We start from the raw sequence: 123,058 nt of genomic DNA, 5'->3' as shown, positions 1-123,058 counted from the left end.
CTTGTCTCTTGAACCCATTATCCTTCTCTCCGGGATGACTGAGAACAGATCCTGCACCCTCCCCTGTAGGAGAGCCTTTCACGTCTTTGAAAAGTGCTATCAAATCTCCCCTCCGGTCATCTTTTCTTGAAGCTAAACATGCCCAGTTCTTCCAGTCTTTCCTCCTAGGGGGGCTTGGTTTCTGGTCCCCTGATCCTCCTGGTTGACCTCCTCTGAACTTGCTCCAGCTTGCGGGCCTCCTTCTTCAAGGGTGGTGTCCAGAACTGGACTCTAGATGAGACATAACCAGTGCTGAATACCTCTCTGAATTTGTCCAGAGTATCTGTTACCCACTTTGGGTGCAAATCTGTATCCTCAAGGTCACTGAAACCTAGCAAGAGCTACCGTTAACGGATACCAACTTGCTCGGTGGTTTGATCCCCGATCATCTTAGTGAAGTGTGAAAGAGCTGCCTTTCCCCTGTACACAATTTCTAGAGAATCTCAATTTTCGGAAATGTCAAGGGGCACAGGAGATATAACCTGTCTCCCCGTTTATGGAAAGCTCCCAGAAGATTCATAGCAGCCTGAGAAAATGTCTTATTTCAGGGCAGTAAAATCAATGCACCTATTTATGACCGAGAATGAATGAATGAGACCGCAGCAGGGATAAGAGCTATGTTTGGTACATCAGGGGGGAAAAAAGGGACTGCTCAATCCTTCAACTAGAGATTTTTAAATAGATAAGAAAATGTAAACTGGGAGAGGCAAGCCAATAAATCAGGAAGGGCTGGTAGGTGTTGAGGTTTGCAGGCAAAAAAACCTGCAAGTGTTCCATGGTGTATCTGCATTCTTTTCTTCCCGTTCTGTTTCCTGTCCGATCCTTCTTTATCATTACCCATAAGAATGAATGTTCTTTGGGTCCAGGACAAAAAAATGACTATAGTGGGGACGGAGACAGGCAATCGAGGGGCCCCAGAATTGCTGGGGAACCCCAAGATCTGTAGACGTAGAGATCATCTCTTAGAAGAGAAATGGTTTTCTGTTGTTTTTTCGTACTGGCACATGTCAGTTTGAGGAGTTAGGTTTCCTGTCTCGCGATTTTCTCCATCTTTCGCCGAGCTGGCTTTGCAAGGAATACCTGGAGGTTGCTTTCCGATAATGTGTCATTTCTCCTTTACTTCTTTCATGAGACATAAATTGTGCAGCACACACGGGATGTTTATTATGTTCTCCCTCCCCATGTGCCTGGCCGAGGTGGGATGGCAACCGTCTTCCACTGTTCAATCTGAATGCATGGCTCTTGTCGAAAGCTGAAGGGGAAGTAAAAAAATAACAACCCATGTATCCCACATAAGTCTTAAAAGATTCCCCTCGGGCTATATCGTAGTCCAGAGGGTGGATCTCACTGGCTGGCTGAGCATGGACGTGACCCGCCGTGACCCTCTTGTGCATAAGAAGGTGACAGCGCACCGCCGCTGTCTGTTTTGTGGCGGGTTGCTTAATTATTGGGTCTTCCTCCCTTCTGTAATCGGACTACCAGGAGGCTTGAGGTGGCTTCCCCTGTTTGCCTCCGACCGCTTGAGAAAGTGTCGTTCTTTTGAGAGTCAAGTGGTTGGCCAGAGAGAAGGAAAACCGATGGTTTCAGAGATGGAGGGAGATTCTAGAGTGTGAGACCACAGCAGCGGCTTCAGAGGATCATCTGATTCCCAGGACTTGGAAGGATGATAGTTTTTGATCCTCTTCTTTTCTCTTGGCTTATAGGCTAGTGGTAGGCCGAGCATGTGCTTTGCCTGTATGTAGAAGAAAAGGAGTGGTTTCCTGGGGCCTGAGTTACACCTGACTCACAAGCCCGACATTTTTCAGTAAGGTCACAGCGCAGTTCAGTGGGAGGGCATCGGTTCTGTAGGAAGATGGTCCCCCGGTTCCTTCACCTGCATCTCCAGAATTGGGGAGCAACGGCTAGAACACACCTTTCCCGGCTGTCCCCCTGGGCAGCTGATGCCTATCCAAACAGAACCTGGAATCGATCAGTCTGTATGACTGTCTGTCTGTCTCTCTCATTAAGTGGTTGGCCAGACGGGTGGTCGATTGATCAATCGATCGATAGCAGCTAGGGCTTTGTCCCAGAGCACCAAAATGGAGAGATGAATCTATCAGTATGGCTAAGGGGGGGAAATGGCAAAATCTTGTAGCCTATTATGTCCCTCCCTCCCTCCCTCCCTCCCTCCCTCCCTGCCTGCCTGCCTGCCTGCCTGCCTGCCTGCCTGCCTGCCTCCCTCCCTCCCTCCCTCCCTCCCTGTCTGCCTGCCTGCCTGCCTGCCTACCTGCCTGCCTGCCTGCCTGCCTCCCTCCCTCCCTCCCTCCCTGCCTGCCTGCCTGCCAGCCTGCCTGCCTGCCTGCCTGCCTGCCTGCCTGCCTTCCTCCCTCCCTCCCTCCCTCCCTCCTTCCCTCCCTCCCTCCCTCCCTGCCTGCCTGCCTGCCTGCCTGCCAGCCTGCCTGCCTGCCTGCCTCCCTGCCAGCCTGCCTGCCTTCCTTCCTTCCTTCCTTCCTTCCTTCCTTCCTTCCTTCCTTCCTTCCTTCCTCCCTCCCTCCCTCCCTCCCTCCCTTCCTTCCTTCCTTCCTTCCTTCCTCTCTCTCTCTTCCTTCCTTCCTTCCTTCCTTCCTTCCTTCCTTCCTTCCTTCCTTCCTTCCTTCCTTCCTTCCTTCCTTCCTTCCTTCCTTCCTTCCTTCCTTCCTTCCTTCCTTCCTCCCTCTCTCCCTTCCTGCCTCCCTCCCTCCCTCCCTGCTTGCCTGCCTGCCTGCCTGCCTGCCTGCCTGCCTTCCTTCCTTCCTTCCTTCCTTCCTTCCTTCCTTCCTTCCTTCCTTCCTTCCTTCCTTCCTTCCTTCCTTCCTTCCTTCCTTCCTTCCTTCCTTCCTTCCTTCCTTCCTTCCTCCCTCCCTCCCTCCCTCCCTCCCTCCCTCCCTCCCTCCCTCCCTCCCTCCCTGCCTGCCTGCCTGCCTGCCTGCCTGCCTGCCTGCCTTCCTTCCTTCCTTCCTTCCTTCCTTCCTTCCTTCCTTCCTTCCTTCCTTCCTTCCTTCCTTCCTTCCTTCCTTCCTTCCTTCCTTCCTTCCTTCCTTCCTCCCTCCCTCCCTCCCTCCCTCCCTCCCTGCCTGCCTGCCTGCCTGCCTGCCTGCCTCCCTGCCTCCCTGCCTGCCTGCCTGCCTTCCTCCCTCCCTCCCTCCCTGCCTGCCTGCCTGCCTGCCTGCCTCCCTGCCTGCCTGCCTGCCTGCCTCCCTCCCTCCCTGCCTGCCTGCCTGCCTGCCTCCCTGCCTGCCTGCCTGCCTGCCTGCCTGCCTGCCTGCCTGCCTGCCTGCCTGCCTCCCTGCCTGCCTGCCTGCCTGCCTTCCTTCCTCCCTCCCTTCCTGCCTGCCTGCCTGCCTGCCTGCCTGTCTGCCTGCCTGCCTTCCTTCCTTCCTCCCTCCCTCCCTCCCTCCCTCCTTCCCTCCCTCCCTCCCTGCCTGCCTGCCTTCCTCCCTGCCTGCCTGCCTGCCTGCCTGCCTTCCTTCCTTCCTTCCTTCCTCCCTCCCTGCCTGCCTGCCTGCCTGCCTGCCTGCCTGCCTCCCTTCCTTCCTTCCTTCCTTCCTCCCTGCCTGCCTGCCTGCCTGCCTGCCTGCCTTCCTCCCTCCCTCCCTCCCTGCCTGCCTGCCTGCCTGCCTGCCTGCCTGCCTCCCTCCCTCCCTCCCTCCCTGCCTGCCTGCCTGCCTGCCTGCCTGCCTGCCTTCCTTCCTTCCTCCCTGCCTGCCTGCCTGCCTGCCTGCCTGCCTCCCTCCCTCCCTCCCTCCCTCCCTCCCTCCCTCCCTCCCTCCCTGCCTGCCTGCCTGCCTGCCTGCCTGCCTGCCTGCCTTCCTCCCTGCCTGCCTGCCTGCCTGCCTTCCTTCCTTCCTTCCTTCCTCCCTCCCTGCCTGCCTGCCTGCCTGCCTGCCTGCCTGCCTGCCTGCCTGCCTGCCTGCCTTCCTCCCTCCCTCCCTCCCTCCTTCCCTCCCTCCCTCCCTCCCTGCCTGCCTGCCTTCCTCCCTGCCTGCCTGCCTGCCTTCCTTCCTTCCTTCCTTCCTTCCTTCCTTCCTTCCTTCCTTCCTTCCTTCCTTCCTTCCTTCCTTCCTTCCTCCCTCCCTCCCTCCCTCCCTCCCTCCCTTCCTTCCTTCCTTCCTTCCTTCCTTCCTTCCTCTCTCTCTCTTCCTTCCTTCCTTCCTTCCTTCCTTCCTTCCTTCCTTCCTTCCTTCCTTCCTTCCTTCCTTCCTTCCTTCCTTCCTTCCTTCCTTCCTTCCTTCCTTCCTTCCTTCCTTCCTTCCTTCCTTCCTTCCTTCCTTCCTTCCTCCCTCCCCCTGCTCTTCCCTTAGGTGCCTTGCACCCATCCCTTAGGGTGGAGTGGATGCCCTCCTTGCTGGTCACGGCTCAATGAACTCCTGAATCCAGCCTCTGAAAGCTGGAGCCTTTAGAAGATCGAAGGCTCCCCTTCTCAAAGAAAGCCCTACTCCCCCTCCTTATTCTATAAGAAGACAGGAAAGCTAGTATTTGCTAGAGGACAATCGCGGAGTTCAGAAAGATAAGCAATATCCCATTTCTATCACGCTCAGGTGGAGCTGCGGGGAGCCACGGCTGCCACTTAATTCTGAAGATCAAAGAGAAGACGTCACATCTGCCCTCTCCCAACCAAAGAGAATCAAGAGGGGAAATGTAAGAGGTAGCAGGGAGGTGACACCAGCGATCCTAAGGATATTGAAGGAGGTTGAACGAAGGTCAGAGAAGGGGAAGGCTAGGCTTTGAAATCCAAGGGAGTCCTTCTGCCTCTCTCGTTATTCCTTTCCAAGCAAAGACGGGCATCTTCTCTGGTGAAATCAATCACCTCCCACAAAAAGCCCAGACAGAAATTTAGAAGGCTTGGCCTATTTAGTGCATCGGGGCTCAAAAAGGGAGAAATAAATCCTTAATTCCCACTTCTGGTTACCGGGGATGTCCTGGCGGCATATACCGTATTTTTCCGTGTATAAGACGACACTTTTGCCTAAAATCTTTAGATTAAAAATTGAGGGTCGTCTTATACATGGAAGTAAGGAGGGGGAGGGATCAAAGCGCTTTGATTCCTGCTTTCCCCCTCCACTTTTTGTGAAGAAAGAAAATTTGGGTTAGGAAGGGGGTGGAGGTCTTATACACGGAAAAAATACGCTATTGTGAATCAACTGAAGGTTCTAAGTTGCTTCCAAGGGCAGTCCTTACAGGTGGTGTTGCGGTAGCCCAGCCTGGATGACACCAGCAGATACGTAATTAAGATCTGGTTGTGATGTTCAATGGCAGGCTTATGTGTGTGTCCAGCATGCCGTGTCTCATCTGAAGTATCCCCGTTCAACTTGGAAACTCCGCAAGGAAAGTAAGGAAGGGAATTCAGATTTAATTTTTTACACTTGGGTGTGCTTGAGTGAGAGAACTTGACAAAAGGATGCTTACAACACCCCTGTTACCACAACTGCACTTAGTACCCATCCGGTTCTGGGTCCGATTCAAAGCACCATTCATTACTGCTAAAGCCCTAAAAGGATTGGACCTATAGCCAATTTAAAGGACTGCATGTCCCCTCCTATGAGCCTTCTTAGCTCCTAAGATCCTCCGAGGAGACCCTCCCATTTGCCCCATTGCCAGTACAGGCACGGTTTATGGGGGGGTGAGAGAGGGCCTTCTCTGGGGCTGCCCCCAGGTTATGGGATGTCCTCCCTCTGAGGATCAGGCTGGCCCCCTCCGTTTTATCCTTCCCCCCGACACCTTTTTCAGGCAGGCTTTTAACAATCACGAGTTCCTGAACGCATTTTTAAAAGATAGCTTTTAACGTCGACTTGCTTTTAATTATCCAACTGTATTTTAAGTAGTGTATTATTTAATTTTTTTTAAATGTTTAACTCATGTTTTAATTCTGTTTTCTTTAATGCGGTGAGCCGCCTTGTGTCCCCCTTATCAGGAGAAAGGTGGTCGATTAAAAAAACAACAACAACCAGCCAACCAAATGAGATAAATGATGGCACAACTCAGATTTTTTAAAAAAATTAAAACCCATTTTCTCCCTAACTGGGAGTGTGATCTGTATCCATAAAAAGCAGGTCATCAAAAGGGGATGGAGATGAAGTTCTTGCACCCACTCAGTCTCTGAAAGCACTGCGTCGTAAATAGAGCTGTGTAGCTCATTGTTACCTGCAGGGAAACCATAAATTACAGGCTTTTAAGAGCTCTGTAGTATCATTATTATTATTTGTAATGGCACTGCCAAATGGAAAAATTGCAATGATTTGATGCTTCGTCCGTGTGCCGGCTGTTAGGGGTGAACTTGTGGGGTGTGTGTGTGTGAGAACCCACCCACAACCGTGGAAACATGCCAGGCCGATTGGCCGGCAGGAAGTTCACACCGTGTGAGCGCAGCTGGGAGAACGCTGTATTGGAGGTCCCCGGACTGGATGGGTTTGGGGAGGAACGAGGGTGGCTTGGGGACAGCTTTGGTCCCCCTAAGCAAGCTCGTTGGGTTGCTTTGGACTTTTCGGCATGCATTAAAAGCTTGTTAATTAGGGACCTGGCATTTCCAAAGGACCCCCCAACCGCCTCTACATTAAGTCGCTTTGAAACCCTTTGTGCAGAAACAGGGCACCGAGCGAGAGAAACGTTGTCCCCCCCCTTGAGTCCTTTCAAATGGCTTCCCTTTCCTTTCCTTTGAGGGTCCCCCAGGGCTGTGACGAGGGTGGGGACCCCCTTGGGCTTTGCCCGTGGGCACCAAAAGGTGGAGGGCCTCAAAACGGAGGGGCCAGGCTCTGGCTGAGCGTTGGGAAAATAAACTGCAGCCTCTTTGCATCCCTTGCTTTTTTGAAAATGCACCCTTTTTCTTTGGCCAAGGCACCGTACTTTTCTCATGCTTTCTCGTGGCTTGGGTGCCTGCTTGCACCCGTGCCCCATGGCGGAAGGGGTGGGACAGAATGCTCTTTGCCCAGGATGCTAAAGGAGCGACTTACAGATCTGGTGGCGTCTCAACGAAGTCTTCCCTGAAAACCGCCCCTGCCATGGAGGCAGCCGACGTCCACAAGGGCAATGACAGGCGACGTTCCTGAACATTCATTCTTCGTTCTCATCCATAGACGAGGACAAATGGAGGAGATTCCATTCAAGGAGGACAGCTGAGGTCAAGGAGGCCATTAGCTGAGGTCAAAGTAACCAGCTAGAACCATCTTCCTCCTCCCTTTCCCCAGCGCCATCCTCCCTCTAAGTGCTGCAGATTTTTCAATTTCTGGTAAAATCCCTTTGCGCTATGCAGTGGACGGGCGGAGACTCACAGAAGAGAATAGCTACAAGTTCCCCCAGATAGTCCACCCCTTTTCTCATCAACTGGCCCTTAAGGTCTCAATAACTCACACTGAGACATTTGTAGGAGAAAGAATAAAAATGTCTCGTTACTTAACAATTGTGAACAGATCCGTGGTAAAGAAAACCACCAACTAAATAGATGAGGGGGGGGGGAAACAATCAGCAGAGAGACACAGCTCTGTTGTAATTCAGAGGCAGGAAGGAATGATTGGTTGGTGCTGAATTGATGGACAGTCATCCCAGCCCATAAAAGTCCCTTCCCGGACACAGAACCCACAGTCAGCATGCAAGTTTGTAAAAACTCCAAACAGGAAGAACATGGATGGGTGTGACCAGAAGATAAAAGAGACTGGGAAGGGGGCAGGTGTTTGTTCTGTGCCCCCTCTGGTTAGTCACTCCTGCAAGAAATTAGAAGGCAAGGCAAAAGCATTGAGCCATGACAGTAATCAGCATAGCATTCGGGTGGAAGTTTTAGGTTCGGTGGCAACGCTCAGCAGTGAAAGATAGTGCACTTGAGCGGACTACAGGGGTGTCGTGTAGGGCCCCACCCCTATTCCAGAGCTGCACGAAGGGCAGTATTTGGAAAACGAGATGTCGCATGTGCAGGATTCCCTGGCCGGCTGGAGGAATTCTGGGGGCTGCAGTCCAAACAAGACGTTTCCAAGTGCTGGTGGGAGGCAGAAGCAGGACAACCGTCCATGTGTGCGCATCCCGACTCAGAAGGGATCTCCAGCACCTCTGCGCCTCGAAGAATGTCATCCATTTCCATCCGTCAAAGCATCCGGGATCATCCTTCACGCAGTGGGAGACCGTTTGCTTTTCCATCAGAAGAACGGAAAATCAATCCCCGGGCTCTCCGTTACTAGAGACGGAAAGGAAACGCTTGTCTGAAACCAAGGACAGCCACTGCACATTGGCGTCAACAATACTGGGTGACCCAGGTGTGATGCATTTTCTGACGTTCCTTTTGTGTTGTATTCTGTGAACGCTGCAGGGTGTGGCACTTGGTAGAATTAGGGAAAGGACAAAGACCATATCTTTGCCAGAAGGTATTTCCAATACACATTGGATTGGACATATACAGTACAGTAGGATCCCATTATCCATGGAATCAGTATCCACTGATTCACTTATCCATTGGCTGAAAATCCTAAATAAGCGCTCCATACCTATTTACATGTATCTTTAGGGTGTATTTCCCGGAACTGGCCACTAGAGGGTGCCATAGACCAAGCAAAGTATAGCGCTTGATCTTCCTCGTTTTTCAGCATCCACACTGGGCTTGGAAGCGATCGCCTGTGGATACTGCAGTCCGACCGTATTTCAAAAAAGGTAACTTGCAGCCCCAAGCAATATCTAGGGGGGAACAGGAGGGCATCAACAGGTGAAACAGCGACTGCCAAAGGACCCATCATTTTGGGGATGACCGATCATCCCGGCTGGAATTACATCAAGTCTGCCCATGACCCCTGACCCATCGAGTCGCCATTCTCCTGGGGAACAGAATTCAATTGCCCCCGCGGTAGCTTAAAACCGTTGGTCAAATTGACAACAAGTTCCATTATGGTGGAAATTGTAATTATTTGTGATAAAGGTATTGTGGCCTTGTGGGTTTTTGAGGGGAATTTTTTTTTTCAAATTTTACACCCTTCTCTTATCAACCCTAAGTGTCAAAGGGAGACTTCTTAAGCTTTGCTTTTTAATTTTTAATTTTAAATTATTTTTAAATAACCTTGCTGGATAGCTCACAGTGAGTTAGGTCTCTGGCTGTGGAGCCAGAGGTCTGGGGGTTCAATTCTCCGCTGTGCTTCCGGAGAGAAAAGAGTGAGGCTGTGAGGCCATGGGAAAACTTCACAGTCCCAGGGAAACCTGTAAGTAGAAGGGAGTGGAAAACCACTTCTGATTAATATATACCAAGAACATCCTTTAAAGCGGTCATTCTCAACCTTTTGTTTCTTTTGGACACGGCTGCAAATACCTTATGAAAGAAATATAGGCCGAATCAGGATTGTGTTAAGTCACATAACAAATCTTCAAAGGTGGTGTATGAAGAATTGCTTCCAATCTGTGGCCCCCTTCAAATTTGACAGGGCCCCCAGGGGAACCATCTCCCCCCCAAGAATGGTTGCTTTAAAGGGCTAGAACTGACTTGTCATTATTAATTTTATATTTTTGTATATTTAGAAAGGCTGTGCATTTCCAATATGCAAGAACTGTGTTGGAAACTAAGATCGTGGCCACTGGTCCCATCACCTCCTGGGAAATAGAAGGGGAAGATATGGAGGCTGTGACAGATTTTACTTTCCTGGGCTCCATGATCACTGCAGATGGTGACAGCAGCCACGAAATTAAAAGATACCTGCTTCTTGGGAGGAAAGTGATGACAAACCTCGATAGCATCTTAAAAAGCAGAGACATCACCTTGCCGACAAAGGTCCACACAGTCAAAGCTATGGTTTTTCCTGTAGTGATGTATGGAAGTGAGAGCTGGACCATAAAGAAGGCTGACCGCCGAAGAATTGATGCTTTTGAATTGTGGTGCTGGAGGAGGCTCTTGAGAGTCCCCTGGACTGCAAGGAGAACAAACCTATCCATTCTGAAGGAAATCAACCTTGAGTGCTCACTGGAAGGACAGATCCTGAAGCTGAGGCTCCAACACTTTGGCCATCTCATGAGAAGAGAAGACTCTCTGGAAAAGACCCTGATGTTGGGAAAGTGTGAAGGCAAGAGGAGAAGGGGACGACAAAGGACGAGATGGATGGACAGGGTCACCGAAGCGACCAACATGATTTTGACTCAACTCCGGGAGGCTGTGGAAGACAGGAGGGCCTGGCGTGCTCTCGTCCATGGGGTCACGAAGAGTCGGATGCAACTAAACGACTAAACAACAAGAAGAAGTGTTGGAAATACTTCCTGGCATGGGTACAATAACAGAACTGGCCACTAGAGGGAAGCAGAGACCATTTCCTTGACCTTGTCCTTACCTGTGGAGGAACACAAAACTAAGTTTATGAAAGAGGTTGTGCTTTTCAAGGCTGGCTGGTGACCAAGATGTAATGAGTTCCTCCTCTCTCTTTTTTTTAAAATAGCAATTCAAGCTCTGGGACTGTATTAATTTTTGAAAACTGCTCATCTCAGGGGTATATGTGACCCATAATATGGTTGTCTGGGGAAAAAGCTTCAGTGCCAAGAGGATCTGCAAAATTCCAGTGTTTGCAGAGCATCCCCTTTATTGACCCCCCCATCTCTTCTCCTCTCAGCCCCCCCCCCCACCCTGGCCCTTAGAAATAGTTGCAGAGCATCCTTTCCTCCCGCAAATTTGCATGTCATTTTCCATGTCTGGAATGCTCTTAAGCTTACTGAACTCGGCTTTGGAGGGGAAAAAGAGAGAGATAAAAAGACCGAGATCTGTATCTGTTATCTTAGCAGGAGGAAACTGAAGACTGGCCAAGGCAATCAGACATGATAAGACAGAGGAGGAGGAGAAAGCAGACATGCTGTTAGAGCATCTATTAATCAGACGAAGGGGTCCGCAGCACGAGGAATGTCATTTGGGGCTAATAAAGACAAAGAGCTGGGATTCTGGAGTCCATTACACAAGGCATCATCATCATCATCAGTCATCATCTATAGTAATAAAAGAGCCTGTCTGTCTTAAAAAATATATAGTTCCAATATCATGGATATTGCACCTGCAAAATTTGTACCTTTCAAATCCGGAGAAGGGTTCAGTGGAACTCAAAAGCTCACGTTTTCCATGCCATTTTAGCGATGCATCACTTGCTTGTGTGGTGGGGAAGAGGGCGGGCAGGGAAACGTTGTCTGTCTGATTCAGGAAAAACAGCAGTGAGAGAGCCCTGTGGCATCCGGAAGGCTACAAAATATTAGTCGGCGTGAGTGGTTGTAAGGTGGCGTTCACTTACGTGCCTTCAGCCTGCAATTCATGAAAGCCCATGTAAAACCTGTTAGCCTCTAAGGAGCTTTTGCTGTTGTTTTAACCCTGAATGATGTTCCTAATTGAGGAAAGGATTTCTGCACTCGTCTTCAATCTTAAAGCAGAAGTAGCCACGGAGAACAAAACCAGCACACCTCGCTGAATGGATGAAGAGTGTCTCCACCAGAAACAAGTCTCTGGCCACTCACTAGACTTTGAAGGGAAGAAGGAAGATCGAATAATGCTCAAGTAAAATGGGATTGCTTGGATGCAGGACAAACTTTCTGTGACTGTGGAGAAATTCAATCAATGCAGCACTTCTGTGCCTGCCATTTATGCCCCACCGCGTGTACAAAAGAAGATTTAGCAAATGGCTAAGATAATGCTATCGAAGTAGTCTGCTTCCAGTCCAAAATAGTTATCTTAACATTTTAATTTGATTTTTAATTTTACTTAATATTTCATATTTGTTCATAATTTAAAATTGTGCAGTGCTCTGATACTAATCAAGAAAGATGTTCCTAACCCACGGTGTTGGCGAATGACGGTGACCCACAGCATCCTTGGGCCATGGTTGCCTAACTTTTAGAGAGCTTGGCTAAACTCCCAGAATGCTCCAGCAGGCAGGCGGCCATGTTGAAGAGGGATCTCTGAGAGCCGTCCTGGGGGAAACGAGCTTCTTGAAGCTCTGATGGGGGCGAAAGAAATCCCGCCGCCTCCCAAATATTTCACTCTGCAGGACCTTATACCACCTGGATGTTTCTATCCAATATTTATCAGAAATTGGACCCCCCATTCTTCAGAAAAGGCAGGAATTATAAAGAGAGAGAAGGATGTGGAGGACAAACGGAGAAGGTGATGATGCTGATGCTTCTGTTGTTGTTACATGCCCTAACAACTGCCCTTTTAGCAAGTCAATCCATCTCAAACTTGGCTTTCCTCTTATCCTGCTGCTTTTCACCTTTCCCAGCAAGATTGGGTGGAGTCAAACTGCCTTCTCAGGATGTGCCCAAAGGAGCACAGCCTCAGTTTCCTCATTTTTGCCTCCAGAAAGTGTTTAGGCTGGATTCGATCTCAGACCCACTGGTTCGTCTTTCTGGCATCCTCAAAAGCTCTCCTCCAGCAACAACATTTCAAATGAATCCATTTTATTTTCGTAACTGTCCAGCTTTCACACCCATTAGGGAAAGGCAAAAGATTCGTGGAGCCGATCCCGGCTTTATTTATTATTTTAATCTGTTCCCCATTAAAAATGCATCATTGGGAGAATTAAAAGGAGAACGATCCATTAGGCCGAAAGAGGAGGTGTCTTTCTGCAGTATAGATAACGCTTGACAGGTCTTTTACATAAGCAGCCCATTAGGCTCATTAGCGCATTTGTCTCCCTTGTTTGTGGAGGTAAAATTATAGCTGAGCCTCCGTGTTCAGCCAAGGACAAAGGGGGAATTCTCTGATCTTGGTTACACCAGAGGAACGGCCTTGGTTACAACAGGCCACCTCTTACATCAGCTGCAGCTCAGCAGCGAAATGAATCAAGTTAAAGCCATCCAAAGCCCTCAGTGAGTCCCATGGAACATCGTCTGCCTGTAAGGTTAAGTGTGGCTCTCATGTGTGTTTTGCTGCTGTGGGAGAATTTTGGATCAGATTACAGCCGAGGGACATCAGAAAATCCAGAACTTGGAAATGGGGTACATACTTGGCTGTCAATACCCTAAACCTGTCAGTCGATTTCTTTAGACTTTTGGAAATGTCCATGGCCAACTTGAATGTTGACTTTGTGCAATTGTTTTGTGCATTTGTGCATTTGTGCATTTGTGCAGTTGATTCTTGCCAGGGATTTCTAGGTAGAAGGGATTTAGCATCCCCTTGTTCTGGGTGTGTGTGTGTGCCCTGGGACGGTGCAGCTTGCCCAAGGCTACCCAGACCGGGCTCTTTTCCTCTTTGGGAAGCATTGTTGGAAAATGAATCTCCATCTGCTGACTTTTAGGCAGATACATAACCCAGGCTGCAGCCCAGACACTGGGAAAAATAGAAATGCTGTGTGTTTTGGGCAGGCTGATTTGATTTCCCCCCACCCTTTGAGCACACCATTCAAAGGGAAATTAGAATCAGCCCACAGTTTCCCCACCCCAATTTTTCCCCTCCATCACTGGGGCATCTCTTTTTAAAAAACAACAACTGCAGACCAATTCGCATCGGTTCAAACATGTGATTATTTGAAAAGCTGTCTCTCCCACTGGCTCCAGACCGATGCACCAACTTGAACCCAGGCTCGACAAGCTCTGGGTTGCTCACCAGACTGCCGAAGCAGCAGTGGTAGCCACACTGCATTGGGTTCCGGTGAGCGTGCCATGATTTGGCAGCCGATTGTGCCTGGATCGTTCTCCCTTCCCTCTACCGCTTCCTTCATTTGAGAGTCTGAGATGGTGGCAGCGAGATCGGAAGCTTGACAAGCAAAGTCCGGCACTTACTGAGCACCCCCAAGAAGAGGCTCTCCCCACTTCTTGGCTAATCAGAGGAGGAAACGACAGCAGAGAAGCATTTACAGCTTGTGAAGGCCTGCTCCAGGTGCTTCGACAGAACCCAAAACAAGGCTTCTCACCCACTTCAAATGAACAGACTCCGATTCCCCCGTGCAACTTCACAGCACGGGAAGGTGAGGGAATTCGCATTTCCCTCACTGTGTAATCTGACAGCTCTCTTGTCAGCTCAAAGACAGGAACCCCATAAAACAAGAAACCAATTTCAGCATCGGGGTAAGCCCCCCGAGCTCTTATTTTCCTCTAGGAATGTCTATGACTTGTCTGTGTCTCTGCGCTCATTCAGAAATGGGCGAGCATTATGTTTGATTCACTTTGGGAGTAAAATTTGTCAGAATATGCAAATTTCTTCAACAGTGCAATGGAGAACTAACTTTTTTTAAAAGTCTGAATGTAGGAAAGCATGATAGAGAGGTGAGCTGAATGACGTTAAACATCTTGAGCACTTCACTTTTGAGCCTCTTGTTAGATCTTTGCTGTCTTTCCTGATTTGAATCAGGGTCGCCACATCCGTTTTCTCCGCTTCTTATTTTTCTTTCTACACGGCCAATGACAGGTCGTGCAGTCTGGGGAATGGCTGCACCTGTTGGATTGGGCCGGTGTAGTCGTGCGAGTGTTTCCTTTGGATCTGCTTTTGGTAAGACTTTTTGAGGAACGTCCGTTTGAGCCAGAGCAGGTACATCCCCTGAGTGTATTTCTGTGCCATGTGAACTCTGCTACCTTGTTCAGAGAACAAGGGCCACAAAGTGAAGGAAGAATTCCCACCCCCTGGCCTTCTTTTCAATTTGTCTTTGGAAAGAAAAATAGACCAGGTGTCCTTCTGAGCCCCATTTCAGAAAAGCAGCTCAGAAGGACGCCACGGCTGATGCCATTGGGAACTTGCCATCGTTTGCTGTGGTCCACACAGTCAAAGTCTGAATTACACTCTTTTAGGGGGTGAGTGGGATTTAAAACACGAAATCCTGAGTTTGGAAAAGTTACATCTTTGAACTCCAACTCCCAGAATCCTCCAGCCATCATAGCCACAAAGTACCTTTTCCAAGCAGTGATAAAAATTCTAAGAATGAATTGATGTTATGTGGTTTGGGTTATATATATATATATATATATATATAGAAAAGATAAAATGGAGAAGCTCAGAGCCCAGCCTTAACATGGGGACAAAGGGAGGATTTCCGCTCAACTACTCACATGCAAAGACACCAACCTCTACTTTCAGGTTTTTGTAACCTCGCATGCTGCCTCTATTTGTTATGGCTGGGAGGGTCCTTTCTGGGTTGGGGTGACTGTCAATCTATCCAGCAGTAGCCAATCATTCCTTCTCTGCCTATGAATTCAAAAAGAGCCCCTCCTCTCTGGTCAGTGTTTTTCCCCTCTGGAGTCTGTTAAAGATTGTCGCTGAAACCAGTCACATTTGTTCAGTTTGCTGTTGAATCCATTAAACTGTAAGTAATTTAAACCTTTTATTCTTTCTCATGTTAATGTCTCGGAGTGAATTATTGAGACCGGAAGTGCCGGTTGATGAGAAACAGGAGTGGACAACTCCGAGGGACTTGAAGCTATTCTGCTTTGTGAATCCCTGCAATTCTGCTGTGCAACTAGATTAATTTAACCAAGGAACTGAAAACTCTGCAACAACCTATACAGCTGGAGTCCTGGAAAGGGAGTCCTCATCCCGCCAGAACGCAGGCAAACTGCCAATCATGTTGGCAGGTGTTTGGCAGAATAGAAACAACCGTAGAAATTATTACCGCCATCATTTAAAGTTATGGTTAATAATACACAGCAGGCAAAGATGTTTAATAATTCTTCCGAAGCATCAAAAGCAACAAAGGGCTTTGTGTTCAGAAACAAGCGGTATGATTTATCCCTCGCATTATAAATGGCGGTGTGCGATTCTCTCTGCTGACTAGAACAATGGTGTAAATTGCCGTGTCAGGAACAGTTTGAGTAGAACTAATCAACACACACACACACACACAGAGAGAGAGAGAGAGAGAGAGAGAGACGTATACTTCTCGCTACCTGAATTAAACTCCCGTGTCTTACTTTTTGAAGTACATCTTCAAAGTACATCTTTATCTAGCCTTCCTCAACATACGGTGGTGCACTACAACTCTGGAGACCTGGGTTCGAATCCTCGCTTGGCCATGGAAACCCACGGGGGGGGGAGGAGAGGAACTGGCAAAACCGCTCCTTAAATACCTCACTTATCTTGAAAGCCCTATTAGGGTCACTAGAAGTCTGCTGACAGCACCTAACTAGCTCACAACATCTTGACAAATTGCTTCAACTGAGTTGTACCCACTGCTTGGAAAATGTACCTCTGAGCAGGGCCCAGAATTCCCCAGCCCGTATGTTCTGGGAGCTGACCTCTGAACAGATCATTTTTCAAATTCCTGGTACAGCTTAGATACAGTTGAGGAATAAAAAGCCAAGGCATGAGGCAAATGTGTGGCCTTTCAGACTTGACAAGAGGTCCGGCTGTGATCTCGACCAAATATCGGGGTTCTTACAAAGGCAAAGGGAGACAGAGTTGGCACAAGGATGGCCAGAGGGTGGGCAGAGCCGGGCGATGGTCAGACGCCAAAAAGGTTCAAGAGAAAGCCGGTGCCACCTAGCAGTTCGTGTGTCGTGCAGATGGTCTTAGGGGTGAACAGGAGAGATTACTCTGCTGTAGACCCTCTAGACAGCTGCCATGGATGTCCCCAACATTCAGGCTGCCTTGTAACGTAAAGCTTGGCATCCCTTTGGGGCGGCCAACAGGAAGCGTTGAACAGATTTCATAGCACACACTGAAGTTCTTTAGGAATTAAGTGCTCGCCATCATACCTGAGATGACCCATTGGATTACATGAGCATTGTCTTATCTCTGCGAGATGTAGATGCATGTGTACAGGATTCGGCCTCAGCAGATTGTGCTCGCCATGCTCTGAACAACCTTGCTCGTGGATGCAAAAGCTGCCTTGTGGAAGAGCTAAGAGCTGGTTGAGCTTTTCTCCCTATCTGGCTCCATTCTTTGTCAGTGCTTTACATTGAAAAAAAAAAATCCTTCCCTCTTCCGCCCACCTTTGTTCCCAAGGTCGAAGTGGTGGTTGCCATCCGTTATGTAGTTAGAATGGCGCAATGTACACTCAAGTGGAAGTTTGGGGACATCCCCAGCCCTGCAGAAAAACAAGCAATAGTTAAAGCTGGTGGAGGTTCATGACTCTGATTTCATGGGGGCAGAGAATCCGCTCAGGGTTTTAGTATGAATTTCAAAGGTGTTTTCTGAAATGTGGAGGCTGGCTTTAGGAGGAGGAAAGACAGAAAACCTGGAAGGGGCCTGCATGGAATGGACAGGAGTGTTGCAAGCGACCTTGCACCGTATTTGCGAGATTCCCCTGCAAGGAAGATTTTTGTACATTTGGAACTTTTTACCTGCCTACTGTTTTTCATCCTCCTGCTAATTTCTTCCTCAGAAATGAGACCTGCCAATTGCAGGTCCCTCCTTTAGTTTTCCTCCTGTTGTCTCAGAGTGAGCTATTGAGACTGTCAGTGCCTGTTGATAAGGGAAAAGGGTTGAACTATTCTGGGGAAACTTGAAGCTATTCTGCTCTGTGCATCCTTGCAGTTCTGCAGTGCAAAGCTAGAGGAATGGAACCAAAAATTTCAAAACTCTTGAGACAAAGCCAGGCAGGAGTTAGAACCATCTCACACACACTTTACCAAAACAGAGGACACAAAAAGGATGCAGATTTGCATAAAATTGGCATATGCTCATTTATAGATATAGATGCAAATTTAGACAGAATGACTATAATTTAAATAGAAACACAAGACATTGCACTGTAGCAGAGTGTGACCGGGTGACCTGTATATGTACCTGATGGCTCCATCGGCTGTCCGGGTCCTGCTGAGTCTTGATGGGCACCTTTAAGGCTCTTGAGCTATTTTCCACATGGGGTCTTCAGACTGGCCTGGGGCAGGCCAGCCTTTCAAATAGACAATGCCCACAGCTAAGATCATGGAGAGAAACCTTTGGGCTTTCCAGATATTTTAAACTTCAGCTGCCACTAGCTCCCACCAACAAGGCCAGCGATAAAGGGTTATGGAAGGTGACATCACCCAGTGGCAAAGGCAAAAGTCAGTAAATTCTGAAATACAGGACTCTCTGTCTGGAACGTATGACATCTAGTCATTGCAGTTTTGGAACATTCAGTCCAGTGTTCCTCTTCCACAGATGCAGAGCAGAGGGGTAATCGCACAAATGTTTCTCCTCCCAGATCCAGCCAGCTCCCTCTTGCATGCCTGGTCTCGTGCTGGTCACGCGACCGGTCTCAGGACTGAGCATGCAACAGGGAGCCTGCCAGAGTAGCTGGAATACTTATGCGAATCTCTTCCACGCCGTGCTCATCAAACAGCATCCTGGCCTAAACATTTCATCTGATATGTCAAGTGTAATCAAGAGCTCTCTCTTGGCCTAAAGATTTAAACTTAAACTTCGGAAAACATTAAAACCTTTGCCATAGGAGATATTTAGCAGGGTCAGGGAGAGCCAGTCCCTCTTCCGGCAGCAAAAGGATAATCAAAATTGACTAAACAATGAATCATAATTGATTAAACAACTGACCATTTGCTGCTCTCTCAAGATATCCCAGATCTGAATGGTAGGGCCAGCTGTAGAGTCCTTTTTCTGTTGCTATGGAGGGTTATTCTTGTTATTGTGGTTTAAAATCCATCCGGACAACTGGTCAAAAATCTCCCACACTCTCTTTCTTTTTTGAGCCTCTGAACTCTGTCTTGTGAAGATGAAATGAGGGCATAACTTATACGGACATTGATTCATTGGGGGGGGGGGAAGACCCTTGAGAAAAACCTGCTTTGGACAACTTCTGGCCTGATTCTCTCGCAAAAGGGACTTAAAGAAATATTGGAACATATTAACAAAGGGCTAACCAGGAGACAAACAGAAATCATTCTGGTTAAAATGTTTCTAAATCCACCTGAATCTTTTTCAATAGTAGAACGAGCAGGTCTACAGAGTCATCAACATAGTCTAAGATTCTTTCTTTCTTTCTTTCTTTCTTTCTTTCTTTCTTTCTTTCTTTCTTTCTTTCTTTCTTTCTTTCGTTCTTTCGTTCTTTCGTTTGTTCTTTCTTTCTTTCTTTCTTTCTTTCTTTCTTTCTTTCGTTCTTTCGTTCTTTCGTTCTTTCTTTCTCCCTTCAAGATTTGACTCTGCGGCACAAAATACATTCATGGACAGAAAGCACAAGAATAGCAATAATCTCTTCCCAGTCTAGCCACAGTAGAACGAGAACCGACAGTTTTCAGGTTAAACGGTGGACAAATTCAAATTAGAAATAAGGCACAATTATTATCATCGTCGCTTTTTAACCCTTCCTTTTTCAAACAGGGGACATGGTTCACCGTTGGGCCAGGCCATCCAGGGAAGGAACTTAATTCCCCATCGCTCAGAAGTCTCCACCTCAAGACAAGATTGGGTCGTAAGAGAGAGAGATTTCAGCCGAGCCAGATAACATTATACTGGGCTTCACAGAAGGGAATTTACAAGGTGGCTGACTTCATGATTTGAGTCGTGCCCTTTGGCTTTTTATGTACATTATGGTGGCATCATGAGAAGATGTTACAGGGCACAATGGAGGTGGAGTCTTTGACATCTCCTGGAACATTCTGGCCCAGCGCCCCTTAGAGGAAGAGTTTTACCCGCCTGGCATGGCTTCCCGTGAGAATATCCACATGCAACGAGGAAGGGAACAGCCACCGAGGCCACGCCAGAGAGGGCTTCTCCCCGAGGAAAGCCAACATTTGGCTGGTGCCTTCCATCCAAACAACCCCAGATCTGTGTCCAGCAGGTCCTAAGAAGCCCCCGCCCTCCCCGATCAGTCGGGAGGCCAGGGGAGACGGAAAGAAAAATGCATAGATGCTGGAAAGAACCTGCCGGGGGGAAGTCGGATGTGGATACGAACAGCCACGTGGTTTGCACCCAGCCCTTTTCGTGTGGGTTGATGTTCATGCAACGCCTGAATCCTGGATAGAAAATCCCGACGCATGTGTATTGCTTAACGGATTATTCGGTTTATCATAAATATATATATATTTTATATATATATATATAACATTTTATATATTTTATAGGATTCTAATATCCGATTATAAAAGCACAGAGTATTGCATCACTCAGATGAGGAGGTGAGGGTGGGAAAGGGGGGGGGGGTTAGGAGGAGATCTCCATGCACTGTGCCATGCTTTTAAAGTTGAGTTTAAAAGTTCCACCATGCTTTAAAACTTCTCTAGCTGGGCCACGTGGGGCCCCACCCTGGGAAAGCCACGCTTGTCTCCTGAAAAGACAGCCGCCTCTCCAGCAAGAGGAAAGGGGGTGGCCCCTCCCAGAGAAGGAATGGTGAATTTATGGGGATGTGCAGGAGTTTTGGCTGCAGAGGGGTTACAGTTTCCCTCCCTCCACCCAACCCAGCCCTCGTGGCTATCGGTATTTATAGGTATGTATGGTGAGTTTTCTCCATGTGTTCAGGAAAGTCCATGGATCTGTTTGCCTCTCTATCCCTCCGTCCGTCCGTCCATCCATCTCTTGCGGAGCTACTTCATTCCACTTCGCAGCACCTGGTTGGCGGCAATCAGCATGACGCTGATGATGAACGCAATGGCGAAGGCGCAGATGAGGCTCTTCCGGACACACGTCTGTCGGATCTGTTGGTTTGAACAGGCTGAGAAGGAACGCAGGAGGGAGGAGAGCAGGAAGGGTGAGGAGATGAGTGTGCAGGAAAGACAGATTCGGGACAAACCAAGGGGGAGAAAAAGAATGGACATGGTCAGCGATCTTTTCTTTCGCTCTTCTCTGAGAGCTTTCTACTCTGGGAGTCTCATCTTCCGGCACTATCTCTTGTTTCATTTTCAACTCCCTCATCATAGGGTTTTCATGATAAAGAAAGTTCAGCAGGGGTTTATCATGGTTACCTTCTGCGCAATACCAACAAAAGTTTGCTAACTCCACCGCCATCACCTTCTGCTACCCCTGAATGTGGCACTTTGTAATAATAGTACAGCTTTGTAAGAATTCGAGAAAAGGAATAGCTTCATCTCTCAGTTCTCAAATTCTTCAGGTCTTGAAGGCCAGAACCCACTTAATCTATGGGTCTACCCCCCCACACCCCACCTGAAGCATCAGCCCCTGCAAACATTTGGATCAACCCTGGATTGCAATGACTTTTCATGCATGGATGCTGTTTGATCAAACGATCAGACCATGGAAGACCATTGCCACTGTTCCAAAATGCTCCTTTCCAGGTTTTTCCTATGACTAACAAAATCCAAATCTAATTAACAACAACACCAAAAACTACATTATGCAAAACACCAAAAACTACATTATGCAAAACCAAACTGTAATAATTAGGCCTCACTTTTGTAAATGGGTTCACCCAAATTTTCTCCGGGAAGATATTAGACCACACTAGAAACACTGGAACACCTTCTCCAGTATTGTACCCTGAAGCCTGATGAACTGTGCTGATAATGAGGCAGTGAATCCCATTAGATTGTCAGTCTAGACCTTAAGCCTTATAGGAGCTATCCAAGGTCCTGAATGTGAATATACATTCAGGACCTTGGATAGCTCCTATAAGGCTTGCGGTCTAGACTGAAACTCTAATAGGATTCACTCTAATGAAACTCTAATGGGATTTAAATATATATATATATTTAAAGGGAAGGGAACTTTGCTAGCTCTTGTAATGTTCAGACTAAAACCCAAAAGTCTTATAGGAGCAAATCCTGTGCCCCCCCCCAAGGATCTGCAGTTTGACCAAGGTTCCCTTACTTTCCACATCCACCGGACACTCCTCTGTGTTCTCCATGTGGCTCTCCTCCTCCGTCATGATGATGTTCTCAATGTCCTTCATGGAGAGGTGCTCACAGAAGGTGTCGTACAACAGCCGCTTCAGCTCATCCACCGTCAGCTTCTGCATATCGCACTGCAGAAGAAGAAGAAGAAGAAGCCGTAGCAGCGTTGCAGGATGGCCACAAGCTCTGATGCCATTATAGGTTACACTTGGCTGAGCCAGGCTCATGCACGCATGCACACACTGCTCGGCACACAACGTGTGTTAGTAGCTCTGGGACACAATATGTTAGAGCCAGCATCGTCACCCGTAGCTTTCCCCTGTAAATGTCCTGTGTTTCTAATTCTTGCCTCTTCCAAGTTTTGGGAGTCTGGTTCCTCTCCATCTTTACAACTTCTTAGTCTCCTGGGGCGAACAGCCATCGCCTCCAGGGGAGCAATGAACTGCTCGGTGTGCAGGCACTGCCAATCTAAGGACATGAATCTCACAACCACTTGGCCTCCGTGAGCAAATGAGAGGGAAAAAAAGGGACTTCTCAGATGTTTTGTGGGTTATTTTTCTTTCCCAGAAAGAGTACCCATTGGCACCTGATAACAACAATTTCTGCACTCTGTGGTATCTTTCTTGTACACGATTCCCTGGAAACGCCAGCAAAGGCTCAGATAAAAACTGACAGTATGTCAATAAATGGGATAAATGAAACTGAGCTAGCTGCTCTTTTTCATGGGGATGTTAGCAAATCTTGCTGGCGCAAGGAAGAATCTAGGAGTCTCAACCTGGCAAGACTCCATAAATCACTGGCATTCCTAGTGTTTTTCATATTGTCACTGATCTTACTTTTACACCATTTGGCACAGCTGCCATAGCGCTGCACACGATTTCCACAGCACTTTGGTTGCGTCTGCCTAACCACCGAGCTTCGCAAGGAAAAGCAGTTCCAGATAAGTTCACCTCTTACGATAGGAAAAGAAGCCAGCAGAAATGGGATATTTTTTAAAAAATTGGACCTCAAATCCCATAACCCTCTCTTTTGAGAGTTCTTCCTGCCTTGGACACAGCTTACAGCCACCAAAATGTGGCTCACCTGGGAGAAAGGCCTCAACAGGAAGGCTTTGAGACTTTGCTAGGCCGAGCTTGGCCTAACTTCCTGTTCTGCCCCGGGGCTTGTTGAGAACTTCCTTTCTGAACAGGAAGCTAGGAGGATCTAGGCCTAGCTAACCCTCAAAGCCTTCAATGGAGGCCTTTTCTCCCACATGAGCCACGTTTAGGTGTCCGTAAGGTGTGTTTAAGTCAGGTGGGCCTCCCAGAGTGAGGAATTATGGGAATCGTAGTCTGAGAAAATTCTATCCGCAGGCGCCAGGGTCATCTAGGAATGCTGAGTAGGGCTACAACTTAGAGCATATAAGAGAAGACACTGCTATCTCAAGGACCACGTCTCCCTTTATGAGCCTGCCTGGGTGTTGAGATCGCCAGGAGAGGCCTTTCTCTTGGTCCCACCACCTTCCCAGGGACGTTTAGTGGAGATGCAGGAGAGAGCTTTCTCTGTGGCTGCTCTTAGACTTTGGAACTCCCTCCCACTGGAAGCTAGTCTGGCCCCATCTCGGCTGTCCTTCCTCAAGGAGACAAATAAGGCCTTTCTCTTCAGGCAAACTTTCCCCTGAGGGACTAGTTGCCTGAGTGCGGGTTTTTACATGGATTTTCACGCATTACTGCTTTGAATATTATTATTGCTTTTTTTTCCAGCATTTCTCAGAGTGGTGTGGGTTTGTTTCTTTTTAATATGTGGATACTTATTGTTCTTAGCTTTAAATATTATCTTTCAAGGATGTAAGTGGCCTTGGTCCTTTTTAATGAGAAAGCAGGATAGTCTTCAAAAAAATATAATTAAAATAAATAAATAGAGCTTCATTTTCCATTCCCAATTTCCATGGACCTCGTCTACCTCTTTTTCAAAAGAGTGAATTAATTCTAGGGTCCCTCCCCTGCAGAGGGCTACTTTAATAATAATAATAATAATAATAATAATAATAATAATAATAATAATAATAATAATAATAATAATAATAATAATAATAATAATAATAATAATAATAATAATAATAATAATAATAATAATAGTCATCATCATCATCATCATCATCGAGTGCTGTCAAGTCAATTCTGGCTTATAGCAACCCTTTCCAGGGTTATCCAGGCATAGAGTACTAAGAAGTGGTTTCCCCTTTCCTTCCTCTGGGGGCGCTGTGGGACTGTGCAGCTGGCCCAAGGCCACCCAGGCTGGCTCTTCTCCCAGGAGGCAGAAGCGGGGAATCGAACTCCCAACCTCTGGCTCCACAGCCGGATACCTAAACCACTGAGCTATCCAGCCGGCCCATGACTTTAGATTTTCAAAAGAAGTGGAGGCACTGAAATGGCAGGAAAAGGACCATTGGACCATCAGAGATGTGGTTGTGTGATTGTCCATTTTTTAAAATCATCCTCCGCCCCCCCCCCCCCCGCAACAAAGGGAGAGAGCAGGTATCATGGCCGTTGACTCGTTTGTGTTGCTATGCAGCAAAGGATGTAGAAAGTACTGTTTTTCATGCGACAGGTTTGCAACGTATGTGCCTGGACCATCTGGAACGTTTTGAAGCCCCAAGAAAGGGGGAGGCTACGGAGGGTTCAGAGGGACCAGCTTATGCCTCACAGGGGTCAGCCCGTCAGGTTAACTGGAGGGTCTTAAATTACCAGCAAGAGATTTCTTTCTGTGTCTTGATTCTTCCTCTATTTGGCTGGCCAGAGAGAGAGAGAGAGAGAGAGAGAGAGAGGACCCCCCAGGACAATGAGGGATGGATGAACACTGGCTGTGGATAGAATCAGGGCTTTAATGAACCTGACTGCAAGCAGGATGACGATTCTGTTTTACGGTGGGGGCTATAAAACAAACAAACAAAAACTTATATGCATTTCCTTATTTCTTTTACCACGTTTGTATTTTTTTAAAATGGTGTCTAGCCTCTATGATTATTCTGTCTTGGATTAACCTTTTTTTAAAAAATGTTTTGAATGCGCTGCAGTGCCTTCCTTGGAAAGGGTCATAAAAGTTCGAGATGTCTGCCTGACCCGTTGCTCCTTTGCTTGGTTCACCTACCAGACTGCCCCCCAGTTCAAGAAGGGCCTTTAGGCTCAGAATCCTTTCTGGTTTTTTTCCTTTTGCTTATTCCAGTGCTCAAACCCACCATCTGGGTAAGCACGGAGTTCTTTCATCTTGGAGGAATGGAGGACGCTTAAAGGGTGGCAGCCCCGTGGTATAAAAGGGAGTCCCTCTGCTAGCTATTCAAAAAGAATGTGTGTGGAGTGGGATGGGGTGAAAGAATAAGCTTTGGGGTGGGGGTCCCCTGGGAACACCCTGGGATGCTCAGCAGGCACTTGTGGCCTGGCCTGCATCCTTCCTATACCTGCGTTTTGGCCTTCTATCGAGAAGATTTTTTTAAAAGGCCATTTTGCTGATCCAGAAGGAGGACCAGCCTCTTAGCGATAGACTGGAGCTTGGAATGGCTAGTTGAAGGACTACATAGAAGTACAGTAGGACCACTGTATTCGTGGGGTCAGTACCCGCAGTTTCACTTAGCCACTGCCTGGAAAAAATTGGGAAAAAGTAGGGGAAAAAATTTAAACCCCAGAAATACATGTTCCCAAGGTGTATTACCTAGACTGAACACTAGATGGAACCAGAGACTATGCTATATAACAGGTGGCTTAATGAAAATTCAATTGTAGCCAAGAGAAGCAGCTTCTGTGAGATGGAGAAGCAGCATTTGCTGGGGGTGTGCGTCAGGCGGGGGTACACAGCACTTACTGTTTTGAGAGAAGGCTCCCTTGGGAACAGGAGGAGGGCTGGGCCAGGTTTTCCTTTCTCAAGCATGCATGGACAGCAGAGAAACTGGAAGTGCTTCGCTTATCCGCTATTTCCGGCATCTGCAAGGGGGGGTGGGGGCTTGGAACCGATCTCCCGTGGATATCGGGGAGGGGGGGGTCCTACTATATGCTGCTAATAAAAGCTTCAGTGTTTCTCAAAGTCTTGAGTTAGCATGGCGAGCAGAGCTCATCCATAACCCAGAAGAGGGAGAAAAGAGAACTTGGCCGTACGCTGGAGGAAGCTCGTATTCGCTTCTGCCGCTCGAAGGGTGTCCACCAAACAGCAGCTCTTTTGACAAGGGGAAGCTTAACTCCTTTCCTCTCTGCAGACACTGTGCAAAAGAAAAGCCGGCAGAGGGGAGAAACACAGCAACAATAGCAAGGTTTGGAAGCAAAAAAAGGCTTGTCCACACTGCATGCGATGAGATGGGGGGGGGGAGTTCATCACTATTCATGAGATTTGCCCGGCGGGCTGTTTGGCTGCCATGTGGCCACAAGGTCTTGGATCTTGCGGCTGCCAGAATCACGGCTGAGGTTTTTTTGGGGTGTGTGTGTTGTGTCCTCCCACCCATGGAAGAGAGGCTTGGACGACAGCGAGTCTAAAAGGCTGAACCGGGGAGCTAGGAGCTCTGTGGTCGGGCTCCCATGAAATGTGCTGCTTGTCATGAGTTCTGCCGAAGAAGATCTGGAATCTGAGGGGTGAATTACAGCTGAGGAGAAGGCTAGGCAATCAGAATCACAGACAGCTGAATCACCACCAGATTCTCCTCCCCCAGTAGCCAGAGTAAGAGACAAGCTTCAGCAAGGACTCATGGCAAGGAGATCCGAAGCCCGCATGAATGCTTCCCATAGGAACATCAGGTCCAGCAGCCCTGAGTTTTAGCAGGATGAGGTGTTGGCTGTTGTTGCTATAAAACCTGCACCCAGATGCTGGCAAGCTTGTGGAGGCAACAAGTCAAATCTCTGGCTCATATCCACGCTCCTGACTACCTCGTTCTCTGGACCCTTGGCTTTGGACTCTGACCCTGGACTACGTTGTGTGATTTGGCTTTGAATCCTGACCTTGGATTACGGTTTGTGATTTGGCTTTGGCATTTCGATATCGGCTCTGCATTCTCTGAACGTGACACTGCTCAATTTTGGGCTAGCATCTAGACCGTGTTCTTGTTTCCTGATCTCCCTTGCAGGGGTGTTGTGAGGGCAAAGGGGAGTAGGCAGGTTCACAACCTTGAGCATCAGGGAGAGAAGGGAGGATATAAATGTAATAAATAAACCAAAAAGCCCATTAAAGAGTTCACAAGGCGGAAATGGAGCTGAAAAAAAATAATGAAGAAAGGAGACACCATTTGGGGAATCGCTGACCCTACCTCCTGTATTGCCGCAGAGGGTCCCAGTCACCAAGAAAAAGGGGAAAATCTTCAGTACAAATATCTGCAGTAAAATCAAGAAGACAGCCAAACCATCAGATTTGAGGGACGGGGTGGGGGAAACGGGTTTCTCCTTACCTTCCAGAACACAGTGTCAAAATCGGTGCCATGGAACTTCTCGGGAATGCCGGACGTGGAAAGCTTCGGGCCGAGTAACGTCACAAACTCCTCAAAGTCCACCTGTCCGTCACCTGGAGAAGACAAGTCACCACCCCAGGGGAGAATCAGCCAGGTTTGCAGGACAAGAAAAATCACACATCGCTTATTGGTGTAGAAGAAAACTGTGTGGTGGTTCTGGACACCAGCAAACCGGCTGGACCCAGATCCCTGATCTCTCCTCCAAAGAACTGGTTCAGAGACTAAAGAGTCCCCATTATCAGGGGACATGGCTCCCCATCCATCCGTTGGGAGAGGCCATCAATAACTTTGACCACAGAGAGGGGGCCCAGACTCTCTTTGAGAACCTTCTGCCTCCTCCCATCATCTGGCAAGAAGGTCAGATGGATCGGCACAACGCCCGGGTCATTATTCGTGAAGGCTGGAGTTAATTATCTCGACTGCATAGACCACATCTGATCCTGTGCATCTGATCCTGCTGCAAAAGCTTTCCCAGACAGAGTGGGCTGGGTTGAGAGGCACAGAAAGGCAGGCCCTCCGTTGTCATCATCCTGAGTTCGCTGGGGTCCAGCCTTGCTCACAGAACCACTTAGCCACCCAGTTCAAGAAGGCTTAGAGTGTCCAGACCTGCTTCACTATTCCCCACATCCTGTGCTAAGGGCAGGAGTAGGTGGCCAAAGTGGAGCAGGCTGGATCCAGTGAAGGATTGGGGTGATATCAGGTCAGGAAACCACACCATACCTCAAACAACTCTATTTGGCCCTTCCTTCCTCTCTTTAAAGTGAAAGAAAGAAAGAAGAAAGATCCTCCTTTTTGTCCTCTTCTCTCCCTCCTCTTCTTTCTGGGAGGAAGCTTTCAATGCAGTTTAACCACAGTGGTTAAACGGCAGTACTGCAGTGAAGACTCTGCTCATGGCCTGTGTTTGATCCTGGGCTCAGGTATCCGGCTCGAGGTTGATTCAACCTTCTATCCTTCCAGGATTGGTAAAATGAGTACTTGGCTCGCTGGGCAGTGTGTAGCCTGCATAATTAAACTGCAAACCACCCAAAGAGTGCTTTAAATGATATATAAACAGCACATGTTGCTCTATAACATATCAATGTTGCCTTAGAAGGCTTTTTTTAAAAAAACAACAATTGCTTCCTCTCCCCCCCCCACTCCCACCCCCCACAGAGGAGCAGGAGGAAGTTTTCAATTTCCCAGGATCATGAAGTGGCTAACATTGCCTGCTTTGGTTGAATCCCAAAGGATCACACTCCTCGGAACACAACCAACACGGAGCACAGATCCCGCTCATCTCCCCCCCCCCAAATTAGACCTGGCAGGGAGCCAAAAAAAGAAGGTGCAGGTAGTAGGCATGGATCAGAGAGGGGCTGGTTCATAATGGTCCAGACATTGCGTGGTCACTGGGAAAAGGAGCGAACCAGCCCATCCTCAGGCCAGGCGAACCCCATTTGAGCCCCGCGCTAAGTTAAAACACAGTCAGCAATGCTAGTTTCACCTCTGCTCAAGTTTCCCTATAGGATGTGTTAGACCCACTGTGTTGTCCCTTGCCAAAGGCTTTAGGAAACAAAGGTTTGGAATGGAAAGTTGGATACAGTAAAGTGGCTGCAGCATGAGGCATGTTGTGAGAAGAATTAACCCGATCCTCAAGTGTTTGTACATTTCTGAGGCCACCTGGGCATCCTGAAGAAATAAGGTCCTTTGCAAACTTTTAATGGTGAACAACTAAAATGCACAACACTCACAAACCTGCATTTGTTCTTAGGGACTAATCTACAAATCCACCCATAATAATAATAATTATGTGTTGTCAATTCTGACTTATAGTGTGACCTTTTCCAGGGTTTTCCAGGTAGAGAATACTCAGAAGTGCTTTACCCTTCCCTTCCTCTGGGGGCGCTGTGGGACTGTGCAGCTGGCCCAAGGCCACCCAGGCTGGCTCTTCTCCTGGGAGGCACAAGCGGGGAATCGAACTCCCAACCGCTGGCTCCACAGCCAGAGACCTAAACCACTGAGCTAGCCAGCCAGCTGCAAATTGTGAGACATCCCTTGAAAGTGAAAACAGCACGCATGGTTTGGGGGAAAAATGTGAAAGAACAGACAAAAACAAAAAATGGCCCCAAACATGCAAAAACATGTAGATTACAATAATGTACAGAAAAATATATACAGATTCTTTCCCCAGCGTTCTACTTTCTGGAAAAAGAGGACCTCAGACTCAGATAGTGAGACGGAATAAACTAAAGGTTGGACAAATGAGAAACGTAATACAGTGGTGCCTCGCATAACGAGTGCACCGTTTAACGACGAATCCGCATAGCGATCTGGATTGTCAATTGAACTTGGTACCTCCAACATCTGTGGGGCACTGAATCCGCACAGGGTTTTAGTCTGAACTTTAAAGAATTGTTCCAAGATGTTGCACTTATTCAGGGACAGCATTCAGCACCTGGGAAAGCTCCGGTGAAGTTCAGATTGAAATCCGGAGCAGATCCACCACCTCATGGACACAGCAGACACCCACTTTCATGGGTCCCTCCCTTTGTCTCACAGTAGGGCTGGCCAGGCGAAGACTTTCGCCTGCTCCGAAATCAGTCCTGGCAGAAGAAAGGAGATCACGCAGAAGCCCTCCCCCCCCCCCCCCCGTCTCTGGCAAGTTCAGAAGCTGTATTTTATGGAGCCGTCAATGTTTTTTTACAGCTCCAGGGACCTGACTCTTTCTCAAAGACAAATATTCTCTTTAGCAGAGTACATCAACTCTGTAATAGCTCTGGAAATGGCTGTATTAGCAGCGCATCAGCCGCGAGGGCGAGACAACCAGGCAGGCAAGCAACGGAAGGAGATAAAAGTAGAAAGGGAGAAGGGGAAAAAGTAGAGGAGGAAAAAGAAACACAATCCCTCCACCGCCTCCTCCAGCCCTCAGCCCTAAAAGGTGGCATAGTGGCATAGTCTTTTCTGCTGGGAAGGGGCCGATTTCCACCAGGGAAATGATACGGAAGAACGGGAATACCTCATCCCAAGACAGCAGTGTAATTTGTACACTCACCCACCCCCCTGCACAATTGTTGCCAGGTTAGGCTCTTTTTGTGCGTGCAAATTAAACAACGTCCAGAGATTGCTCATTTATTTGTGTGTCTGTGTGTTCATTCCTCCCTTCTCCTGCAAAAGGACCCACGCGTTTGACAGCTGGCTTTGCCCTGGTTTATTGATTTAAAAGAAAGAGGGAGCACTTTGTTTCAATTTTGTTTGTGTATAATTGTTGTGTTTTATTTAAAAGAGAGATAATAAAATACCAAAATCCAAAGGTAACATAAGATGATAAATTCTGACATGTTTGACATGGCAAATGAAAAATTAAGGCGGTCTGGTGCCATGGTCAGAGAGGAAGCTGAGAGGGTCAAAATGTCCGTTAGAGCCCCATCGAGGATACTGAGGGTCTCTGTGCCCCATTTAAGTATATATATATATTGAGGAAGTCTCTCGCTCTCTCTTTCTCTGTGTTGAGGCCCACTTTTGTTGTAGAAGATTAGAACCCATGGATGCCTGGAAACACCAGTGGCACAGATTTTGGAGAGATTTGACCGGAGTGGCCTAGAGTAGTGGAAGAGTAAAGGACACGGGGGCTGACAGTGTATCCTCCATTTTCTTCCAAATAGATCCCAAGGATGCAGGCGCAAAAAACAGACATAGCATGGTTCCCCCCCCCCAAAAAAATCAAACTGGAATGGATAAACTATAATGTAAGCATCTGTCTCTTGAAACATTTCTCTTTGCCCCAGTGGTGGAGTCCACCCCTCTGGCTCGTGGTGAGAAAGGTGAATTACTGCATCCTTCAAAGCATGGGTCTTCATAGCTTCTGAACTATTCCTTCCATCCGTGGTTCCCAATCTCGGATCCCGAGATGTTTTGGGGCTGTAACTCCCAGAAGCCTTCACTACTAGCCGTGCTGGCCAGGATTTCTGGGAAATGCTGTCCAAGATCAATCAGGGGCGACCCAAGACTGGAAACCACTGCCGTAGATGGTTGTATGTAGACTTACCCCACTGCAGTAGGATCCTCCGTATTCACAGGGGATCGGTTCCAAGGCCCTCCCCACCCCGTGGATGCTGAAAAATGCAGATTATAGCAAACACTATTTTAATAGCCAATGCTCTACATAGCATGGTCTCTGACTTCTCCCTTGCAGCCAGTTCTGGTAATTTCATCTTTAGAAAAATATATTTCTAAGATTTTTCTTTTAATAGGCTTCATATTTTCAACAGTGGATAAGTGAATTAGCGGATACTGATCTTGTCGATATGGGAGTCCTCCTGTATTTGTTTTTTTGTAATCAAAAAGTATTTGTATTGACCATCTGTTTAGAACACCCACCATCCACACGACACTCCTCTTGTCCTGCTAAGCACAGTGTCTTTCCCCCTCTGACTTTCTCCTTTTTCCCCGTTCTTCTTGGAAGTAAGGTTGATTCTCAGTATCATCTAAGTATAAACTGAGATGATACTGAGAATTAAGGAGGAGTTTAGCGCTAGGGTGCTTCCCATTTGAAGCTGATTTCCACCGGCCCAAGATCTCCCAGGCACCAGAACTGTATACAGGGCTCGGCAAACGGAGCTTTCAATGAGGGTACCCAAATTTAGAAGGTCCAAAGGTGCAAAACAGTATGTATTTTTAAAATTGTGCAACTCCTGAAGTTATTATTGATCAAAGCAACATGGTGATGGGAACAGAGGACATCGCAGGCAGAAAGCAAGCAAGAAGGGGAAGCAAGAGAAATGAAAGAAGAAAAAGAACCAGCTCAAGAAAAGGCTTTTGCAAGTGCTGAGTTGGCATAAAGTAAAGAGGATTAGAAAAAAGAAAGCAGCAGGAGGCAGGAAAAGTAGATATAGAAAGAGTCTGCTTCAGAGCCCGCTAGTATTTGATGCTGCATCGAGAACAGAAGGCACTTTTTGCTGGAGTTTTTACAACCTCGCAGGGTGATTTGAGTGACTGGGAGGGGCTTTTCTGGGTTGGGGTAACTGTCAATCTATCCAGCAGTAACCAATCATTCCTTCCCTGCCTCTCACTTCAAAGAGATCCCTGCCTCTCGGTTCAGCTGTCTTTCTCTCCTTTTAATCTGTTGAAGCACTCAGTGTCGTTAGTTTGCTGTTGATCTGTTCCCAACTGTAAGTAAAGAAAATGGCTTTTATCCTTACTACTACTAATGTCTCAGACAGAGTTGTTGAGACCATAAGTGCCAGTTAATGAGAAAAGGGTTGGACTACTTCGGAGACCTTGGATTTATTCTGCTCTGAGAATCCTGGCACGTCTGCTGTGCAGGTAAGAGGAACTGAACCAAAAATTCAGAACTCTGCGACATTTCCCATCTCCTTTAATTAGTACTTTTATTCTTTCTTCATGCCATGAATTACAAAGTTTATTTTTGGGTGCTTTCCACGCCGCCTGCATCAGGCAGACAATTTATCCATTGTACCTCTGCTTAAAACACCACCAAAGTTCTTCTTGAACTTTGCATTGATGCTAATTTTCCTCTGACAGTCCTCAATTAAGGGTGGTTAAATTGAAGTGAATCAAATAGTCTGTACCAAAGGAAGTGAAAAATGCCTCCCTCTATTCTTTCTTCTTTTGCAAGCCTTCCTTGAGATTTCTTCAGAGGCTGCAGTTTCTGTCTGTTTTGGGGGGGCTCCTTAGGAAGCGACAGCCACTCTTTTGTTTAAGCCAAGTCTGGGAGCCCACGTGTGGCACAGCAGATCCTGGATTGGGCTGGAAAGTGGAGTAGATGATTTCTAAGATCTTGTCCAGCTCTCAAAGGGCATGAGCCAGTAAGTCTGGATTCTGAAAGATTCCAGGATTTTATAAGCTTCCCCTTAAAAGGGAGAGGTCAGGGAGATGTCAGTCGAAAGTTTATTTAGGAAGGCAAAGATCAAGCCCATTGGAAAGTTATTCCATCTAAGTCCCACTGAAATTCACACTTTTTGCTGTTTCCCTAACTCGGACAGATTCATTTTGGAGATTTCCACTATGGTTGTTTGTTGGTTGTTAGTTTGCTATCGATATGCTCACAAGTGTAAATAGTGAAACATTTTGATTCTTTCTCCTACAAATGTGTCAGTGTGAGTTATTCAGACTTTAAGTGCCAGCAAATGAGAAAGGAGCGGACTAGATATATGCTGAATTCAGACACATACCCATATATATATATGTCTGAATTCAGCACATCTAGTAAAAAAGTCCTACAAAGTTTCACAGTCTGCTCTGAAAGAAGAACAGGAAGAATGGGCAAGAGGGATTTGAAGAAAAGCAAGAAAAATGGATACAGTCCATCAGCATCTGAGAGGGTCAAACAGTCCCTAGCCATAGCTTAAAAGCCACCTCACTGGATAGTGGTGGCATAGCCAAGGGGATAGTTGTGAAGCCACAAATTTGGAAGTGCAGGGGCACATTGTGTCAGTCCTCGTAACCAAGTTCTCCCATAAGGAGGGTCTAAAGACGCAGGTACCTGAAGCAGTCCATATGCGGATCTTTTGCAAAGCTAATGGCTCTTGATTGCCTTTTCCAAGACCAAATCATGCTGAACTACTTTGCAGCACACCCAGGATAGCTTGGGGCAATATATAATATTCCAGGGAAATATCTATCACTTTCCAAGCTACTGGAGGATTGCTGTATAGTCCGGGCTCATTAGAAAATGCTTGGGCTTCAATCCAGTGAGCCCCGGTTCCGCTACGCCTGTGCACTTGGACCATCGAGAGCCTACCCTTCTCCTCTAGAAAGTCTTACCGTCCATGTCCAGTCTCTGGATGATGACCTCCAACTCCACCTCATTGGGCATGTAGCCCAGGGACCGCATTGCCGTGCCAAGCTCCTGTTTGGAGATGAAGCCGTTGCCATCGCGATCAAAGACTTTGAAAGCTTCGCGGATTTCTGCAGAAGAAGAGAACAGAACGGGGGGGGGGGGGAGTGAGTCAGGAGTCTTGACCCAGAAAGGACTCATAAGTCCTGGAAATCTCTTTGCCCTACACTTCTCCTTCCTGGTCATTGTTCCTTGTTATTATTGAACTGTACCTTGGACATTCTTGGTCAGTGATCTTGAAATTCATCCCTAGGTCCTCGTTTAGAGGATGAGATACGGCCCTGATTTTTATTTCCAAATGTGGACTCGTTTAAGCTGCTTTAAATTATATACCTTGCCCGAACACATGCCTACATTAATCAAAACTACGTTTCCACCATGTTCTGCAGACATTTGGAAGGTACTGATTTTAATACAAGCACATGGAGGGGGTGAATAGACCGGGCAGCTCCAATGTCAGTGGGGCGGAGAATCCACCCCAGGTTTTCGTCCAGACTCTCCAAGGCACTAAATCTTTTTTGTAAATTGGGTTCAGCACCTCGGAGAGCTCCTATACATTTTCCTCTAAATCAGGAGATTCACAGCCCCATCCACATGGGAGCCATCCGCCTCTACAGAGGGTGGGTGGGTGGGATACTTCTCCCATCATCTGTTGACATGAAATTTCAATCGTGCCATCCAGCGGACAGACCAGGAACGGCAAACAGAGATTAGTGCATTGAATCTGGGGCCGAAACCAGAAGCCTCGCATGTCCTTACTCTACTCACACACAAACACCCAGCGGTAGAGATGGGCTTGAACAGCTGGTTTGAGGGTTTGTGCTGGTTCGTTTATCGGCAGAACGGATGCTCAGCGCTTCAAAGCCCCTCCTCCTCTGGGAGGCCTCCATTCAGAGGCAGTGCCAAGACAGGGTGGGGTAGAGAAGCCAGGCCTCCAGCTTCCGACGGGGCACCTGTCAGATCAGGTGGGGCTTCGAAGCACCAAAGACCTGTTGGGCCCTTAAACAAATTGATAGTTTTTGTCTCTCTCCCCCCCGCCAGCGGTCTGATTTTTTTAAGGCTGTCTGTTCCGATTTGGCTACACAGACGGCTCCTGCTTCCAGCTGGTGGACCACAGTGGGACTCCGGCGAAAGCAAAGCCGATCCGGCATGCTTCTTGTGGGTTTGCCCAACCTTGGTGTTCAATCGGCCATCGAATCATCTTAGATGATCTTCGACCTGCAGAGCTGGAAGGGGCCCTTTGGATCATCCAGTCCAGCCCCTGCCCAGGAGGCCCCGTGGGGGGGGATTCAAACTCCCAACCAAGACCTAAACCACTGAGCTCTCATCATCCCCATCCATAGCATCTCCCTGAAGCCTGAAGCGTGATGTATCACCGGGATCTTCTCCACCATTTCTCTGTGTTTGAGAGATGAGTGGAAACAGTTATATCCTATTTTCCTCCCACCGCGCTAGATTCTGCTGCTCCATCGCAGGAGGGTAAATGAATAATAGACGGCCTATCCATGCATAGAAGTGGCTAATCAGTCTTCGTTACCTATGGTAATGTAGTTGGCTCTCTAGTAAGAGGCACCCGCATGCTGTTGGCTTTCCAAGCTCCTTGGATCGACAGGGGGAATGGACCCCAGGATCGAGCCCTTTGCAAGTCCTGCGAGCCGGATCTCCTCAGAGGAAGGGGGGAAAAGATTTCCTGCACCCACCAGTGGAAAAACAATGACTCCCAAACTTTCCTTTACCAGCATCAGAGGGGGGTGAATAATTCCCTTTTGGACGATGACTTCCAGAATTCCCTATTAGCATGGCTGGCCATGTTCTGGGAATTGCTGTCCATGAAATAAATTTCTCCCAGGACTAAAGGCCTCCTGAGTTCCTGGCCATCCATTCAGAGGAACCCTCCTTCATCATCTGTAGGGCTATAGGAGCAGCTGAACAGTGGACCCACCTTTGTGCCATGAGTGGATAGTGCCAGCTCTCTCCACCTGAGTTTGATTTGTGTCCATACCGCTGGGGTTTCTGCAACCCTTAGTAGGTTGGGCTGGGAGGGACTGTCAAGCTATCCGGACTAACCAACCATTCCTTCCCTGCCTCTGAATTCAAAGAGAGCCACACGGCTCTACTCTGGACCCCCCCCCCCCCAATTGTCTCTTGACACTTTGTAGTCTGTTGAGACCTGTTGCTGAAAGCAGCCATGTTTTCTTGATTTGCTGTTGGATTTGTTCACAACTGGAAGTAAAGGAAATTGTTTCTATCCTTTCTACTATGAATGTGTCAGAGAGAGTTGTTGAGATCTGCAGTGAGTGAGAAGAAGGGATGGCATGATCTGGGGGAACTTGAAGGCAATTCTGCTCTGTGAATCCTTGCACTTCTCCGCACAGCTAGACGGATTTAACTGGAAATTCGAAACTGTGCAATCAATATTTGCCTGGGTCAGGGGTGGTGAAGACCCAGACAGGCCGGTGGGTGTCTCAGTGAGCTCTCAGCCTGAGCCAAACTACTGCTGAAACCATGGTTTCCTCGTCACTCTGAGTCCTCGTTGAATGAGGACTCAGAGTAATCCACCTCGTTGGATGTTCTTCTAGCAAACATTTCTGTGCCAGCTTTCATGGGTAATAAAGGAAAAACAGGGAATATGCCTTTTCTGGACAACAAGTCCCAGAAACCCACCCCCACCAGACTGGCTAATTATCCTACTGGCTGGGGGATTGTGGGACTCGTAGTCCCCTAAATGAACTCTCTCCATCTCTATAATAAGTGTTTGAAAAATTAAACGAACAAGATGCCTCTTGTATTATTGACTTTCAGCAAGATGTTCTGAAAGACTGGGATACTTAAGGCAGGGAGGGAGCTAAATGCTTGCTGTCTTGCTGTTTCTCATAATTTGCTGCTTTATCTTCACCTTGCAGATCTGTAACTAGGGTGGAGCATCTCATTTAGAAGCCACTGAAATCTAGAGGTGAATCTACCACGGAGTGTTAGGAAAATAAACGGTCAACCTTCCAGCCTTATGCACTGTCCCGTTTCCTGAAAGCATAAGCTTTCTCTTTATTTTTTTTATTTTTTTGGAGGAATAAAATATTCTATTTATTTTGGAGGGAAGCTGCAATAACAGCCTTGCTTGATAGAGGTTGTCGTTTCAAACATCAGGAAGGAACCAGATTTGGGAAGATCACATTCTCATATTTCCTTGCCCAAACCCTGCTTATTGTGACATGAACTGAAATGGAAAGAGAGAGTTACAGAATTATACCAGTGCAGAGCTGGAAGGGACCCAAAGGGTCATCTAGTCCAACCCAAACTGGATTCTTCCTTCCTTCCTTCCTTCCTTCCTTCCTTCCTTCCTTCCTTCCTTCCTTCCTTCCTTCCTTCCTTCCTTCCTTCCTGCCTGCCTGCCTGCCTGCCTGCCTGCCTGCCTGCCTTCCTTCCTTCCTTCCTTCCTTCCTTCCTTCCTTCCTTCCTTCCTTCCTTCCTTCCTTCCTTCCTTCCTTCCTTCCTTCCTTCCTTCCTTCCTGTGTCCAACAGCTTGTTGGATAAGGTGAGACCGAGATCTGGCTCGTATACCCTTACAGAAGCTGACAAGAAGGGTGTCAAGGCCACAGCCACCCCCTATTGTCCTTCTCATTATCTTGGAAACTCCAGTGAAATTTACGGCCAGTAAAAATTCACGGCTTTGAATACCAGCCCAGGCAATTGTCAATGAGATCAAGGTGGACGTGACAACACTCGCGGTTGGGGCTCCACTTTAATTAAGCCAAGCGCTACAAGCTGGCTGATGACTGATTATCCGCAGGTTGATTTATCCTCTGTTCTTCACTGTAGCTTCACTCTGGGCAGCTTCTGAATTTTAAGATGCTCGTCCCAGACTTCCACCAATTGACCTCATGGACATCTCTGCTCCTTCATCACTGAAAGCAACGTTCCCCGCTGATCTTTGGCCCTTGTGTGTTCTCTTTTTCAAAGGTGGGGAATTCTTGGCCCTCCAGACGTTTCCAACTACAATTACAACTATCCTTTCCCATTATCCGCATGGTGGGAGGTGTCTCGGACCTCACAGAGTCCCAGAAGGAGGAAGCTATAGATATATCAATGAAGAATGAGAAAAGAAAGGAGGCCAATTGGCAGAAAATGGCATGTGCTAATTTATATGGTCAAATGCATGCCTTTAGCTCTGTCAGCTGCCGAGGATCTGCGAAAAAGATCCCGGATCTCTTTCCATAGGCCTCCTTATCTTTCTCTATCAGCCTATGGGGTCCCCCCTCCCCAAAGCATCTTGGGAATTGTAGTTTTGTGAGAACACCGAGGGGTTTCTGGGAAATGGGCTCCCCTAAAGCTGCAGATAGGGTTCTACTGCAACTCCCATCATCCCCAGCCATTGTGCATGATGGGATGTGAAGTCCAGCAACACCTGGAGAGAGACATTAAAAAATTGTAAATTTTGGTTCCCGGAATCCTACAGGAGCAGTGGTCTTCTTGAGAACGAAGCAGCCCCCTACAAAGCTATTGTTTCTGTTTGGTTTTGGCACCAGAGCTCCTGAACCAAGAGCAGTCTATAGCAAAATGTAAACAACCTTGCACTCAAAGGCCATTTTAACATAGGGTGCTAGTGGGAGGAGGTGGTTTCCCGCAGCTCACGTGTCAATCCTTAACTCTAACCAAGTAGCAAAATCTTTTCTCCCTGGCTTCTAGAATACCCCTCCTTATTCACCCCAATTAACGCGTTCTACTGCATTTTTGTTGGGTTCAGATGCTTTCAGGATCAGCAAGAGGACGGAGAACCGAGTAGAATCCCCTGGACTTTCACATCCAGCTACAAGGGCTGAGACGTCCACATTTTTCCATTAGCTTCCTTCTTCTTCTCTTCCTTTCAGCTCCGATCCTTTGCGAAGACTGCAGAAAGCGGGGAGCAAACTTAGACCTTGAAATAAAGTTGGAGTGATCAGCGTGCTAGTTGTTGCAAAAGCGGGCGTTCGGGGAGACCAGCTGCTCTGCAGCCAGAAACGTAAACCGGGGACCCATCCAGCAGTTGCGTCACTTAAAACTGCCCGGAGGTCAGGGTAAGTTGGGAATTAATTGTGTTTTTTCTTATTTAGTTATTTAGTCATGCCCGACTCTTCATGACCCCACGGACCAGAGCACGCCAGGCCCTCCTGTCTTCCACGGCCTCCCGGAGTTGTGTCAAATTCATGTTGGTCACTTCGATGATCCTGTCCGGCCATCTCGTCCTCTGTCGTCCCCCTTCTCCTCTTTCCTTCACACTTTCCCAACATCGGGGTCTTTTCCAGGGAGTCTTCTCTTCTCGTGAGATGGCCAAAGTACTGGAGCCTCAGCTTCAGGATCTGTCCTTCCAGGGACCACTCAGGGTTGATTTCCTTCAGAACGGATAGGTTTGTTCTCCTTGCAGTCCAGGGGACTCTCAAGAGTCTCCGCCAACACCACAATTCAAAAGCATCGATTCTTCAACGGTCAGCCTTCTTTATGGTCCAGCTCTCACTTCCCTTGGGAATTACTTAACATAACACAAACATGGTTGGCCTGGGCTCCCTCCATGGGCCACGGGGGGCCTTACCAGACCCCCCCACCCCCAGCACCAGTCACAGCTGCCATGCCTGTCATTATCATCTCACGTCAGGGAGACTCTCCCTGTTTGCAGTCTTATTTCTAGGCTGCTGGGAGCAGCTGCAAAAATGTATGTACCTTTGAAAGTGATTTATCCACTCGGAACATCGTGTTCCAGTGCAGGTCCCGAGTGCGACTCCTTCACAGCCCCCCCCCCCCCGAATCTTCTTCTGTTCTCCCATCACTACCGCCGGAGAGAGGTGCTCACTAAAAACTGGAGGACTGATATCTCCAGGCCCTGACCGCCCCTAGGCCATGGTTTCTCCCGGCTTCTTTGAATCCTGGGCACGTGGGCAGCAGAATGCAGCTGTACGGCTCCTGCACACAAGCCCCCTATAAACCCCTCTCAACGACCGTTCCCATAAACATAAATGTCGGCAAGAAAAATTGCTCTTGGCTCTGGAAGAGAAGAAACTTTTCTAAGCCAACCTGCACCGCAAGGTCCTTGAGTTAATGTTTCTGATCTTATATGAAGCATTACGGGAAACGACAGTCATGGGTCTGCGGATACACACACACACACACACACACACACACACACACACACACACACACACACACACACACACACACACACACACACACACACACACACACACACACACACACACACACACACACACACACACAAAATAGACAGGAAGAAATTCGTATTCAAAATACTGCTAGAATACGAACGTTCGCACTGGAGATCTGAATGGCAAAGTTGCTATTTATGTGTACGAATTTTCCAAATTTTGAAATGTTTTCCTGCAGCTTAGCTTTGGAAGTTCCCATCGCTTCCAAAACTACTTTTCCAAACTCTTACAGCACCCATCGGGGTGTGCCTTGAATGCTACTTGTTATGACCAGTCAAATTCAAATACAGATGTGGAAAAAAAGGAGGGGAGAGCAGATTTTATTATTCACATTCAGTTATGCCCATCAGGTTAACGGGCACAATTTATAGAGGGTCACAGAACTCGGCTTTTCTCAGCAGAGAATTTGCATGACGGGTTTATCTCGAATATGCTGAGCGCTGCACATGCTAAACATATTGCAAGCGTCCTATTAGAGGTTAATGTTGCCGTTGGTGGCTCAGAGGCTGAGCTATAAATCAGGACCCCTCTGGTTTGCATCTCAGCAGGATAGATCCCTTTTGGCCTTAGCCCGGTGGACCCCCCCCCACAAAAGGTCCCCAAGCTCTGAGCCGCTCATGCCAACAGCTGCTGAGGTCGTAAATGCCCTGGCACTTGCCAAGCCTTGTAACCCATTGTTCCACACGGATGTGCCTCCCTGGTGGGCAAAGGATGCCCAGTGGGTTTCTTATGATGGTCCTTCCTCTTCCCAAGCCCCCCCCGATGTCCCTGAGCACCATCCCCAAAGGCTCAAGAATCAGACCCCCCTTTTTTTGATCTGAGAAACTGGTGAGGTTTCCGAAGCCCCTAAAAGCCAAACTGCAAAGGGCAAAACATGGAAGCGGATACTGGATCCCTTCTGCTTTTGCAGAGTTTGGACCTCAAGGGACCCTTGGCCCACTTAAGTTGCCCATCCTGTGTGGCCCAGGTTCTTCTGCTGCCTGAGGCACACGATGAAGCTGTGGCACAGCTCTTGAGTTTCGGTCAGCACACGAACCATACCTGGCTGTCTGCATCAACCGGCCTGAACGGATTATACGGCTTGCTTCCAACAGACTGACTGGTTTGGACAAAGAGGAGGGGGGAGAGGCAGAGTTATCCTTGAATTCAGAGAGGGAAGGAATGATTGGCTAGTGCTGGACAGATTGACAGTCACCCCAGCCCATAAAGGACCCTCCCAGCCACACCTACTAGGAGCAGCATGCCAGATTGTAAAAACTCCCAACCGGTGCACCATCTCTTGGTTTCGGTGGCTGTCACGGCCCCTCTCTCCTTCCCTTTCACCTCCCATCATCCCCGTAAACATCCCTCCCCTGCCCTTCATTGCCCATCTTCCTCTGCTATGGGTATCACCTCTGCTGAGATATCCCATTTGGAGTGGTGGGGAATCTTTTACCACCCTATAACGTTGCTTTCCTGAGGCGCAGGTGGGTATCTCTTGAGGTGGGCACCCCCCTTTGCCTGCTGGAACTGTTGGTTCAAGATTCTCAATAAAGAAGACATTTTACGGGCATGTGTAGCTTTGCATTTTCCACTCATTTAAAGCTGGACCATTGTCAGGATTCCGAGAATAAAAAACCAAACTGAATTATTTCTGCTGTTCTTACACCTGGGAATAAGCCCAACTTTTCATAGACAAGCATATCTTTTCCTCACAAAAGAAGCCTGTGCTTCCATTCCAAATCAGACCACAGGGCTAAAGCAAGGCACGCTAAATGCAAGAAACAAAGATGAGGAAAAACACATGCCATAACAAAACAGACCTCGTTTGCCACTTGAGGCAGCACCTCTTCTAAAACCACGCTCAGTGTCAGCTGGAATCCTGTTAACGTATTTCTGCCAGCATAATTCAATCGGTGCAAATCTCAGTGGTGAGACTCAGCATGCCACGGCTGTGAAGAATCCCAGAGAAATGCCCTAAAATAATGACTTAGTAGTAATGTATTACGCCAGGGCTAAAGTACCGAGACAGTTCATTTCATGGCACCAGGAAGAGGGGAAGAATAATTTTAAGGGAAGGGAGGGGGAGGTCAAGAGAGATAGGGAACCATCTGGACAGCTAGAGATAAGCCCAGACACTCTCAAGGCTGGGATTCCATTTCAAAGCCTTGCTTCGAATCACTTGGATTACAATGACCTCATATTTCTGGAAGATTCATTAGAACTTTTAATTTGTGTGGCCAAAGAGGGCCAGCTAGGAAGCCCATTCCATCAGGGTATAAAATTGTCTTATTCTACGACTTGTGAGTTCCGTCTCGACTTCTACCCACAGCGAGAGAGATCCATGGGTGAAATGTTAGCCATGTCAGGCTGTTCCTAATTGCTCTGAAACCTGGCCGTGTTATTCAATTTTAGCTTACGCTAAGATATCTGCCTTATTTTATTGTGCTGCTGGTTATTGGTTGGTTATATATTTTTATACTGTTTTGTTTTAGTAGACATGGTCTAGAGGGGCGGGGTAAAAATCAACCAACCAACCAACCAACCAACCAACCAACCAACCAACCAACCAACCAACCAACCAACCAACCAACCAACCAACCAACCAACCAATCAATCAATCAATCAATCAATCAATCAATCAATCAATCAAACAAACAAACAAACAAATAAATATTGTACATTAGCTGGCATTAGCTGAATTGGCTGTTTGATTCCAAAGTTGTATTTACTTTCTTCCAATTCTGGCGCATTCTGTTCTTTGAAATAAAATATAAAATTTCCACCTTAAGTGTTTCTTGGTTAAGTCCTACCTTGTAGGGCTGGCGTTCATTTCTCAAGGACAGAGTTTCTGGGCTTGGAGTAAGGGATACAATAGCTAGGATATTTCTGAGGTTCAGTGGACATGGGCTGGGTCCCCATATGGCATTCTCAGAAAGACTGGCAGTAAGCAAGCGTCGGTCTTTTAGACCCCATTCTTGCTGGAAGCACTACTGGGCTCAGTAAATGTTGCAGAGTTTTGAATTTTTTTATTAAATTCCTCCAGCTGAGCAGCAGAAGTGCAGGGATTCACAGAGCAGAATAGCTTACAAGTTCCCCAAATTAGTCCACCCCCTCTTTTCTCATCAGCTGACACTTTCAATCTCAATAAATCACTCTGCAACATTAGTGGGAGAAAGAAAAAAGGTTTCATGACTTACAATTGAACAGATCAAACAGCAAACTGACAAAAATAACTACCTTCAACAACAGACTTCAACGAAGACACAGAGGAGAGAGTTGGGGCTCTCTTTGAATTCAGATGCAGAGAAGGAACAATTGGTTATTGCTAGATAGACTGACAGTCCCCTCAGCCTGGAAAAGTCCCTCTCAGCCAAACCTGCTAAAAGCAGCATGCGAGGTTGCAAAAACTCCAACAGTAAATGCCCATCGTCTGATGCAGGTTGGGGTGGAGGAGAGAAAGAACCCTATATATCATTGGGAGGTTTTGCAACCTTGCATGCTGCTGGGAGGAGGTGTGGCTGGGAGAGACCTTTCTGCGGTGCAATGACTGTCAATCTGTCCAGAACTGACCAATTGCTCCCTCCTGCCTCTGAATTTGAAGAGAGCCCCGCCTCTCTGCTCAGTTCTTTCCCTCTTTTTTTAGTCTTTTGATGTCTGTTCGTATCAGACATATTTGTCTGCTTGCTGTTCGATCTGTTCAGGCCTGCAAGTTAAGAAAATGGTTTCTCCAACTCTCAGAATGAGTTATTGGGACAGTTAAGTGCGAAGCCAGTGAGAAAAGGGGTGGACTACCTGTGGGGAGCCTGACGCTATTCTGCTCTGTGACTCCCGGAACTTCTTGCTGTGCAGCTAGAGGAATTTGATCAGAAATTCAAAACTCTGCAGCACAAATTTGCCTTGAGGGTTGTCTGGGCAGGAGGAATATCAGAGGAATGAACAGATGTAATAAAGCATACCGGGCAGGAGAAGCTGGTGGACTGGGATGGGCGCTGCCTCACCCCAAAATGTGTCTGGGGGCCCTCAGCCAGGTTCATGAACTGCCCTCCGTTCTGGGGAGTTTTCCTTGCTCCATCCAAGTTCCTTTTGACAGACGGAGGCCTCCAGCCTGACCCCAGACTCGGTCACCCATTTTGCAGGGCCCAAAAGGCGGGAGAAAAATCTCTTGTTCTACAGCTCCAATTACACCGTGTTCCGCTTTCATCGTTTCTTGGGCAAGAAAAGAAAGGCTTTTGGGTGGGAAAATAAACCCCCCTCCCCTTCTCCAACCAAGCCCGAAGCAACAGCAAATGGAAAGGAGGATAAGAATCTATAAATCAGTGCAGGAATTGGCGGTCGGTGCTGAACAGGAACATTTACACCTGAAACAAAGCTTAGACAGGCATCCTTTGTGGCTAAATTACGAGTCAGGATTGAATGTCTCTCTGTTGTAGATCCATTGCAGGGCCGAGGAGCCTGCTGGCCACCCCCCCCCTCCCCGCCCTCCTGCTCCAGTTCTACCTGCAATGTTGTGTGCATTTTAAAAGAGCATCCACATTCTTTGGGTGCCTTTAAATATATATACATATAAAGAGAGAGAGAGAGAGATGTGTTTTTGTGTGTGATCTGTCTGCCTGCCTGCCTGCCTGCCTGCCTGCCTGTCTGTCTGTCTATCTATCTATCTATCTATCATCAACTCATTCTACCAACCAACCAACCAACCAACCAACCAACCAACCAACCAACCAACCAACCAACCAACCAACCAACCAACCAACCAACCAACCAACCAACCAACCAACCAACCAACCAACCAACCAACCAACCAACCAACCTCCCTATCTATCTATCTATCTATCTATCTATCTATCTATCTATCTATCTATCTATCTATCTATCTATCTATCTATCTATCTATCTATCTATCTATCTATCTATCTATCTATCTATCTGTCTGTCTGTCTGTCTGTCTGTCTGTCTGTCTGTCTGTCTGTCTGTCTGTCTGTCTGTCTGTCTGTCTGTCTGTCTGTCTGTCTGTCTATCTATCTATCTATCTATCTATCTATCTATCTATCTATCTATCTATCTATCTATCTATCTATCTATCTATCTATCTATCTATCTATCTATCTATCTATCTATCTATCTATCTATCTATCTATCTATCTATCTACGGCCCTGAAATCCATGGGGCTTGGGTGAATCAACTCCTCCATATGTTCCCTTAATTCTGTGGGCGTATTCTCATTGCAACATACGATGGGATTTCAAAGCAATATTTAGGGTTGCGTTTCTCAAAGACTGGCATTTTAGTTGTACCCTTTAAAAACATAGACCCAAGGCTTTGTGTGACATTTCCCAACTCCATGCATCAGAAGCTTTATAAATGTACTTCTCTCTGATCCCACAGTAATTCCTGCTGCAGAAAGCATGCGCCAGGTGTTCTGTGCTGTCAAGTTGCCTCCAACGCATGGCAACCCTATGAATGAGCCATCTCCAAAATGTCCTGTTCTCAATTGGACTGCTCAACTCTAGAAAACTCAAAAGGTGTGGCCTCCTTAAGGGACTCAGTCCATCTCGAATTTGGTCTTCCTCTCCTCCTGATGCCTTCCACCTTTTCCAGCCTTATTGTCCTGTCCCCCCCCCTGAACCCTGCCTTCTCAGGATGTGCCCAAAGTAGGACAGCTTCAGTTCCAACATGTTTGCCTCCAAAAAGAGTTCATTTGATCCAGGACCCACTTGTTAATAATCTGACTGTGAGTATCCACAGAGCTTTCCACCACCACCTTATTTCAAACAAATCCGAAATGCAAACCCAATAGAATTGGGGTTTTCCCCATTCCTAGCTACATCATTCAGGTTGTACTATTATATGGACAGCTCCATGGTTTAGGTATCTGACTGTGGAGTTAGAGGTGGGGAGTTCGATTCCCCCACTGGCCCTCTTGTGAGTCGAACCAGCCTGGGTGGCCTTGGGCCAGCTGCACATAGTCCCGGGGCTCCCCCTAGAGGAAGGAGAAGGTAAAGCACATCTGAGTATTCTCTACCTGGAAAACGCTGGATGGTCTTCGAGTGTCATAGGTTTGCCATCGCTGGCCTTGCCCATGGCATTTCCTCCCACACAAGGCTAGGTTGCCCCCCCCAAGCAGGTGAAAACCTTCCTGGTTTTTAATCTCCGAATGCCCTGGAGCAGTTGTTCCCAGCCTCTGGTCCCCAGATGGTCTTTGACAAGAACTCCCAGAAGCTTTCACCATCAACGACGCTGACCAGGGTTTCTACGACTTGCAGTCCAAGGTCATCTGGGTTACTCATGGTTGTGGGAATCGCTGTCCTAGAGCCGTGAGATTTTTAGTAGAGGATGTGTCTTTTTTCCCCCCAATTTTTTTTGAGTTTTAAATTTGTGTCAACCGACTGTGTTTCAACCGACATTGCCTAAGTTCAATTGTTATTTTAACATTAATAACTGTATCGCCATTTCAACATCAGTACCTATATTGTTGGAAGAAAGGCAGGATTATAAATAACGTAAATAAGAACAATAATAGATAATAGATAAGACATAAGACATAAGAAATTTATTTGTCATTGCACTCACAAGTGGGTGCAACGAAATGAGGTGCTCTTCCCCAAGGTAAAACTGGACAACACCACTACAAAAAAAAGTTAAAAATATACACAACACTCACCATACAAATATTGATACCCCGTTTCTCCCAGCAATTAAAATTCCACCAAAAACTTATGACCCCGCATTTAAACTCAATACTGCACTTGGGTAAAAGCTGTTCTTGAATCTGCTTGTCCGTGCTTTCAATACCCTGAATCTCCTTCCTGATGGTAATAGTTTAAAGAGCTGATGTCCCGGATGAGAGGAGTCTTTCAGTATGTTAGATATCTTCCTCTTGCATCTGTTCTTATACAATTCTTCCAAAGAGAGGAGTGAACAGCCAATGATGTTTTGGGCCGTCTTAATCACCCTTTGAATTGCCTTTTTCTCTGCCACTGTGCAGCTCGTGAACCATACACAGAGACAGTAGGATAATATGCTCTCAATCGAACTCCGATAGAAGGTGATTAACAAACTCTCAGTCAATTGCTGCTTTCTAAGAGTCCTTAGGAAATACAACCGTTGTTGCGCCTTCCTGATTAACGCAGCGGTGTTTGCACTCCAAGTCAGGTCATTTGTTATGATGGTCCCAAGAAACTTACATTCAACCACCTGTTCCACACAAACTCCTATATAAGTCACTGATGGTAAAACCACTCCTTGACTTTCTCATGAACATAAACAACCCTTTTAGGGTTGCCACACTCTGGATGTGACTTGACACAACGTGGCAACCACATAAACCTCAGCAGGGTAGAGAGAGCCACGTCCCTCCGTGGCTGGGAGCTAGATCTTGGGTTTCGCCCCGTGGCCATGATCTTCCTTAAGCCCTCAGGCCCAAAGAGGTTCCTTACCCTCAAAGTATGGGTTGCAACCAATTTGCAACAGATTACTGTGAAAAAAACTCCTGCAAATTCATGTAACAGCCGTTAGACGTGATAATTATGGCAATTATTTGCTAATTATGATCGTTATATGGCGTTTCCATGTTTATGGTTCAGGCAACATCCGATTTCTTGCTGCTTGATGGAGACAGCGCGGAAGGCTGAGAGGCCTGGCTCAGACCCTCAAAATGTTACTAATGTTTTTGGACTACGCCTCCCATCGTCCCCCAGCTCCCCCTTTTTTGTAGCTGTAGTAAAAGAAAAAAGCTACGTGGCTCTCATGCATGGACGGTGTGAGCTTCCTGCAAGCCATCCGCCTGAGAGAAGCCTTGTGCATGAGGGAACCCCATTGAATTCAGTGGGGCCCACATTCGTATATGGGCACACAGCGAAGATGGCGAATCCACGGCACCCCCCAACGTTGACGACAACAGTTCCCACCAACCCTAGCCAGCATGGCCACTGGACAGGAATGATGGAATTTGTAGTCCAACCAAACTTGTAAGACCAGGGATCCTTTATTCTTGCAATGTGGGGCTGCAGTCTGACAAGTTTATTGACTAAAATTTTTGGTTTATTAAAATGACTCCTCCTCCGGATAATCCAGTGGTTGATTCCCAGTTTCTGGTGGACCATGATCTTATTGTTAGTTCCACCTAGAGGAGATCTACCGACTCAATGAGATTTACACAATGGCTCATTTAGCTATGGATTTAGTGGGTCAACCCTCTGTCCGAGACAAGCAATAGGATAAGGGCCATTGTTTTTCATGCATTTAATATTTCTTTTTTTTTAAAAAAAACACATAAATATGCATCCCATATGCTCATCATCTCATAGACAGAGGCTTCCCACCTGAAGCACTCCGGGTTTATTGATATGCAAATAGATGCAGATTTAATCAAGTGGTAAATCCATTAAGCAACATGCAATTGATCTAAGAAGATTTCCTTACTCCAGCTCTAGCCCTAATTGATTTGAAAAAAAAAATGTAAATTTGGGTTATATTTATGCTATAATAGGAAAGGCATTGGGCTGTGTTCCCCATCCTGGCTTTGACGAGCTGCTGGTAACGATGACAAAGGATTAGCATCTGTTGTTCTCGGTGCGCTGGCATCTTGTCAGTGATGCAGGGTAATTAGCTAGAAAGTGTGCTCCGTCTGCAGTCCGCTGTTTTTGAAGACAGCAAAGTTACAGGGTGGTACCCAGATGACGATTTTTTTTTTTTTGGCTCAAAGTGGCCTAAGCTACCAGCCAGGATGAGAAAAAATATGTTTTTCATAACCGCACGATGGAATGGATGCGTCTCATCTCATTCCCTGCTTTGAATATTTAAAAGAGAAAAACTGCCTCGAAAGTCCCCCGAAAGAGGGGAGTTAACGAGCAATTAAGCATCACGGGTGATAAAGTACAAATATTGCCAGGAATCCTTGATTGGTGGTTTGTTAAATTAGAGTTGTGAAATTAATCGACAAGGCAAATCCGCTGGCGCAGGACGCCGCTCGGTGTTGAGGGAAGTGTTTTAACACAGCCAGGCTTCCACGAAATCCTCACTGTGAAATTAATTTCACTCGGCTGAGGTGGGCGAAGAAGACGCGAGGGTCGGGCCGGTCTGAGCATCCCGCCAGCTACGGGAGACGAAGTTGCACGCAGAAATAACTGTATGTTTACAGAAATCAATAGGCTTAGGAACCTGTGGCATTTGGGGAACTTGTAGAGCGTGTTGGCTCAGTGAGTTAGAGTTTCTGGCTGCAGAGCGAGGGGTTGTGAGTTCGATTCCCTGCTGCTTTTCCCAGGAGAAGTGCCAGCCTGGATGGCCTTGGGCACGTTGCACAGTCCCAAGGCACCCCCAGAAGAATGGAAGGTTAAACTACTTCTGAGCAGTCTCTATACTTAGAAAACCTTGGAAAGGGCTGGCTTGATGACAGACATTATAGTGGTGCCCCGCTTGACGATTACCTCATTAGATGAGGAAATCGCTTAACGATGAGTATTTTGCGATTGCTATAGCGGTTGCAAAATGCTGTTTTAATAGGGAAAAATCGCTGTACGATGATTGGTTCTGATGTACGATGCTTCGGGAACCGATTTTTCGCTACACAATGATTTAGAAACAGCTGATCGGTGGCTCTCAAAATGGCTGCCCGCTGTTTCCCAGGCCTCATTTTGCAAGACAAGCACCGGAGAATGGCCGCCCTATGGAGGATCTTCGCTGGACGAGCAGGTATTTAGCCCATCGATTGGTTTTCAGTGCATTCCAATGGGCTTTTTTATTTCGCTTAACGACGATTTCGCTCTACAGTGATTTCGCTGGAACGAATTAACATCGTCAAGCAAGGCACCACTGTGTTATTCTTATTGAAGTGTGGGACCACATGATGGAAGGGCTGCCGGCTCCTCAGTGGAAATACTGGCTTGTGAGATTCTGTTGCCATTTTTTACAACCTCGCATGCTGCCTCTAGTATATGTGGGTGGTAGGGACTTTCCTGGGCTGGTGTGACTGCCAGTCTATCCAGCACTAACCAATCATTCCCTCCTGCCTCTGATTTCAAAGAGAGCCTCGCTTCTCTGCTGATATTGTTTTGTCTCTCTGGAGTTTGTTGAAGTCTGTTGTTGAAAGCAATCATGCTTGTCAGTTTGCTGTTAAGCCGTAAGTAACAAAGCTTTTTATTCTTTCTCTTATAAATGTCTCAGAGCGAGTTAATCATCCTGGAAGTGTCAGCTAATGAGAAAAGGTGGTGGACTAATCTGGAGAATTTAAAACTATTCTGCTCAGTGACTTCCTTGCACTTCTGCTCTGCAGCTAGAGGAGTTTAACCAAAAAATCAAAAACTCTGCAGCAGATTTTGGGAGTTGTACTTAGGGTGGGTAGATGGTTCTGAGAACGGTAGTCTAAAAAAAAAAATCTGAATGTGCTTAAAGTCAGTTAATGAAAATATAGGCTGGGAGATATTTGCAACCGTAGTTAAAGTAATTTCCCCAAACAGATGTTTCTGCATGACCCTGTGTTTGTGATGTTATGTGCTCTCAGGTCACTTCCAAATTATGGCAACCCAAGTAGGTTTTGAGGTATGTGAGCAATTCTAGGAGTTGTATTCCCTAGGGAATTTCCGTGGCTGAGGAGGGATTCGAACTCAGGTCCATTGAATCCTAATCTTCCACTCTACCCACTACAGTACTCACAATTCCTTTAAGCAAACCTCGACAGCATCTTAAAAAGCAGAAACATCACCTTGCCAACAAAGATCCGCATAGTCAAAGCTATGGTTTTTCCAGTAGCGATGTATGGAAGTGAGAGCTGGACCATAAAGAAAGCAGACCGCCGAAGAATTGATGCCTTTGAATTGTGGTGCTGGAGGAGGCTCTTGAGAGTCCCCTGGACTGCAAGGAGAACAAACCTATCAATTCTGAAGGAAATCAACCCTGAGTGCTCACTGGAAGGACAGATCCTGAAGCTGAGGCTCCAATCCTTTGGCCATCTCATGAGAAGAGAAGACGCCCTGGAAAAGACCCTGATGTTGGGAAAGTGTGAAGGCAAGAGGAGAAGAGGACGACAGAGGACGAGATGGCTGGACAGTGGCATCGAAGATACCAACATGAATTTGACACAACTGCAGGAGGCAGTGGAAGACAGGAGGGCCTGGCTTTAATCATGGTCCATGATTAAATAACAAGCTGAAAGACTGATGATAACATGGTGCCAGCCACTCAAAAATTCCCACAACTTTGACCCTGTGAAATCTTGTTTCACTACACTGCTGTCTCCCACCCTCTCTGTCTTTCATATCCCCTAAAAGCAACCACATTTCCCCCAGGATTTAAAGGATGCTTTGTTTTCTGTTGTTTTTCTGTTTTCTACCTCTACCCAGTACAGAAACATGGAGAAATCCTATGGGTGTCTCATCCGTTTTCCACACAGCCCTCTTTCTAGCAGGGTTGGGAGAAATGCAGAAATTGCGGAAGATGCCGAGAAGAGCAGAATGAGAAAAAGTTACTTTTTGGAAGCCAACATCATTATTGAAAGCCCTGGGAAAGTGAATTTCTTTAATCAGTGCCGTCTCATTAACCCAGGGCTCCTCAGCTTCTCCTGAAGCTCCCCCCACCCCCCCAAAACCCAACAACCCCACAGCATGATTGTTTTTGAATAAAATGAAATAAAACATGGGGGAATCTTGTTTATGAACCCATTTTGTCTCTTATTTCTCATGGCGTTTAATTATCTGCTAAATACCAGCGGCATGATTTTACAATCCGAAACTCCTCCCCTTGTTTTATAACTGTCGGCATGAAGTGTGCCACTCACTTCAGTTCATAAAACATTATGCGCTTCCCCGGGAGTCGGACGTTTTGAGAGGGAACGGCGTTGAGGTTTTCAGGCTTCAAAAAATGCAGTCACAACAGATGGACGGGAGGTTCTGGGAGCAATAAGTTAAAATGGGACTTTCGAGATAAAATCCCGACGGGGGTAAACATGAAATATGCCCCTTCTTTCATTCTGGAAGTCTTTTGTGAATTTGCACCAGCCAAAAAGTAGCCTCCAAAATATTAATGCTTTGGGATTCTGAAACAGAGGCTAATGAAATATATGTATTTCTTTTGTACTACCCTGCTTTTTTACCTTTTATTTTATTGATTTTTGAAGGGGCTGCCCCCCATTTCCTTTATTGTTAACTGGACTGCCTGCCCACCAGGATTTCACCTGGTGGACTACTGCCTGAGCTGCTGAGGCTATCAGCTGCCTTTGATGAATGTGTGTGTGTTGGGTGGAAGACTTGTCTTCCCAATCTGTAATAGCTACTGCAGATTCTTTGAATTTTGGTAAAATCCAAGGATTCAGAGAGCAGAATAGCTTCACATTTCCCCAGGGTAGACCATCCCTTTTGCTCCACAACTGGCACTGACAGTCTCAATAATTCACTCTGAGACATTAGTAGGAGAATAAAAGGTTTCATTTATTTACAGTGAACAGATAACCACCTAGAGTGGTCTCAATGAGACTAGATATAAATAAAATAAATAAAATAAATAAATAAATAACAGCAAGCTAAAAAACATGACTGCTTTGAGCAACAGGCTTCATCGCTGCTTCGAATAGACAGACAGACGGACTCCAACAGACAAAAGAAAGGTAAAAAGAGAGACAGAGCAGAGTGGTGGGGGCTCTCTTTGATTCCAGAGACAGGAGGAAACTATTGGTTAGTGCTGGATAGATGGACAGTCACCCCAGACCAGAAAAAGCCCCTTTCAGCCAAACCTGCTAAAGGCAGCATGCGAGACTGCAAATATTCCAACAGTATTTTGAAGACTGAGTCGCAGGAATGTATTATATTGCCCTTGATGAATGTGTGTGTGTTTTGATGATGACAATGGTGATTATTTATCTTTCTCATTTGCACGGCTTCCTGCCGATGAATTGATGAGCGTAATGAAGACAGTTATATGATTCGTTAGCAAATGTTAGCGAACGCATAGATCTGTGAATTTTTTTTTCTCATGAAGTGCGGTTGTCGACCTTTGGTGTGGATAATGATCTGTTTTGATTTATTTAAAATATTTTAACATGCTTTTCTCTTTTAAAGGACCCGAGGCAGCCTAAAAGTTTTAAATGGACAGGATTTAAGATTGGTCACCGTGAGTATACAATACCAAAAGGATCCAGGAATGCAATGGCAAAAAAACATAAGCAATGCCAGAACACATTCAAAGCAACAAGGCACAACAATCTGTTTAAAAACCTCACTTGGGTAGCCATTCACTCAGGGAAAGCTTGCCGGAAGAGAAAGGTCATCACCTGCTTGTGGAAGGACAGCCAAGAGGGGGCTAGGCTGGCCTCCAGTGGGAGGGAGTTCCAGAGTCTCTGGGAGCAGCCACAGAGAAGGCCCTCTCCTGTGTCCCCATCAGACGCACCTGAGAAGGTGGAGGGACTGAGAGAAAGGCTGATGGTTTTAATACTCGAGCAGGTTCATAAAGGGAGATGAGGTCCTTGAGATCATTTTGGCCCAAGCCATTTAGCCCTGTAGCTGAGGAGAGAAAAAAATCTGAAACCCAAAGAGAGCTCATCTAGAAATGCCAAAGAAAAGCAAATTGAAAGGTTTGTTCCTGCACATCCCTAGCAGGATACCCCCCCCAAAAAACCCAGATTTCCCCAAGTGTTTATGGCTACCCCAGAGATAGATGAAAGAATCCTCTCTGGGTGAGCTGGCACAGCTCGGTGATTTGAGGTCATTTCTGACTCTCGAGGGTAAAATCAAGCAGTTCTGTTTTCATCCACCCTGGCTGTGTGGGCTGCTCGAATGGATCAAAGCTTGGATGCCTGAGCTTCTGAGGATGACAATTTGGAAGAATCTGGTGTTGTAAATTCCACAAAATTAACGTTTGCATGCAGGGTGATCTGCGAGCAGAATCTGGTTAGAGCCAAAGACTCTCGCAAAGCGAGGAGGCATAAATGGCAGTGGCGTTGGGAAGACCGCAGCCAGAATTCAGTATTGTTTTGCTGCTTTCCTTGCTTTTCAGTTGCTTTTTCTTGTAAATTGCGCGTCGATTTCCCCCCCCCCCAAACTCCTTAGAAACATCCCTGAATACCTTGCTTTCCTGAAAGCTAAGGATATAGGGTGGGATGTAAATATTGTCAGTACCTACAATAATGCATATATTCTGACGAAAGGGAAAAGGAACTTCGGTGCAATGATGACCCATCTCTAAGGACAGCCCTGAGTGAAGGGGAGAGGAGAGGGACGGAGGCGGCCGGCCGGAAGGGATGCGTACAAGGACAGGCCTGATTTACACCAAGTGCTTTCTACCCCATTCACAGAATAGCCGGAGCTGTCCTTTCGCCGCACGAGAGGGAACGGCAGATGGTGGCGAGCAGACTGCAAGACGGAGAGAAGCGACAGGCAGAGATGGGACAACCGTGGAATTAATGAACGGATCGATGCGGGCGCTGGAGTGCTGCCAACCTCTCAGAAATTGGCCACTCACTCAGCCTTTCTCCAGACCGGTGGGTGGCCAGCCCGCACAGCTTTGGACAACCTGCCTAATACTACCTGTGCACCTTCATCACCTTGCATTATAAGACCAGCCCCTTCCCTGACATGGTGTACCCTCCAGATGGAGTGAACTTACAACTTCCATCACTGAAAGAAAAGAAAACACACATTATGTCTGGAGATAATGGGCACTGTACTTTCAGTTGGAGTTTTTGCAACCTCGCAGGCAGTCTTTAGCAGGTTTGGCTGGAAGGGAGCTCTCTTAGGCTGGGGATAATATCCATCAACCCAGCACTAACCAATAGTTCCTCTCCTGCCTCTGAATTCAAAGAGGGGCATACCTCCTTGCTAAGAGCTTCTCCCCCCTTCTTTGTCTGTTGGAGTCAGTGGTCTGTCAGAAGCAGTGAGTCTGCTGAGGCCTCTTGCTGAAAAGCAGTCCTGTTTTGCCAGTTTGCTGTTTGATCTCTTCAACTGTAAGTAAATGAAACGGTTTTATTCCTTCTCCTAATCATGTCTCAAGAATGAATAACTGAGACTGTAAGTGCCAGTTCGTGAAAAAAAAGGAGTGGATTCATCTGTGGAACTTGGGGCTGTTCTGCTTTTGTGAATCCCTGCACGTTTGCCGTGCAACAAGAGGAGTTTAACCAGAAATTCAAAACGGCAACAGTTGGTATCGTTGGGCACTCGAAAACTCCAGCTCGTTCAAAATCTGGCTGCAGGGATGGCTCTGGGAGCGGCAGATGCCACTTATCAAAATTCCAGCTAAGACCATCTGTCACATCATGGTGATACAGCGCCTTGATAATTCCCCATTCGGTCCTCTTGAGAGATCTATTCAGCGGTGCAAGACCAGACAGGGGAATTTTTTTCGACTAGGTTTTTGATGTGCATGCATGGATGCATGCATATAATGGGCTCATATTGGAGTGAGCCCACATGCACCCCTCCCATAGTTTTCTTGGACAGCCACCTGGGGGAAAAAAAAGACACCCTGTTTTTATATGAAACTAAAGCATCACACTTTGGAAGGTCTCGCTAAGGACACCAGAGATGCAGGACAAGGTGACTCCTGTACCACACACACACAGACAACCAGACTTTGCCAGCTGGATCTTAGCCCTCATCAATTTCAGGAGTCAGTGTGGCTCATCACACTTGAGAAAAATGAGCTTGCTTCGGGAGGAAAGATCAGACCACACGGCGCGCACATCACTCTGTCCTCCACTGGAGGGGAACAGTTGAACGCACCTGGCTCAAGGGACGGAGGCGATGGGGGCCACCTTTCTCCTGTCTCACTCTTCCAGACGAAAGAGCTGGCCCAACTCCCTGTTGCAGAGTTTTGAATTTCTAGTTAAATTCCTCCCTCTGAGACAGGAGGAGAAAGAATAAAAGGCCTCACTACTTACAACTAAACGGATAAAACAGCAAATGGACATACATGATTGCTTTTCAGCAACAGACTCCAACAGACCCAGGAGTGGTGGTGGTGGTGGGAGCACTGGGCAGAGAAAAATGGGTCCCTCTTTGAATTTTGAGGCAGAGGGGGAACAATTGGTTAGCGATGGATACATCGGCAGTCACCCAAGTCCCGAAAGGTCCCTTTCAGCCCTTCCATCTATTCACAGCAGCAGGAGAGGCTGCAAAATCTCCCAACACCACTGTGGGTGCTAAGGGGCTGCTTGACAAAACGGGTCTCCTGCAGAGGTCCTGAGCCAGGAAACGCTGCTCCAACTTCTTCACAGCGGCAGCCCATCTCCAGAAATACTCGAGGGGGGTCGCTCCTTCCGTCCCTTTCCTCAGCAAAACCCTTCCTCACTTGTTTGCCATTTCCTGCCTTTAAACCACTACCCACTAACCCTTTAGAAGGATATTCTTTGGTGCAGTGGCTAGGCTTCTAAACAGGCTGGGCGTAAAGCAGCATTTGGAAAAGTTGATTTTTGGATACCATACCAGCATCCTCCAGTTAGTTCTCACGGAGAATCCTGGAACTGGTAGTCCAGCCTTTAAATTCCTCAGGTTTGGCATGCAAGCCTTATCAACAGCACTCTGGAATAACAATTCACAACTCTTGGTTCACCAGAGCCCAGCTTGAGTAGGAGGTAAGATAGTGTACGATTAAGACCTGTGCTTTTTCATCCTACAGTCGTTGACGCAGGGCTATGCACAGATCCCCCCCCCCATTGGCCAGTTTGGGACTTTGGAAAGTATCCAGATGGAGTCTTGAGTGATCTGCGCCCTGCTTTATCTGTGCGCTGGATCGCAACCAATTTGTAAATCTCCCGTTGGTCTGCACTGGGCAACCAAAATACGATATTTTTCTGCGTATAAGACTATACTTTTGTCTAAAATATTTAGACTAAAAATTGAGGGACATCTTATACACAGAAGTAAGCCGAGGAGAGAACAAAAACAAGTGGAGAGGAAAGCAGGGATCGAAGCGATCCTGCAGCGCTTTGATCCCTTTCCCCCCACCCTTGCTAAGTCCCACTTAGATTTCTTAATTTTGGATTAGAAAATTGGGGGGCATCTTATACATGGGGACATCTTATACACAGAAAAAATAAGGTATCTATCTAGAATCCTTTTAGTTCTTTCCACCGGCATAAATGCAATGGCATAAACCGCAGCGGCGAAATTACTGCTAGTTAATGAGGCGGCACACACTTTCTTTGCTGGATGCTGGTTGTGTAACTTGGTGAGCAACGAGGAATACAAGGGGTGACTCACTAGCTGGAGGCAACTCTGTGCTGCAATTTACTCCACTGAACTTATTTTAGTGTGAAGAACCAACAGGACTCTGGCTGGTATAACTGCTTTGCTTTGTATGAATGTGTGGGAACCTAGGATACAGGATAAACCTCAAACATCAGGGCAAGCCTGTCAAATTTCAGATAGCCAACTTCCAGGGCATGCATATTAGACACCTTAATTTTCATCCGAAGGAAGGAAGGAAGGAAGGAAGGAAGGAAGGAAGGAAGGAAGGAAGGAAGGAAGGAACTGACATAGTTAGTGGCCTATCCGATTCAATTTATGCTCTGACTTTGTAAATTCACTTTACTTTGCCATAGAGTCAAATGGACTTTAACGCAGATTATGGGCAACTTGTTCTGGAATTCATGATCTGGTGCACAGAGAGGTCCCACTGTTCTTTACGAACAGCCCCTCGCCCATTATTGGTCCATTGCTTCCAGAAGGGGAAAGACAAAAGGATCAAGTTCTATACAAAAACATCAATCTCATCTTGTTCGCCTTGCAGAAACCTGACCACAAACCTCTGGCATTTGTCCCCTCTGAGCAGGTTCAGCCTACGGATGGGGAGTCCATCCATCTGGCTTCATAATTTAAAGCTTATCATCCCAATTGTGCACTGTTCAACCAGCGATGCAATGATTATTCTTTTTTAAGAAGGAGAACCCATCCGGTCCATGGAAACAGAGGTATTATTTTCTCATCCCCCAGCTTGGGGCCAGCCGGCCACCATTCACTAGAAGCTAAATCGCCAGAAAGCAGACACCCTGTCTTCTGTTCCACCTTTCCTATGTCCTTTTCCAAATGAGCCACTCAATATTCCGTGGCGCATGTTCTCTCTCCTCTCTGGGATTTAATTTATTTTTTGCTACGTATGTTTATTGTCTTGACCCCTTAAAGTATTTTTTTTCCTAATTTCCTTTCCCCCCATACAGCACGTATCCTCCTCAGATCTCAGTCTCTTTTTCCCCAGAGCCTCTACTTATGGCTACCGTCCTGTCAGCCCACACCACCTGACGCGGCTGTTAGACGGAGTTGTTTATATGATTTATACCCCGGCTTTAAAGTCATGCACTCCTGCCTTTAAGGTTCCCTATCATTTATTTCTCTCTTCCGCCCCAGTCCTCGGCTGTTCTGTGATTCGTCCTGCCTGTCTTTGTCTGGTCGTAAGCATCGATGACCTGTACGGTACAATCATAGCTGTGGGTAGGAGTGTGGGTCACCCAGGAACAAGAAAAAAGGAAATGCTCCACAACGACACCCAGGATACAAGCCACACGGCCACCCTATCCTGTTTTGGCAGCTCGGGTGAGCTTTCTTTACAGGAAACTCCTCCTGTTGTTATTTCAGGATGTGGAAGAAATCTTGGTGCTCCCAAGATTTGATCAAACCCAAAGAAACAAAACAAAACAATATCAAAGACAAAACCATGTGGCACCTTAAAGACTCCCGACTTTACATTCTAATGTCAGCTTTTGTGGCACTTTGTCAGGTGAATCTGGCCCGCTTGGCATGATGGACTGCGTAGTCAATGCTCAAGCAACCCTCTAGAGAGATTTTGGTTCCTGTGCCAGAACAGAGAGGCCAAATCACGGGGCTTTTTCTGCTTAGGGTTTTGCAAATTATACAAAATGTGGTTTGCATAAAACTGTTGTTCCTGTGCAAAACCCTAACCCTTCACCCCTTTTGAAGATATGTGTACACACACACACACACACACACGGTATTCCCAAAGTGTGCTGTTGATATAGCGTCCAATAGCAATTAAAGCTCAGCTTCAGGACCCACTTCAAGATACAAGGGTCGTGGCGGCGCTGCAGGTCAAACCACTGAAGCCTCTGTGCTGCAAGGTCAGAAGACCTGAAGTCGTAAGATCGAATCACACTTGTCCCAGTTCCCGCCAACCTAGCAGTTCGAAAGCATGCAAAATGCAAAAATGCAAGTAGATAAATAGGCACCACCTCGTTGGGAAGGTCACGGCGTTCCTTGTCTATTCGTGCTGGCCACGTGACCACGGAAACTGTCTTTGGACAAACGCTAGCTCTATGGGTTGGAAACGGAGATGAGCACCGCCCCCTAGAGTCAGACAACACTGAACAAATTGTCAAGGGGAACCTTTTACTAGTGCTTAAAGCACTCTCTGTGCGGTTTTACAGTTTAATTGTGCAGGTTACACATTGCCCCAAGCTGGGTGCTCAATTTACTGACACTGGAAGGATGGATTCATTTGGAAGGTGGTGCTGGAGGAGAGCTTTCCGGATACTCTGGACTGGCAGAAAAATGAAGAAGTGGATTCTAGCTCAGCTCGTGCCCGAACTCTCTCTGGAGGCAAACATGTTGAAACTGAGGCTGTCCTACTTTGGGCACATCATGAGAAGGTAAGATGCTCTGGAAAAGACAATAATGCTGGGAAAAGTGGAAGGCAACAGGAGAAGAAGAAGATGATGATGTTGGGCTGACTTCGGAAGGGAAGCCACAGGCCTGAGTTTGCAAAAGCCGAGCCAAGCAGCTGAAGACAGGGCATTGTGAAGACCGCTCTTTCGTGGGATTGCTGCAAGTCGGAGGTGACTTGACGGTGCACAACAACAGCAGTACCTAGGTAAGAGTCGGTCCCATTTTTTCTGGGGCTAGTAATGGTGTCACTGTGTCAGCCGGTCAGACATGGAACCAAGGAAGTGCCATGTGGTCAACACCACCACCACACAAACACACACACAAGCAGAGTTTGACATAAAGGTAAAGGTAAAGGTTCCCCTTCACAATTTTTGTCCAGTCGTGTCCAACTCTAGGGGGCGGCGCTCATCCCGCTCTTCAAGCCATAGAGCCAGCGTTTGTCCGAAGACAATCTTTCCATGGTCACATGGCCAGTGTGATTTAGACACGGAACGCTGTTTACCTTCCCACCGAGATGGTCCCTATTTATCTACTCGCATTTGCATGCTTTCGAACCGCTAGGTTGGCGGGAGCTGGGACAAGCGACGGGTGCTCATTCCGTTGCGTGGATTCGATCTTACGACTGCTTGGTCTTCTGACCCTGCAGCACAGGCTTCTGCGGTTTAGCCCACAGCGCCACCACGTCCCGAGAGAAAAAAAAAACAGGACGAACCGACTGATCACAAAGACACAACCCATCCGGTGTCCAAGATTTGATGGACGAGTTGATGGAAGAAGGTGCCAGATCTCTTGGTTTCCAACAAGCACACTTTGAAGAATTCAATCAAGCATTAGCTCTGAAGAGAGTAGACCATGTCTCGAGAGCCAGCTCCCCAAAAACGTTGCAAGTCCACGGGTGTCTGACACATTAAAATGCATGCATAATACATTTGGCAAGCCAGCAAGTAACTGATGGATGGCTTGAAGCAGGATATTTGCCTTTGGGGGTGGGAGGGTGTGGATTCTGGTAGCTCATTGTCACATCTTGAGAGGATTCAAGATGTGGCGTTTGAATGGGAAATGGGGAGCTAATGTGCGGCTCAGCTTCAGGATCCACTTTGAGATTAATCAGGGAAAGCCTGGCGCTTTCCAGAAATCTTGTAAATGTCTCTGCAAGATGTGGAGATGACCTTTCCTACCAATTTCCATTTGCTTGGTGATAGCAGCAAGAAAAGTTTGCACTAGACAAAAAAAGAAAAAGAAAAAAGGAACTGACAGATATGTGGCTGCTGGAATGTAGGCAGAGGGTCATATTGTTGCAGAATTTTGAATTTCTGGTTAAATTCCTCTGGCTGCCTAGCAGAAGGGCAAAGATTCACAGAGGAGAATAGCTTCAAGTTCCCCCAGATAGTCCACCCCTTTCCCATGAACTGGTACTTAAGGTCTCAGTAGCTCGCTCTAAGACATTTGTAGGAGAAAGAATAAAAATGTTTCATTACTTGCAGGTGTGAATAGAACCACAGGAAACTAATAACACTGCATCCAACAGACTAAAGAGAGGGAAAGGGACACTCAGCAGAGAGGTGGGGCTGTGTCTGATTTCAGAGGCAGGATGGAACCATTAGTGCTGGGCAGAGATTGACAGTCACCCCAACCCAGGGAAGGCCCTCCCAGTCCCTCAAATCGCAGGCAGCATGCGAGGTTGCAAAAACAACTACAAAAGAACTTTACCCAGCTCAGAGAAGATATTTAAAAACATCCGAAGCCTCCAATATTTCCTCCTTAGGGGAAAACAAATTGCCTTCTACAGCTGGAAGGGTTGGCACTCTGTGGGCAGATCCAGGACGATCTGTCTTTGGCCGCCAGATGCCACAGAGACAAACAACGGTGGGTGGCCACCCTCAACAGTGGCCATCTGGAAACATCTGACGGGTGACTCCCTCAGAAATAATCACGTTGGGTGTGCTGGACGTTTGGCCCCTGCCTTTATAGACTGAGGGGGCTTCTTGCTGATCTTCCCCCCCTTTCTGGCCGGGCTCTGGTGGTTCCTCTGTTTTACATTAAGCAGCGAAGGGAGCAGCAGCATGGACAAGAGATGTGGTCACCTTGAGATGACTTTGGGCTTGATACTGACGCCCGACGTGATGTGTGTGTTCTCCCTGCCAGGTCACCGTATGCCAAGTGTTGACACTGATGGGTGGCTTTTTGTCTTTGACTTGCTTAAAAAAAACACACTCAACCAGCGTCTCTCTCCCTCCTCCTTTTCTACCACCACTATCATCAATTATCTTTATAGCACCATCAAGGTCACTATGAAAACACATGTTGCTTTTCTCTTCTTCTAATATTGCAAAACCACCTTCCCGTCTGTCCCCTTGTCAAAAACTCAGGTTCATGCCCTCCGAGTCCTCTCTTTCTTTTACTGGCGGCAAATTCCCTTTTCTGTTTCTCTGTAACATCAGTTTGCAACCCCACCCATCCACCCAAAGCCCATTCACTTCTGTTATGGTTGTGACTACACAACGAGATTAACTGTTGGGAGTTTCTGCACCCTGCCATAGTGCCTGGAGCAGGTTTGGCATGGAGGCACTGTCGATATATGCAGCACTAACCAGTGGTTCCCCCTGCCTCTGAATTCACAGAGAGCCATGCCTCTGTGTTCTACATTTTTGTCCTCTCTGTTGAAGTCTGTTGTTGAAAGCAGTTACGTTTTGTCAGTTTCCTGTTTGATCTGTTCAACTGTAAGTAAATGAAAAAAAAACCATTTTAATTCTTTCTCCTGTAAATGTCTCAAGAGTGTGTTATTGAGACAGTAAGTGCCAGTTGATGAGGGGAAAAACAAGAGGAGTGGACGACTCTGGGGAACTTGAAGCTATTCTCCTTTGTGAATCCCTTCATGTCTGTGGCATGGAGGAATTTAAACATAAATTTAAAACTCTGCAATAATAGCCATAACTTAAAACTTTGCAGTGGTTTTGCAGTGGCTTTCTTTTACCAAGGCCAGGAGTGGGCCATCTGTAGCCTTCTAGGTGTTTCAGAGGGCAGTTTCCCTTATCTTTCACCACTGGCTGATAAGAATGATAGTCCAACAGCATCTAGGAAAACTGCCGGCTGCTCACTCCTGTCCTAAGTCCAAAGGGGCTCTCTACTTGTATCACAATATCTCTCTCCATCTTGACTCACCCCCTCTGCCATCCTCAGGTATCAGAAGACCTTCTCCTCCCTCAAATGGCCTCTTCTGAGGTCCCAGGGTTAACCCTCTTAACGCTTGTAACTATCGGGGCCACCACTTCACCACAACACTTTTGGCTACAATGTTCCATCCTATGAAAAATGTGTTTTTCTGAATATTGGAGAACTCCCACGATTCTGGCACCATGATGATGCCAGCAGGGGTGGATGAGGGCAGGAGTCAAACCGGTTCTGGAGGGTCATGGTGGTGACAGCAGAGCCCTAGAAAGGACTGACCCTGTGACCAACCCTACTGTATGATAGTGACTGAATCATCTTTGGCAGCGATCCTGTTGAGGAGGACTGAGACCTTTTACTGGGTATGACGAGAGGGGGTCTGGAGTGTCTTTAGTCTATTTTTATTCATTCATTTTTCTTTCTTTCTTCATATCTCATTTTTAAATTGTTTAAACGGGTTATTGTTTAATTTAAAATTACATGTCTATTTTATGTTATGGTTTAATTTAATTTTCCTAAATTGGATATTGTTGTATTTTTGTTTTATTAATTTGTAACTTCTATGTTTTTTTCTTCCTTTCTCTTGTTTGACATGGAGTGGAGGGTCTGTCCCTCCAGTGAGGGTCCTTTGAATATCAGCGTGATTATGGGTCGAGGGAGATATGGCGTTGGCACAGTCCCTACTCATTACAGAAGAACGGTGAACCAATGTTTGAAGCCTGTTCCCTGTTCTGGCACTGTGACCAACCGTCCGACTCGAGGTAGTCAGACCAGCCGTCCCTCCACTCTAAATCTGGTGCTGCTAAACACCAGATCTGTATCCAATAAATCCCAGATTATTCAAGACCTTATCCTGGAGGAGGATGCAAACATGGCATGCATAACTGAGACCTGAATGGGCTGAGAAGGGGGTGTTCCCCTGACCCTCGCCTGCCCTCCCCGTTAAGCAGTCCAGCACCAGGGTAGACTGGAGGGGCAGGGGGGAGAGTAGTCATTGTCTATAAAAATGCGCTAGAGGTTGTTAGGCGCTCCGCAGTGGTGACACCACAGGTCTTGAGGCCCTCCATGTGTTGATTGAGGCCAGGGATGGTATTGGGATTTTGCTGGGCTACCGCGCTCTTCGCGACCCAGCCACTTCCTTACCGGAGCTGGTGGACTTTGTCTCCGTGGCACTGTTGGAGTCCCCGAGGCTTTTGGTCTTGGGTGATGTCAACAGCCATGGGACCAATCCCCTATGGATACCGTGGTCCTCCTGTCCTTGTGGTCTTGACAGGCTGCCGTCTCTGAGGAAATGGCCCTCATGGGGAGCCTGGCCGTGAGCGACTCTTCCACAGGGTCTGTGGGGAAATGTCATCCTTGGTGGGGACAGTGAACACGTATGAAGCTCACCAAGCCAACTCGATCTCTCCCCCCCCCAATCATGCCAAGCCACAAATGTTCCTCGTTTTTTCCTTCAAAAGAAGCTCCAGAGACGATGGCCTAATTCTAGAGGGGTCTGACCATCATTCTTCCTGGCAGAAGTCCCCCCCACCCCGATTCTCTGCTGGGCACTGTCAAATGTCATTATGACACCAACTGTGAGCGGCCACTTGATAGCAAGGAGAAGTATCGAGAGAGAGAAAAATGGACGGTCGCTTGTTCCTTGAGATATTCAAAGCTTTTTTTGGGGGGGGGCTATCCCTAGGGTGCCTCCCTCCCAGCGTTTTGACAGCCGGGGCTCAAAACCCGACACAGAGGTGGTGATGTCTTTTGTCCGTGTGCTCTGCGGCTTGCAACCGAGATCTCCAGCGTAGAGACATGTCCTTCTCGAGGGCCAGGAAGCGTTGCCGTACCAATAGCTGGTACCCACTGGGGGACGTGGGGGGGTCCTCAGAGGCAGCCGGTGGCATCTAACTTGCCCCTCAGCCTCCTATGGCGGCTGGGGATTCGGATGCTGAAGGTGGGCAGCAAATCCGTGCCTACTTTTCGAATCATGGAATCATAGAAAAAAAAATGGAAGGGGCCGATAAGGTTGCCGAGTCTGACCCCCCCTCCAAGTCAAAGCAGATGTGACAGAGGGCGGTTCCATTTTCTCTTGAAGGCCTCCAGCTCTGGAGCGCTCCGCACCTCCATGGGGTCCATTGTCGTACTGCTCTAACAGTTAAGAACATTTTTTTTCCTAATCTTCAGCCTAAATCTGGCTTCCCTGTTGCCTGAGTCCATTGTTGCTTGTCCTTTTACTCTGGCGGGGAGGATGGAGAACAGATCCTGCCCCTCCTCTCTAGGACGACCTTTCAAGTCTTTGAAAAGTGCTCTCCTATCTCCCCACAGTCTTCTTTTCTCAAGGCTAAAACTGCCCAGTTGTTTCAGTCTTTCCTCCCAGGGCTCAGCTTCCAGTCCCCTGATCCTCCTTGTTGCCTTCTTCTGAACTTGCTTCAGTTGGCTGGCCTCCTTCTTGAAATGTTTTGTCCAGAATTTGACACAGGGGGACTCTAGATGAGGCCTCACCGGTGCTGAATAGAGAGGGCAAAAGAGCAAAGTTCTGTTGAAGAAAGGAGCTTTCCAAAGTCCGATACCTATTTGTATAGAAGATTAGCTCTTCTAATTTGGCATTAATAGCAGGAATGGATTCACGGTCCCTGTGGCATTGGAGTTACTAGCCAGCTGGAAGAGGGAGGTGTTGGCTGTTAGGTGGACTTTACCCGGTCTGCCCCAAGATCAGGCTCACACCTGCTTGCAGATCTTACTCCTTAAGACCAAGAAGCATAATCCTGTTTCCCAAAAGCGTTTGCAAGACCAAAGTGCTGGGTCTATTTAATTAGCAGGAAAAGTTGTGTCAGCTCATCCTTATCCAGCTGCTATGTAAGGGGTAGGTTTTTTCCCCTAGCAACGGTGTATGGTTGTGAATTACCCATCTTATCATTCATAACAGGGGTTTGCCCTTGAAAGGTGAATCAAGACCTATTGACTTTACAAAAGACCTGGTCCTGTGGGAGGCAAATAGGGACAGATGACTTTGGCTAATATGGATTAACCTAGCTGCTTGTTGTTTCAGATTCTCCTTGGGGTCTGTTTATGACATTTGTGATGCCTGGACTTCAGAATTTACGACTATACCACTAAGCCAAAAGATTCTGAGAAGAAAATTAAAAAAAAAACAACGTTCAAATTTTGTTGTTGACCCTACAGCAACTCATGGGCACAGACAGACGGCTTCTTCATGGAAGCTTCGTCTTTGCTGTGATGTGTTGTACCCATGCATAGAAAGCTCTGGTTTATGAAATTCTCCAATCCTGCAAAATCCAGATGGGGTGAACTCCAGGCTCATGAAAACCTACTTTTCAATATATATTCTTTCGACCCACATTTGGGGAGGGGCATACAAAAGAGACCCTTTCTTTCATTTTGGGAGCCTCTGAAATGCAAAACATTTGGGATTAAAAAAAAAGGCTGACAAAAATCATGGATTTCTTTCACATTTTGTATTTTGGATGACACTCCTTTTTCCGTTCGTCGTTTTATTGATTTTTTTTGGGGGGGGGGAAGTCCCCCATTCTCCTTCACTATTGCCTGACCCCAAAACATGAGGAATATTAAAGTCCCCACCCCTATGCGTGCCCACACGGCACCATGCACAGCTCAGAAATCTGTTTTCCCTCCTACTGATAGAGCGGATACATAAATCTATTCCTCTTTCATGCTACAAGTTGTCTCAATGTCAGCAGTGTAATTTAAGAGAGAGGAAGAGAAAGCCTTTTCAATCGTTCAATGATTGGAAGCCAGAAACCTTTTCTGACCTACTGCAAATCATCCAGAAGTTTATCACTGGATTCTAATCTACCTTCTGCCTGCCTTTGCTTTAAAATATTTAAGCTTCTGCCCCACATACTCTTTTTAAGCATAGCCTGTCTGTTGGAGTTTTTGCAACCTCGCATGCTGGAGTTTTTGCAGCCTCGCATGCTGCCTGTGGTTTGAGCGACTGGGAGGGACTATTTCTGGGCCGAGGTGGCTGTCAATCTCTCCAGCAGTAACCAATCACTCCTTCCCACTTCTGAATTCAAAGAGAGGCCCACCTCTTTGCTGAGGGTTCCTTTCCCTCTCTTTAGTCTGCTGAAGTCAGTCTGGTGGCTTGTTTGCTGTTGATCCGTTCATGATGGTAAGTAATGAAACGTTTTTCTTCTTTCTTCTACAAATGTTTTGGAGCGAGTTACTGAACCTTTAAGTGCCAATTAATGAGAAAGGGGTGGACTATCTGGGGAACTTGTAGCTATTCTCCTCTGTGAATCTCTCTACTTCTGCTGTGTAAGCCAAAGGAATTTTACCACCAATTCAAAACTCTGCAACATTGTCATGGGTATTTTTTTTTAACTACAAGTCCCAGAAGTTTTTAACCCCTTGTTCTCTGTTAATAGCCAGGGTGGCTTTTTGAAGGTAAGGTCTTCTCGGCTCTCATTTCTCTCTCCCTTATTTAAGAATCACAAGATTATATGGATCATCACCATAATTTTGTCATCATTGTAACATGGATTATTTTCAGGGCTGCCCTCTTCCATGTGTTTATTTGGGAATGAGTCCCACAGAATTTGTGGGGTTTTAGTTGCTTCAATCCGTTCTGAAGGAAATCAAGCCTGAGTGCTCACTGGAAGGACAGATCCTGAAGCTGAGGTTCCAGTACTTTGGCCATCTCATGAGAAGAGAAGACTCCCTGGAAAAGACCCTGATGTTGGGAAAGTGTGAAGGCAAGAGGAGAAGAGGACGACAGAGGATGAGATGGATGGACAGTGTCTGCGAAGCAACCAACATGAATTTGACCCAACTCTGGGAGCCCGTGGAAGACAGGAGGGCCTGGCGTGCTCTGGTCCATGGGGTCACAAAGAGCCGGACATGACTAAACCACAACAACTTGCTTCTAAACACATGTAGGGAGTTCGGCTTCAATTTTACAGAGTGCTACCCTAACAATAGTAATGCTGTGTGTCTCCTCTCTTCTTAAAATGTAGTCGATATGTAGATATAGGTATGGATATAATTAGACAGATATTTTATTAAAGATCACAAGCGTTAGAGTGAAATCTGTAAGCAGCACCTAAAATTAGGCTGGCTTTCCATCAAATGAAACTTCCATTCAGTGGGATTTTTAAAAACTGAGCTGCAAAGCATTTTTGCTATCACATGGGAATTTCGTGGCCTTGAGGGTTAACAGAAAAATTGCCTTGTGTGTGTGTGTCTTGTATATTCTCAGCCCACTGAGAATTCCAGCATCACGTCTCTCCCAAATGGGGCCAGTTTGCTGACACTCAAAGCATGTCACTTCTGTTTCCTGACATCGAGATTTAATGCGAAACAGCACTGAGCATTTTTTTTCCGTTTGTCGGTTGGGATGAAACAAACAAAACAAAACAAAGAAGACACACAAAGACACACAAAACAATGAGAAAACAAATATCTGCTACAACACGCCAGCAGCAAAATACATTAGGAACAATTTTTGTCCAAGATATTTTTTGGTTTGTCTTAAAAATAAAAGCCCATGCATTAAAAAAGAGTTGGAACTACTGGAATTTTTAAAAACCTGGCATGCAGTCTGTGGTTTGAGTGACTGGGTGGGTGGGGACTTTTCTTGGCTGGGGTGAAAATCTAACTAACCAAAATTGGGACTAACCAATCATTGTCTCCTGCCCTGCTTCTCTGCTGAGTCTTCTTTCTCTTCAGTCTGTAATCAGTTTGTTGTTTGCTGTTGATGTGCTCACAACTGTAAGTAATGAAATATATTTTATTCTTTTTTTCCTACAGATGTCTCAGAATGAGTTATTGAGACTTTTAAGTGCCAGATCATGAGAAAGGGGTGGACTATGCGAGGAACCTATAGCTATTCTCCTCTGTGAGTCTCTGTTCTTCCACTGGGGGGAAAAAAAACAGAAAAGAGTTGAGTGGTCTCGAAAACAATACAAATGCAAGAGCAGGTGATACCTTTATTAGACCACTAAAATATATATATTTTTTAAAAAATCAAGGAAATGTCTACTGCGTAGCACAAGGAATGAAACCAGAAGTCCAAACTCGGCAACATCACTTGGCAATATTGTTTTCAACTGGGCAGGTGACTATGATGGGTGTCCTGGGGATACCTGTGGCTAATTAATGAGGCACCAAGGCACTCCCAAGCTGCACATTTGAATGTGTGATCAGGGATGCGACTGAGACATGCTGCAGCATGCTGTTAATTAGTTGCAATTAGCTATGGCAAGGCACATAAATCTTATATGAACAGGAGGAGGATTCTAGCCAACGTGACGCTGCGGGATCCGTTTCTGCGTGGCTCTTGCAACAGAACGAGGCTCTGGAGATTAAAAAATGTTCCCCACTAGGTACATGAGCGTGAAGCACCAGAGCGCTTGTAGTTCTCCACTGTGCTCACCAGAGGTAGCAAGACACTTTCAAACGGATCTTAGCTGACCTCTTTATACAAAGCAATGAGCTGCAATGAGAAACAGAAGCATCTGTTCTACGTGCGGACGTCAACAAGAGGTGACCAACAGGATGGGACTTCTGTGCCATCCAAACAGGTCTGCTGTTCCAGATCCCGGGTAGGTTTTGAGGACGAGAAGACAGAGCGTCGAGAGGAAGAAAGAGCCTCCAAATACTCAACTGCCCCACAAACTGCACCAGAACACGGACAGAGTTCCGACTCCTGTCCTCTGAAGATGCCGGCCACAGAGACGGGTGAAACCTTAGGAAGAAAAACCTCCAGAACACGGCCAGACAGCCCGAAAAACCTACAACAACCATCGGATCATGGCCGTGAAAGCCTTCGAGAATACAGCCTTCCACTAGTTAGCTGTGGCTGATTTATGCTGATGGCAAGAAAGAGGGGAGAACCGTGGAGAGAAAGCACTGCGTTCCTCTGCAGTGTCTCTTAGCCTTGTGTAGGACGACTGAAGTCATAGCTTTGGGTTCAGCGTAGCTGCGCTGCTCACCATAGTTTCAGGAGCCCATGTTGACTGTGGGATTCTGGAAGCTGGTGTCCCTCTGTCTGGGAGCAGTGTTTTGGCATGAGATATTCCTGCTGTAATCCAAAGTCTTTTGAGGTGTCATGGGTCCCGGGCAATGAAGATCCACTAAGCTTTCTAAAATAACTGCACCTGGTTGTAAATGAAAATTGCTAGACTGGTTTATTGATCGTGATGAAGGCAGTTTCCCCAGTTTTGAAAACAAACAAACAAACCCACCTCTCTTTGGGGCTGTACAGATTGTCCTGCTTGTTGGAGTTTTTGCAACCTTGCAAGCTGCCTCGAGTGGGTGTGGCTAAGAAGAACCTTTCTGGGTTGGGATGTCTGTCAATCTAGCCAGCACCAACCAATCGTTTCCTTCCCTGCCTCTGAATTCAAAGAGAGCCCGCCTCTTTCCTTTTGAGCTTTTATCCTCTCCCTTGTCCGTTGGAAGCAGTTTGTGATGCTGCTGAACCCTGTCGCTCAAAGAAGTCAGCCACATTTGTCGGTTTGCTATTTGATCTCTTCAACTGTAAAGAAACCCGTTTTTCTTCTTTCTACTCATAATTGAGTGAGTTATTGAGGCTGCAAGTGCCAGTTAATGAGAAAAGGGGCGAACTAAATGGGAGAACCTGAAGCTAATTCTGCTCTCGGAATCCCTGCGATTCCGCTCCGCAGCTAGAAGAATTAAACCAGAAATTCAAAACTCTGCAACAGTGCTGAGTGCCTGCATTTTGAATGGCAGGTTATATGGATGTTATTAAGCCCACCGCATTTCTTCCCTAACTTTTCTTGCACAGGAGAAGAGCCGTTTGAATGACATGCCCGGTTCGCTTCCCACTGTTGGCTCTCCGAGTGGCTTTCTGTGGGAGACCCTCCCAATCTAAAGCGGCTGACCTTTTCCAGACTTTAATCCCCAGGCACTGCAGGGCGAGAGTTTAAATTCACATCAGATTGCAGAAAAACCTTTAGCCGTACATCCAGTAAATATGATCATAGCAGTAGAAACACACACAGAGAGAAAGCAGAGAAAGGTTGCGTTGATGGAGAAACCTCATCTCGACCAGTTTCCACTCCAGCTTCTACCATTTTTCTACACCAGTGGCGTGTTCTTCCATTCTGCAAACAGACCCTGAGGCATCCGGCGTGAAGATCTGCTCAAGTTTGCTTGGTTCTTGGGGCCTCTGCGATTTTCCCTCGTTTGACTTTTCATTGCCTAAGGCATCTATTTGTTTCATGCACTTTTCCCCCCTCCTGTGTGACTAATTCAAAAGCTATTACATAACGATCAATAGGTTTACTCCTGGGGTAAAACAGCCCTGCAATTTCCCCCCCCCCCCGTCTCCACCAGAAGGTTCTTAATACAATTTTTGGGCAAACGAGGATTCGGCCTCTTTCAACTGAAACAATAATTAAAAATTCACTTCTGGAAGAGCGGCGATTATGAGCCTGTTTTAATCTCTCATCCAAGCACTTAAAACTTGTTACGTTTCATTCTTGCTTAAATTAGCAACTCCGATTTTGATGTCGGACCGTTTGAAATCCACCCAATGTGCTCAGCATTGTATGACGATTGCATATTATATAAATAGAAACATAAAAGGCGAAAGATAAGACAGGCCTGCATGAAATTTACATATAAGGGCTTCGGTCCAGTTCACTAGTCCTCTAACAGTGTACATGAGCAAACTATTGGGAATGTAGTTACGCTACATGTAAGTTCCATGCATTCACTGGGTCTCCTCTAGCCATGAATTCCAATTGTATTTTGGCCAGCATTCCATAGAATCATAGAAAAATTGATTTGGAAGCCCATTGAGTCCGACTCCCTGCTCAAGAACAAATCAAAGTTGGTCTGACGGATGGTTGCCCATTTTTTCCTTGAATGCCTCCTAATCATCCTTCTTGCCTTCCTCTGAACTTGCTCCATCCTTTGTCAGGTACAGTGTCCAGAACAGGACACAGTACTCTGGATGAGGTTGTACCAGTGCTGCATAGAGGGGGACTAGCACCTTACGGGATCTGGAGGCTATACCTTTCTGTTAATACAGCCTAAAATCGTGTTTGCCTTTTTTGCAGCGACATCGCACCATTGGCTCATATTCAGCTTGTGATCTACAACAATTCCAAGATCCGTTTCAGTCACAGTACTACTCAGCCAAGTATTCCCCATCCTGTAACTGTGCATTTGATTTTTTTTTTCCCCTGGCAAATTAAAAATTGTTGCATAGACAACTGCATTTATTTACTTTTTGCACCATCTTTTTCAGTGAAAGGCTAAATATCTCCTAGGAAAAACACGGGCCCATATCCAGTTGGCAGTAACCAAGAAGAGAGTAGACCAGCTGAGACATTTTAATGACTTAAATCCTGTTGCTTCGCTTATAAATAGGACTTGAGTTGGTTCATTGAATCAATGAGGATTAAGTGAATTAATTCTTTCGTAAGCTCTATTGATTCAAATGGGCTTACTCTAAATGTGACTTGTTCTGCCACAGTAAATCACAGTTAGAGTAGCTCTTTTTGAATCAATGGACCTTACAGAGAAGCTGACTTACCAAATCCACATTGATTTCAATTAACCTACCCTAGTTTGATTTACTGCACTAAGCAACAGGATTTGGTCTTTGAATAGTAATTCAACAAGAATCAAGACCTTCCTGTAGTTTTTGACCTTGGCAACAACTGAAAGTGAAAATTGAAAGTGCCAAAGCAGGACTGCAGTTGAACTTTAAGAAGACCCAGATCATGACCACAGTTTTGGCACGATCCTGGACTGCCAGAAAGATGACCGAATGGGTCCTGGATCAAATCAAGCCTGAACTCTCTCTGGAGGCCAAAATGATGAAACTGAGGCAGTCCTACTTTGGGCCCACTCTGAGAAGGTGGGATTCCCTGGAAAAGACCATCAGGCTGGGAAAGGTGGAAGGCGGCAGGAAAAGAGGAAGGTCAAATACGAGAAGGACCGGCTCCATCAAGGAAGCCACAATTTTAAGTTCACAAGAGCTGTGGAGGACCACTTAATTACTTAAGCTGGCGAAGTGCTGTGGGGTTGTGTATGGTCCCTGGGGACTTGTCACTCAGTTTTAATTCCAAACGTTCCTAGCGTTTTTGTTATGTAATTAAGGGAATTAAACATATTCATCTCTGCTGGTACCAAAAAGCCCATTATGGCAGCCACATGTTCAAATTATGTTGGACCGTTTGTCCCCAGCATTGAATCGGGGTGTGTGTGTGAAATGGGAGCTATTATACAGAAGGCTCCCATGTGAGCCATTAACGTCTCTCTGTGAGTCGGAGCTTGCCCTAAGGAAGACCGTTTGAATAATCCAGCGGAGCGTGGCCTCCGGCATGTTCCCAATTTCCTGCTCCTTGTAGGATTTTTAGTTCCTAAAGATTTCTGTTAAGTCAAAACAAGCCGTGTGAAACTTCTGTCCTGCGTTGCCCTTTTGAGTTACATGAGCAGCAGGACGAACAGGCTGGAAACCATGGGCGTGTTGCAGCCTGCTTACAAACCCCCTCCCTCCCTCTGATATTTCACTACCACGGAGCACGGGGAACGTAGGAACAACAGAAGCTGTTTTCTAGTGACTCAAGCCTTCGGTTCATCTGGCCCGGTATGGTTGACACCCGTGGATTCTGGTGACTCCCGTGTCACTAGACAGGGAGTCCGCGCCAAGCTTTAGCGTGAATGTTGCAGGAGCTCTCCGCAGTGCTGATTGCTATCCCCCAAAACAGGATTGGCAGCTTGGATAGCTCCTCTAAAGTCTGGACCAAGACCCGGAGTGGATTCACTCCACCACTGACACTGGAGCCATTGGCTTCCACGGGTGGGCACTGACCAGCTGTGACTCTGCAGGGGTTCAGGCATGAGTCCTTCCCTGCTCTTCCAGGAGATTCCAGGGACTGGCCATAGGGCCATCTATGCAGAAACCATGTGCTTCTCCTGTTGCATCTTCCAACCATCAGGGGGCATTTTGGGATAGAGAAGCAGGGATCCTGTCTTCCCCTTTGACTCTCTGACCTCTCCTTCCTCCTGCATCTATTGTTAGATTGATATTCCCAGGGTCTGTCTATCAGCCGCACTTCCCTCCTTTCCTGATTCTCTAAAGAGCAGGTATGTAGTTGTTCCTCCCCCATATGCTTCCCCAGGTCTACCTTGTTAGGATACAGGTTTAGGCTTTTCTCTCTTGTGTGACACTTTCTTAACAAAGGTTTGCTGTGTGTTGAAGGCAGCAGGAGAAGAGGAAGAGCAGATACAAGACGGACTGACCCCTTAAAGGAAGCCACAGGCTTGAGTCTACAAGAGTTGAGCAGGGCTGTTGAGGGCAAGAGATTTTGGACATGACTCATTCATAGAAGGCGTCTTCCTCTAAGCAAGCCACACAACCCTCCATCAGGTTCAGCAAGACCAAGATCAAGCCCAGCCAGGATCCTGCCCTTTGCTCATTTTAATCTGTGTAGACTCTAGCCGAAGATCAGAGCTCCTTCATGAGAAATCCTGCATAAATTTAATTATTTAGCTTTTTTTTAAAAAAAAAAAACTTATACCTTGCCCATTAAAATAGGATCATGGTTTCAAGCCCCTGCCCCTGCGGATGCTGAAAAATGCTATACATTGCATGGTCTCCGACTCCCTCTACTAGCCAGGTCTGGTAAATACACCCTGGAAATATATATATACCCAGGTATTTCTGGGTTTTTTTTATTTACTATATTCAGACAGTGGATAAGTGAATCAGTGGATACCAATCCTGCAGATACGGGGGTCCTACTGTCCACTACTGTTTGGAGATATGCATTTATTCCTGCTGAGCCATGATACCTCCTGGATAAATGTGGGCCCCTCGTTCCATCCACCTGGCTACCTTACAGGGTCGTTGTGACTGTAAAGCAGCAAAGAAAAGAGGCGTTTACACCATCCCAAACTCTTTGGAGGAAAGAGGGGTTTTAAGTTTTACCCGTAATAATAACTAAAGTTGTAAAATTGACTTGATGGATGAAACTGACTTGATTTGTGTCCTTTTTTTACACAAGGCCATAATAAGCTAACAAATTCCAGGTCTACAACTCACACTTTCCCTCTAATAAAAACCAGACGTTAAAACTTGTAATGGCAAAAAATGATGGTCGTGGTAATTATTTCCACTAATAAAAACTCTGTTTACAGACACAGCTCACTCCTGTACATCCATCCGCCAAAGAAACCGCGGAGTCCCATCCTGATTATGACCTGAACTAGATTTCTGTTTATCTGACTCTGATATATTGGAGTTTGATCTTCTTATATCTCCTGCTGTGCCCTGAGCGGTAAATCACCCCAGCGGAACCAGGGAAACTTCGAACAAACTCATTTTCTTTCCCAAAACACCATGAAAAGAATTCATCACAGAAAAGGTATCTGAACTCGATACCCCATATCCAGAAACGACAATGCCTCTAAAACAAAGTGAAAGTAGCCATGCGCTGTACGAAACCACAACACAAGATCCACGAACGTCCACACTAAAATAAATCAGTTTGTCTTCACGGTGCCACAAAATTCTCTCCCCCTGCCTCCCATTTAACACAGACCAAAGCAAATTAAATCAGCCAGTTCTCTGGAAACTGAGCCGCCAGACTCTGGAAAAAGATAACAGGTTTGAGGATCCCGGGGTTCAAAGCTTTGAGGTGGTTGTGGATGATGAAAGAGAAACAGGAGTTCCCCCTCTTACCATCACCTCTAAATTCTTCTAAATATCAAAGATGTCTTCTGAGTACTTCATATCCCTAGCAGAGCCTGGAAAAGCTACACTGTGAGAGCTTTATCAGCCTCCAGTTCTTCCCAGGAATTATTTATTTAATATATATATATTTTTACTCCACTTTTCTCCTTGGAAAAGGACCCAAGGCGGCTTACAGCATTGAAAGACCAGATCTGAAGCTGAAAAAAACCAGTTCGCAACAGTGGTTCACCGCATTAAAAAGATAATATTTGAAGCTAAGAACAATGAGTAAAGAGGCCTCTTACATCATTCAAAGGCGGTATTAAAGCAAAGAACAGTAAGTATACAAAATTGTTTTTTTGGGAAAAAAAGAAATGAAAAATATGAAAACACAAGTGGTACTAAAAAATCCGGTCAAGGCAGTAATTCATAACAATCTATCGGGGAGAAAAACAACACACAGGTAGCTGGTCACTGAGAGGAAGCTTGCCTGCAGAGAAAGGTCTTTGCCTGCTTGCGGAAGGACAGCAAAGATGGGGCCGGTCTGGCCTCCAAGTGGCAGGGAGTTCCAGAGTCTGGGAGCAGTAACAAAGATGGGTCCTGTACTGTGTTCCCATGAAACACACCTATGACCGTGGTGGGACCAAGAGAAAGGTTTCTCCCGATGAGTTTAACACCCGAGGTGACTCACAACGGAAGATACAGTCTCCAAACCAGTATGGGAATTTTCCAGATTCTAATTTCCACCTGACAACTGTTTACTTACTCGTTTGTATTCATTATATTTCTCTCCTTTGCCCCGGAAACAGGGTGGCCTACATGACTCTCTTCCTCTGTACATCATCCTCAGAACAAACCTCAACGCGGAGTGAGACCAAGAGAGAGTGGCCGAGCCACGTTCATATCCTGAATTTCACAGCTGAGAGGAGATTTGAACCTGGGTCTCTGCAGGTTGCTGACTTGTGCTCTAACCCTTAAAGTACACGGATTTTCACCGGGTCGAGCTCAACTGTAGATACCAAGTTTAATGAACTCTCATAAATATCCTGTCCACGTAGACTCTTCTTCACATAAGTCAGAGAGAGAGTGTGGCGTAGTGGACCAGGGCTTAGAGCATCAACGCCTTGGGACTTCCTTACCAACAAAGATGATGGCATCATCAAGTCATCACCCCTCAGGTTTTCCTGTTTTGTCTGAACGTATGGCAGTCCTCACACTAGCTGGGAAGGAAATGGAGTCTCCCTGGGAACAATACATTGTTGAAAGCTATTCCTGTCCCAATGTAAAGTAGATTAAGGGTCATTTGGTCTTAAGTGGGCGATAGAAAGCCATTAGCTTTACAAAAACCCTGCTCCTCAATGGTAGATATGGACCGATCAAGTTGTCTGCCATGATGAACGTCTGATTTTCAAACCACGATACCCTTGGAGCCAGAATATATATAAAAAGGTGAGGTTCTGGCTCATGGCGAATTAGCCTACACGGTTATATTCGCTCCACCTCTTTGGCAGGTCACTTGAATGGAGCGAAAGCTGTGGCAAAGAGGGCTGGGGGATCGCCAGCTCCCGTCGTCATGTGCGGAGAACGGACACTTTCAGCACAATTGCGCGGGCCTGTCGGCCCCTGGGCAGGCAGCCGATGAAAACTCGAGAGGTGGCCACCGACGTCCAGCTGATATCATTTGAATTCAGAGGTGAATTCAGATCCAGCGTTATGCTTTTGGAATGTTTGATGAATTCTAAATATTTATGAACATCGCTACAGCTGCTGGTGTGAATTATGTAGGCTTGCTGCAATATTAGAGGCAGGCAAAGTGGACTGATCTGTCCCTCCCCTCCTTTCTTCAGCCCTCTTTGTTTCCCTCCCCTCATCCAGGCCTAGGCAATGCCCATCCTGTCCTCCACACCCCCATATACACCTCCCACTGTTTCCGTGGTAACCAAGGTAGCCCAGCCTTGGACTTTGATGGCTTGAACCTCCAGCCTGTAGGTCTCAGGTGTACCGCAGATGTCCCTGACCCATCCCATTGAAGTACAGTGGTGCCTTGTTAATCAACGAAACCACTATACGATGACTGTTTAAAAACGATGTTTTAATAGGCAAAATTTGCTTCCTGACGATCGGTTCCCTGCTTCGGGAACCGATTTTTCGCTAAACGACATTTTTAAAACAGTTGATCGGCAGCTTCAAAAATGGCTGCTCGCTGTGTAAAATGTCTCCCCGCTGTGTTTTTGGACGTATTCCTTGCACTACAGGCACCGAAAATGGCCACCCCTATGGAGGATCTTCGCTGGAGTTATTCAGCCCATTGGAATGCATTGAACGGGTTTTCAATGCGTTTCAATGGGATTTTTTATTTTGCTTAATGAGGATTTCGCTCTATAACGATTTTGCTGGAATGGATTATCCTCGTTAAGCACGGCACCACTGTATCTGGGCAACTGGAGGCCACAACCGTGGACATTGTCTGGCCTGGGAAGGAGGGAAAGGATCTGTCTCACCCATTGTGGTTCTCCACCCAGTGGAGGATGAGGAGAAGCAGAAGCAGGAACTGTCTCCTGAGGGACACACACATGGGTGGAGATGGACTTAAAAGAAGAGCACCTCAAAGCTAGCATCGCTAGAATCTGTTTTGCTCAAGGTGGTAGCTTTCTGCCTCCTTGTGTTGATGTCAAGGACTCTCCCTCTTTGGGATCCTCAATGGTGGGCCCGTGGGCCCCACCTCAACAACATGACACTCCTATCAACACCAATGGCAACCTTAGGGGAAGCAGAACGCCAACCTTGAACCTCACAACAGCCTGTTTCACGGATGAAGCCCAAAACTGGCCACGCTATCTGGAGCAAGCGGGGAGGTCTCATCCAAAACAGTGATTTTTCCAAAGTCTGATCCCGGCTGTCGGACTTTCTACGGCAGTGGTTCCCAACTTTTTCAGAGCCATGACCCATAGAATCTCAGAATCGTGAAGTTGGAAGGGGCCCAAAAGGCCATCAGGTCCAACCCCCTGCTTTATGCAGGAATCCGAGCCAAAGGATATCTGCCAGGGCGTCGTCTAAATTTCTCTCGAAGGTCTCCAATGTTGGAACACTCAACACTTCTCAAGATAGTTGATTCCACTCTCATACTGCTCTAACAGTTAGGAAGTTTTTCCTGGTATTCAGCCTAAATCTGGCTTCCTGTAGTTTGAGCCCATGATTACATGTCCCGCACTCGGGAATGATGGAGAACACGCCCTTTTAAGGTGACCTATGACACCCCCCCCCCAGAAAACACGTTGGGACCCCTTTGGGAAACTCTATTCTACATTCATTGCCATCGGGTCCATACAAATAGTTCCAGCAAGATTCTTAGCTTGGGTGGAGTGGACGCGATCCAACCCTGATTCCTTTTCAATACAGAGCTGTCCAAGGTCCTGAACCCACCCAATCAGCACTACCACATTGTTGAATCTCATCCGATTTTTCCCTACTGGCTCCCCATCTGGAACGATTTTCTTCCTTGCCTTTGCCTTACAAATCTTCCTTCTCGTCTTGCTTAAGGTAGGACACTGCGATTCAGTGTGTGTATGTATCTTCAGTAGAACCAAGTCGCAAAGACTGTCCCACTTCAGATTACAGGACGTGGGGGGGGGGGTGAGTGCTGTGTTTTTGAATACGGCATCCAGAAAAGCAATGCCTTAAGTCTGCAAAATTAGCAGCCTCAGTGGAGTGGAAGTCTTGCCTCCCTCTTGTGCCCCCATTTCTACCCTAGATGTATTGTGGGAATTCCTCAATGTTTCATGGTTATTTTTCTGCCCAGAAAGAACTCCGAACTCCACAGGATTGTTATTGTCCCTACAGAAAATGACATTTCCCCCGTGCAGGATTCACCAGAAAGGGTTTCTAAGCCAAGCAGAATTTGGCATCGACGCGGGGGAAAAAAATAAACAAACGCAGGGAAAAGGAGACGAGGATCTCATTTTTGCAGGAAGCAGAGAGATCTTACTGAGGCAGAGGGAGCCTCAGCAGGGAGCCATAGCATGGCTGACTCAGAAAATCATGGAAAACAAAAACATTTTATGAGTACTCAGACAGGTCGTGTAGAGGCATTCAAAGATAAACCATGTGCGGCAGGAGTAGTACAATCAAGAAAAGCATTACTGTTTGATTTGGAAGGTTGCACAAAGCAGCCGTTCGTCCACTGCAGAAATGGTTTCCCTTCCACCCACCTGTTCTTGCAAATGGCTGCTGCTTTCTGAAATTCACCGCTGTGCTCTACATGGGTCTGCCTTGGGAAAATACTCAGGAAATTCAGATGCTCCTTAATGGGGTGGGTTCCAGCTGTCTCGAGGGCCAAATCTTCCTTCATGAGCCGGCTCAGGGGGTTAAGATAATTAGGGGAGGCCTTTATCTCAGTCCTGTCACCCTCACAGGTGCATTTGGTGGAGACACAGGAGAGGACCATCTTTGTGCCTGCCCCTAGACTTTGGAACTCCCTGCCACTGGAGGCCAGGCTGGCCCCATCTTGGCTGTCCTTCCAGAAGCAGGCCAAGACCTCCCTCTTCTGGTGGGCTTTCCCCCCATGACTGGCTGCCTGAGTGGGATTTTTACATGGATTATTGTACCTTGTTGCTTTGAATGCGTTTCGGGGTTTGCTTTTGTTTGCCCTTTTTAAAATTGTGGTGATTGATCATTCTAATTATTTCACACTCGCTGTTTGTAGCTTCGAATGTTGTATTTTGATGATTTAAGTCAGCTTGCATCCTTTTCAACGAGAAATAATAACAGTCATGTGTCATCAAGTCAATTATGAGATATGATCACCCTTTCCAGGGCTCTGTAGGGTCGAGAATACTCAGAAGTGGTCATTTCCTTTCCCTTCCTCTAGGGGCGCTGTGGGACTGTGCAGCTGGCCCAAGGCTACCCAGGCTGGCTCTTCTCCAAGGAAGCACCATTGGGGAATCGAACCTCCCCAACCTCTAGCTCTGCAGCCAGAGACCTAAACCACTGAGTTACCCAGTGTAAAAATGAATGAATGAATGAATGAATGAATGAATGAATGAATGAATGTCAGGCTATCCTTGAGGCTAGATATTTGTGTTTAATGTGCACAGATAACTGTTTAAGTCTCCACCATTTGCTCCGTAGATCAGAATCCAGAGCAAAGGAGTAGGGGAGATTTAAATGGCATAGAGCATTCAGCATATTAACAATCCTACCTCCCGCACCTAATATTTAAAGAAAAACATGTGCATGTTAAATGCATATTACACTGAGTATCCTGTGCTGTTTGGCTCTTCCTTTGTTGCTATAAATGTATTATCAATACATGAGCTTGTGTTAGTCTTCATCATGAAAATCCTAAATCTATGCATCTACTCCACTGGATCCTTGGCATTTATGTATCAGAGATCGCTGAATTGCCAAGAGAAAATTTACATTTTTCTTTCAGTCTCAGAAACCTCCTCAATAAGAAAATTGCAATTTTTGCTTAGGATTATTAGAGCTGGAATATGATAACTGGGCGATCATTGGATCAAACATCTTTTCATGCTTTGTCAAATGCTTGGAAGTTGCAGAGTAAGCTTCCCGTCTTTCTCTGTGCTATGTGGAGGCTGGGTAGCTGGGAAGCATGGAGAATGGGCAAAGCAATCATCTCTCCACCAGTGAAATCTTTCATTGCATATCTTAGAAACAATGATACTGCCAGGAGCCAAAATTCATCTGCTAATAAGTCAAATCTGGGAGGACTGTATTTCTTGCATGCTTAATGAGGTCCGACTTTGGGTCAAACTGAACAATATGTATAGCAGCACGTACTTAGGAAAGGTGCTCCTCCAGGTGGTGAAAGGCATCTGTTTATCATCACGCCTGCTTTTTCTCAGCTACGTGCTTTTCACTTGTCATGATTGGTTATATCATTGGGTGATTGGAACAGAATGCTGGGCTGCTTATTGAGGCACGAATCTTCAAGTGCCACTGAAAGAATGAGAATTTATTAAGAGGAAGAAATGCACACCCTCCTTTGATGTCTAGTCTACACTTTGTAGCAATGGTCTAAATTCTGTTAGGCACCTATGCGAAAGGTTAACTCGAGCCATCTTGTCACTTGCTGGGAATTTGCCACTAAAAGTTACGCCTTTAACGTAACTGTACAACAGGATTTCAGCCCATTATTTTAAACATGTATTTCTAATTCACAGGGAAGTTAGCTGTGAGCTCACTGAACCTCCCCTGTGGTCTTCTACCTACAAAGTCTTTCCTCGGTCTCTGAACTATAATTCTTCCCAAACCTAAATCATGAATACTATAGAAGAGATTTAGGGTGTTTCATTTTGCTCACCCCGGCTTTGATCTGACCCTAATTCTGCTAGCTTTGATCACTACAAATGTCAACGAGGGTGGAAATAACAACGGTGGGTCTTCCTTAGGCAACAAAACACCTTTGGGTCCATTGGAGTTATTACAACCCCCCATGCTGCCTTTAGTAGGTTAGGATGGGAGGGACTTTTTCTGGGCTGGGCTGGCTGTCAATCAATCCAGCAGTAACCAATAGTTCCCTCTTGGCTCTGAATTCAGAGAGAGCTTCGCATCTCTGTTAAGAGCTTCCCCCCCTCCTCTCCTTTGTCTGTTGGAGTCAGTCTGTGGGAAGGCGTGAGTCTGTTGAGGCCTGAAGCTGAAAAGCAGCCACGTTATTTTCAGTTTGCTTTTGGATCTGTTCAATGTGACAACTCAGAACCCATCCACGCCTCCCTTTTTTTTCTGGGGGAAAAAGCTTGTTTTTAATAGGGACTTGGGACTTGAGACTTGAGTACTAAAGATGCAGACTTGGGACTCAGACTCAGAAGACTTCGCCAACCTCCCTGGAGTTACTGAGACTGCAAAGTGCCCGTTAGTGAGAAACAGGGGTGGACTTGAAGCTGTTCTGCTCTGTGGGGAACTTGACGCTATTCTGCTCTGCGAATCCCTGCCCTTCTGCTGTGCTGCTCGAGTAGTTCTACTCAGGTTCAAAACTCTGCAACAGGGTCAACCCAGGAGAGCAAATTGGCTGGGAAGAAAGAGTGCCCGTCTCCTGTGCCAGCGGAGAGATGGCCGTGGAGTGTGTGATAACCAGCAACTTATTTGGGGAAAGGGCAAGGGAGGGGGAAGCGAAGGTGGTGCCGTTTCTCCAACCCACTCCATCTGCCATCGTGCCGGATCATTGCCAGGGGCCTCCTGCGTTGCTGCGCAGGTGGCTGATTAAAGCAAAATGGGCCCGCATGGCTTGACGTTCACAAGCTTCATTACACCAAGCAGGAGACGTGGTCGCCTGCCGTGGCACCTGCTCGCCGCCATGTTGCCGCCTGTTAGGAATATTTCCTGCCCTTTTTTTCCCCTTGTAAGAGGCAAGAGGCGGGTCCCGAGCAAACAAATAATAATCCTCTGAAGATGCTGGCCACATGTTAGGAAGAACAACCTTCAGAACACGGCCAAAGAGCCCAAAAAACACACAACAACCATTAGATCCCGGCCGTGAAAGCCTTCGCAAATACAAAACAAACAAGAATCTGAAAAAAAAATGCACAAGCTTTTAAAGACAATCAAATAGAAAAATCCCAGTTTCAGTTCAACATTAAATGTTCCACAGGGTCCCTCAGGAATTTGAAAGCATGGGATGTACTTATTAAGCATTTCAAGAAAAGGCAGCATGGCTAAAGTACTCTGGAACTCCCTACCACTGGAATCCAGGCCAGCCCCATCTTTGCTAGCCTTTCACATGCAGACAAAGATGTTTTTTTCTTCAGGCAGGACTTCCCTGACTGGCTGGCTGCCTGAACGTTTTTTAAATGGGGTAATTTATATATTTATTTCTTTTACATCTGCTTGACAATGACATTTCTGTTTCCCCACAATGCTCCAAAACACTTTTGTAGAGTTTTGAATTTCTGGCTAAACTCCTCTGATTGTGCAGTCGAAATGCAGGGGTTCACAGAGCAGAATTCGCTTCAGAACAGACCGCCATGTTTTCTCATCAACTAGCACGTACAGTTTAAATAACTCACTCTGAGATGTGATTAGGAGAAAGAATAAAAATGTTTCATTTACTCACAGTGGAGAGATTTAACAGCAAGCTAACAACGTGGCTGAATGCTTTGAGCAACAAACCTCAACAGTCCGATTTCCAACAGACTAAAAAGGAGGGAAATAGAAGCCGAGGAGAGAGATGGGGCTGTCTTTGAATTATTGGATTGCGATGGATACCTTGAGAGTCATCCACACCCAGAAATATCCCTTTCAGCCACACCTTTTCCAAGCACAATGCAGGGTTGTTTGAAAAAAACACCAACAAACACAGCTATATCAAGTGCATTATGAGAGATGAACAGGAAAGCTTCCAACCATTATCAACAGATTTAAGAAACATTCAGAATCTCAAATAGAACAGCTTGATGGGCTGGCATTTCATTGCGTTTTCATTACAAGTCTTCGTCTTTTATGGCTCCATTGGAGATATTGATTTTATGGGAACCATCCCTGAGCCTTTCATTATGATTTTTTTTACTGTTTTGTTATATTTTTCACCATAATTCTAACTCATATGTTACCCCCCCAGATGTTTTACTCAAGAGCACCCTATAAATCACCAAAACACAAAACAGCCGTAAGCAAATAGCATTGCTAAGAGAGCCCTTGTCAGGTTTTCAATCCTTTAAAAATTAATGTGTTTTTAAAAATCGTACAGTTATATTGCTTCCGGACTACTGCAACGTGTTCTGTCTGGGGCCAGCCTTGTAGAGCAGTCTGCTCCAATGTGTTATCTTCCAGCTATAAGACTACAGCTCCTCGTTATTGACCATGACGGCTGGGGAGGATGGGGATTGTAGTACATTATACTGTTTTTTTAAGAAAAAAAAACAATAAGGGCTGAGCTAGGAATCATACCTATGAGAGAATAATTCTATTGCTGAAGGATAGCCAGTGTGGCTCAAATGGCCATTCTCTGGCTGAAATCCTCTCGCTTAGCATAGTAAGTGGCACTAGAGTAAACCCCCTGGATCAATGGGGACTGGGTGAGTCAACTCCTTTGTTGGTTCCATTGATTCAAAGCGGTCTACTCTACTTGTGATTTACTTTAGCTCTTAGACCAATAGAACATAGGAATGAATGGACTTATCCAATCCCCACAAATTCGATGGGTCTATTCTAATACAACTTAGAACAGAATTGCAGCCTCTGTATGCCTGCCTATTAGGGATGTGAAGAATACTAAAAAGTTTAAAATAAGAAAGTTTCATTTACTTACAGTGAAGAGATAACAGCAAGCTAACAACGTGGCTGGATGCTTTGAGCAACAAGCCTCAATAGTCCAATTTCCAACAGACTAAAAAAAGGAGGGACTTAGAAGCCGAGGGGAACGGTTTCTCATTCCTGGTGATTTTGTCATATCTCACTGTGCTGATAATTCTCCCTGAGATTTTGCAATGCACCAATAAGATTTCTTGGTCCGTTGCAAAGATAAGATCCTGTTCTCATCCCCCTCCCCCCATTTTTAAAAACAACAACGAAATGCCAAACTATCTACAGCTCAATGTCATAGCTGTGCCATTTTGTACAGGAACGATATAATTGTGTGCAGGAATTGTCCTGATTCTATGCCAGCTGATGTTTCTTCCAGGAAAAAGTGACAATGAAAAGCAGACGAAATGAATTAACTGATTGATCAGTTTCACTGAGAGAGAGAGAGAGAGAGAGAGAGAGAGAGAGAGAGAGAGAGAGAGAGAGATCTGCATCAGGAGAAAAGTCCTTGGAAAATCAGGTCTGGCCACTGATATTTTTACTACCCACACACCCAGTCTGTCTTTCTGGCCTAGAAATTTTCCAATGAAGATAGACCTGCATAGGGGTATGTTTATATTAAATGCATGCACAGTGGATTCCATTATTTGTGTCTCAGTGTGTACCTTAAAATAAAAATAAATAAATTCAGCAATGAGAAGGAGAGTGCATTCCACTGCTCCCTCAAAGCGCCCATGGACTGGCCATTCGGGAAAGTAAAGCAGGAGCATCTCAGTGTCTTAAAAGGGTAACAGCTGGCTGGATACAATGGACCCTCGACTTACAGACGGCTCGACTTCCAGACTTTTCAAGTTACAGACTTCTCTGGCTGCAAAATTTAGGTTCAACTTGCAGCCAGAGAATCGACCTACAAACCAGAAAAAAAACCTAAAATGGAACAAAAATGGAACAAAAATGGTCGGTTATGGATTAATCGGTTTTCAATGCATTGTAGGTCAATGGAGACTCGACCTACAGACTTTTTGACCTGCAGCCACTGTTCCAATACAGATTAATTCCGTAAGTAGAGGGTCCACTGTAGCTCAGTGGCTTAGGTCTCTGGCTGCAGAGCCAGAAGTTGGGAGTTTGATTCCCCACTAGGCCTCCTGGGAGAAGAGCCATCCTAGGTGGCCTTGGGCCAGCTGCAGAGTCCCAGAAGAAGGGAATTTTGAGTACCTTCTACTTGAAAAACCTTCAATAGGGTCACCATCAAGTCAAAATTGACTTGATGACCTACAATTATTATTTTTAAAGGTTATAGCTGGATATCTCAGTGGTTTAGATATCTGGCTGCAGAGCCGGAGGTTGGGAGTTTGATCACAGAAAGAGTCCACCAAGCTGCGGAAACGGAGTGTGATAATTTAGGCAGACCCTTGCAAATTTAGAATCTTCTTTTCTCTTTTTCCTTTTGCAGATCTAATTGGCAGAGTTCAAATGCATCTCAGTTCAAGCAAGGTGGAAAGTGGCCAAGGGAGTCATGTAGCCGCTGAGTTGGGTGCTTGGAAGGTACTCCTTGTGGATGATGGGTTATGTCAAAGTTTCTGATCTCTTTCATCGTGTGTTTTTTAACTCCCCCCCCAAGCCAGATTTTGATCAGACAACCCTTCAAAGGGAAAGCACCTTCCAAAAAAGAGAACACTTCAAATAGAGGATTGCTCTTCCCCCAAAAAAAGGATATTTGGCAACTCTAGTGTCAAGGCGTCCTCTGCTGTTCTTGGGCCCACTCAGCTCTGGCCAACTATTAGATTATAAATCAGTGTCTAGAGGCAGTCTGGGATGAAAAAGAAGACAAGGAGCTGCTGCTGCAGCTTTGGTGCATGTGCAGAGTGCAGAACTTTAGCTGAATGCTTGCCAACCTGTTAGCCTCTATCGTTTCATGAACAGTGCTACCTATCCAAGCTGCTGCACTTGCCTGGCAAACATACCAGTTTAAGTCCCTATGACCTCTGCTCTTTTTTGGAGGGGGAACAGGAAAAGTGGGGAAGGCCCCCAAAGGGCTTACTCTGACCCCCAAATATCCGTTGCCTGCTTGATCCGGAGGGTTCATTGTGTAGCCCTTGACAACAACATTCCAGGATCACACCCAAGTCCTGTCCCTAAGACACCTCTAAGACATCTCTCAGCAAAGCATCTGCCCCTTCCTTCCTGGCTACAAATATGCTGTCAGTTTCAGCCTTTTTCCTATAGATTTGGGCCCACCTTCCCACGGCATGGAGCCCCCAAACAGCCCCTTTGAAATTTAGAGGCCCGTGAGGTGGCAGAGGTTACTCGCCCTCATTCTAAGGTCTTGACCAGCTTGTTTTTGACTCACAACCCCTTCTTCTAATAGCCAAGTAACCTGCGACACCCCCCAATGTTTGCAGAGAAGGGCATTTTTAATGGGGTAAAGTCATCTCTTTTCAGAAAATACAGGCCTCTTTCTCCCTTGAAGGTCCTGTTTCGCATACATACACACACACCTACACACTAACTTTTAATATCCCCTTGTGAAAGGTCAAGTAAGACATTATTTCGCAAGGGCTACAAGATCTATAAGGTGGCCCATGATCCCCCACCCCCGAAAACACTTTGCGACTCCCTTGAGGGTCACAAAACGCCAGGTTGCGAAACAGTGGCCTAGAGATGAATGGTTCCCAGTCTTGGGTTCTCAGATGTTCTTTGACTAAAACTCCCAGAAGCCTTCACCACTGGCTGGGATTTCTGGGAATGGTAGTCCAGGAACATCTGGGCATCCCAGGTTGGGAAGTGTTGGCAAGATGGACAACAGAGCTTCGGCCCTCTAGGTCCTGTCAGCCTGCCATGTTCTCTCACCATTGGCCATGCTAGCTAGGGTTGAGGGGGGTTGTTGCTTAGCAACCCTTGGAAGAGATCCTCTGTGAACACCTCATCTCAGTTTGGCGGGAAATGGGTTTTGTCCACCTAGGGTGGTGTCCTACGAAATTTTGGTGCTAAGTGCGAAATTTGACCATTTGGTGCTAAGTACGAAATTTTGATGCTGAGTACGAAATTTGACCATTTGCTGCTAAGTACGAAATTTGGTGCTAAGTACAAATTTTGGGTGCGTGACCATGCGTATCCAAAACCCAACAGATGGCTATTATTTGAAGGAATGGAAATATTTTCCAATGACAGCAGGTCTTTTGTGGATATGAGAGGGCGTCATGCTGGTGGTATCCTGATGGGAACCAAAAATCTCCTCATGATGCTGAAGAAGGAGGTGCTTCTGTCGCATGAGGCCAACAGCTGAGGCTGCTCAACCAACATGGAGGAATAACATCTGTCTTACTCAGTGATGTCATTTGGGGAGGGGAGGGGATGGGAGTTCCCCTCTCATCCCAGTCCTCAAGCTATACCTGATGAGAATACTTCAGTATCTCATACATGTCTGGCCAGCTACATTTGCTAGGTAAAAGCCTTCCTCCCTGTCGTGTAACATGGACAACAGGCAAAAAGAAACCAGCAGACATTTTTCCAGTTTCTGTGGTATCCAAGATGCTTGCTTTGCCGTTGTAATCATCACACAAGTAGAGTTTTGAAGCCCAGGAAGGAAATATAGTGTGCCGGGAAGAGTTGAGGCCAGTGTTAAATTTGAAAAAAGAGGGTTAAACGGCTCTCCCGTTGTTCATAAGTGGAGTACGTTAAAGCTGCTTTCATTTAAACGAAGCACACACACAGACAACACAGGTTTCAGTGTAATGTGTAGCCTTCCCACTCAGCGCTCCGTACCGCATGGCTATAATTAGAAACAATTAACTGGCACGCCATTCCAGTTATGAGTGCCAACGGCGTAACATAAATTTCCTCCTCACTTCCCTTTCTGCAGAAGGTTGACTCCCCATCGTCCATTGAGAACGTTGCGCTAACGTGTCCGCGTTTCTCGAGGAGCGGTTCCTCAAAGTTCTTCAGCTTTCTTTTCACAATTTAATTTTGAAAGCAAATGTCGTGGGGCGGCGAGGGCGGGCATGAACACCTCCGAGGACCTTTGAGTGGAACTAGGCAAAGACACCTGGCTTCTCTCGCCCCTCCAAAGGCACACACACGGAAAACCTGAAAGGCCGTTCCGAGCTCAAGGAAATGCGGCAACACGAAGTGGTCACAAATCACCCAAGCGACCCCATCAGCCGCTGAAAGGTTGTCCAAATCTTTGGCACTCACCGCACTGGGATCACAGACGGAGAGGGGGCATTATTTGCCTACGAAATTGCATTGCACAGATTCTGGAACCAGGGAGAAGGAAACCGCCACGCCGTTCTTGTCTATTACGAGCTACTGCGATGCTGCCAGCAAAATCGGCGCAGATGGTTGATTGGCATTCATGGCAGAAAGTTCTTGGGGACTCAGCCCTGCCAATTGCTACGGGGTCCCCACCAACACCTCCCGAGACATCCCATGCTAAAGGCAGGAAGGGACCTGTTTGCACTGCATCCTTCTCCCAAGGAGGCCTCCCTGATCCATCAGCACCGAGCAAACCTGAGAAGGTAGCTGAGATTTTGAAGGGCACCACCACTGAGACGATGCGTAATCAGAGAGGTGCATTGCAGGAGAAGCTGAGCAACGTTGCGGAGGGCCAGGCTGCTGCTTCACCCCCTCTGATCTTTGACAGGCAAAACATCAAGGCTAGGCTCTTCTGACAGCCAGTCCTTGTAGGAAAAGCCAAGACCCCAGCCCATTGACCCATCCTCATCTACAGCAGGCACTGCATCATTCCATAATGTATATTCCCTTAGTCAACCATCACCCTTTCCCCACCAGTTTCAAAGTCGGCTGTGTGTTCCTTAAGGGGAAAAAAAAAAGCTAAAGACATTCAATGAGAACCACAGTGGTGTAGTGCACAGTGTGTCAGACTAGGATACAAGAGATCTGGGTTCAAATTCTGAAAACTCACTAGGGAGTAGCAATGGTAAACCAGTCCTGGAATATCTCAGCACAGCTGGGGGTATGTGTGTGAATGCTATAAGCTTCCTTGCAAGTCACAAATGATTTGATGGCCCTCAACAACAACCAAGACAGACAAAGAGCCACAGAACAGATCCACAATATGTCATCAGCAGCTCAAAATCTATGCCAGTATCTCCCAGGAATGTGGTGGGTGGGTTGAAGCCGAAACTTGAGAATTCCCAGGCGCTGGTCCTCCCCGTTGATCTATGAACCTCAAGGAATGACCTTGGGCCAGGGTTATCATGAGGATAGGATTGGGAGGAGCTGGGCCAGGATTTCACCTCTTTGAATCCATCAGAGGCAAGGTGGGATATCGATGCAACAAATAAAATAATAGCAAGCTTCACACTACATGGTGTGTCCATGTTCTTGTGTTTACCTTGCTCTGCAGACACATGAGAGGTGAGATTGATCTGATGTCTGATATAGAGATCCTTGAGGAGGAATTGAAGTGGTAAAGCACATGTTTTGATGCCCCCAGGGGCAACCATTCAGAAAAAAAGCTGAGCAAAGACCCCGGAAAGCTGCTTCCAGGCATTATCTTTAGTTAAACCAAGCAACGGTTCGATCTGACCATAAAGCCAGAGGTTCTCCATCTGTTTGCTCATCCAGATGTTGTGAACGTAAGTTCCAGAGAAGAGCAGCCGCAGCAACACGGAGCCAACGCAGATAAACAAACATGCTTAAGCCAGATGCTTCTATATTGGCGGAAATATTGCCGATCTGGAAGGTACCTCCGGATCTGGCTCCGCTTCAGGGACCCTTGCCAGTTTTCTTCCGAAAATCGTTTCCCTACCTGGCTCCCGTTTGCCACTGAGTAGTGTGATTTGCAGTAAGCAACAACTTCAGAGTGTTTGGGGTGTGTGTGGATGGGTGAATTTTTTCAGCCAATAGTGAGTATATTAAAGGCATGCTTGCCTCAACTAAAATAATTAGTCTGGTCCCTTCACTAGGCATAGGCATCCTTCAGTCTCGAGAGATTATGGTAACATGCTCTGAATTGAGGAGTGTCCTCTCCAGAGCATGAAGCCCGGGTAAGGTAATATGGAGGATAGGCTAGCAGTATTTTAACCAGGTATTTTCCCCACCCCATCCTAGACACACTCATACATCCAGGCGCGTATACAAAGAGCAGAAACAAATTTAAGGAGCTTCTAAATGAATCTTTTTCCTGTTTATTGCCCCATATATGACCAAAGAGGTCGCTGGGAAATTGTACTCTCCCCCTCATTGCTAACTCTCCCATGATTCTCCAAAGGTTCCCCCCTTTCCCCCCTAGCCCATACACCCCACAAGTAAAATTAAAAGAAAAGGCTAAAGACAAGCCTCGTGGCACAGCAGTGAAACTGCAGGACTGCAGTCGAGACTCTGCTCAGGCCTTGTGTTCAATCCTGATGGATCCAGGGAGCTGGCTTGAGGTTGACCCAGCCTTCCATCCTTCCCAGGTTGATAAATTGAGTGCCCAGTTCCTTGGGAGGCAAAGTGTAGCCAACATAATTAAAAACTGCAAGTCACCCATGGTGTTTTAAGCAGGATGAAGCCCTATATAAGCAGCTTTGTTTTAAAGAGGTGTGTTTTTGCTTTTTCGATTGTCAGTGCTAGGAGGTGCCCACTGGGAACGATTCGCAGGGGAAGGACAAGGATGTTGTGAATATCTGGGAGACAGAGACCATGAAGTGGAGACTGTTTTTGGAAGATGGATAAATGTCTGGAGTATATTCAACATAACTGGGTTCCCTTCCCTCGCCAGCGTTGTCTTTCAAGCTTCCTCTGCAATATTTATTCCTTTATTGATTCGCTACATTTATATCTCACCTTTCTTCCAAAACAAGCTCAAGGTGATGGACGCAGCTTGTCTTCCCCACCAGATTCGCATAAAGCTCCTCTGAGGGAAGGTCAGGATACTGACTCCAGGTCCTCAAAACAGGTGTGCCTCTCTGAATAAGGTCGGATTTCCTGGTTTTCGCTAACCACTACACCATCGTGTCTCTCTTCATTGTTTTCCGAGCACCCACCTCCCCAGGATTGTAATGTTTTGGACTATCTTTGGCTGCAAATTTGCCATAAAATGGATGGAAATTCATCCGACTGCTCAATGCTGCTTCTGTGGAGCGCGTGAGATGCTTCTGATCTCCCACAGCAGCAGGTAGATCCTAGCACTCAGTAGTGGTCTGAAGCAGCTGAGGAAACACCAGACTCTCCTTCAAATATTAGTGGTTCGATCCCTACCACCTAGATTTGAGCGAAGGGTTTAGAAAGGGGAAATGATCCATGGACCTCCCCAGAGCCGCCAAAACCTTGAAGCTAGGGTAGTCGGATGGATGGATTAGTCTCCTAAAAAATGCAGGTAGCATAGTCCTCTGTTCCCGAAGCTTTAGAGATGGTCTGTCCGAATGTGTGTTGGGAGGCATCAAACGTGTGTCCAAACATGAAGACATGGTTCAGCAGAAAGACATCTGCTTCACACATGGAAGGTTGAAGGTTTGGTCCCTGGTGTCTCTAAGAAGAACCCGGAAGCAGGTGACTGACTGGTGGGTGGTGCTGAAGACTCAGGAGATCCAGGTTGGGGTGAATGAGATGGACTGATATGGAAGTTGAGTCATGGGGGATTTTCTATAGGCACATGTACGGCCTCCCTGACCCCTCTCTCAAACCGCCTATGGAGTCCAAAGAAGGGCTGCAGAAGTGGGATTATCCCTCACCCCCCCCCAGTCCTTTATCCTTCTAACGAGCCTATTCAGACCAGGGGGAAGTGACGCCAAGGTGGAGGATCTATCAGGGGTCTCCTACCAACTCTCCTCAGACCAGAGAAGCTACTTGGATGACTTATCAGCACACCTCCTTTCTGGCAGTCAACTGCCCCTCATACTCAGCCTCTTCTCCTACATTTCTGCTGCACAGTCAGGGGTGGGGAGGGTGGTGGAGGGGAGTAAAATGAACAGGCCAACAGATGGGTTTTGTCAGGCCAGGAGTCGGGGGGGGGGGGGTTGTTCTGGAAGGGATGGCTCGGCAATGCAATGTAAGCACCTCCCCCCCCGTGATGTGCGTACCTGCAATACAGAACCAGTGGGTGCCAAAAAGGTGGGTTGTGAGCCCGGCAACAGGATGAGAGAGAAGGCATCACCTCCTTCAGGTGTGGCAGGAGAACATCCGCCACATGATTTATAGCAAGAGCTCTCTTGGGGTTCTCCAATGTGCATTTGAGGCGATGGCGCAATGGCAGGTAGACCCCTCCTGCTCAGCCTTGCACAGTTGTGACCTGCAGTCCCTACACTGAGTAGGCCCTGTAGCAAGAAGCTCACCCTGAATGCACTCCGTCGCTTCTCCCACACCCGTATGTGAACATTTTGTTATCCTATGTCCAAAGGTATGTGGGTTGCTCTTGAGAGCACCTTTCGAGGGAGGGCCTCACCTTCCCCTTTGACCCCCGAGTGGCTTGGCTACGCGGCTGAGGTACCCCATCCCACCCCGGGCTAAAATCCTTTCCCTCCCCCTCCCAGAGACGACCCCCCCCATTCACAAGCTCGCTCTCCTAAATACATCCTTAATTGCACATCCGGAATGATGTTCGCTCCTAATGCATGACAGCGCATCCATCATGACGTGCGACGATTTACTACAATAAACTACATACGCATGTAATCGAAAGAGGCACCGTGGCAACACAACCACCTGGCCCCATGCAGAGTTGAGCACTGAGCTATCCAGCATCCACAGCATCCTACTGGGTGCACGAGAAAAGGGGTCCTCCCAAAGACCGTTTCCATGCATTGGGAAAGAACGGAGCAGTGTTGGTGGGGCAGGAAACGATCTCTAAAGAAAGATAACCACCCTCCATAGGCCACCTCCGTGCGCCAGCAGCGGTCCTGAGCCCTGGAAAAAAACGGACCTTTTCGGATTTTTTCTCGGAGGGAAGGACAGTGTTTTGATGCAAAGGTAAAGGCCACCTCTGCCTTTCCCTAAGGGATGTTCTCTCTCTCTCTGTGGTGGAATAAGACACCTCAGGATCTCCCAGGGACCCTAAGTTCACAGTCTCCAAGAGTTCAGGCACGCAGCGCGCCAACCTGCAGGCGGAGGATCCGCGCATCTCTGGTCTGAGACATCAAGTGAGCAACGAAAGCTTCCTCTTCCCCCCCCCCCCGCCCCGCTTTCGCACAGCCGCGACGCCCGTTGCTCGCTTCGGATGCGGACCTGTTGATCCGCACTTGAGAGGCGCCGCATCGCTCGCTCTCCCCCCCCCCCCGCCCCCGTGCCCCGCACGCATCCCGGCGCCCTCGCCGCTTCCCCCCACCCCCACCCCCATCGGGGAACCCTTCCTTTACTGCCCATCGGCTGTCAGTTCTCTTTAGAAGTCCAGCCAAATCGCATGAAGACATTGGGAGCGGTATTCTTTGGGACTACAGCTCCCATGGCTCCCGGCCACATCTGTTTGGGGATCATGGGAGTTGGAGTCCAAAACCCGGTTCGGTTTGGTTTCCAAAGGCACACCTCCCGCATCCTCCACGCTACTCTTAGGTGACTTTGGGAAATCGATAGATTGACCGAAGGAAGGAAGGAAGGAAGGAAGGAAGGAAGGAAGGAAGGAAGGAAGGAAGGAAGGAAGGAAGGAAGGAAGGAAGGAGGGAGAGAGAGAGAGAGAGAGAAGGCTCGCGTTTACCCAAACAGATTGGTTTCTTATAGGATACATGAGTGGAATATCAATACGGCAGCGCAGTGAACAGTCGGAGGCTGGGGGGGGGGAGAGAGAAAGGGGGGCAAGTGGTGGAGAGGATCCGTGTCCCCCCCACGCCCTCAACAGCCCACACATCTCCCCCAAACCCAGCGGGCTCCGAGCCTTTCAGCCTAGTAGGGTTTTCTGCACCCAAGGTTTCAAAAACCCCTCCGGCTGCGGCGGGTGATCTTCCAGGAGGCGGGGGGGGGCGGGGGAAAGCCAGGAGAGATCCAGGATGGCGGGGAGGGGATCTAAGATCAGGTGCATTGGGGAAGAAGGGGGGGAAGGAGGCTGGATGCGAGCAAAAGGGGGCGGGCGCGTGTTTTCCAAGTTAGCACTCCAGGACACCCCCTGCATTGGGTGTTTTTTTTCTCTCATGCAGGGACCTTGGGGGACCCCAGCACCCCCACCCCATACCCTCCCCAGCTGCCTGGACCCCCTGCCCTCAGCTTCGCCCCCGCCACTACCTGTTCCTCGCCTGGACTGCCGGACTGCAGGGAGCCCCGTTTGCCGGAGAGAGGGTGACAAAAGCGGAGGGTTTTCTTCTTTTGCAAAGCTGGGGCTCGGGGTGTCCTCGCTCTCCCCACTGAGTCCCCCCCCACTCCACCACCTGCTGGAGCTCATCTGGACCCCGAGGAGACCGCGAAGGCGCCTCCAGCTCTCCCTTTGGCGAACCGGAGCGCTCCCGTGGCTTCCGGCCTCACTTCTCCATCTAGAATCTCCGGACTCCTAGAATTGGTCCACCGCCCCCTCCCCTTTTTGCCCACCCCCCCTTCAGCCCTTCTCCCAGCCCTCTTTCCCCCTTCCCTTTCCCCCGTCCCCCACGGCACCCCCTGCCCTTGATCCTCTGATGCGTGCAGCATTCCCACATCCAACCTTACACGTATCTTTGTTCATCTCTCCCGCGTTTGCGATTTCAGGGGGCTTTCGGGGAGGCGACCCCTAGATATCTCCTCCAGGTGGCTCAAGGTCCCCGGGGGGGGGGAGAGAGAGAGACGGCTGGATCCTTAGGGACCAACCTGCATCTCCATCCTCCGCATCACCGTGCCAACCCAACACCAAGGCAGCCCCGAGACGCTTCCTTTCCAACGGCGCCTCTTGCCTTTCAAAGAGGACCCCCCTCGCCTTGGGAGCCCCCCCGACCCCTCCCCTCTCTGGAGCCCCCCTCCCCCTCCCCCGAAGCGACTCACCTTCCAGCTCGTCTTCAGGTATCTCAACAGGGTGCTGTTCGGCGGCTAAGATGTTGGGAATGGTGTAAATGCCCCGGTACATCAAGGCGGCGGTCACGGGGTGGAAAGGCATCCTGACGGCTCTCGGAAACCCAAAGCTTGACCCCAAATTTCATAGGAGGCGATCTGGTTGGCTCCGGGAGGCAGGAAAGTGAGGCAGGAGGCGCGCACCTGCCCGGGTTTGCTCTACCTGCGGCCGCGCTCTCTCTCTCTCCCGTCCTCTGGTCCTCCTCCTCCTCCTCTTTTGGCGACCGCCGTGGGTGAATAGCTGGGGCGGGGGACCTAGACCGGCTCAGTCCCTCTCCAGGCGACAGGTCCCGATTCCGGCTGGGTGGTGGTTGGGAGGCGAGGGCACCCGGCCCCGCTGGAGATGCTCTCCCCTCCGCCGCTACCTTCGCCCAGGTGGGCAGCCGGGGAGACGGGCTCCGGGAGCCTGGCGTCCAACGGGACCCGAGGACCCCCCCCCCCCAAATCCCCAGATGGGAAGACCGCTTCCTCTCCGGACTCCCTGACCACCCGCCCGCCCCCGCCCCCGAGAGAGAGGTCCGATGCCCACCTCCAGAACCAGGGAGATCGCCTGGCGCCTTCCTAGGGCACGCCAGCCAGCCAGCCAGCCACCCGCCTGGCCGTCGGTCCAGCTCCTGCCCAAAACGCAGCGCTGCGAGGCGGCGAGGCTGCGGCGGGGCTCCCGCACGGCTCCTTCCTACCGCCTGGAAGACTCAGGAGGAGGAGGAGGAGGATGATCCGCGTGGAAACCAGCTGCTGCACAGGATGGCTCCGGGCCAGCTCCTAAGGGCGCACATGGGCGGGGAGGAGTGGAGGGGGGCGCGCGCGCTCACGCACACACACACACGAGCGCGCACACACCGACACAGAGGCTTGCCAGCACCCCCCCTCGCCGTAAGTTTCTGGGAGGGGGGGGCTTGCAGTCTCTCTCGTTGCTTCTCTTTCAGTCTCCACACCAGCGTCTTCTTGGCCCTTCCTTCCTCCCGTTTCCTTGCAAGCTAGCTGGGTGTCTCTCTCTCTCTTCCTCTTACACTCCGGGTGCCCACCAGCGTCTCCCAAACCCCCTTGCCAACCAAGTGAACAGCTGGATGAAGGAAGATCTCAATCCATCGGAAGGGGAGGGAGGAAGAATGGATCAGCTGCAGGAGAAGGGGGGGGGAGAGAGAGATAAAGCGAGCCGTTGGCCCTTCTGCTCCCTTTTCATCCCCTCTTCACTCTTGTGCATTGCACAAAATCCTGGCAGCCTGCCTGGTGTGTCCCACACTTGCGACCTGCGGAGTGTGGCTGTGAAGGGCCCTTCCGGAGGGTTCCTTGGCTTGTTTGCTTTCAGGGGGCAGGGGCGGGGGGGGGTGAGTGGGAAACAACCCCACCGGGTCCTCCTTCTGGATTCTGTCTGGGGCACTGATTTTTCTTTTCTTTTCTTTTGCAGGCCCTTTTTGGAAAATGAAAACAAAAGACGCCCCTCGCAAGCTGAACCCGCTCACGGGTGTCCAAACCCCCTTTGGGCTCCTTCTGCCTGCCCTGCATTTCTTAGGAGGGGGTTCTGAAGAGCACCCACTTTTTTCCTGGCCGGGCGATTTGGATCTGAACATGGTCTTTGCATCTTCTGAGAAACAGAGGCTGTGCCCTCCCCCCCCTGTTCTGTCCTGGGGGTGGGGAGGAAGAAGTCAGCCCATATGTAGGAGTGTGGGGAAAGATCGATGGGGAAGAGCAGAGGTTGCTCTGTGGGAAACAGGGTCCGGGTGGTGGGGGGTTTCCTTCCCCCAGAGCAGCCGTTCTCAACCTTGGGGCCCTACACACAATGGGAAAGAAATATAGGCTGAATCTGGATTTGTGTGCATTGCATAACGAACCTGATAAAGGTGGTGTGTGAGGGACTTTGTCCAGTCTGTGCCCTCCTTCAAATGGGCCAGCCCCCATCCCAAGGGGGCCATGTGGCCCCTCTTGAGAGTGGCTGGTCTAGATCTCAGAGGGGCTGCCGCTGGGAAGGGATGGTGGTGGTTTGCCTCCCCCCCCAATGCTGGAAGGATCTGAGCATCCAAGAGTCACACGGCCTGCTAACAAGTCATGATGCTGAGCGATACCTTCAAGGCTCTGCAGTAGAGATTAGAAGGAGGACTCCCAGCTCCTCTGGCCCCAGGCCTCCTGCCTGGGTCTCCTCGCTCACTGGTTGCCCAACCTTCAGTCATCCAGATGTTCTTGGACCGCCATTCCCAGAAGCCTCCACCACCACCTGTGCTGGTCAGGGGGTTCTGGGAGTTGCAGTCCAAGAGCACCTGGGGGACCCAAGGTTGAGCACCAGGGCCGTAGCTGTTGGAGCAAAGCACGAGGGCCGATAGGGCTTCCAAAATGAATGTCAAGGCGTACATCTGTGTGGCCAGGCGGAAGATCACAAGAGTGTCTGATTCCAGAAGCCCAAAGCCCCTTTTCCTGGGTGAAACTTGTATAGACCTTCATCGAGCAAGGGCAGGGGAGCATGTAGCCCACCAGGTACTAGTAATTGCGCTCTACGTGGGGCTACCTTTGAGGCTGCTGCGGAAACTACAGGTGGTGCAGAATGCGGCGGCCAGATTACTCAGTGGAGTGAGAAGATACCAACATATCTCACCCACTCTGGCTGCACTGCATTGGCTGCCCATCCGATTCCGCATCGACTTCAAAGTGCTGTCGCTTACGTACAAAGCCCTAAACGGTTTAGGACCTCGATACTTGGTGGAACGCCTTCTCCCACCAAGATCTACCCGTGTCACTCGTACGAGGCAGGAGGTGAGGCTGAGGAGCCTAACGCCGAGAGAGGCCCGGAATGAAAAGACCAGAAATCGGGCCTTCTCGGCGGTGGCTCCTCGCCTCTGGAACAACTTACCTCCTGAGATTCGCGCGGCTCCCTCGCTGGGCATTTTTAAGAAACAATTAAAAACACTGATGTATAGGCAGGCCTTCCCAACAGATAACCCCTGACGAATTTTCCTTTTCATACTCTCTTTGATTTTTATTTTTGTCTAGCCGTAATGTTTTTAAAATTTATTGTTGTTTTTGATTGTAAGCCGCCTAGAGTGGTCTAATATGACCAGATAGGCGGGATAGAAATAAAATAAAATAAAATAAAATAAAATAAAATAAATAAAATAAATAAATAAATAAATAAATAAATAAATAAATAAATAAATAAATAAATAAATAAATAAAATAGTGGACTCCTGCTCCTATCATTCCTCACCGTTGGCCATGCAGGTGAGAGCCGATGGGTGTTGAAAAACAGCTGGACAGTCTCGTCCTCCCCTATAAGGAGAGTTGAACATCAGTGCCTTTTACCCTGTAATCTAATATTAACACTGAAAGTGCAGAAATGTGTATACATCACAACAGTGTATATGCACACGATGACACGTCTGGGGATGATGGCACTTGTAGCTGACACCTTTGGTTTGGACAGCTATCATGCAATAGTACTAATTAGGGGTAGATCATTGACCTGCGGTGCATGACAGGTGCCCCAAATCTGGGGTGGCTCTGGAAATCACTTCTCTGAATAGAATCTCTAGGCCAGACTTTTCCCATCCAATATTATCTGGATGCATGGACTACCGTGTCCATCATCTCCAGAGGACATGAGCTGGTCTAGACTGAAATTTCTTCTCCTCCAGGGAAGCCACACTCCTCACTGTGTAGCCTTGGGGGGTGTGTGTCTCTTAAAAACATCTCACCTCATTGTTCCTCCAGTATCCAGATTCTTTCTGTAACCTCGGAAAGGGACTCAATTTGTGGGAAGGTGATTAGAATACAGGGCGAGGAAATTAAATCAATACAAAAACATCCCGAGAGAAAAAGAGACACAAACACGCACACGCCAGTGTCAGCCGGGGCCAAATCTATATTACAACACAGAACAGGATGTTATCTGAATGTTCTCAGCTTCCTGCTTCTCAGAAAGAAAGTGTGTCTGAGGGAGGGGGCAGAGTTTACCCCCCCCCAGACAGCAAGGAACATCAATGGACCAGGAGCCTCCCCCCTCATTGTCTAGATACCTGGATAGCTCACGAAGTCCTTCCCATTAGTGCCCTGTGGCCACACAACAGAGGAGACTCTGAGCCTGGCCCGGGCATGAGGGGTACCAGCAAAGAGCCCAACTAGCTCCACGTGAGTTTACTTGAGAGGAGGAGGAACTCATGCCAACAGCTGGCCTGATCAGGCCCTGGATAAGCCCCAGGAAGAGGTGATGCCTTCAGATCCTATCTAAGCTCTCAACCTGAGCCAGGAGACCCTTTGTTGTTGTTGTTTAGTCATTTAGTCATGTCCGACTGTTCGTGACCCCATGGACCAGAGCACGCCAGGCCCTCCTGTCTTCCACTGCCTCCCAGAGTTGGGTCAAATTCATGTTGGTCGCTTCGATGACACCGTCCAACCATCTTGTCGTCTGTCATTCCCCTTCTCTTCTTCCGTTCACACTTTCCCGACATCAGGGTCTTTTCCAGGGAATCACCTCTTCTCATGAGATGGCCAAAGTCTTGGAGCCTCAGCTTCAGGATCTGTCCCTCCAGTGAGCATTCAGGGTTGATTTCCTTCAGAATGGATAGGTTTGTTCTCCTTGCAGTCCAGGGGACTCTCAAGAGCCTCCTCCAACACCATAATTCAAAAGCATTGATTCTTCGGCAGTCAGCCTTCTTTATGGTCCAGCTCTCACTTCCCTTGGGGTGGTCAAGGGGAAACCCTTGACCACTCCAAAAGGTGGTCTATGGCATTTTCCCATCTGGGGGAAAGAGGCCAACACCCACTCCCATATGGATAATGCTTTCTATTACTGTTCTACAGTACGGTATCCTCCAGCGATCAGTCTCAAGCCGCTGCCACCAACAGATGCTCTTGAACTCTATACATGGCATGATCTCAGGATCGCTCTAAATAAATAAGTAAATAAGTCTACATCCCTCATTCTGTGCACCACGTAGTCCTCCCACTGTCTGCCGTGATGGGAAACACTCTGATGTCATCAGCGCAGAAGTATTCAACTACCAGCTTCTAATAATAACAATAACTGCCTGTCATCAAGTTGATGCCGACTCACGGACACCCTTTCTGGGTTTTTCTAACCTGACAGTACTCAGAAGTAGTTTCCCAGTCCCTTCTTCTGGGGCAGGGGCACCCTGAAACTATGCAGCTGGCCCAAGGCTACCCAGGCTGGCTCTTCTCCCAGGAGACCCAGTGGGGGAATCAAACTCCCAGCGTTGGGCTTCACAGCAAGACACCTGCTTTACTGAGATGTCACACATGGAAACAGAGGGCGGTGTCATTGACCTCCTTCGTGCCATTCCGTAAATCAATAGGGCTGGCCCCATGGATGCAGGACAGCATGAGTGGTGGGGATCACAGCCCTCTAGCGTATATCCTTCTTTTCTGTGGGACTCTCCTAGAGAAAGCCCAGGCTTTCCGAACGGGGAGACGTGCTAAGCGAAAAAGCTCGGAGATTGTTTTGTCCTTGTGATTGGCACTCGTAGTGCAGGGAGGCCGGAGGAGCCGGCCGCTGGGCACGGCAATCATGAAAATGAAGAAGGCTCCCAAATGAACACTTCAATCTGCAGGGTAGCTTCCTCTCCTCGGCTCCTGGCTCCATCGTGCAAGAGCGAACACAAGCTCCTCAACCCACTGTACTGTACTTGGTCTGCATCTCTGAATACATCAGTACGTGTTACCAAGAGGAAGAGGGGAAATCCTTCCCTCCCCGGTGGAGTAAAACTGGGGTCCTGATTAAAGCCATCCTGGCCAAGAAGGTTTATTTTCAATTATTCCCAGCTTCCTCCAAGGCACTGATTATATTCCCCCCCCCCCGATTTTCTTACTTTGCCATTGATTAATAGCAGCATCTCACAGTGAAAAAGGAGGCGATGCCTGCAGAGAACAGTGTCAGAGATGGGGGGAGATTCTGGCCCTCACATGGATCGGGAGCGCCACCAGCCACACAAGGTGGCCGCAACCAGGTGGGTTTGCACGCCATGGAGAGGGAAGGGCGAGCCGGTCAGAGAAGAGATGCCACCGTGAATATCTTGGTATGACCTATTTATGTAAAATCGACAGGACCGAATCTCTCTGGGATTTAACAGAGCATCAAAGAATCATGGCGTCAGAAGGGGTCTAGAAGGTCATTGAGTCCAACCCCCTGCTCAACGCAGGATTCCGAATCAAAAGCAGATCGGACAGAAGGTGGTGGTCCTGTTTTTCTCCTGAATGCTTCTAGCTTTGGAGCACTCACCACCTCGCCTTGAGGTGGGTGGTTATGTTGTTGTTCTGCTCCAACAGGAGAATATTTCTGCTCTGCTTTGCTTAGATACCTTTCTCCATAGCTGTGTGTATCCCTAATTGTAAGTGCATCCGTTATAACGAAGATGCTGACTATATAAAGGGAGCTGGAAGCTTTCATTTATTTGAAAAGGAATTGGGATTTAAATCCCCACCTTTCTGCTGGGTGTTTCCCTTTGCTTTCTCTTTAGTCTGTTGGAAGCAGTGCATGTTCGTTAGTTTGCTGTTGATCTGTTCACAACTGTAAGTAATGAAACTTTTTTTTATTCCTTCTTCTACAAAGCCTCAGAGTGAGTTAAGGAGACTGTAAGTGCCAGTTAATGAGAAAAGGGTGGACTCTCTGGGATACTTGTAACTCTTCTCCTCTGTGAATCTCTTTATGTCTGTTGTATAGGAAAGGAATTCTTCCAGCAATTCAAAACTCTGTAACGAGAGAATGTCCCCTTCCACTGTTCCAGCCAGTTTGCCCTCAACGAGGTCACAAAAAAAATGAATAAAGGGTAACTCGGGCACATCTTTAAATAGTACGTGTCCTCAGCAGGTCTCCTTTGTGTCCAAAATCCATAACTGGGCCATATTTTTGTAAAGATCAGCTACTGAGTGCACAAAGCACCAACCAGAACTCAGTGGGGCTTACTTTCTGGTAGCCACAGCAGGCTCTTGGCGAGCCAAAATGAGCCGGCTCAACGTTTGTTTTCTCCGCTTGGAGATCTTCGCCAGCACCTGCTGGAAGTAAATGAGTTACGGGGTCCAGCAACGGCTTCCATCAGCAGAAAGCCGAGTGATGCAGTCAATCGAGGGGTTGTTAGCCTGAATTAAGTGGTTGTGTAAATAGAGACCTTGTTTGGCTGGACGGCTGAAAGGCTAAGCTGTGAAACCCCCCCTCCCCCCCCAAAAAAGGCCGTTGTTCAAATCTCATTACCGGTATGAACTCGCACAACGAGGGGCCCTCGGGAGAAACGGGGGGTTGGGAGTTTTTGGAAAGATCCGAATAAAGCTAATTACTAGTCAGCTGTAGATCTTCATTGCAAGGGAAGCCCAGGCAGAGCAAAGATGATTTCTGTTTTTTAATTGAAGAGAAAATTGCGCAGCTAAATCACTGGCTCCATAAGCCCTTCACTATGCTCTGGGGCCTCATTCTGGAGGGTTCCCCCCCAGCCCTCCCCCTTCTGTTGGCAAAGGAGTTTAAAACATAGTGGGGGGAAGAGAACTTTACAACAAGGATCAAAAACCTTCTGAATAGATTTATGATTGTCGGAGTCAAAGTGCAGCATAACACAAACACATATTTATATATTTACATGCACATACACACATACACCATGGCATATTATAGCATCAGCTTTTTAGTACCTCATAATTGCCTGATTTTTTTTTTTGATTAAGCAAAACTCATGAACTAAGAAGATTTATCTCATCCCTCACTTTAATGCCTGGTTTTGTTGTTGTTGTTGTTTTTGGTAGCAGAAAGGAGCCGAAAGCTGGTATATATTAGTGTGTTGACAACTTTTGTATATTACAACTGAGCAGACTTTCCAAAATAAGCCACTTCTGGTTACCCCAGATGCTTTTTATTTCAGCAGCACGAGAGGGAGTAATTCTATAATAACAACAACAACAATGTGCTGTCAAGTCAATTCTGACTTATGGCAACAGTCTTTTTCAGGTTTTTCCAGGTAGAGTACTCAGAGGTGTGTTACCATTTCCTTCCTCTAGGGGGAGCCCTGAGACTGTGCAGCTGGCCCAAAGCCACCCAGGCTGGCTATCCTCTTCCCAGGAGACGTTCGTTCGTTCGTTTAGTCATTTAGTCATGTCCGACTCTTCGTGACCCCATGGACCAGAGCACGCCAGGCCCTCCTATCTTCCACTGCCTCCTGGAGTTGGGTCAAATTCATGTTGGTTGCTTTGCAGACACTGTCCAGCCATCTCATCCTCGGTCGTCCCCTTCTCCTCTTGCCATCACACTTTCCCAACATCAGGGTCTTTTCCAGGGAGTCTTTTCTTCTCATCAGATGGCCAAAGTAGTGGAGCCTCCGCTTCAGGATCTGTCCTTCCAGTGAGCACTCAGGGTTGATTTCCTTTAGAATTGATAGGTTTGTTCTCTTTGCAGTCCAGGAGACTCTCAAGAGCCTCCTCCAGCACCACAATTCAAAAGCATCAATTCTTCGGTGGTCTGCTTTCTTTATGGTCCAGCTCCCACTTCCATACATCACGACAGGAAAAACCATAGCTTTGACTATTCGGACTTTTGTTGGCAAGGTGATGTCTCTGCTTTTTAAGATGCTGTCAAGATTTGTCATTGCTTTCCTCCCAAGAAGCAGGTGTCTTTTAATTTCGTGGCTGCTGTCTCCATCTGCAGTGATCATGGAGCCCAGGAAAATAAAATCTGTCAATGCCTCCATATCTTCCCCTTCTATTTCCCAGGAGGTGATGGGACCAGTGGCCATGATCTTAGTTTTTTTGATGTTGAGTTTCAGACCATTTTTGCACTCTCCTCTTTCACTCTCATTACAAGGTTCTTTAATTCCTCCTCACTTTCTGCCATCAGAGTGGTATCATCTGCATATCGGAGGTTGTTGATATTTCTTCCAGCAGTCTTAATTCCGGCTTGGGATTCCTCCAGTCCAGCCTTCCGCATGATGTATTCTGCATATAAGTTAAATACACTGGGGGACAATATACAGCCTTGTCGTACTCCTTTCCCAATGTTGAACCAATCAGTTGTTCCCAGGAGACACCATGCGGGAATTGAACTCCCAACCTTTGGCTCAGTAGCCAGATACCTAAACCTCTGAACTATCCAGCTCATTCTCTTATATATACCATTATATTGTCAAATGATGATGTGCAAGAAATGATTGCTTATCCATTGTAGATCACTCAGAGATCTGGAAGTACCAGGTGATTCAATGTAGACCGTCCGAAGGCCCATTAGGAGATCCAGATCTACCTTCTGTCTGCTGTTTTTTGCTTGTACTAGAACAAGATGAAAGCTTGGAGATTAGGGATGAAGTAGACAAAATGGACTACACATGATTTCATAAGATTTCTGAAAAGGAAGCTGTCAGAACATTTGTTAATTTGATGCCCCAATGGAAATGATTTTATGGAAGGAAGGTGTTCCGGAGTTTTGAATGTTTAGTGAAATTCTTTTAGCTGCCCAGCAGAGGTGCAGGGGTTCACAGAGCAGAATAGCTCCAAGTTCTCCAGAACAGTTCACCCCCTTTCTCATGAACTGGTTGGTTGGTTGGTTGGTTGGTTGGTTGGTTGGTTGGTTGGTTGGTTGGTTGGATGGATGGATGCATGGATGCATGGATGCATGGATGCATGGATGCATGGATGCATGGATGGATTACAGCCTGGAGAATAGCAATTATTTTATTATTGTTCAGACAGCACCTTTTCCACTTTGATCAATACATATAGCATATGGTGCCCACTAGTGGCTGGTTCTGGTAATACACCTTGGAAATGCCTATTTCTGGGTTTTGTCGTTTAATATTTTCAGGCAGAGGATCAGTGAAACCACCGGTATTGATCCCATGGATATAACAGTCCTACTCTATTGTCTTTACTAGCTTGACAACGATCGGTTCACTGGGATATTCCAGGAGTTTACTCTAGAAAAATCAACATTTCCAAGCTGTGGTATAAAGACCGGTATGAGGGACTGGATCTATTCTCAATTCCCAATGCAGGGACTTCTCGGGGGTCTTACCCTGACCTGAGAAAGCAGGGAGGGGTGTTTTTCATCCCACTTCACATCACCTCCTTCGGAGGCAGGATCTGCCATGCATCCTCGATCTACACAACAGCCGGTGTCTTTGTTACGGCTCTGCCTTATTGTTTCCTCAAATCTCCTTCTCTCCACCATTTCGGATTTATTCTTTCAGGCTTTGCCGTCAGTTTCGGTGTCCTCGTTTAAACCGCGGAGAGCACCCGTTGCGATCAGCTGGTGGGGCTGAGCAGATCCTGTCCTTCCCGCATGAGAAATGAAAAAAAAAAAACCACACACTTTTTTCCCCACATCGTCATTGTCAGAAGCTCCCCATTCGGATGTCTGGCTAGTTGGGAGATTCTAGGTGTCATCGTCTGAAAAAAGAGGGGCAAGTGCCTGAAAAGCTGAAATTTGATGGCAAATTGCAGATCATTAACAAGGTGCCCAGAATGAACCACATGACTAGGCGTGGAACCACCACATGATTCATGAACTGCAATTTGCAATTTCCCTGTTCCCAAAACTAAATCCTAATAGGATTCTAATCATGTTCTCCCCCCGCCCGGCAGTCTTCTCCCATCAGATTTCTCTGCAAGTCTCGACAGAGGCCGAACCTGAAAAATGAGATACAGCTCCAGAATGCAAGTTGTGTTGCATCTGTTTGAATTCAGATCAGAACCTTCCTCATCTCTGCCCCAATGACACAATCGGGGCTCCCAAAAGGTAAATTCCTCTAACTGCACAGCGGAAGTGCAGAGACATTCACAGACCAAAACAGCCTCTGGATTAGTACACCCCTTCTTTCTTTTTTTAAAATCAACAACTGGCCCTTACAGTTTGCGTCACTACCTCTGAGACGTTAGTAAGAAGAAAGAGCAAAAGGTTTTACAATTGAACAGATCAGACAGCAAACTGATGAAACACGACTGCTTTCAACAACAGATTTTTAGCAGACTCCCTGCTTTAAACAGATAAAAAGAGGGAATGAAGCAGAGCACACCTATTAGAGTCAGTATGAGAGGTTGCAAGAAACTCAAAAAGAGAGATGCAATCTGTAAAAGCTCATGTCAGATAAAATGCACTAGTCCTTAAGACATTCCAGATCTCTTCCTTGGTTTTGACACAGGGACACCCTTGCTACTCCCAAGGAAAAAAATGGGACTGCTTCCTTCTTAGAGAGAGAGAGAAACCTTGCTACTTTACTGACTTAGAATTCTGCAGACTTCCAATATTTACGCAGTGAATTCCCTGAGAGGGTTTGCAGCAGCTTGATCGAACCCATCAAGGAATTAATGGGAGCAGAGATGAAATTAATCTTAGAGTCAAGGAATGTTTTTTTTCCCTTTGGATGACCATGTTCTGACTTCCCCCAGACAGCACGGTCAGTGGCCCTCGCCAGGTGGAGGATCCTAGTACACTAACAAAAAGTAATTTTCTCGGGCTGTTTTTTTCCCCCCAAATGAACCAGAACTTTATTGATCAAAAAGTCGGCTTATTGACTACATAAAAATGTATAATTGCTGGCTGTGGAGCCAGAGGTTGTGAGTTCGATTCCCCCCACGGTGTTCCTCCAAGGAGAAGAGCCAGCCTGGGTGGCCTTGGGCCAGCTTCACACCAGTCCCAGGGCTCCTTGGGAGACTGAAGCTCCCTCCTTCTGAGGACTCATCACTTAAGAAAATGTCACCCTAAGTCAGAATTGGCTTGATGACACATAATTCACTAGCTACCTGTTACAGGTAAACTGTCCCTCGAAGAAGGGAATCCTTAAGTGCTGATAGTAGGTGATCCTTGAAGGAGGAGTTTTCCTCACCTCCCAGAATGGGCCAGTTAGCCTGCTTTGATTCAAGTTTGGCCCCTTCAGCCGCTAAACCTGATTTGCTTGGCCCGTCTGATTTCTCAGACCCGAACGTTTGCCTCAGTCACACCTTCTTGAAAGGATTTAAAGACAGGGCTCTTCACAGAAGCTTTTAAGGGCATCTTCCCTTGAGCCACGACATGTTGATGCCACATGTCCTGCTACCGTTGGCTTTAGGTTTTATGTTCGGTTTATTCTGTCGTGTTTTTAGTGTTTATTACTGATCTGAAGAATTGATGCCTTTGAATTGTGGTGCTGGAGGAGGCTCTTGAGAGTCCCCTGGACTGCAAGGAGAACAAACCTATCCGTTCTGAAGGGAATCAACCCTGAGCGCTCACTGGAAGGACAGATCCTGAAGCTGAGGCTCCAGTACTTTGGCCATCTAATGAGAAGAAAAGACTCCCTGGAAAAGACCCTGATGTTGGGAAAGTGTGACGGCAAGAGGAGAAGGGGACGACCGAGGATGAGATGGCTGGACAGTGTCTGCGAAGCAACCAACATGAACCTGACACAACTCTGGGAGGCAGTAGAAGGCAGGAGGGCCTGGCGTGCTCTGGTCCATGGGGTCACGAAGAGTCGGACACGACTAAATGACTAAACGACTAAACGACGATGACTGATCCTCTGTTTTTATTATATTATTTTACATTCTATTATTTGTGTTTCCTTTGGCTGTAAACCACCACGAGTACTGCCTGGTATTAATTGGACAGTATATGAGTACAGTATACAAAATTAATTTATTGATTCTCAATAATAAATGCGATCTCAGTTCTAAAGACAGCTTATCTTTAACCTATAGTTTGGCCCTATAGGAGGAGATTAAACAGGTCCAGATCAGACATAAGAGGAACCAGGAACTAGCTGGAGTAGCGGTTGAGTGGCTTAAATGCACACACACGGAGACTTCTATCCTGTCTTCTCTTCAAGGAGTAAGCGTGCATGCTTCTTGTCTTATTTCATCCCTGCAAACTACGCTGTGAGGTAAATTAAGCTAAGAGATTGGTGCCCAGATGTTCTTGGATTTCAACTGCCGGAAATCCTGGCCAGCAAAGCTGGTGGCAAAGACTTCTGGGAGTTTTAATACAAGAACATCTGGGGTCCCACGTGGATGAAATGGTAATATCTGGCTCAACTTTGCCCAGCGAGCTTGTCTTTGAGGTAGGATTTGAACCCCTCTTTCTCTCCGATCATCATCTGATACTCCGAATCTAGGAGCAGAGCACCTTTATGTCTTCTGGGCTATGAAATATAGTGACCCCAATCGTGTTTTCAAGGCACGTGAGATATGTAAGGAGTGGTTTTACCTGTTCAACTCCCAAAGTGAGTTTCCATGGCTGAGTAGGGATTCGAACCCTCTTCTCCAGAGTCCTAGTGCATCACTCTGTCCACTACACCACACTGGGAATCTGGGGAACCTTTAGCTCTTTAGAACTTCTGAACTACAATTCCCACAAGGCTGGCTAAAGGTTCCTGGGAAGCAAAGCCTGAAAAGGTTGGAGGGCCAGCATTTTGCATCTCTGGCTCTAACCCCTCAACCCCACAGATTCCCAGCCAAGAGGGAATGGTCATTTTCCCCCTTCCTCCCCACTCACCTCCTACAGAGCCAGGAGATCGTGGTGGGGAGGTCAAGAGGCATCAAGCGTCTCACGGCCATATTCCGATTTTTGCAGGTTTAACCCTGCTCGGGGCCTCTCACCGCTAAAATGCTGTGCAAATATTAATCAGCTCCACTAGGCAGCAGCTTCCCGCTTCAAGTGTTGACACTAGAGCAGCAGAAAGCTGACGGTCATGGGCAGAGCGACATCTGGATGAGTCCTGAGCCCTCGTTCTCACTGTCTGGATTTTTGCAAGCCAGTTTTCTCACTGAGCTGCAACCCCCGCAGGGCCCTCTCCAAAGAGGGCCGACTCTCCGAGGGAAACGAGACTGGCTGGTCCACAATTGCTTCTCCTGATTCAGCAACCTCTGTTTACAGACCGAGGAGATTTCCTTGGTTTCTCAGCCCCAAATTCCCAGTGTGGTGCTATGCATAGAGTGGCAGAGTAGGGCTCCAGAGAACTGGGTTCGAATGCCGGCTCAGCCATAAAAACTCACTTGGGGAGTCTTCTAACTTGACAGCACAGAAAACACACACACACAAACAAATCTGGGCACAGAAAACTCTTTAGGAGTGCAAAAATTTTGGAGAGGAGAGAATGGATTCCAAGTTGACTTCTTAATGTATAACAGATGCATCTGCCACTAGAGGGAGGCAGAGAGCCGCCGGGAACAAACCTCAGGTTACACAGCTATGCCTCACAATGAGGGGTCTGGATGGGGCTCCCTAATTCAGTTGGGTAGCCAGTTTGGGAATCGGACTTTGCAGCTCTCTCTCTCTCTCTGCTGCCCCATCTGATTGGGTTCCTGCCTCCTCTTTGAATCAGTTTGTAAATCTGCAAGAGTCAATGTCCTGGGAAACTGACTATATTGCTTATGTTTTTTTCTGTATATTATATAATTTCTGTATATTAAACTTGGAGATCCGCTAGGTGATAAAGAGAAGACTTTAGATGAGGCATCCATTCTCGAGAGACTAGGGTAACATGCTCTGAATAGAGGTCTTGGAACAGCGTCTAGTGTGGCTGAGGAGGCCAATTCGAGAGTGACAATCCCTTCCACACTGAAGACAAATCCAATCTGTCCCCTGTCCGGCTCCCTGGTTTTGCTGCTTTCATGACTGCCTCTTTGCCTTGGCCTGCTGGACAAGGGTCTCTTCAAATTGGGAGAGGCCATGATGCACTGCCTGCCTCCAGGCTGAACGCTCCAATGTCAGGGTTTCCCATCTGTTGAGGTCCATTCCTAATGCCTTCAGATCCCGCTTGCAGATATCCTGGTATCACAGCCATGGTCTCCCTCTGGGGCGATTTCCCTGCACTAATTCTCCATACAGGAGATCTTTTGGAATCCAGCCATCAGCCTTTCTCACGACATGCCCGAGCCAACGTAGACGTCGCTGTTTCAGTAGAAGAGTAATCCTGATCAATTTTGGACAGCTAGTTTTGAGGGCTTGTTGGCTAGGTGCCTTTAAATTAAAAACAAACAGTTTGCCCTTATTCGTTTCAGTTTTTGTTCCAGAACCAAGCTGGTTTTGCTTCACCCTGGGATGGAAGACGGTCATTCTGTTTTGATCCAGACCTTGTACAAATTGGTTCAAAATAGGCTGATTCAGTTCAGAACTGGATAGTTGTCTGAATCCAGAGCACAGCCCTGGTGGAAACGAGCATAGGAAAGATATCAAACAGCCATGCTCAGTGGCAAGGTCTTAACATGATTTACAGTAGAACCCCTGTATCCACAGGGGATCGAATATAAATCACCCTGCGGATGCTGAAAAATGCGTGTTATAGAGAGAACACTATTATAATAATATATGCTATGCATAGCATTATCTCTGGCTCCGTCTAGTGGCCAGTTCTGCTCTCTTCACCATTGGAAACATAATGACGGGGGTGTCTTTTAATATTTTTAATATTTTTAGGCTGTGCATAGGTGAATCCACAGATACTGACCGCTAGGATAAAGGGGTCCTACTCTACATTCTAAAAAAAGGATTAAACCAGCCCCTTGTTATCCATATCTGCTCTCTTGACTCATCTCTAGGTCTGCTTCTCAGAGATTAGAGGTACAAACATCGTAAAGATTGTACTTATTTGTAGTTAGTTACCAAGGGGGTAAGATATCAAAAGCAATGTATAAGGTCGGAACAAAATTGCTGTATTTATGTTAGTTGTTTTGTTCAAGAAAAGAGTAATGTTTTCTAGCTACGTTTCCCATCTTTTCTAGTTACATTTTAACTTTTGCTCCAGGGCTGGCGAAATTAAGAACTGTGGATTGATCTCTCCGACCCAGGGCATCGGGTTTGACCCGAGCCCTTCAGCTGAAGGCGGCTAACGACGGCCTTTCTCCAACCACCTTTCCTCATTATTATCGTCGTACTTCGCCTCATTTGCTGCTTTGCCAAAGGTGAGAACTCCAGACCTACGGGGAGATCTTTTGACGGTGCGGAGAAATTGGCTTGGAATCTATTAGCGATTGTGGGTCTGGTAGCGTCTGGCGGCGGGATGCCAGCACTTCGCGTGCGTTTACTTAATGTTCATTTAATGTGTTCCTCATTTATTTGGTTGTTCCGTCTCTTCATTAATAGGCACTTCCTTTCTCTCCAACAAGCTGGATCGCAGGCGAGCCCACATCTTGCCTTTGTCCAGACAGGCAAGGAAGCATTTGATTAAAGGTTGGCCGCTCTTCTTTATTTCAGAATTCTGCCCGTATGGCCTCGGGAGAAATAGGTTGCCCCAGCGTGTTAAGCAACAGGGCAGCCTGTTGAGTAATGAAGCAGCCTTTCGCGGATGTGCTGGATAGCTCAGAGATTCAGGTCTGTGGCTGCAAAGCTAGAGGTTGGGAGTTTGATACTCCACTAGACCTCCTTGATCATCCCTAGGGTCACTTCCATCTCATAGATTCATCTAATCATAGAATAATTGAGTTGGAAAGGACGTATAAGGCCATGGGGGTGAAACCTCCTGCTCAGCGCAGGCATTCAAGTCAAACTAGGTGTGACAGAGGGTGGTCCACTTTTCTCTTGAAGGCCTCCACAATGTTGTAGCGCTCATCACCTCCCAAGGCCATCGGTTCCATTGTCATACCGCTCTAACAGTTAGGACATTTTTCTCGCTATTCAGCCAAAATCTGACTTCCTGTAGCTTGAGCCCATTATGACGTGTCCTGCACTCTGGGGTGATCAAGAACAGATCCTGTCTCTCTTCTGTAGGACTATCATTGAAAACTGCTGTTCTATCTTCCCTCTACCCTCTTTTCTCAAGGCTAAAGAGCTCAGCAGTTCTAAGATGGTGATGGGGATGATGATTCTTTCTGCTTGTCTCAACTCTGTTGCAGAGTTTTGAATTTTTGGTTAAATCCTTCTAGCTGCACAGCAGGCGTGCAGGGGTGCACAGAGCAGAATAGCATCAAGTTCCCCAGAGTGGTCCACCCCATTTTCTCATTAACTGGCACTTACGGTGTCAATAACTCACTCTGAGACATTTGTAAGAAGAAAGGACTAAGAAATGTTTCATTACTTACAAATCAATGGCAAACTGACCAACATGCCTTATTGCAAAATCTGGCATGTATCCAGGAAAACAACCACTCCCTCATGAAGGGGTGGCATCTTGCTGCTGCGGCTTAACATGATTTCCTTTGTGCAAGTCACTAACAGAATTGTGACCCTTGGGTCTCTATGCCTGCAAAAGGCAGGTTCAGATCCCAGCACTCAGGGCCTCAAGGGGACTGGATCTGTCAATTTGGCTTTCTCCTACATTTTAAAAAAAATGTAAAGAGTTCTTCCAGTCCAGTTTCCAAAAAATATATATATGCAAATTTTAGGAAAATGTATACTGTAACAAGAAGAAACCAAACAAAATTCTCACCCATTCTTAAACCTGGAGGCGGAAGGAAAAAGAAAACCTTCAATCAAATCTTAGACATTCCAGAGGACTTTAGGAGCTCTCCGGGGTGCTGAAAGTGCCTGAGATGATGGTGAGCTTCTCTGATCAATGCCAGGTCAATATCCACGTCTAGTCTATGTGGATGCCAGGAACCTCTCTCAAAGGTGACTCATCAGAGCTGGGAAAAGTTTGGCCCAGAACTCTCACCAGCATCTTCCAGAAGGGATTCTGGAAGCTGCCCCCCCCCCCCCGAAGGCTGAAGGTCTTTTTTGTCATAAGGTCTCTACAAGACTTTTGCCCTGCATGAGGTCATTTAGATTTCAGAGGTGATCTCCAGGCTGGCAGACAAAGTGATGGGGGAAGCCAGCCAAGAGAAGATCAAATGGCAGCCCCAGATTCTGGCCAGCAGAGTCCGATCAGAGAAAGCAGATCGATCCGTTGAGAACATTCAACCCGATCCATTTACAAAAAGGGGCCAACCATCGTGGAAGAAGAGGCTGGGGACCCAGTCCTAAGTCCTGTTCCTAGCAGCATTCATATTTATTTCTGAAGAAAGCCCCACTACATGGAGCAAGTGAAGTGATCTGGCGAGGTGGGGAAAGGAAAAATCAGACAGGTTGTCACTGTATGTTTTCCTTCTGCTTCTCTCCTAAGACTTTCTTCCTTCCCTTTAATTCCCCTGAGATCCCCTCATCCATACAGTAAGGCAGACTCTCGCGGCCTCCACCATGGCTATGAGCATTCTGCCATGGATAGCGGAGCAGCTTCTGTAACTGTGTTCACGACTCTTTTGCCGGCACCAGATGGTTCTTCTGGAGCAATAAACATCCTTTCCCTATTTTTGAAGAACAAATCGTCACTTTCCAGAGACATCACTCCTGCTCCACTACCGTAGGTTCAATCCTACCCTGACGAACACGGCCAGGAAGTATCACATGTTCTTATAATAGAGAGGATGATGAACCTGACTTTCCTGAGCTCTCTGCCTATGGTTTAGCTGTAAGCAAGGTCCTAAAAGTCCTGCTCACAAGGAGACTCTTGTGTGTGTGTGTTCTGTGTTGTCAAATCAGAAACAATGTATAGCGGCCCTAATAGGGCTTTCAAAGTAAGTGAGATGTTTAAGGGATATGTGGTTTTATCAGTTTAACGCTCCCCTGCTGAGAGTCCATGGCCGAGTGGGGATTCGAACCCTGGTCTCCAGAGTCTTAATTTGTCATTACAGCCACCACACCACACTGGGAATCCCAAGCAGGCCCTTGCTCCCAAGGTTTTCTATCCTGTAAGTTTCTCTCTACTTGCTTGGCCTGTGTTTCTTACCACGAGCAGTGCGTCTGGGAAGGAAGGCGCGACCTTATTATCTAATCTGAGGTGGGAGAAGGCTTTCCTTCTCGGGGGAGAGCTGATCCTATCTTAACCTCTTAGGATCTGGGTGGACTCAGGATCACTAGTGACTAAGATGGAGGGCATACTCAGCGCAGCATACTGGACTGCAAAATGTATCAGAGTAAAACACTGGCCCATATAGTAAATGATCTGAAGTGTCTATTTTTTACTCTTGTCTTTTCTAGATTTAGATGTGGATTGCTCCTCCTGGACCCTTCCTTCCTCCTTTGAGGTCACTCCCTAATCCTTCTTGCTCCTCCTTCTTCATCAAACAGAACCGTAGACCTGCAGATATGGAAGCCAACTCTAGAGGCTTCTGACGCAAAGTCTAGCGATCTCGCCTTCGACACTGTTCTTGAATGATTTTACCTGTGCATAAGTCAAGCACCTCCTTTCTGCCTTAATACAGATCTGCAGAATGGTTACTCGTGTGCAGTCCTTGCACTTGGCAGATCCCTCCATCCCGTACCTCCTGCTTGTAGACAACGGCTCAGGAAGGCTCAGGTTGGGTTTGCTCTTCCCCCGATCAGTTGGCAGCCGTACCTGGCAACCAAACAACAGTGTCCTATTTTCATCGTATCAGCCCAAGGGGGGGGTGCAGGGTGGCGGAGGGGGGGGGAGAGACAACAAGCAGGGAGACAGAGAGAAAATGAAAATTGGATCCATTCCACCTCCCCGGCTTCAATACCCAGCGGCACCATTAACGTTATGGGAGAAGATGTTAAGGCTTCTATTATTTTTAACCAGACGGGAGTCCCTTTTTAAAAAGAGGCTATTTATTCTGGGGAAATGTCTGCATGACTTCTCTGGCAATGAATTTCCTGCCTTAAATGAGAATCTAGGCTGCGATTCATGTTTGGGAAGCCACCCTTCTGTTGCGCTCAGCATGGCCAGGGAAATTCAATTAAAAATAAAAGCAATCATAAAATAGCAGCCGAAGCTCAGCCTGGCTTCTACCTTAAACATCCACTTGTGTGTGTGTGTATGTGTGTGTGTGTGACAGAGAGAGAGATTGTGTATAGATGGAGGGAATTGCCTGTCTGACCTTGCATTTATTTCACAAAATTAATTTTCGGCTTCCACCTGATCTCTTATGAGATAATCAGGCTTTTTTGCCTGAATTGACTAAGGGTTGCAATTATTCTGCTGTTCGGGGAACAAGCGGGCTCCTTAGAAACTACCCAGGAGTTGCAAAGTTGGACCACCACATAGCCATGAGAAGCACGCTTTTCTGAAAGTCCACTTGTCCATTGGTTCTGATGTCCCCCAGCAAGGTGTGCGCGCAGGGAAGTGGCGTATGTAGATTCACAGCCATGCAACCGGCACATACGTTCAAGGATTGTGCAGGACGCAAGCTTGGTAACGTCCTTTCAGAGCCTTTCAGAGCTGGCTGCCATCTCTGCAGGTTTACGGCTGTTTCACTAAGACAAAGGAGCAAGAAGAATTAGGGGATGGCTTGAAAGAGAATATGGAGGTTGAACCCACCTCCAAACCTATATAAAAAAGCCCAGTTGATCCAGGATATTGGTCACTAAAGCAACCTGGGGAGAGCACCACTTATCTTCTGTTTCAAAATCTCTCTTATATGACTAAGAACTTGATGGCCTTGTTGCTGTTGGCATACAACGTAACCCTGTGAACTCCCGTGTCAAGAGGGTGGTGAATTTGCTCTGGGTTTTAGCTTGGATTTAATAAAGCAATCCAGGCAGCTGGATCTATTTTGGGGGAGCTATTCAGCCCCCCGGGACAACTCCTTAAAGTACGGACTAAAACCTGGAGCGGATCTATCACTCCTCACAAAATCAGATTTGCCAAACATCCCTGGACTGTTCCCAGCATGAGCCAGACTTAGGATGGGGGGTGTTGGATGTTGAAAGAGAAATAACTGGAGATTCCCAAAATGCGCTCCATGAAAAGGGAGTTCCCCCCAGTTTCCGAAGACATCCTTCCCACCTGGAGGCTGTCGCTGAGGCTCAGATAAAATTCCTTTTCATGTGTTTAGTGTGGATCTTTCCCCTAGAGCTACAGGAAAGAGGTTTCCTCCCTCCATACATCTGGTTGGCACACACACACACAAAAAAAACCTGTCTTGCTAATTTATTTTGTTTGGCAACAAGGCAATGAGTAATACAGTCTAGTTAAGTTTTTCTAAAAAACTGTTTTTATGGGCACTTCTAGGGAATTCAAAGCCCTTTTTAGAGTTGTTTTGAAGGTAATTTTGCAGGATTTAGGTAACTGGCTGGTGAATTATGCCTTTTCAGAAAAAATCGACAATGGAGTGACATGCAACTCGCTGGGGAAAAGAATTAGTCAAGGAGGGAGAGGGTAACATTCATGGTAACTAGTTAACTTTCACAAGACACAAAATTTAAGTCATTTAAGGGAAGTGGACTAGATCTGCAAAAACTCACATTAAAATGTAGTAGTTAGTCTTTAAGGGGACACAACTTTTCATCTGTTGTGGTTTTGCTTTTGCTTTTTGCTTGCTTGTCTCAAATTTACGGAGTTCAAATGCTTTTTCTTTGACTTTCCTCTCTCTCTCTCTCTCTCTCTCTCTCTCTTTCTTTCAATGTGGAATAATTTTACCCTGCCTTTCTCCTTCGGAAGAAGGAGCCAAAATGGACCCTCAAACACCGTGCAAAACCAACACATGAGAAGAAACGGGAGCAACCGAAGCCATATGCAGTTAGCCCACGAGGGGACATCTTTGAGATGCTGTGCATACTAATAAAACTTTTTGGTCCCTAGCCATAACCTGCGAGGATATATTTCCTTCTGGGAAATGTAAAAGAGCCTCACCGCCCACCCTTCCTGGCCTCTTTAAAGGCTTCTAAGGGCTGCCTAGTGTTGCTGAAATGGGAGGAAAGGAGGGGCGCTGGAGGTGTCTTAGAATACGAAACAGCTTTTCATTTCCCACATAGTCTTTCTGTTATTTTCTCAGGGAAAAGATCAGCTCACAGAGAGTTTTATTCATGTTCAGGTCAGCAAAAAGAGGGTGAACTGCGCCAAGTGACAAAGGGCGGGGGCCGTCCCTACCGTTCGCCAGAGTGGCATCAAGCCCCACCAAGCAGCTGGTTGAGGATGTAATAAAAAAACAGCACATTGTTAGTGCTGCCCTTGGACATTTTTACTGCTCCACATGGAGGAGAGAAGTTTAAGGATGATTCCTGCCTTGTGTACAAACTAAACCTAGCTACAGCACTATGTTTCTTGACTTCAGTGGGTAATATTGGAGGCGCGCTATTCATTACAGAGTTCTGATGCTGGGGTTCAATTTCTCTAACTGTGCAGGGATTCACAGAGGAGGATAGCTTGACGTTTCTCAGAGTAGACCCCCCCCCCCACTTACTCATGCACTGGCCCTTAAGGTCTCAAGCACTCACTCTGAAACATTCGTAGGAGAAAGAATAAAAAGGTTTGATTCGGTTACGGTTGTGGACAGATCAACAGCAAAGCTAACGAACGGATAAACATGACTGCTTTCAACAACAGACCTCAACAGACTCAAGAGAGGAGAAGAGGTCCTTAGCAGAGAAGTGGGTCTGCCTTTGAAACAGAGGTAGGGAAGGAAGATTTTCTACTGGCATCATTTTGGATTACTGAGAAAGGATCCGGCCTCCAGTTTTCACTCCAGGACTGAGCACTCCAGGGATGTAGCTTCAGATAACCCTAAGGGACTGGTTCTGTCAGCTCCATCCACAGATTTTGGAGGTATTGCATTCCCTCTATAAGCTTTACAGCATCTACCGTGGGGATTTGGTGAGTCAACCCCTCCATAAATTCTATTAATCCAGTGGGTTACTCTAGTTGCAACTTAGTACCCTAAGCAACAGGATTTCAGCCAGAGAGTCAGAAAGGAACATAACCCACACATACATTTTTAATTTCATTTGTGTTTGCTTTGGGAGAGGATCAGATTTAATTAGAAAATACGGATCTTTTAATCTTCTCTGTTCCCTTCCCCACCAAGACTCAGGGAAGTGAACTTCAGCACTGATGGGGTGGGGGTGGGGGAGAAATGGCATTTTTACTCTCTTGAGCAAAAAGTCATAAAATGTGGAAATGCATCATGGACTTCGTAGGACAGGGAGTAGAGGGATAATGGAAACAGCTGTCCTTTTCAGTTGTGCATGCCTGAATATAAAGTTCGTGCCAAAAGGGGGAGTGTTTTATTCCTCACCTCTCTCAACCCAACATTGTCATTTCCGTTGCTCCCCCTTACACAGGGAGAAGGTTTCTGAAGACAGAGCTCTCTGCTGTCTTTGGATGTGTGTGTGTCCTCATGAGGCTGGCAGATGCTTGAAAAATACTTCCCATTCTCACTGGGAGTATCCCACAGAAGCCTACAGGATCATTGCTTGGAGACCCATCACCTCCATATGCAGGGAGGTCATTGAAAGACGGGTGGAAGGGGCTGGACCATTTACGTTGCCACGTGGGCTCTCTGGGGCTACCCCTCTCGGGACCCCCTAGCCAGTATGGCAACTGGGATCGCTAAGGGCATGAGAGCCCCCAAATTAGTTTCCCCGAGTCCTGCTCACAGGCCTTGATTTATGGGTGAGCCAACGCTCACATGGAAGCTGCAGAGGCTAATAAGAAAACCCGCAAGAGGCTACGATGGGGCAGGATCATCAAAACACCCCCCCTCTCTCTGTGCATGGCCGCAACCCCACCGAAAGCTGATGGCCAGTCTTTTTATGGACTTATAAACCCACCTATGAATAAGTAGTCTTAAAAATGCCTCCTGAAAGCTGCAGACACAGAATGAAGGAGGTTCTGCTGGCCGGATGCATGCCAGCTTCCTCCATTTCCTCTCCAAGAAATTGTTCCCAAACACAGTTCAAGGCATAAGAATGGGGGAACATTGCAGGTATTAAAGTTGTAAATATAATGGAAGCCGTCCCCGTTTAACACGAGACCCTGGCAAACATTCAGATATGTTCAAAGGGAGGCAAAGCTCGAACCGCCTGAGTAAGTATTGTAGGAGATGAAATAAAATGGGCTCTACTGACGGATCCTTAACCAATTTAGTTGAGTGTGCTTTATCTTGCTGGCTAATTGAGGACCGGTGAGAGGGACGCCCTCTTCGTAGACGCCGTTTAACGAAGTAAATCTTTGAACAAAACATCAGGCAGAGCCTTTTGATCGTCCGACTGAAATTCCGGATGGTACGGTAAAGGCATAAGCGAAGAAGTGGGTGTCACTCATTCAGTAAGCCATTTACACCAAATCAATAGGTTCTGCATCCCGTTTCGTGACCTCTTAGTGGGAGGCAGGAATGGGAGAGAAAAGATTATAACAAAAACTTATATTGTCCAAAGCACAAAATCCTGTTATTCAACATAGTACATTGGCCTAGAGTAGGCCCGTTGAATCAATAGGAATTTGGTAAGTCAACTCCTCCATAAGTGCCATAAATTCAAATGGGCCTACTCTAACTACAACGTATTTTAGCATAGGAAGTCACAGTCAGAGTAGACCCATTTGAATCAATGGAACTTATAGAAAGGTTGACTTACCAAACTTCATTGATTCAATGGGCCTACTTTAGGACCATTTACAATGCTAAGCAAGAGGACTTGGGCCACTTAATTGTCCCTACTGTCAAGTTGCCTCCAACTTATGTTGACCCTATGAAGGAGCCATCTCCAAAATGTCCTGTCCTCAACAGCCCCTTCAGCTCTAGCAGACCCAAGTCTGTGGCTTCCTTTAGGGACTCAGTCCATCTCATATTTGGTCTTCCTCTTTTCCTGCTGCTTTCCGCTTTTCCCAGCATTATTGTCTCTTCCAGAGAACTGTACCTTCTCAGGATGTGCCCAAAGTAGGACAGCCTTGGTTTCATCATTCTGGCCTCCAGAGGCTTGATTTGATCTCAGTCCCACTCGTTCGTCCTTCTGGCAATCCAGAGGACCTGCAAAGTTCTCCTCCAGATCCACATTTCAACACCATAATGACCGTTGAATAATATGTTTAACTGCCTGATCAAACTGTAAATGCGGAACTCTCTAACCACCAAATCTGGTCTCTGTGTGCAAACAACACAAAACTGTCTGTGAACGATAAGGAACTTGTTCAATGAGAATTGCCATCCAGACTGTAACTTGGAAGGAATTATAATAGGAAGGAATTTGGGACTTCTTCCTCCCAGGTCTTGCATCAGACACTTTCTCTCCATGCACATATATGTATGAATGTATGGGTGTATGCGTTTGTCCGTATATACGTATACCTGGAGTTAAGAACAAGCTAGGTTCAATAGTGACCTGAGTTACACAGAAGCAGGCCCTGTGTTGTTCCCAAAAATGACACGGCCAATGGTTCAGCAACCTGGTTCCTCCAAAGTCCACCAGAAGCTTTGTTGGAAGCATTTGAATCAGAGTTCAAGGCTTCCTGTTTCTGAAGGGATCCTTACTCTTGAGGAGGCTGCTTGCTTCCCTTGTAGGTCCACCCTGTTGTGACTCATCACAGTCCAGCAAGGTACAGCCAGTTTTGTTAATTAACATTAAAAAGGTTCCCCTCGTCATTTAGTCCAGTAGTGTCCGACTCTAGAGAGCGGTGCTCATCTCCATTTCCAACCCATAGAGTTAGCGTTTCTCCGAAGACTATCTTCCGTGGTCATGTGGCCAGCACGACTAGACACAGAACAACGTGACCTTCCCACCGTGGTGGTACCTATTTATCTACTCACATTTTTGCATGCTTTCAAATGGCTAGGTTGGCAGGAGCTGGGACAAGCGACGGGGGCTCACTCTGTCGCGTGGATTTGATCTTATGACTGAAGGTCTTCTGACCTTGCAGCACCGCGGCTTCTGTGGTTTAACCCGCAGCGCCACCACGTCCCTGTTTAATTAACATTAGGTAAAGGTAAAGGTTCCCCTTGACATTGAGTCCAGTCATGTCCAACTATAGGGGTGGTGCTCATCCCCATCTCCAAGCCGTAGAGCCAGCATTTGTCCATTGACAATTTCCGTGGTCACGTGGCCGGCACGACTAGACACAGAACACCATTATCTTTCCACCGAGGTGGTACCTATTTATCTACATGTATTTTTAAATGCTTTCGAACAGTAAGTTGGCAGGAACTTAATTAACATTAAGCAGCCCATTCAATGACCCCAAGATGCACCAGTAGGTTGGGCCTGTTGGCTAGAGGTAACCCAGAACATTGTAAATAGTCATCACCGAACATCACCTGTTTACAGGTGACCACCAGCTCTGGGCAGTGCAAGCTCACCCCAAAGCTTTCTGTGGCAGGCCCTTTTGGCTGAGTTGCTCAGCACATTGAGGCTCTTTAGAGTCTGGCGGAAGTCAAAGCGTTGAAAACGCCGTGTGATCTCCTTCCAGGAGACGTTTGCCAGGGCCTGGCTTCAGATGATAAGCAATAAGCCCTGCCTTGCTGAACCAAATCGAGGTTCGAGCTTTGGAAGGGAGTAGCTTCAGGATTGCCTGCCTCATCGGAAAGGGAAACCGCTTAACCTTAAATCCGGCCCTGGCGATGCTCACCCTGGGCTTTTTCGAGTATCAAGGAGAAGGACATCAGATATGTCGCCGAGCCAGAAATCTGCAGGTCAAACTCCTGGGACTTTCTGATCAGCAAGGATTATGACACCATTCAACTCCGGCTTCTCAATTCCCTCTGAGACATAACCGCTGCAGTGTCGTCGTTTAGTCGTTTAGTCGTGTCCGACTCTTCGTGACCCCATGGACCAGAGCATGCCAGGCCCTCCTATCTTCTACTGCCTCCCGGAGTTGTGTCAAGTTCACGTTGGTTGCTTCGCAGACACTGTCCAGCCATCTCATCCTTGGTCGTCCCCTTCTCCTCTTGCCTTCACACTTTCCCAACATCAGAGTCTTTTCCAAGGAGTCTTCTCTTCTCATGAGATGGCCAAAGTACTGGAGCCTCAGCTTCAGGATCTGTCCTTCCAGTGAGCACTCAGGGTTGATTTCCTTCAGAATGGATAAGTTTGATCTCCTTGCAGTCCAGGGGACTCTCAAGAGTCTCCTCCAGCACCACAATTCAAAGGCATCAATTCTTCGGCGGTCTGCTTCCTTTATGGTCCAGCTCTCACTTCCATACACTTCTCACTCCGCTGCAGTGTACTTGAGCTCTTAGCCGGTTAAGAGATATTAGCTATACAAAAGACCTGCTCCTCATTTGTTAATAAGAACCCACCCAATGGCTTGCACTTTTGAATTCTCTATGGGAATCTGGCTAGGAGGATGGTCATAATTTTTTCCCCTGTCACATTTCTTATAGGGGAAAAGGCCTGAACATCCCCAGAAAACCTCACAGCAGCTGATGGTCCAAACTCTCTCACGTTCCTGATTTCTCCTCGTCAGTCAGTCAGTGTCACAACCGCCTCAAATGGAAGACCATCACCAGGAGCATATTTATTTCCTGACCCACCCACCACAAACCCCTGCTGCTCCACCATTTTAAAAAAAATCTCTCAACGCCACTGCTTCTCCCAACGTCATTGCCGGTGCTTCCCCTTGTTGCCATGGCAGCACCCAGCAAAAGCCTTTCCACAGTTCAAAGGCCAGTTTCTGAGGATTGTG

The 123,058-nt window shown here is 47.2% G+C and overlaps 1 protein-coding gene across 1 annotated transcript; it reads right to left on the bottom strand.

Moving 5' to 3' along the window:
• Positions 1 to 19,018: 19,018 nt before the first annotated feature.
• CABP7 (calcium binding protein 7) lies at positions 19,019 to 96,460 on the bottom strand. Its single transcript, XM_020800841.3, has 5 exons — positions 95,724 to 96,460; positions 33,908 to 34,051; positions 27,089 to 27,201; positions 21,665 to 21,818; positions 19,019 to 20,552 (listed from the first exon to the last, which is right to left on the bottom strand). Exons 1-5 carry the CDS (start codon positions 95,833 to 95,835, stop codon positions 20,425 to 20,427), a joined length of 651 nt encoding a protein of 216 aa, XP_020656500.1. The 5' UTR covers positions 95,836 to 96,460; the 3' UTR covers positions 19,019 to 20,424.
• Positions 96,461 to 123,058: the final 26,598 nt, after the last annotated feature.

Source organism: Pogona vitticeps, chromosome 14, assembly GCF_051106095.1.
Source record: "Pogona vitticeps strain Pit_001003342236 chromosome 14, PviZW2.1, whole genome shotgun sequence".
In the NCBI taxonomy this organism is placed as follows: Eukaryota; Metazoa; Chordata; class Lepidosauria; order Squamata; family Agamidae; genus Pogona; species Pogona vitticeps.
The sequence above is the reverse complement of the archived record's forward strand: the minus strand, read 5'-3'. Positions and strand labels throughout refer to the sequence as shown.

Excerpts from the sequence above, each read along its gene's own strand:
- CABP7 (XM_020800841.3), bottom strand. The coding sequence starts at position 95,835 with ATGCCTTTCCACCCCGTGACCGCCGCCTTGATGTACCGGGGCATTTAC. Across the intron at positions 27,202-33,907 it reads CCAGAGACTGGACATGGACG|GTGACGGACAGGTGGACTTT; the intron begins GTAAGACTTTCT and ends TGTCTTCTCCAG. Across the intron at positions 21,819-27,088 it reads TTGACACTGTGTTCTGGAAG|TGCGATATGCAGAAGCTGAC; the intron begins GTAAGGAGAAAC and ends CTTCTTCTGCAG.